Raw genomic sequence first — 144,179 nt, 5'->3', positions numbered from 1 at the left:
GCCTCATGCCTGAATAGAAAACAAACTCTGCCTCCCACACCAGGGGGAGCTTCCTGCAGGTCTTTGGCTGCACCATTGTCTCGCCTGAGTTCAGCCACCAAACCTTGAACATGGATGGACAATCTCCACCTGAAACATCATGGTAACCAGCATGATGGGGAGAACCTTGCAGAGCAAGAGAAAGTTATTTCTGGATATTTAGATCCAGCATTGGTAGCAAAAGCCATGATAATGTTAATATGCAGAAGCTCTATTTCACCAGGTTCCAACATCTTCATAAAGCTATAATGTGAAACCAAAGACCATCATCCCAGAGTGGCCGACCGCAGATGCAGAGCACAGGGCTCCACTTGTCTTGGTGAAGACCATCCTGGGAACTGCACAAGCAGTGCTGCCTTCTCTATAAGGGACTTTGGACTTAAAAAACAACAGATGCTCAGCCAGTCTTGCTCAGTGGTTGAGCATTGACCTATGAACCAAGAGGTCACCGTTTGATTCCAGGTCAGGGTACATGCCTGGGTTTCAGGCTCGATCCTCAGTAGGGAGTGTGTAAGAGGAAGCAGGACAATGATTCACTCCCATCATTGATGTTTATATCTCTTTCTCCCTCTTCATGCCTCTTAGAAATCAATAAAAATATATTAAAAACAACAACAAAAACAGAATTGAGGTTTTATTGACAAGTCTACTCCATGACTGAAGAACACCAATGATTCTTCACTGCTAACCCATAGCAAATAGGAGCTAAGAAAAAAATTTATTTGTTTTTCTGGTAATATTTGGCATAATATTACATAACAAATGGTATTAAATACAATTTTTTTCTTGTAATCAAATTGAATTGATTTTCAAAGAGTATAAATTGTTCTTAAAAGCAGGGATTCGGACTGAGGTGGATATTCTACAAGTTCAACTGAGGCTCACAATGTGAAGCGAGAATAAGAAACACATGGGCTATGAGGATGTTTTTGACAAGCTGATATTACAGTGTCTTAGGACAGCATAGGATGAGCAGGGCCAGTGAGTAAAGCCGCAGGAATAGAAAGCAATGTTTCAGCAGAATGATTTTGTTATCTGACTCAGCTGAACAAACAGATAAATGGCAAAGAAACCAGTTCATATTAATAACTGATGTCTATGATTTGTCCTGATTTTAAGTCATTTGATTTTATGTCCTACTAGAGGCTCGGTACAAGAATTCGTGCACGGGTGGGTTCCTCAGCCTGGCTGGTGATAGGGCCAAGATCAGGGCCAGCTGGCCTGGGTGAGGGACCACGAGAGATTGGCTGGCTGGAGGGGAGGTTGGCTGTGGGAGCACACTGACCACCAGGGGGCAGCTCCTTCATTGAGCGTCTTCCCCCTGGTGGTCAGTGCGCATCATAGTGACCTGTTGACAGATCATTTGGTCGTTCAGTCGCTTAGGCTTTTCTGTATATAGATACCTTCTACAGTCACATGCTTAGGATTTAATTACTGCCCAGAGAAGAGTAGCAGTAGTAACCCTCAGGCAGTACAAAATCCTGACCTCTCATACATTTAACTGATGGTCACTGTATCACTCTTACTCAAAGCACATGGATGCTTTTAATATGATTATCACACTTTAAAAGGAAATAAAATGATAAAAAATAAAATAAATAATAACATATTTTGTTTACCAAAGTATTCAGTAATGATTCCAGCCTGTATATGAGAATTTCATTTCACTATGATTTTAATGCATGTTTAAGTACAGATAAGAGCAACTTAAAGTATTACCCACTACATAAAATGCCTTTTAAAACTTTCATGTGAGGCTTAGAAAGATGCGCGGGTGCTCATTCAGTTCTGTCATGTTCCTTAGTCCTACAGTTTTTCCTATATATTGTTCCATGTCATTAACATAACTGTTGTTTTTTGTTTATCCTCACCAGAGGATATTTTTTTCATTGATTTTTTAGAAAGAATGGAAGGAGGGAGAGAGAGGGTAAGATATAGATATAGAGATTGAGATAGATAGAGATAGAGAGAGAAAGAGAGAGAGAGAGAGAGAGAGGTGAGAGAGATATATGGATTTGTTGCCTCCCACACCGCCATGACCAGGGCCGATGATTCAACCTACAACCCAGTTATGTGCCCTTGACCAGGAATTGAACCTGCAACCCTGAGGTGCATGGGTCGATGCTCTAACCACTTGGCAACACAGGCCAGGGTTAAAATAGCTGTTTTAATTAGTAGTGAAAAAAAGCTGCCATTTTCCCCTCCTTTTAAAAAATTGCACTTGTGTAGAAAATAGAAAATTTTTAATAAGCTTTACTTTCTTTGTTTGATTATTCCTTGAGTTATTTTTGGTCTCTAATTTTAAAAAGATACATAATGCATTTGTGTGGCTCTAGGAGTTTATTCTTTGTGTTGCAGAGAAGGAAGAAAGGAGCAAATTACCATCACTTTAAATTTACCAGGTCATGTTACCACACTATGGGGACCCGCTGTTGCCTGGAGCTGTCACTCACAGTCCCTTCATCATCAGCACTGCTTCTTCCTCCTCTGCTTATGATTTGGGATTATGAGAGGTTGTACCTTGGGGGAATTATTTTCCCCAAATGCGTTAGACAAATATGTACTAATTTTATATGTTAATGATGCACCATTACAGAATGTTAATTGGAAACTCCAGGAATTCCCTGTTTTCAGCATTACCCATTCGCAGAGTTAGTGAAAGGGAAATGGTCCTAATAAGATAGGTGAACCCATAGACCTAACCTCTCAAGCCTGAGCCTACATTTGGCTGATTCCTAAAGTGACGTTCAGCTTCTTACAGCCAGTGAAGGGGCTTTGTGCAGCTGGCAGATTTGCTGCTTGCAGCTGGGAAGCCTCCTTTACCCCAGCTACCAATCACCATGGTGCCACCCATCCTGTGGAGGGAATCAGATGTGTGGCCAGCTGGGGAAAAGCTTTTCTCCAGCAAGTCCTAGAATTATATTTTCAAACTGTTATTTAGGAAACACTTTCTGCTTTTTTGATTATTTTAGTTAACAATCCAATACAATGCATAAAATTTGATTAGACCCTGTTGCAAAAAAAAAAAAAAAATCAGTTACAAAAGACAATTCTCTCCATCTCTGTCTCTGTGTCTCAAACCCCCTTGACATTGTAAACATGGTTCATTAAATTATAATATTTCTTCTTTTTGATGCTTTCATTCTCCAACTTTGGTGAGTGTCAGCTTCTGCAATATGGTGCCTGTGTTTTCTGAAGCATCCATGTTAGCTTTGTAGCACTTCTTGCTTTCTGTCTTATTAAATGTTCCCAATTTATATTATATTTTTCTTCTCCAAACCTAGAATCAGCCATTTCTTTAAAAAGATATGATTCTGCTGAAACCGGTTTGGCTCAGTGGATAGAGCGTCGGCCTGCGGACTGAAAGGTCCCAGGTTCGATTCCGGTCAAGGGCATGTACCTGAGTTGCAGGCACATCCCCAGTAGGAGATGTGCAGGAGGCAGCTGATCGATGTTTCTCTTTCATCGATGTTTCTAACTCTCTATCTCTCTCCCTTCCTCTCTGTAAAAAATCAATAAAATATATTAAAAAAAAAGATATGATTCCTTTCAATGAAGGAATTTAGAAACTAACATATTGGTGCTAGGTGTGCCCAGTGTTGTTGGGCTATAATTTTATGTCTTTTTATTAGATGGTTCTAGAGTATCACACTCACACACAAACTCACGTTATATACATTCACACACATAGACCTCTTTTTGAGAGTCTCACTCTACATGACTATTCAGTGTGGTGACCAATGGAGAGGCATTAATTCAACACACATTTAGAGAACATCTGAAATGAATAGGTCTCAGCACGAGTGACATAGCAATGAAAGTAGAAAAGTCCCCACTTTCATGAAGCTATGCTCAGTGTGGGAGAAGATAGCAAGCTAACAAATGTAAAACCTAATGTCAGGTAATTAAAATACCATGAAAGGAGAAACCAAGATGGCAGCATAGGTAAACACCGGAGATTGCTGCCTCGCACAACCACTTCAAAAATACAACTAAAAGACGGAACAGACATCATCCAGAACCACAGGAAGGCTGGCTGAGTGGAAATTCTACAACTAGAAGGAAAGAGAAAAGCATACCGAGACACAGAGGAGGTGCAGTGCAGAAGTAAAATACAAAGGTGCGGAGGTGCATGCGGAGAGGGCTGGCGGCTGAGGACACGATTGTCTTTTTCAATTGAGAGGGAGTCTCAGGCTCTGAGCTTCAGTTCCGGGTGAGTCTCTGGGGACCCAGACTCATACGAGAGAAACAGGACTGTCTGGCATTGGTCGGAACTCGAGGGCAACTTTCTCTCAGAGGCACTCCTAGCCATTGTCAGGATCTCTGAAGGCAGGACTGAGAGCAGCCATACTGCTCGCTCTGCCCGCCCTGTTGATCCCCTGGGACCCCGCCCTGCCCAAGGCTTTTGCATATGAAAGGTCTGGCCCTTAGTAATCTGAAAATTAATTAACAAACTGCAGCTGCCCCAAGGCCCCAGGGCAACTTGCATCGCTTTATAGCTGGCTTCTGCTGGGCAGCCTCAGGAAGAGGCTAGTTTAGCACCTCCTTAGATCCAAGAGCCAGTGTACCCAGTGGTCAGAGTGGGACCATCCAATTAAAACTCCTCAGATCTATAAGGGACACAATCAGGGGGCAGACTCAGTGAGCACCAAAGCCCCACTGAAGCAAGTCTTGCCCCATAAGGGTGTCTTCAGCACAGAATTTCTCCCACTGTAGACACAGATGATTCTCACAGCCAATTGGCCTGGAGGTCAAACCCTCCCAGTGTTACCTACAACAATCAAGGCTTACCTACAACAAGACTGTGCACAAAACCCACAAGGGGGTGCACCAAAAGTGTCCACCTCTGGTAATTGGGGAGGCTGAGCCACTGAGCCCTATAGGACACTTAGCACAGAAATCCACTCTATTGACACAGCGAAGCATAAAAAATGCTGAGAAAAAGAAACAGGACAAAAATGACAGAAATGGAGGAAAAAAAACTACTAGATATAGAGTTCAAAACCACACTTTGAAGGTTTTTTCAAGAATTTTCTAGAAACCGCCAATAAACTTAATGAGACCCTCACGAAATCTAATGAGACCCTCGATGTTGTGATAAAGGACCAACTAGAACTTAAGCATACACTGACTGAAATAAAGAATATTACACAGACTCCCAACAGCAGACCAGAGGATCACAAGAAGCAAGTCAACGATTTGAAATACAAAGAAGCAAAAAACAGCCACCCAGAAAAACAAAATGAAAAAAGAATCCAAAAATACAAAGATAGTGTAAGGAGCCTCTAGGACAGCTTCAAGCGTACTGACATCTGAATTATAGGGGTGCCAGAAGAAGAGAGAGAGCAAGATATTGAAAACCTATTTGAAGAAATAATGACAGAAAACTTCACCTACCTGGTGAAAGAAATAGACTTACAAGTCCAGGAAGCGCAGAGAACCCCAAACAAAAGGAATCCAAAGAGGACCACACCAAGACACATCATAATTAAAATGCCAAGAGCAAAAGACAAAGAGAGAATCTTAAAAGCAGCAAGAGAAAGACAGTCAGTTACCTACAAGGGAGTACCCATACAACTGTCAGCTGATTTCTCAACAGAAGCTTTGCAGGCCAGAAGGGAGTAGCAAGAAATATTCAAAGTGATGAATGCCAAGAATCTACAACCAAGATTATTTTATCCAGCAAAGCTATCATTCAGAATTGAAGGTCAGATAAAGAGCTTCACAGATAAGAAAAGCTAAAGAAGTTCATCAGCACCAAACCAGTATTATATGAAATGCTAAAAGGTATTCTTCTTTAAGAAGAGGAAGAAGAAGAAAAAGGTAAAGATACAAATTATGAACACCAAATACACACCTATTAACAAGCGAATCTAAAAATCAAGTGAATAAATGAACTGATGAACAGAATGAACTGGTGATTATAATGGAATCAGGGACATAGAAAGGGAATGGACTGACTATTCTTGGGGGGAAAGGGGTGTGAGGGATGCGGGAAGAGATTAGACAATAATTGTGCACCTATGGATGAGGACAGTGGGTGGGGAGTGAGGGCGGAGGGTGGGGTGGAAACTGGGTGGAGGGGAGTTATGGGGGAGAAAAAAGAGGAACCGATGTAATAATCTGAACAATAAAGATTTAATTAAAAAAGATAAAATAAAATGCCATGAAAAAATAATAAAGCAAGATAAGGGACTATAAATACAGGTTTCTGGAAGAAGAAACTATATTTTAGTTAAGGTGCCCTAAGAAGTAAAAATTTGAAGGGAAATTTGAACAAAGTATAAGAGGCAGCTGTAAAAATGTCAAGACAAATGGATTTTTAGGGAGAAAAAGTAGCAATAGAAAAGACTCAGGAAGGGAAACAATCTTAGCACATTTGAGTATTTGTGAAAGACCAATGCGATTAGATTGGAATAAGGGCAGTGATAAAAAATGAGTTAGGGCAAGTAGGCAGGACCAGATCTCTGAAGGACACTTTAAGCCATTGTAAATACTGACATTTTCTGCCATTGACAGAACCATTGGGCAATTTTACGCAAAGATGTGGTGCCACCTGGTCTTCTCAATGATAGTCTAGCTTAGGTAGCTAGATATTAATAAAGGAAAAGAGCTTGCTTGCTTCCCTAGGAAGGTACAGCTTCCCATACTCCCAGGGAACCACTGGTCCATTCCCCACAGGTCATGGGAGAAGGGATAGAGCAATAAAGGGGAAGGTGAGCACATACTTAGGAGCCAAGATGGAGACCATAGCAGCCTGTCAGTCTAGCCTGGAGAAAGGATCATATTGGATTAAGACACAAACCTGAAGATCAGATTAGTTGGGGGGGGGGGGGGGTGGACTCATCAGAATCCAGGGAAAGTTTGAGAAGTAGTTGATTGATAGTTTAAAAAAGGGCCTGGTTCTTCTCAAGCACAAAATAATATAATCAGCTTAACAAAGAATCTCAATCTCTCTCTCTCTCTCTCTCTCTCTCTCTCTCTCTCTCTCTCTCCCTCCCTCCCCCCCCCAACCTCCCCCCACCCTTGCAGGTATATGTTCATTTGCACATTCCCTCTGCAGCAGCCATTCACTCTAGCAGCCACCTGGGGCCCACCACAGACTGTGCAGGCCTCTAGTGCAGGCCTGGACACAGCACCAGCCTAAGCACAGCCAGGGACACAAACTTAGCTAGCTGAATGGGGAGAAAGGCTGGACTGGACTAGCCTTGGCATGGCACAGAATTGCTGGACACTGGCCCAATTTCTGGGCCTGATGAAGGCAAGATTGGGCTTTTACCATGGAGGATGGACAGAAATGGGACATAGGAAACCAAGGGCACTCCTTTGATTTTGCACCTGGCACCACAAATAAATTATATCACCAGACCTCATCCCCCCTTGTAGATCCCTGAAAAAGCTTTTATCGCGACACCACTTTCACCGGCAATAATACCAGTCTGACTGCTAATTGGAGAAGAGCCTGCAGTCAAAGCAGAAAACTAGCCATCTAGTCCAGGCAAGGGACTTCAGCTAAGTGCAATGGTAACAGTGGCTTTGAAGAGAAGTGACTAGACTAAGGACATATTTAGAAGGTGGAACTGTCAGAATTTGCTAACTGATTGCATGCAAATATGCAAGAAAGGAATCGGGAATGATTTTTAGGGTTTGGGCACCATTTATTGAGAAAGGAAAGGCTGGAAAGGAGTGATTTGTGAGGTAGTCCAAGAGTTTTGGTTTGGAGCATGCTAAATTTAAGTTGCCTATTAGACTTCTCAGGGGAAAGGCAGAGTGTACAGTGGTGAGCATCTGTTGCTCAAGGCAGTAGTCAAAGATGGAAATTTGAATTTGGGAGCCCTCAGGCAGGAGATGGCATTTAAAAATGTGGGGCTGGGCAGGAAAGATAGGCTTAGGAACTGAGCTCTAAGGAACTGTGCCATTTTTAGGTCAGGGCAAGGAGGAAGGTCCAATAAAGAGAAGCAGAGGAGTAGCCAGCTAAGTGGTAGGAAAATAGAAGAAGGTGTGGGGTGCTAGAAACTAACTGAGAGCTGTTCCAAGTTGGGAGTGGTCCCATGTGCCAAATGGACAAAAGGTCCAGTGAGATGAGGGTTGGGTAGTGACCACTGATAGGACAGAATGTGAATTATTGGCGACATTGGTAAAGTAAATGTTTGTGGGGTGATGGAGACAAAGGCTTGAACGGTGCTGATGAGAATGCAGAGAAAGTAGTAATATGGAACAAAACAACCTAAAAGGCTTATGCTGTAAAAGGAAACAGAAATAAATGGAAATTATCAAGTAGGGAGGTTCCAAACAGCACAACATGCACCCTGTGCTCACTGTCTCCACTGTGACCTCTGAGCATTGCAGTTTGGAAGTGGATGTTCAGTTACTTGAGACGGTATATATTTCATTGAAAAAGATGTGTGGTGCCTCTGGAACTTTCTCTCATTTAAAATTCTGCCAAGGGTGTGTCTTCACACTGTTGGAATGGACAGGAATAACAGAGGTAAAGCCTTGGCATTTTTTATTACAAAAATGGCTCTGCTTGACAATTTATCTTTTTCCTCTCTCTCCTTCTCCCTCTTTGCCTTCTCCCTCTCTTCAGTTTTGAGTGATAAGAGGTAAGATCCACCAGGCCATGAAGATGCCATTTCCAGAACCTTCCTAATTTCCCTCACTCCCACACTCATGCCTTCCCTTCTCTTTCCCGTTTTGCTCTATCCTTCACTGCTTAATTCCAACGGGCTCAGCTTTACTTCTTTGTGCTGATTACTCTCCTATTCATGACTTTTTTCATCTTTCTTTTCACAGGACCATTCCTAGTATTCTTGCTTTTCATTGGCTCCAGCTTTCACTTCCAGTTGACCCCTCACCTTCTTTCCAGCTCCCCACTCTGTGTCCAAATTGCCCTTTTCTGTTGAAGCCCGTGAGCTAGAGAAGTCAAACGAAGCATGTTAATCTGGTCCTCTCACCTGCCATCTATGAAAGTACTTCATTTTTATTGAATCTTCGGGGGTGACATTGGTTCACAAAACCATACAGGTTTCAAGTGTACAACTCAACAAAACATCGTCTGCACACTGCGCCATACACCCATTGTCCCAAAACTTTCTTTCTGTCTCCATTTCCCTTGCTTTTTCCGACCTTCACCAAACCCCTTTTTCCCCTCTGGCTGTCACTACACTGTTGTCTGTGATTATTTTATGTATATATTATTTTTAGCTAACCCCTTCACTTTCTCTTATCCAGTTCCCCTCCAACCTCCCCTCTGAAACTTGTCAGTCTGTTCCATGTATCCATACCTCTGTTTCTATTTTGTCAGTTTATTTTGTTCATTAGATTCCACATATACATGAGATCATTTGTTATTTGTCTTTTTCTGACTGTTTTATCCACTTAAGAATCTGCAGACCTGTTCATGCTATTGTAAAAGGTAAGATTTCCTTTTTTATGGCCATGTAGTGTTCCATTATGTAAGTGTACCAGAGCTTTTTAAGCTCAGTTTCTTCATATGTAATATAAAGATGATAATAGTATATGCTGCAAAGGATTTGAGTGAGATTAAAATGAAACAATAAGTACAAACTGCATAGCAGTGTGTCTAATGTGTTTAATAAATAGTTTCTACTTTTTATACTTGCATCCCTTATTTTTATTATATCAGTAATTTGTAAAATAACTAGTATTGAGGAAACTTAAATAAAAAATTTCAAAGAGATCAGTTTAATATTGCATTTAAAGCCCCAATTAATGTCATCTATATTCATGCATATATAGCATATATAGAATTCTAGATCCATATAGAAACACATAGCTAACTCATATTGGATAATTTGAGCAGAATTTAACAAATAATTATTTATGATAAGAATCAGGATAATGTGAAACAATTGGTAATTCAATCCTCTGGAGTCAGTGACATCAGAGAGCCATTATCCAAGACTCTGAAGGAACAAGGAAATGGAGAAGGTGGATAGTGCCTGAGAAGGGCTGCAAGACAGGAGCCATGGCTGTAGGTAGACCATCACATTACACAATTGGAAGGAAGGGTCCAAAGTTATAAATTTCCCAAACTCTCTATCCTCCCTGCCTTTGATCCCTTGATGGTGTGCTCTCTATTGGCCAAACCAACAGAGAGTTCAGTTTCCTGAGACACACAAAATATGAGAAAGAGTGGAAGACTGGTCTAGAGAGGCAGCAGTCCTGATTTGGTGGTGATTCTTTTACATGGCTAGGGCTTCTGGTATTAATCCCCTAGTGGTCATGCTATGCAAACAAGCTCAACTGTGATTCCTACCATTTCTACATACAGTTAAATGCCCTAATAACAGTCTGAGTTCCTTGCGATCTTAGTGATTATCCCATCTTTAAATTTGAACCAGATACTTCACCATGAAAGACTTCTAGACACTTTCTACAAATCATAACTGCATTTATGACATGATATTACAGCTGAAATTGCCATTATACTTACATATCTATAATAATAAAAGGGTATTATGCTAATTAGACTGGAAGTCCTTCCTGACGAAGCCGGGGCTGGAGGGAAGCCAGCCTGGGTCCCAGGTGCTGGAGGGAAGCTGGTGCTGGCAGCCAGGGGAAGGAAGGCCTACTCTTGCACGACTTTTCATGCATCAGGCCTCTAGTTTATTATAAAGACTGTGCAATAAGTGTATTGTAATTAGATGATGATAATGTAACTGACAACCCATACCATTTAATTTATAAAGATTAGAAACATAATATCATATGTATTTATTCATGCTTACAAACTTTGCCAACTGATTTTAATTAGCTCCTCTGAAACACCATGGTCTCTGGGGCTTTATTTGTAATTGAAGCAATTGTCACTGAGGGATAATTCTATGAATTAAATGTATATATTCATGTGAGTATAGGTGTTTGTCAAGATTTAAATTTTGAATGGCTACACAGAACCAATTGAGAGATATTTGTATCTCTCGAGGAAAACCATGTTTCCTACCTTTTGATCCTTAGAGTTACATAATTTGTCACATATCCTACTTGCCTTGGCTTAAAGAAAGCTTAAGAACCAAAATGTTTTGCGCCTATATAGCTACTGTTTAACAACTACAATTGAAATGCAGTGTATTCTTTCTTACTCTACTTCCTTTCCCTGAATTATGTTCCAATTTTAATGTTCTTATTTTATGTTCTTTTTTTTTTCATCCACACCGGAGGATATTTTTTCCATTGATTTTTTTTTTTTTAAAGAAAGTGGAAGGGAGGGAAGAGAGGGAGAGAGAGAGAGAAACATTGTCATGAGAAACACATCGATTAGTTGCCTCCAACACGCACCCTGACCAGGGCCAGGGATTGAACCACATGCCCTTGACTGGAAATGGAACCCACGACCCTTTGGTCTGTTGGCCAGTGCTCTAACCACTGGGAAAACTAGCCAGGGCTTATTTTATGTTCTTTCAAACAAACCTGAAGTTTTGACAGTTTTGGGCAAATATCTAATATACACAACAATTTTTTAACACTTGGAAATTCAATATCAGGCATGTGTTAAAAGCTATGTGGATTATTTTCTGATAGACACCAGTCCTAAAATTGCATGGCTCATTTTTTTCATAAAAAATTAATCTGCTTATCAATTTATATCAAAATTGGTACATTTAGCACCTGTTGCTTTTCTATTGAACTGAATTCAACCACAAACTCATTTTTATGGTTGCACGATAATAATAACAATAAAACATATAACAATAAAGACTCAAATAAGAAAGCCGTTAAAGGAAACCCTCACACAGCTCAGGGCGGAATTTGGTAATTTCATCCATATGCTATAATCAAAAATACCAAAACGTATATACCACCAAATTCACCAAAGCAGATATAAAGCTCTCAGGAGAAAAGAGTTCCTCATTCATGCAGCATTACACACTTAGAGAATGAATTTTCTTCATCACAGTTTTCCTTATTGGCACAAAACAATATGAAACTAGTCCATTATCCTATATAATAAAGAGGTAATATGCAAATTGACCATCACTCTAACACAAAAGATGGCTGCTCCCATGTGGTCAAAGATGGCCGGCAGGGGAAGGCAGGTGGGGGCGACCAGGCCTGCAGGGGAGGGCAGTTGGGGGGGACCGGGCCTGCAGGGGAGGGCAGTTGGGAGTGACCAGGCCTGCAGGGGAGGGCAGTTGGGAGTGACCAGGCCAGCATGGGAGGGCAGTTAGGGGCAATCGGGCAAGCAGGGGAGAAGTTAGGCATTGATCAGGCTGGCAGGGGAGTGGTTAGGGGGTGATTAGGCTGGCAGGCTAGCAAGCAGTTGGTATCCAGCAGTCCTGGATTGTGAGAGAGATTGACTGCAGTCAGACATTCCTCAAGGGGTCCCAGATTGGAGAGGGTGCAGTCTGGGCTGTGGAACACCCCCTATCATGCCCAAATTTCATGCACAGGGCCTCTAGTATCTAATCTAATAAAAGAGAAACATGCAAATTGGCCACACCTCCGCTATGCCCCCAAGACACGCCCAGCAGCCAATCAGAGTGACTAAATGCAAATTAACCCAACCACGATGGTGGCCCGCAGCCACAGAGCTGAAGCAAGTAGGAGGCTTGGTAGCCCCAGCAATGGAGGAAGCCAAGCTTCCTGCCTGCCCTGGCCAGCTGTGGTCTCCACTCAAGGCAACAAAGTTTCAATTATAGAAGTTAAATAAATCCCAGATACCTGCTTCCAGCCAGCCTCCACTGGGAGCTTGGGTGGCTGGGGGCCATGGCCAGCCTGCAAACAGCCATCAGCCCTTCACCCAGGATGGCCACACCCTGATGGGGTGAGGGTCCCTGCTGCTGCGCTTGGCAAGCTTGAAAACAGCCGTCAGCTCCTCACCCAGGCTGGCCTGGCACCCCAGCAGGGACCCCCACCCTGAAGGGGCTGTGGCCAGCCTGAAAATAGCCATCAGCCCCTCACCCAGGATGGCCAGGCACCCCAGTGGGACCCCCACCCTGATCCGAGACACCCTTCAGGGCAAACCAGCCAGCCCCCACCCATGCACCAGGCCTCTAGCCTATATAATAAAAGGGTAATATGCAAATTGACCCTAACAGCAGAACAACTGGGAATGGCTGGTCACTATGACACACACTGACCACCAGGGGGCAGACGATCAATGCAGGAGCTGCCCCCTGGTGGTCAGTGTGCTCCCACAGGCGGAGCTCTGCTCAGCCACAAGTCAGGCTGATGGCTGCCAGTACAGCGGTGGTGGTGGGAGCCTCTACCACCTCCTCAGCAGCGCTAAGGATGTCCGACTGCAGCTTAGGCCTGCTCCCCACAGGCAAGTGGACATCCCCCGAGGGCTCCCAGGCTGCCAGAGGGATGTCTGACTGCCAGCTTAGGCCCAATCCCCTGGGGAGCGGGCCTAAGCCTGCAGGTGGTCATCCCCCGAGGGGTCCCAGACTGCGAGAGGGCACAGACCTGGCTGAGAGACACCCCCCCCCCCCGAGTGCACAAATTTTTGTGCACTGGGCCTCTAGTTACTAATAAAAACTAATGCTGATATATCTAGAGCAATTTAGGTTAGGGAATCATTTGAAACTGCAAAGCTGTTATGAGACAGCCAGGTGTTCCGTGATGGATTACTCCAAACAAAGAAGCCTAAAACGTTTGAAGTTAGTCCTAGAAAATCATCTCTTTGTTGATGGGAAGTGATAAGGTGTTGAGTTTGACAGTCTTTCTAGATACACCCATGTACCTTTTGCTACAGCATGTATCCGTGAGCTTCTCCTAATAATTTTCTTTAATTTAGAAGGACAAAATTCTGGACACTGAAATTTCATATTATAAACATTAATTCTCAAAAGGAAAAGCTTTTTAAAAACAACTGTAAGTAAAAGTTCCAGGAAAAGTGGTAATCAATATCCTGCATAGCTGCCCAGTGAAATTCAGCTGCATCCCAAGGCTCACACTCAGAGCACCAGGCACCCAAAGCTTTCATAGTGCAAAGGACTAAGTGCTTTGAGAGCATCGAGCATCTTTAGCACTAGGCCATATAACCATGATTTTGAAGGTTTTCTATAATCACTCCCTAAACAAAAGAGGGATTGGGGATTAAAAGTTTACACCAGCTGATGGATTAAACTAAGGTATATATAGACTGCACTCCTCTGATCTTGCTCCAAAAGAAGTTGATTATTTTAGGCTTTTTGTGTCAGGATAGCTTTTTCAGACCTTTGGGATTGTGGATTAGTGGCTTATATGATGAATAAAGCAACCATTCCTTACCTGGTAAAGACCCATGATTTCATTTTTGAAATGTTTAACTATTTTACTCATGACATTTTTTTAATGGGAAGATTGTTTGAGATGTCAGGTGTCTGCCTGTGGTGGTCTGTCTGCCTCATGAATTACCCAGCTTCTGACTAATAAAGTCAGAGTGTTGACCTCCAGCCTTCTTCCCTAATAATTAATTGTCCCCACAGAAAAGAAGAGGAGAAAGAACTCTATAGAGCTGACCGCAGCCTGCCTGTGTAGCCTTATGGATATGGGGAAGTTAAATTCTTTTAAGATTTGTGGACCTAATTCAACATCCTTGTTACAGTTTGTTTAAAAGTAATTTCTTAATCTTGAGCATAGCTATCATTTCGGTTTGAATTTTTATATGGATACGACTACAGATAACCTTGTTTCAAACATGTTTACTATAGCAATGACTGGAAATAATATTTAAAATCAGCAATGTCTTAGAAAAGCCTTAATTCAACTAATGTTGTCATTTCTGACCATAGTACTCAATTTATAATCCTAATATTGGTTTCCAGTTCTTGCTTTCTCTAACACACATTTGTTCAATGTCTCCTGTTTTTTTGTTTGTTTTTTTAATTATTTATTTAATTATTAAAAATAAGTATATTTTGGGTGGGTGCTTAGTTCTAATTTTCTAAAATAAACCAACAACAATAACACAAAACAGTTTAAAGCAATCAATACAATGATGAGAGAATTAATAACCCAAGATCTAACATTTTAGGCTTTTATTCTTTACTAGAGGCCTGGTGCACAAAATTCATGCATGTGGGGAGGGTATCCTTCAGCCTGGCCTGCACCCTCTCCAATCCAAGACCCCTCGGGGGATGTCCAACTGCTGGTTTAGGCCCGATTGTCCGACTGGCAGTCGGACATCCCTCTCACAATCCAGGACTGATGGCTTCTAACTGCTCACCTACCTGCCTGCCTCATCACCCCTACTGGCCCTCCTGTCAGGCTGATCACCCCTAACTGCCTCTGCCTGCTGGCCTGGTCACCCCCAACTACCACCCCCGCCAGCCTGGTCGCCCTTAATTGCCCCCCCAAAAGCATGGTTGCCTCTTACTGCCCCCCCCCACCTGCCTGGTTGCCCCAAACAGTGCCCTTCTGCTAGTCTGGTCACCTCTAACTGCCCCTGACCAGCCTGGTCACCCCCAACTGCCCCCCTCTGCTGGCCTAGTCACCCCCAATTGCCCCCTCCCCCCGCTGTCCTGGTCACCCCCAACTGCCCTCACTGCTGGCCTGGTTGCCCACAACTGCACCCCCTGCTGGCCTGGTCGCCCCTCACTGTCCCACTCTGGCAGCCTGGTCGCCCCTCACTGTCCCCCTCTGACGGCCTGGTCACTCCTCATTGCCCCCCCCCTGCTGGCCTGGTTGGCCCACACAGCCTGTTGGTCGTCTGTTCGGTCGTCTGTTCGGTTGTGATGGCCCCTGGCTCTTTATATATGGAGTTAGGCAATCTATTGACCACTATGCAAGATTCAACTACTTAATCTTTGCAGTTCTGTGATGTATGCATTATTATTATTCCAATTTATAAATGAGTAATGGAAGCAAAAAAAAGGTACTGTGGCTTGCTCAAGGTCACACAGTTAATGGCAGAACCAGGGTTCAGCCTGAGGACATTTAACTCTAACCCAGATACTTGGGACTATTGCACACACTGGATCTGAAAGTACTAATGAATAAATTTCTAGGTTATAAAGAAAATTTTTTCTGGTGAAAAATTATTGGCTTGGGCATCACATAATTGGCCTCAGATCTGTCCCCTGGCCTGTCAAAGGGAACCATCACAGTTCTTAGAACCAGGAAGACCCGGACATGCGGGGCAATACTGTCATTGTGAGAAAGGAGGCAGGGGGGCAGTGCTGTCACTATGAGAAAGGAGGCATGGGGGGCAGTGCTGTCACTGTGAGAAAGGAAGCAGGGGGGCAGTGCTGTCACTGTGAGAAGAGAGGCATGGGGGGCAGTGCTGTCACTGTGAGAAAGGAGGCATGGGGGGCAGTGCTGTCACTGTGAGAAAGGAAGCAGGGGGGCAGTGCTGTCACTGTGAGAAGAGAGGCATGGGGGGCAGTGCTGTCACTGTGAGAAGAGAGGCATGGGGGGCAGTGCTGTCACTGTGAGAAGAGAGGCATGGGGGGCAGTGCTGTCTCTGTGAGAAAGGAGGCATGGGGGGCAGTGCTGTCACTGTGAGAAGAGAGGCATGGGGGGCAGTGCTGTCACTGTGAGAAAGGAGGCATGGGGGGCATGGGGGCAGTGCTGTCACTGTGAGAAAGGAGGCATGGGGGGCAGTGCTGTCTCTGTGAGAAAGGAGGCATGGGGGGCAGTGCTGTCACTGTGAGAAGAGAGGCATGGGGGGCAGTGCTGTCACTGTGAGAAAGGAGGCATGGGGGGGCAGTGCTGTCACTGTGAGAAGAGAGGCATGGGGGGCATGGGGGCAGTGCTGTCACTGTGAGAAAGGAGGCATGGGGGGCAGTGCTGTCACTGTGAGAAGAGAGGCATGGGGGGCAGTGCTGTCACTGTGAGAAAGGAGGCATGGGGGGCATGGGGGCAGTGCTGTCACTGTGAGAAAGGAGGCATGGGGGGCAGTGCTGTCTCTGTGAGAAAGGAGGCATGGGGGGCAGTGCTGTCTCTGTGAGAAAGGAGGCATGGGGGGTAGTGCTGTCACTGTGAGAAAGGAGGCATGGGGGGCAGTGCTGTCACTGTGAGAAAGGAGGCATGGGGGGTAGTGCTGTCACTGTGAGAAAGGAGGCATGGGGGGCAGTGCTGTCACTGTGAGAAAGGAGGCATGGGGGGCAGTGCTGTCACTGTGAGAAAGGAGGCATGGGGGGTAGTGCTGTCACTGTGAGAAAGGAGGCATGGGGGGCAGTGCTGTCACTGTGAGAAAGGAGGCATGGGGGGTAGTGCTGTCACTGTGAGAAAGGAGGCATGGGGGGTAGTGCTGTCACTGTGAGAAAGGAGGCATGGGGGGCATGGGGGCAGTGCTGTCACTGTGAGAAAGGAGGCATGGGGGGTAGTGCTGTCACTGTGAGAAAGGAGGCATGGGGGGTAGTGCTGTCACTGTGAGAAAGGAGGCATGGGGGGCAGTGCTGTCACTGTGAGAAAGGAGGCATGGGGGGCAGTGCTGTCACTGTGAGAAAGGAGGCATGGGGGGGCAGTACTGTCACTGTGAGAAGAGAGGCATGGGGGGCAGTACTGTCACTATGAGAAGAGAGGCATACTGCCTGTGGGCTACTGTCCACGTCCTTCCGGGCCCAGCTCCATGAGATAAACTTAGAAGAGAATATAGGATATAATAACTCAAAACTGAAAGAGTTAGAAATTTTCATCACATTTGATTATAAGAAACATTGTTTGTTGTCGTTCAAAGAAATACAACTCAAAGCCAGAGATATGTTCTCCCATTTGAAGCAGAGCTGCAGGACTGGCCAACTAAAGAGCTCCTAGCAATGGGTGTGGTGCCTGGCAAGAGAGACAGCAGGATATGAACTCTGCAGCACTATTCTCAATAGCCACCATGACCTCCTTGGGGCCGTCTGATGGAGAATGGACACCTGCAGGAGAAGTCTGAGGAAGCTGAGTAGGACAGGGACAGCTGCAGGTGGGAGTGAAGCGCATGAATGCAGTGCAGGGATGAAGCACACTCTGCGTCTGTGTTGCAAGCCTTGGGCACGTATGCATATTAGTTGTGTTATCTTTCAAGACCAGTGTGATGGGAGAGCTTCTAGAAATTCCAAACTTAATGCAAAAGTAATAATTCATTCAATGTTTTAAAAAAAGGTAATTTCATATTAATTTTTGTTTTTTGTTTCTATGTTATTATTCAAGAGCCCTGCAAAAAGTTATCAACATTCAGCTGAAACCGGGAGAAATTATGAAGTTGAAAAATAGTCACTAGGTAGCCAGAGGCAGTCATATAGTCAGTCACTGCAAATGACATCAAACAGACACAAAATAAAAACTATGTTACCAACATCCTTCAAGCCTGCAAAGCTCTCTTAAAATTGCAAATGAGGTACCAACCCTACAGAGAGAAAGAGATTCTTGACTGTTCCAGGAGAGAAATGCCTAACTTTTTAAAGTCCCCTGGGAGCTGAGTGCTGTCTGAACCTCCAGATCGCTTATAAAACAGACATATCAAGACATCACTCTTTACTTCGAATAACAGATCGGGTAAAACCATCTCACAATTTGCAGCATTTTCAATATCTTATTCTCAGTAGCCACCATGACCTTTTCCTATTAAGTTATCTGCAGACCATACCCATTAATCATTTTTTCTTCTTAAGGTTGAATTTCATTAGGTTTGAAAGCTGACACAGGTTCATAACTATTAGTTATAATTAGTTGCTTAAAAGGGTGTGTATGGGTGATTAGTGCCTCATTAGCATCTCTGTTTCTTCTAAAACTCTAGCAAGTAATTAATTCAGCAAAAAAGAGATCACTCATGTTCTGGAAAAGCTGACCATACTAATAAATGAGTTTAGAAATTTTACTGTGTCAATACATGTTATGGAGCCCCAGACTGAGAGTGTCTGTCCCCTGCGTATGAAACAAAAGAATACACTATATTCTTAATTCCAATTAGCAGACATTTTTGGGGTCCCTGCCCCCAGCCAACCCTGAGCTTACTGTGGATAATACTTGACTATCACAGAAAATATCTGCAAGGAGCAGAAACCTGTCTGAGATGATACTGAAATGCTTCACCCAGGAAACAGAAAACAGCAGACAGCTTCCCCAGATCCATCATTACAGCTCAGCTGTGCAGGACAGCGAAGGGCCTTCGAACTCCGGAGGGGCAGCCCTAATCACTCAGACTCTGTCCTTACTTTTCCTGACTTTCTTCTTATTATTTGTAAAATCAAAACACTGAGAAATGTATGGAAAGCACGCAGCACAGTGTCTGACAATGAAGAACAGTGTGAGACTGAGTTGTATTAGGTTTGTGTGATATGCTCTTTAGAAAGCTAATGGAAACTTGATTAGTGACAATAGTCACATAAAGTCCAGCACTCAGGGAACTTGGGTCCCATTCTTTACTGCTTCTCCCTCCCATCTGGGTGTTATGGTCATTGTTAGGGCCCTTCACAAGTGAGGGACATGGATGACAAAGTGCCTCTGGTGGTCACAGCCCCAGACAGGGCTGCGTTAAGGATTCAGTAGGTAATGCAGGAAAAGTAACAGCAGATGCCTGGCACCCAGGACTCCCTCAAAACCTGTAATCTTTCTTATTGTTGCTGTTGTGTAACAGTGTCTGGTTCACAGCAGATGTGTGAGAGACCTCGGCTACTTAATAAGTTTAGATGTAGAAAGTAATGGTGAACCTCATTAATTATTATTTATGAGGACAGATCTAGGAACTTTTAACCATAGAAGGGGTGTTTCTACAGGAAGAATCTCTTTTCTGTGATTGCGGTAGCCCAACATTCACGGGACTATCTTTTTTTTTAAAATAAATCTTTATTGTTCAGATTATTAGTTGTTCCTCATCCCCCCACCCCCATAGCTCCCCTTCACCCGGTTCCCACCCCACCTTCTGCCCTTACTGCCCCCCACTGTCCTCATCCATAGGTGTATGATTTTAGTCCAGTATCTTCCCACACCCCCCACACCCTTTCCCCCTGAGAACTGTCAGTCCACTCCCTTTCTATGCCCGATTCTATTATATTCACCAGTTTACTCTGTTCATCAGATTTTTATTCACTTGATTTTTAGATTCACTTGTTGATAGATATGTATTTGTTATTCATAATTTTTATCTTTACCTTTTTCTTCTTCTTCCTCTTCTTAAAGAAGAATACCTTTTAGCATTCCATATAATACTGGTTTGGTGGTGATGAACTCCTTTAGCTTTTTCTTATCTGTGAAGCTCTTTATCTGACCTTCAATTCTGAATGATAGCTTTGCTGGGTAAAGTAATCTTGGTTGTAGGTTCTTGCTGTTCATCACTTTGAATATTCTTGCCACTCCCTTCTGGTCTGCATAGTTTCTGCTGAGAAATCAGCTGACAATTGTATGAGTACTCCCTTGTAGGTAACTAACTGTTTTCTCTTGCTGCTTTTAAGATTCTCTCTTTGTCTTTTGCTCTTGGCATTTTAATTATGATGTGTCTTGGTGTGGTCCTCTTTGGATTCCTCTTGTTTGGGGTTCTCTGTGCTTCCTGGACTTGTAGGTCTATTTCTTTCACCAGGTAGGGGAAGTTTTCTGTCATTATTTCTTCAAATAGGTTTTCAAGATCTTGCTCTCTCTCTTCTTCTGGCACCCCTATAATTCGGACGTTGGTACATTTGAAGTTGTCCCAGAGGCTCCTTACCGTCTCTTCTTATTTTTGGATTCTTTTCATTTTGCTTTTCCGGTTGGGTGTTTTTTGCTTCTTCATATTTCAAATCTTTGACTTGTTTTTGAGATCCTCTAGACTGCTGTTGGATCTCTGTATATTATTCTTTATTTCAGTCAGTGTATGCTTAATTTCTAGTTGGTCCTTTTTCATATCCTTGAGGGTCTGACTAAATTTATCGGCGGTTTCTAGAAAATTCTTGAAAAACCTTTTAACCATGGTTTTGAACTGTATATCTAGTTTGCTTTCCTCCATTTCTGTCATTTGTGACCTGTTTCTTTGTCTCTGCATTTTGGCTGCTTCCCTGTGTTGATAGAGTGGCTTTGTGTGCTAGGTGTCCTATAGGGCCCAGTGGCTCAGCCTCCCCAATTACCTGAGGTGGACACTCTTGGTGCACCCCTTTGTGGGCTTTGTGCACAGTCTTGTTGTAGTTAAGCTTTGATTGTTGTAAGTATCACTGGGAGGAATTGATCTCCAGGACAATTGGCTGTGAGAATTAGCTGTGTCTACAGTGGGAGAACTTCTGTGCTAGAGATACCCTTAGGGGGCAAGACTTGCTTCAGTGGGGCTTTGGTGCTCACTGAGTCTGCCCCCTGAGTGTGTCTCTTATGGATCTGAGGAGTTGTAATCTGGATGGTCCCACTCTGACCACTGGGTACACTGGCTCTTGGATCTCTAAGGAAGTGCTAATTTAGCCTCTGCCTGAGGCTACCCAGCAGGAGCTACAGAGAGATCTGCAGATTCCTCTTCCTTGTTTGGGGTTTGGAGGTACCCAGATGAGGCCCAGGTGTGAAGAAATGCAAGCTGCTGTGGGGCTTGGGCCTTCTTTTGGATGTTCTGGGTCTCTGACCCAGCTTCAGTTTGTTAGGTAATTTTAGATTGCGAAGAGCCAGGGCATTCATATGCAAAAGCCTCTGCACACCGCTTGAGTGGGGCAGGGTCTCAGGGAATCAACAGGGTGGAGCAAACAGCTATGGCTGATCCTCAGCCCTGCCCTAAGAGGCCCGGGGTCTCAGTGTCCTATGGTAATCACTGCAAGCACCTCTGAGAGATATCCCAAGCACCTCTGAGAGAAAGTCACCCTGGAGTTCCACCTGATGCCAGACAGTCCAGTTTCTCCCTGTATGAGTCTAGGTCCCCAGAGTCTCACCCGGAACTGGAGTTCAGAGCAGTCGGGAGCTTGTGTCACCCTCCCAATTGAAAAAGACAGCCGTGTCCTCAGTTGCCAGCCCTATCCACGTGTGCCTCCGTACCTCTGCACTTTACTTCCGCACCCCCTCTGAGTCTCAGTGTGCTTTTCTCTTTCCTTCTAGTTGTAGAATTTCCACTCAGCCAGCCTTCTATGGATCTGGATGATGTCAATTTTGTCTTTTAGTTGTAGTTTTGAAGTGGTTGTGCGAGGCAGCAATTTCAGGTGTTTACCTATGCCGCCATCTTGGTTTCTCTCCCTCTCATGGGACTATCTTAAAACACAAAGAACTCACCTCAGAAGAGGTTCCTACCCACAAAGACACTTGTTCTGGGTGACCTCTGAGGTCCCTGTCGCTGACAGCGGGGAGATGCTCAGCAAGCATGGGGACACGGAGCACAGGGATGTTGTGGTCAGGAGACCCTGCATGGGCGAAGAGCAGTGGTGGTTCTGAGTATGTTCTGCAGACCCCAGAAGGCAAAGCTTAGCCCTCCACTGTGCTTACAACCAGTGGGCCCACTTGGGCTCCTCAGAGCCTCCATCCACTCCCCCCATGCAAAATGCAGGGAATAAAACTGCATTCAGGTTGTGGGACATTAATGTAAACCACTTAGAGTGACTAACAGGTAACTCTATCTTTATGCTAACTGAGTAGGAAAGAGGACATTCTACAGACAATAAATAGTGACAAAAGGCCAATGGTGGTATAGTAGATGTTTATTAGGTCTTTTTAATTTCACAAGATGTAGCAATGGGCTAGATAGATTGACTATGGTTGCAGGGTCACAGATTGACTAGGGTAGGGGTCAGATTATTGAATGTTTTACAGGCCATGCTAAATATTTTAGATATGATCGTTCTGTTTAAAAGGATTCTACAGGATGTTTCTAATGAAGAAGTAACAAGGTAAAAGCGCCATTTTTGGACAATTCCTCTCTAGAAGAACTTAGATGCTTGAGAAGCACATTCATATTCATGTTCTCATTGATCTATACAACCTCCCTTGAGGCCTGTGAGCCATTGCTAGTATCACCCACTTTTACAAGAACAATGAAGGCTCTGAGGGATGCAGTGCCCTGCTCTCAGGGCAAAACTGCTAAGTGACCTTCACTAATGTCTTTCGATGCCCCGTCTTGTAAAACTCATCACAGTGCATCAAAGAACACAGCAAGGCTGGCAGAGGTGGAATTCAAGGTTTCACGCATATTTGATTGTTCAATAGTAATATTTATATTTCATTGAAAATTTAAAATCACCATCATGGCAATATCATCCTTATCCTAGAGGATTTGCTGCTGCACTTTTGGTATTATTTGTTGAAAGGTAGATGTAATCCTCCCTCTCTCCAATTTCTGCAATTCTGAAATTAATGGAGGCCTTTAAAGGTATGTCTGTTGATGGATTTAGCTTTTAGACAAATCTCTCTGAGTCAAATCCTCCAGGATTTGTATCGTCAATCCAAGTTCTCTTATGATGACAACATAAGTGGGTTTGTTTTAGAACTGGAGGAGAAAGTGAACATGTGTATAACAACAATGGCTAACATTCATTCAGGACTTAATATGTACCAGGCACTAAGTTCTGTTTATATTTGAAAACTTGCAAAAACTGTATAAGGTAAGTACTGCTATTATTCACATGTCAGAGATGTGGGAACCAGGACCTACAGTGGCTAAGAAATTCACCGAGGCCATGCAGTCATGATGACGGTGACTGCAGCCCACAGAGAAAGAAAGGACCTCTAATAGAAGCCACATCCACAAGTGTGTATGCGTATCGGTGTTTGAGAGCAAAATTTGAGAAAAACAATATGATGTCTACCAAAATTTGTCCCTTGAGCTAATATCTACAAATTACATCTGAGCTCTCTAGAAAAAAAAGTGCTGGGAAGAGAAATTGAAATTGCAGTGTTCACACTGAAATCTCTGTGAGGTTTTAGGACTGTACACAGCCTCCCTCTGGTTCCTAGTGATAGTGGGGCACAAAGGTGTGTTTTCTGTTAGAAGGCTGGCATCCTCCCATGGCCACTGGCCACTGAGTTTCTGGCCAAGTCCACAGTCGGAGTCCCTACAGGAAGAGACATGAGGAGCTGAGGAGTGGGGAGTAAGCACCTCCTGTGGGTTGTGTGGAGGCATCCTCCATGCTTGCTGCACCCCATCACCAAAGGCAGGACAAGTAGCAGTGAACCTGGCATGTTCCCAATGGACACGTGTTTGTGCCCTTCTTGGGGAGTTCCAAATATATTTGGTAAGACTTTGGAGAGAGGAACAAAAAGTCACACAGAGCTGCTGTTAGGATGGAAAAGAGAAAGCAATGGTCATATGTATTTCAACCAATATTGTCCCACTGTCCTCCAGACCTCACATCCACTGTGATGACCCCCTTTGTGCCTTTTCAAGGGAACCAGGAAACCACTGTTTTTTCCACTCCCAAACCCAGTGTTAGGGGCTGCCACACAAAGCCATGAGTTTAGAGATGGTTGATAAAGCTTTGGGTCTCTAACATGGAGAATAAGAAAAACAAAACTATCCACAGTTCTTTCTCAACATAAAGCAATTACCTAATAAATAAGCAAGTATTATTTGTTGAACCTGACAGGAAAGCCATTTTTGCCTGGGATGTCAGAGATTTAATAAATTCTTGTAGAGGGATTTACTGGCCTTTGACAACTCTAGGTAAGTCAGCAGATTTATTAATCAGCCAGGAATAATTTCTCAGGGATCTGGTGTTTTAGGAGCTTGCCTTAGTTGTATTTATGATAGAATGAGAAAAAAAAATAGGGTTTTGAGAATAAGATTCTAAGAAATGATAAGAAACATGGGATTCTTTTGGAATTCACAGTCTAGCTGGAGAGATTAAACTGCTTTGTCAAGAAGTCAGATCTACCTCAGACTAATCCTGGGACCTAACAGCTCAGTTAATCTCCCCTCGGTTTCAATCAGGGCTCTCAGACAAGAAGGAGTCTGTGTGGAAACAGAGAAGCAAGCACGACTCCCTTCATTCCTGGGCTTCCAGCTATGGGGCTGCAGCAGCTGAGCATCACTAGGAACCACGTAGTCTCCTCTCCCTGTGTCCCCTCTGCTGGAGGACACAGGAAGGGAAGCAGATGGCAGGAACACGTGTAGTAAGACAGGAGAGTTGGCAGCAGCTTGTGTGATATGCCTGGAGGGGTGTCCTTTCTTTGCCAAAAATAGCCCTCCCACCACCTGAACTTTCCTCTCTATGCATTTTGGTTTGGCAGGCATTGCAAGCCAGGTTATCTATATAATAAAGAGCCAGGGTCGTAACAACCCATTATGAACAAAGGCTCAAAGAGACCGGAATTCAGTGCTGGGTTGCCATGGTGACCCAGCACTGACTGGGCCGCTGCAGGTGCTGGGACCCAGCACTGACTGGGCCACTGCAGGTGCTGGGACCCAGCACTGACTGCCTAGGGGGCTGTGGATCAGGCCCAGAGAGAGGCCTACAGAGAGAGAGACAGGGTCTGATTCATAGCCTCTGTGGCAGCCATTGATCAGAACTTGACTCTTTCTCTCCCAACTTGGCCAACAGCCACACCTCCATTTCTCTCCAGACCTCCATGGGGCTGCTGATCAGCCCCGCCTTTCTGATCAGGCCCCATTGATAGGCCCAGAGATGCTGACTGGCATAGAAACTGACCAATCAGAACAAAATCTGGGTCAACTGTGAGGAGCCAATGCCTGCGGAGGAGGCAAAGCTTTTGACGCTGACTGGCATAGAAACTGACCAATCAGAACTAAATTGGCAGGCAGAGGAGGGCAGTTAGGGGTGATCAGGCAGGCAGAGGCAGTTAGGGGCGATCAGGCCGGCAGGGATGGGGAGTTGGGGGTGAGATCAGACTGGCAGGGGAGAGAAGTTAGGAGCAATCAGGCAGGCAGAAGCAGTTAGGGGTGATTAGCCAGCAGGGGAGAGCAGTTAGGGGTGAGATCAGGCCGGCAGGGGAGGGAAGTTGGGGGCGAGATCAGACCGGCAGGGGAGGGCAATTAGGGGTGATCAGGCAGGCAGGCAGAGAGGTTAAGGGCGATCAGGCAGGCAGGCATGCAGGTGAGTGGTTAGGAGCCAATGGTCCCAGATTGTGAGAGGGGTGTCTGACTGCTAGTTTAGGCCGGATCCCAGTGGTCAGACATCCCCTGGGAGGTCCCCGATTGGAGTGGGTGCAGGCTGGGCTGAGGGAAACCCCCCTTCTGTGCACAAATTTTGTGCCCTGGGCCTCTAGTCTATATATATAAAACCCTAATATGCAAATAGACTGAATGGCAGAACAACCGAACAACTGAACAACCAGTCGCTATGACATGCGCTGACCACCAGGGGGCGCATGTGAAACATGGCGGACATCGGCCATGCCGGGATGGTGGAGCAGGGGCACCAGACCAAGGCAGAGCACTGGTCACTGTCATCAGGGCAAGCCTCTGGTGGTTACTGAAAATTTTTCGCTCCTGCACACTGTGGTGTTGCCCAGTGCTTACACCTACTGCTGGCATCCTGAGCCAGCCCTGATCACTTGACACTGTCAGTGGGTGCAAGTGGTGGCTGCCAGCCCTGATCGCCCCTCAGGTCTTCTCTACCTCTCCCTACTTCTGAGGGGTGATCGGGGCCAGCAGCTACTTCTCACACCCACTGCCAGCAACGGCCCTGCTCGCACCTGCTGCCAGCACCAGAGCCGCCACTTAAACTCGCTGCCGGCACTAACCCCGCTCACACCCACTGCTGGCACCTGGCGCCGGCCCCAATTGCTCAGTACTGTCAGCGAATGTGAGCAGTGGCTACCAGCCCTGATCACCCCTCAGGGCTTTTTCATCTCCCCTTGCTCCTGAGGGGTGATCGGGCAGCAGCCATTGCTCACACCCACTGAAAGTGCCGGCCCCTCTTGCACCCACTGCTGGTGCCAACCCCAATTGCTCCATGCCATCAGCGGGTGAGAGCAGGGCCAGCGCCATCAGCGCATGGGAGCAGTGATGGTGGGACTGAGGCTGCTGGCAGACAGGGGAATAGAGGTCAAGGTGGGAGGGGCTGGGTAGGGGCACAAAGGATGGGCTGAGACCCACCCCTGTGCCCACCACAGCTTCACAGCCCACATTTCCTTTCAACATGCACAAATTCGTGCATTGGGCCCCTAGTTAAATATATAAACCCTGGGCTCAAATCAGCCTTTCATCTTTTAACAGTGAGCACATGTACTCATTTGCTTAGAACAGCCCAGGATTTTCTCTATGGTCCCCGCTTGATTTGGAATAATGCCCCCTGTTGCTCTCAAAAGTACCTCAATTGGGGAAATACTTTGCACAGCCAGCCTAGTTTCTACTTGCCTAGGAGAACACTGTTAGAACAGGAGTCAGAGGAGAACATGTTAGTGATGGTGAGGAGGATAAACGAAATGTCTGTTCAAAGGGAAAGTTACTTATTCAGAAATAGACCGCACCAAAAGGAATTAGGTGAAAGAAAAGATGAAGCTGGAAACAAATGCTTTTAGATCTCACAGCTTTTACTGGATGAAGCTGGACAGGATCAAGGCAAACTTGAGGTCTGGTGAGTTTGTCGTTATGACCGAACCTTATATTAAATAATCTTCAGGGTAACGTTGACTTTTTTTTTCTGATTGGGGAATTTTCACTAAAATTCTGATGTTCTACTTACTATTTTGATTTTGAGGACTAAAAAATCGGAAGTGAACTAAAATGAACTTTTCTTTGAAAATATTTTTAGAGTTTTACAAAAGTCTATGAGACATTGGGGAACAAGAGCATCTAAGGTGCTACAAAATGACAATTCGGACACACGAGGATGTGTATTGCTGCTGCTGCGGTGGGAGGTGGAGACAGACCGATGCCCAGGTGCTGGGCTGCAGGCAGGCAGAGGTGCTGCTGCAGCGCCCGTGCCACACAGCACCCAGCAGCCGGACTCTCCGCGTGTGCCTCTCAGCATAGCTGGATCTTGCACACAGAGGGGGAAATTCACAAGCGGATTATTCAATATTCATTTGCCATTCACATGCATTTAAGATTTATATGCATAGGACACATTCCTAATTTACAAGAACAATAAAAAACTATGTAAATCACATTAAACATTTTAGAATCATTTGTTGTGATGAGTGGGTGGGGAGTAGGTTATGGAAACACAAATAATAAATAAAGGAATAAAACATGAGCCTGAAATGTGAGGAGGGTAATAAAAGATAAAATAAGGGTCCACAAATGTCTTGAATCTACACAGCATTAATCAATTTGCAATCTTGAGTAGAAAAATCATGTCGGAACCCAAGTACTGTAGTGGCTATTGATCTCTGTGTTCCACAATAAAATGAAAGCAAATACTATTATAAATGTTGAACACAGCTAGAAAGTGTGCGACACTCTTTTTCAAGAGTTTTCAATTCAATTATTAAAAGCAAATAGAGCTTGTAATGCAGCCTGTTGAATTACACAAGGAAACATTTGTGGATGCAATTTCTAATGAGAGTCTGTCCCACATAGGGAGTTAATAAGCTTTAAGTTCAGAACTGGAAGAAACAAAAAGAAATGTAGAATAATAGTGGGAAAAACGACTCTGTAGGTGTTAAAAGGCAAGAGAACAGCACCAAGAAGCAGCTGAGAGTGGAGGCAGCAGAAACACACTGAGCAGTCAGCAGCTGAGCATGGACGGCTTCCCTCACTGGGGGCCCCACTATCCTCCCAACTGCACGTTCCCTTTACACCTAGCCCAGTGGTCAGCAAACTCAGTCAACAGAGACAAATATCAACAGTACAACTATTGAAATTTCTTTTGTTATTAACTTAATTAGGGTACTCCTAAGCTGGCCTTTGCTAAAAACGTCCTCAAGCTGATTGAGGTACATTCGCTGAGGTCGACCCCTTCCAACTCTCCCATCCACACTCGTCTTGTATACTTGTTTCGTCTATCTCCTTTCATTCATCCTCTCTATATGTCCAAACCATCTCAACATACCTTTCTCAATCCTCGACACTACATCTTCTTTCACTCCACAATGTTCCCTAAAATTAACTTAATAAACTTTACTTAAAGTTTTAAGTCTTAGTTAAACTATAGGTACATTGAATAAAACTTGATATCATACTTAATAACAATATTATTTATTGATAAAATTAAATTCCTTACAATTTATCTTACAATATCCATAAAATTAAATCATGACAATGACTGACAAACACTAATGTGAACAATGGCCTTGCATCTCCTTGGGAAGTTTGGGTAAGTCAGGTTTGTATGTTGTTGTTTTTAATTTTAGGCACAATTCCAGGTTCTCATCAGTAAGATGACTTCTCAATTTACTCTTGATAAGGTTCATGCTTGAAAATGATTGTTCGCATAAATATGTAGACCCGAATAAGGAAAGAACAGCAAACGCTAGTCTTTTCAGTTGATTATATGAGTCAGGAATTCTATTCCAGGTGTTAAAAATCAGCATATCTTCCTTCTCCAGGTCTTTCAAAGCAGACTATTTGTGCTGTGAGCTAAGTCCACATTTGTTTTTCTCCAATATTTCTATATCAGCACAAAGACATTCAAATTTCGAGCTACACAGTTCTTTGTTTTTTAAACCCAGCAACTGCATTTCAAAGTTGCCAATGTCAATATTAAAGGGAGAAAAATTTAATTCTGTTACAGTAGCATTGAGAGGTCTTTTAACAAAGGCTAACGTTGCTTTGCTGTTTCTGAATTCCTGAAACCTGTTGAGAAAAGCTGTAGGATTTGCAGCTGGTTGGAAAAATACAGGTAACTTTATGCATCGAGTAGGCACTTTTGTTTCCCGCGAGCAATTTGCAGACACAACTAGCACTAACCACTGCACAATGAGACTGCTGACTGACTGGCTCACTCAACTCGTATGAATCGCGCATGCCTTCTCCTCACTGCATATCCTGCGGCCTGCCTGCGCCACGTCTCCCGTCACCTCACCGACTGACACCCCCCCACTTCTTCTAATGCCACTTCAAAATAGACTCGCTCAGGCCGAAAACCGACTTCTGCGCATGGGCCTCGAAGTTTCAGTCGCACTGTAAGTGCGTGCCTGCACATCGTATTTTGTGGAAGAGCCACACTCAAGGGGCCAAAGAGCCTCATGTGGCTCGCGAGCCACGGTTTGCCGACCACTGACCTAGCCTAATAAACACAAACTTACTTCTATATGCAACTCTCTCCAGAATAATGAGAATGCTTACTCAAGTTTATGAAAATAACTCCTGTTAGGAAGTAGTAGGGGAAAAAGCCGTAGGATTTGGGAAGGGAGAGAGGAGGTAATAGGGCACGGAAGAGTTGGGGGACTTTGCAGTGTGGTGTTCAGCCCTAGAGTCTCGTGGGAAAGATGGTGGACCCAAGAAAAGAAATGCCAACAGCTTGGAGACAAAAGTCAGCAAGGCCTGGAAGAGGATGGGGCAAACATTCCATTTGTATATGATGTAAAAGAAATCCAAATAATTATCCAAATAACTTTTGAGATAGGATATTAGTGAGTACTGTTGAGTGTTTCCTTCCCACGTCCGGTGTGGATCAGGGTTCAGGAACTGGAAGCAGAGTCACACACAAATGAATATGAAAAGACAAAAGATAATTTGGAAATATTGGGGGATCAGGCGGGCAAGTCCAACTCAAGGGGAAGGACTTCCACCCGTGCTCAGGCCTCACCAAGCTTTTATTGATCTGGGACGCACCCATAGCATAGCCCTTAGGCAGGTGACCCCTGGCAACAGGCAGACTAGCCCATCAGCAAGGATTTACATAATAATAAATGGGGGAGTAGTTTCAGCTACCACTGTCTGGACAAACAGAGGTGGGTCCTATCTCGACCTTTGCTAGGGCTTCAAAGGCACCCAGCCTTCCGGGGTGTTCTCTGTCTATGCTTATCAGATAGTGAAGACAATAAACTGTTTCCCACAAGTACCAGATAATACATTTAATTTTACATATCCAGCATTATAATTTTCAGGTATGTATAATGGCAATGATTAGCCTCTTTAGTTAGTGTTGCACAATTATTTTAATGGTCATTAAGCTATTTGTAAAGGTCTTTGTAGTTTCATTCTTTAAAATACTTTAACATAAACAGGAAATTTCAAGGATGTAGCACTTACAGTTGGATGACCTCTGTTCATAATGATGATGTGACAGGCATGTCAGAACATCTCTCTCTCTCTCTCTCTCTCTCTCTCTCTCTCTCTCTCTCTCTCACACACACACACACACACACACACTCATACACACACATACACACATGCACACATATGATTATAGGTAGTGTGTTTTGTCTGGAGAAGGAATTGTATACTAAATTCAAGAAATATTTTCATGAAATTTGATAACAATTTTAGGATCATTAAGGGATAATTGTAGAGTATATAGGAGATTCACTTATGCAAAATTATACACTCCATAGCTTGGCAGACCACATATGTTGTACAGATTTGGGGTGCCTGATTTTATAATTACCATTTTATTGCATAGAAAAAGATCAAATTCTACCAGTGTCCGACATTGTAATCAGCACTTCCATAAATATTCCCTATTTAATCCTCACAGAAAATCTTAGGAGATAAGAATTTTTAATCCCAGATTTACAAACTTAAACTGAAATTTAGTTAAAACTTGAACCTACATGATTTGCCTGTAGGATAGCCTTAGGGCAGTGAGCTGGCTGAAGCTAAGGGCTCACAGAACATCCTGTTCACATGGGAGAGCTTACTGGAGCACAGGGGCTGAGACAGAAGGTAAAGTGTCTCCCAATGGCCCCTGGTCCCTGCCACTGCCTGAAATTTGCTGGGCCTTGCCACGATGAAAACCTGAATCTGCCTGACCAGAAGTAAAGCCTTTCACTAGAGAAGAAATCTACCAAACCCAAAGGAAAGAAGAGTCATTTCGCATTGTTATTTAAAGTTCACCTTCAGATTTTATAATCACTCAGAAATGGTATAATGAAAAGGACTTACAGCATTAATTTGGGAAGCGCCATCACTTGAAGACAGTGTGAAGTTTAGGTACTAGGCAAATGTAAGATGTTTGCGGTATTGGGAATCCTTCCCTTCAGCATTCCCAAACGGATTTTGTCAAAAGTGGTGTAAGGTGCCCTGGCTGGTGTGGTTCAGGTGGTTGGAGTGTTCTCCCATAGACCTAAACGTTTCAGGTTTGATCTCTGGTACAGGAGGCAGATGTTTCTCTCTCATATACATGTTTTTCTCTTTCCTTTCCTTTCTCTAAAATCAATAAACATATAAAAAATTTTAAAGCCTTCCTTTATTAAAAAAAAAATGGGGTATAGGCTTGGCTGTACATCCTCAGATTTACCACCACATTTAGACTTCTGTCCTCAAGGTCACTGCCTTGATGAAAGACTCAAAGGTTAAAATGAAAGTTGCAGGTGAGAGAGAGAAAAAGAGGCTGGCACGATGCAATGGAGGCAGGCAGTGTACCAGCTGCAGGAGAACATCACTAAGAATAATACACTCACCTGGTGAAGATCAATGATGTGGATCTCATGGCCATTAATATTCACTGGCAGTTCATCTCAAATGAAGAGATGGATGGTACTGGCTATTTATTTGATAAATGTTACGCTGCTTGACATGCTATCTGTCTCTCTTTTCCTCCAGAGGATTGCTAACACCACAATTAAGGAAAATGACTGTGCTCAAGGCAAGCAGTACAAAAATCCAGGTTGCTTCATCAGGTGGCAATTCTTTTTGCTCTCTCATTTATCTCACCTGTTCTCTATAAATAAACCTAATTTCCAACAAAACTATATTGACAGTTCATTTGATAGCAAGCTCTATATTGAGGAAGTCTTAGTAGATTGATACTGGGTAAACTGTAATATTGAATACTTTTAGACTCAAGATAATGCATGCTCTCAAAAATAAGTCAATTAAAATACATCCAGATGTTCAACATAGTCTTTCAATTCATAAAGTCTTCTTGATATATTTTAGTAGGTTAAAATTTTTATCCATGTTATTCTCATGATTAGATATTAAAATACCATGTTAACTCAAAATTAAGTCAAACCAATTTAACTAACTTTTTAACTGATTTAATTACTGTGCTCAAACTGGTCCCACATATAATACAGCTTTGCCCAAATATAAAACAAAAAGGAAGTCAAGGGTTAGCAGGTAATAAAGGGAAGAGTGGAGGTCAGAGAAGGACTGCAAAGGGCAGCCAAGATCAGGGAAGGTAGCATGTGGTGGCAAGATGGTAGGCAAGCAGGAATGCCTGAATATTCTGTGGAGCCCAGTGTAAAAGAAAAATGTAGGCTCCCTTGTTCAAAAATTATTAAGAAATTCAAGGTGGCAAGGATGTTAAGCCAACCTCAGGGCCCTTCTAGGCTCAGGACCCTGTGGGAATGCAGAGGTTGCACACCCACGAAGCTCTATAACAGTGGTTCTCAACCTTCTGGCCCTTTAAATACAGTTCTTCATATTGTGACCCAACCATAAAATTATTTTCGTTGCTACTTCATAACTGTAATGTTGCTACTGTTATGAATTGTAATGTAAATATCTTATATGCAGGATGGTCTTAGGCAACCCCTGTGAAAGGGTCGTTCGACCCCCAAAGGGGACGCGACCCACAGGTTGAGAACCGCTGCTCTATAAGGAAGAGATAAGAAATGAGTGCATAACCTAATGTCCTCAGTTCTCAAACCAACACAGAACCATTTACTTCCTGTGATGGTTAATTTTCTGTGTCAATGTGACTGACCACAGGGTATGCAGAGTAAACCTCTCTAGGTGTGTGTAGGGTATTTCCTGATGACATTAGCATTTAATCAGTGTAATCCACAGATTGTCTTCCCAATGTGAGTGGGCATCATCCAATCAAGGACATGAATAGAACAAAGGTGGAGAAAGGAAGAAGTCACCCTTTTTTCCTGCCTCAGTGCTTGACTCCTCATTTTGTCTTCTCCAGCTTCAGATTAGAAATTACACCATCAGATCCCCTGGTTCTCAGGCCTTTGGATTGAATTTCACCACTTTCTTTCCTGGTCTCCAGCTTGCAGATACCAAATTATGGGATTTCTCAGCCTTCATAACCAGGTGAGCCAACTCTTCATAATGAATCTCCTACTTATTCTGTTTCTCTGGAGAACCGTGACTAATAACCTACTCAAGAATGCTATCTTGTTAGGGTATTACACACTAAAGAAGTGATGGCGAACTTATGACACACGTGTCAGAAGTGACAGGTGAACTCATTTTTTTGGTTGATTTTTCTTTGTTAAATGGCATTTAAATATATAAAATAAATATCAAAAATATGTCTTTGTTTTACTATGGTTGCAAATATCAAAAAATTTCTATATGTGACACGGCACCAGAGTTGTTAGGGTTTTTCAAAATGCTGACACACCAAGCTCAAAAGGTTCGCCATCACTGCACTAAAGCATATGCTTTCCAAGAAATCATGTCCCTTTTCTGGCAGAGACAAAAATCTTACTCTTGATAACTAGTCCCCTTTGGGCCAACCTTTCTGTTGAATTTCAGCCCACTCCATATGTACCTCATCTGGAATCTCAAAATATCCTAAGTTTAGGGGTTGATCATTGCTTTGTTATGACTTCCCACATTTGGAAGGCTATATATAATGTCCTATAACCTAAATTGGTAAGAGAATGGAGATAGTTATTCTTCCTGAGATCTGTTCAATCTCAGAGTTTACCAGGTGAGTATTGTTTTATATTATAAAAATAAATATTGTACACATTGCATCATGATTATCTTTGGTCTATATATTTTGTTTGACCCAGAATTTAAAACAAGCTTTACTGAGAAAAAAAGGTATATCCAGATTCCAGTTCTGGTAATTTGGAGCAAATATAATTAATTTTGTTGTCATAAATGCAATATCTATTTTGTGGTGGCATCCCAGGTCTCCTTTGGCAACACCTAACTGGAGTAACAATTCACTAATGCTGCTGTATCATAGTTGCTAGGCTTGACTTAAACTTCAGCTTCCAAATAATAACCTCATCTTCCCATGAACCTTAGAACACTCATCTAGAGCAAATTCTCCAAAATGATCCTTTGAAGCACAGGAATAAAGCACAACTTCCATCTATATTTATTTTTAAACTAGAGGCCCGATGCACGAAATTCGTGCAAGGGCCTTGGCCCCCACCACCATGGCGGCCACCTTTGCTTTGGTCCCCAGCCGACGCTGCCACCTCTGCCTCTGCCCCTGGCCATGGCGGCTTTGTCAGGCCTAAGCATATTACACTTTTATTGTTATAGATATCATCCTTTTTAAAATGTTCAGACTTTAGCTTTTATCAATCATGTTCCCATGAAGTTTTGTTTTAGGATGTAAGGTAGAATATTTATATAATTTATATAAAAATAAATGCATTTCCACTAGTGACAAATGAGGTTTCCTTTTCACCACAATCTCTCCAATACTTGTTATTATCCATCTTATTGATAGTAGCCATTCTAACAGGTATGAGGTGGTATCTCATTATAGTTTTGATTTGCATTTTGATAATAGCTAGTGACATTGAACATCTTTTCATATATCTGTTGAGCATTTTTGAGAGAGGTGTCTATTCCTCTACCAATTTTTTAATTGGATTGTTCCTTTGATGTGGAGTTGTATGTGCTCACTATAAAATTTGGATATTAATCCCTTGCTGTAGCTGTTGTTTGCAAATATCTTCACCGATTCAATTGGTTGCCTTTTCATTTTATTGTCAGTTTCTTTTGCTATGCAGAAGCTCTTTAATTTGATATAGTCTCATTCATTTATTTTTTTTTAATTTACTTCCCTTGCCTTTGGGGTCAAATTCATAAAATCATCACTATGACTAAGGTCCATAAGTTTAGTATCTATGTTTTTTCCTAAATAATTTGTTGTTTCAGACCCTATGTTTAGGTTCTTGACCCATTTTGAGTTAATTTTTGTACATGGGGACAAACTGTAATCCAGTTTCATTCTTTCATAGCACCATTTATTGAAGAGGTACTCTTTTCTCCATTGTACATTTTGGCCCTTTTGTTAAAAATTATTTACTCATATATATGTGGGTTTATTTCTGGGCTCTCAATTCTGTTCCCTTGGTCTGTGTGTCTGTTTTATTGCCAATGCCATGTCTCATTCATTGTTGGTAGAAATGTAAGCTGTACAGCCACTTTGGAAAACAGTGTGGCAATTCCTCAAATAATTAAGAATGGAATTACCATATGACCCAGTAACCCCTCTTATGGATATCTACCTAAAGATTTTTGCAAAGATATAAGCACCCCTATATTCGTTGCAGCATTATTTATGGTGGCCAAGACATGGAAACAACTAAGTGTCTTTTGATAGGTGGTTGAATAAAGACAATGTGGTAATATATATAATAGAATGTTATTCAGTCATAAGAAATATGAAATATTGCACTTGCAACAATATAGACTGATCTTGATGCTAAGTGAAATAAGCAATCAGAAAAAAGCTAAGAAACATATGATTTTACTCATATGTGGGATATAAAGCTGAAACTCATAGACACAGACAACAGAGGGAAGAGTGTAGGGGGCTGGTGTGTGGTAAAGGGGGCCAAATATTTGGTGATGGAAGATGATTTGACTTTAGATAGTGGACACACAATGCAATATACAAATCATGTATCATAGAAATGTACACTTGAAACCTATATGGTCCTATTAACCAATGTCACTCCCCAAATTTAATAAAAATAAAATATATAATGAAATAAAATATATTGAAACAATTAAGATGCTGAATCCTTGCCAAGTATTTGGAGCTTAAGTTTGTTCTCTGGTGACCCGCGGGTTAGCAGAGATCCTGCTTTCAATAGAATGGACCACCCAGGCCACGGCTGTTTAACATGAAAAGACTCTGCTGCTCACTCCAGTCTTCAGATGTAGCCCAGCTGCATGTTAACATCGGCCCAATGGAAACCAAAGTTCTATGTCCCTTTGCAATTTATTCCCACTCCAAACCCCCAGGAGAAAAGTTTTCACTGGTCATTAGGTCTCTTAGTGGGTTCCTCTTCTCTGCAAATCCAGGCTGCTGGGCCCCCAGAGTTTCTAGACAAGCCCTTATAAATGTTCACAGTACTGCTCTTTATAGGTCGCTGGATAGGTGTGTGTATGGAAGGTAGAAGAGTGTGAAATGAATTACGGAAAGAAGTGAGAAAATGAATTTGGGGTAAGAGAGGGTATAGCCACATGTTATGTCATTTTTCTTAGATTATGATTTACTGAAAGGCCCTTTATACGTCCTTGTTAAAACACTGTGTTTCTGTCCCTAATACTCCTCTCTCACTTGCTGTTCCACCTGGGAACCACACCTGACCTGCTATGAAGGAGGCTATGACATGATTGAGACATCAAAAGCTTCACTTCTGAAGCTCCATGATAGTTAGCCATGATCTCATTCTGTAAAGAAAGGAGAAACATATTCCCATTAACCCCAACTCTGAAAACTGGTTGAGAGCATATTTTACTCACTTGTAAGCCTATATAAGAAATTCTTGAGAAATGAATACTAAATGTTATTGTGTGTATTTCTATTATCTGATATAATAAATCCTGCCAGAGTATATAACAATACTCCACCACCCATTTTCAAGATCTATAAGAAGCTGTTAATTAAGTGGTAACAAGTTAATCATTCTGAACCTACACACCAAGATGTGGGCATTTTTTTGCTCAAATTTTGCCAAATACCTTGAAATATTTTTTGTTTTATATCTTACTTTCAGGTTTAATTAGCTACTGGAGCCAGAATCAAGTTAAAGAGAAGAATGGCCTGGCATCAGTGATAGGTAAGCCTGAAGAATGGACTGGAGGGAAGGTGGTGCTCTCCTGCTGGATTGGCGGTCCTAGCATTGTAATAGTTTCAGTATCTAGAAGGGACCTGCTGTGAGAGAACAGAGCAGATAGCTCTTCATGCTATGAATTTTCCATCAGCCCCAGTTTTCTCCTCTTTATACCCTAGAGGAGGCTTTCCAACATGGTATTAATTGTTAATTATCCTTGGGGAAAAATGACAGAGATAATGAAAATTAAAAATGATTTTAAAAAAGGTCATTTTTATAATGGTATTCAAGCTGCCTTAGAAGAATTGGAAGTTCAAACATCATTAAGAAATGCACTTTGCCTGCCTGAGTGAGGATTAGTTCAAAGTAAGTGGTAACACCCCTACAATTGATGTCAAGATACCATTAGAACATATTTGCCAATAATACATCTGATAAGGGGTTAATTTCCAAAGAACTCATACAACTTAACAAAAGGAAGACAAAGAATCCAATTTGAAAAATGGGCAAAGGACCTAAATAGTCACTAATCATCAGAAATATGCAAATTAAAACTACAATGAAATATCACCTCATATCTGCCAGAATGGCTATCATCAATAAATCAACAAACAACAAGTGCTGGTGCTTAGACATATTCTGGACAATTCTCCTGCACTCGGTTTCTCTTGTGATCAGTACTTTTCCATTATGCCCTGCTTGAGACTCTTGACCTCTCTTCAGTTTTCCTGTTCTCATTTCAGGTGTCACAAGAGACAGCTAAGTGGCCCAGAAAAGCAGCTCTAGACCCAGCTTCCTGCAACTGTATGCACCTACATCTGTCCTCCACAAGAGACATATACATATCCCAACCTCCCTACTCTTGCTGCTGACACCAATATACTGGTCTCAGCTTGGAGTGAAAGAATGTAATAAAATTTCTTAAAATCTCACCAGGTGTCTTGGCTGGGCTCCCATCTGGGTGGACCGAACACTGGTGAGGATGTGGAGAAAAGGGAACCCTAGTTCACTGTTGGTAGGAATGCAGTCTGGTGCAGCCACTGTGGAAAACAGTATGGAGTTTCCTCAGAAAATTACAAATGGAACTCCCATTTGACCCAGTGATCCCACTTCTAGGAATATATCCTAAGAAACCCGAAATACCAATCAGAAAGAATATATGCACCCTTATGTTCATAGCAGCTCACTTTACAATATCTAAGATGTGGAAACAGCCCAAGTGTTCTTCAGTAGATGAGTGGATAAAAAAAGCTGTGGTACATCTACACAATGGAATATTATGCAGCTTAAAAAAGAAGGATCTGTTTCCCTTTGATACAGCATGAAGGGACCTGGAGAGTATTATGCTAAGTGAAATAAGCCAGTCAAAGAAAGACAAGTATCACATTGTCTCGCTTATATGTGGAATCTAAAGAACAAAATAGATCCAGAGACATGGAAGCATGGCACAGATTGAGGAATCTCAGAAGGAATGGGGTAGGGGTTGGGGTAGGTAGAGATTAACGAAAGAACTTATATGCATATATGCATAACCTATGGACACAGACAATAGTGCAATAGGCCGGGAGAGGGGTGTGGGTGTCGGGTAGAAAGGGTCAAAGAGGGGTGGAAGGGAACATGTTGTAATACTTTCAACAACAAAGATTAAAAAAAAGAAGAAGCTATTAAGCTGGGCCATCCACCTGGGCCCAGGACACCATGCTCAGCATGTTATTAATTCAAGTAATACCCTGTTGATCTGATGAGTAAAATATTCTTATATGAGAACTAGTGCCCTGGTGCACAAATTCATGCACATTGAAAGGAAATTAATTAGAAGAAATATTTTAATATCGCTATTTGCCCTTTCTCTATAATAGAAGTGTTAACCAAATTCATGATCGACAATGACAGATGGAAACACACATGTGCGATTGGCGCCTACAAGAGCTTTATATGTATCGTGCATGCGTGAGTCAACTTAGCCTTTTATAGATATAGAACAAACTTGCTTAATTAGACCTGCTTTCTGATTTAGCTAAACTTTTTCCAGCCCAGTGAAGCTCCCCAACTTCTCTTTCAGGTAATTGTCAGCAACACAGCAGTAAATATCAACACAAAGCAGATTCTTATTGTAGATCATGCAGGGAGAACAAAGGGTAAAATATTTAACTGCAGCATGTTTGACTATATTCTGTGCAATGAGAAAACCTAAAGTCATTTTCAAGGTCCACCATTTCTTACTTCTTTTCAGTGGGATCAAGTTCCTAAATTTTCTAAATCTCCATTTTCCAGCTAATGAAAAGAAAATAGAATTCCACCCAGTCTCCTATCTACCTACTCCTGGACTCCTGTGAGGATCAAATGAGATGAGGCATGGGAAAATGCTTCATTGGTTACAGTGCAAAGTGTTTCTACCTGGCTATAAAGCAAGTCATATTCCTGGGCTGAAGAAACTGCAAGAAGGCTAGTCATCGCCAGGAAGAGGAAGCCAGGCATTGCTGCGTGAAGTCATTACCCAGATGGAGGGAAGGACACTTAGCATATTAGTGTTTTATATATTTTGATACTGAAACACAAAGCTTTACTTGCCTAAGGTCAAATAGTTAGTAAATGGTGAGGATTTAAGTCTATTATCAAGATCCAAACCATTTTTGCTACTGGATGGATTCCAGTTGTTGAACTAAACTAGAACTGGGAAGAGGCCCAAAACAATAAGCAGTTGGCACATTGATGTAACAATGGGCCATAGAACACATTGGGAGAATTCATCTTCTTTTGAAATAAGACAGGAATAGTTATGTAAGTCCAAAATACACCCTCATTTTCTGGCCTCTGGATATCATAGCAATGAAGAGAGCTAATGCTAATTCATGGGGCACATCAAGGACAAGGAGAATCCTAAGCAGAGTCCACAATAGAAATCTATCTCTGTAGGCCCTAGCTGATTTTTCTCAGTGGTTAGAGCATTGACCTGAGGACTGAAGGGTCCCGGGTTTGATTCCTGGGCATGTACCTTTGTTGCAGGCTCAGTCCTGGTTGGGCTCCTGTGGGAGACAACCAATTGATGTGTTTCTCTCACATCAATGTTTCTGTCTCTCCCCATCCCTTCCACTCTCTCTAAACATCAATGGAAAAATATCCTTGAGTGAGAATTAACCACACACACCAAAAAAGAAAAGAAATCCATCCCTTCAGTATTTAGGATCAATTGTTTTATCTTCTGAAATAATAAAAATCAAAGTAGAACATTCCTCAAAAGAGAAAAAAATCCAGGTAAAAGTTTTTTTTTAAGTTGAATATATATATATATATATATATATATATATATATATATATATATATATATATTTATAATATATGTACTGTAGTAACTGTGTTTGAACTGCATATATACGGTACTGGTGGAGCATGAAAATGCATTGGTACAAAAATAATGCTGAAACTTGCTGGTGTGCTCATGATTAGTGTAGAAATACCTGCCATAAACTCTTGGAGGACACTCAAATTACACCATTTCAAGAATGGTGCAGACCATAAATATTCACTAATAGGCCCTAATATTTAATAGCTTTTGCTTGAGCTTGCCAAGTGCCCTATGTGTTTTGGCAAGCATGTGCCCTAGATTTAACATCTACTTGTGAGCATAACCATTTCTCATTATTTTATTGTTTTTGAAAACCTCAGAGGTTTCTGCCTTCTGTGCATTCAGACAGCACAGACTTATCTGGTTGTGCTAAAAACATGAGGCTCTTTTTCAATTACCTAAGACCAAGTCTGAGACAGACAAGTGAAGATCACTCCCCTGTCAAACCCTTAGCTGGCCGCAACCAACCTCAGCAACCTTAGTTTGTTCTATTCCATTCTTGCATCCTTTGCTGCAACAAGCTGAATTACCCTGGTTGTGTCTTCATATGAAGTCTGTGTGTTGAGAGTTCCATTCCTGCTGGAACATTTTCCATTTTCACTACACATCTCCTTGTTCTAAATCTAACCCATTTTTCAAATGCCTTTTTGCTCACATGGAGCCCTTCCTCATCTTGATCATTTTAGTTGGAAGCAATTTCTCTCCTTAATTTTTTTATTCCTCTTTATAAATGTAACATATCCAAACTTGGAAACTCATAAAGAAAAACAACAGAAGAAAGAGAAAAAAAAGGCAAAAGATATTTTTTTTAAAAAAAGAAGAAAAATATAAGGAAAAAACAGAAAATAAGGAACAAAAGAAAAAAGCCATTATAAAAGATTTTGGTAGATTTTCTTCTTTGCTTGTTTGATTTATATTGGAATACAGTTCTAATGTGATGAGCATATATTTTCTATGCAGCTATACCCCTCCACACTTACCTTTATACTCCCTACATCCATGCCTTCTGCTCCCCACACCCATACATAGCATGTTGGCATAGGAACTGTCTCAAAGGAAGACTCTTTGTAACATTTAATGACTACATAATTTTTCACACTAAACAGTATCATGATTCACATATTCATTTTCTATTTTGTGAATCATACAGATAATTTCCCATTTATTTTTAAATATGTTTTTATTGATTTTAGAGAGAGGAAGGGAGAGAGAGAAATCTCAGTGAGAGAAACATCCATCGGCTACCTCCTGCACACCCCCTACTGGATTTTGAACCACACCAAGTGGGCTATAATTTCTCATTTCTTGTTTTTATAAATTAGTTTATTTGAACTTATCTAAGCTAATATAAAGTAGTGTAATGTTTGGAATTTGGAATTAGAAGATATGAGTAATTGGTTGGTCTGCCACACAGTAGCTACATGACTTTTGATAAACCACTTCTCTGCTCTCTGCCCAGGTTTCTGTATTTATAAAATAAAGATAGTAATTAATATTTTCTCTAGACTCATCCATTTGTATCTCTCACTGCAGAAACCAATTTATTGGTCAACAAAAAACCACTAAACGATGATGTTTCTACTGTATCTCATAACATTGGGAGGAATAATGAGGCAAAACTGGATATTATCATAGTAAAAAATTACTTATAGTTTTTATAGATGATCAGCTCCTAGATCCATATATCCATCTTTAGTATACCTCATCTAGTGGGCATTTGGTAAATGCTCATTGAATAAATTAATAGAATAAATAGTTTGCTAAATAATCTAGTAGCAATAAAAACAAAGAGAGAGAGAGAGAGAAAGAGAGAGAGAGAGAGAGAGAGAGAGAGAGAGACTACTAGATGCCATAATCAGTGCTATGCAAAGTACTCCCTTAGTTGCCTCAATATTGTGGCTTAATATGGAACATTAATATCTGTCTTCTAAACTGATCACAACTCACAAGTTCAAGATGATGATAACATTTGAATAGAATTTTCTATTACATATTCTTCTATTGAATAGACTGTGGTGACTTTCTCCTGAGTATCTGTCATTCAGTCTTTGCAATTTTCAAAGAAAATCTAGGACTTTTCTAAAATGTTCATAAGATGTCTGTGGCTTTTGCCTTGTCACTGTAATAAACTCCCCTTCTTATACATACAGTTGTTTCCTGATCACCTAGCAACCGTAATACCAATTTTCCTGTTCATCACCCTCAACCATATCAGGCCCAGAGATGAAGCACTGCATAATCTCTAGGTAGAACAGATAAGTCAGGCCTTCACTTTAAAGATACTTCATCCTTTTGGACTCTTATATGTGGGACCCTTACTGCCCATGACTGCTACATGTTACTCAACACTTCCTGTTGCTGATGCCAAAAATGTAGAGTCATAGATGGCACAGTCTGTTTGAAATGGAGTGACCAGAACTTACAGTAGCAGCAGATAAAAATGAATGGAACTACAGAAACACAGAGTATAAATCATACTTAGGTAATTTATCATTACAATTCAGACAATGGCTAATGCTCACAAAAGGAGAAGTGAAACAAATATAAATACACCTCCTTTCTCCTGGGGAATCCCAATCAGGCAGGTCACATAGAAGATGCCAAGCTGGAGGGATGGTTTCAACAGTCCTCAGTGATCAGAGAAGCTAGGTCCACTCATCTCCTGCTAACAACAGGTAGAATGTTGATTTGCCAGGTGGAGGTTGATATGAAAGCCCTTTTATTTCATTTTATTTTTTAAACATATTTTATTGATTTTTTTACAGAGAGGAAGAGAGAGGGATAGAGAGTTAGAAACATCGATGAGAGAGAAACATCGATCAGCTGCCTCCTGCACACCTCCTACTGGGGATGTGCCCGCAAGCAAGGTACATGCCCTAGGCCAGAATCGAACCTGGGACCCTTCAGTCCGCAGGCCGATGCTCTATCCACTGAGCCAAACCGGTTAGGGCAATATGAAAGCCATTTTAAGAAATAAAGTTATCCTAGTAGTAAAACAGTAAGAATATGAAATACATCAAACATATAGATTACAAATTACTCCTGTTTTGACTATTTACCAGTAGAAAATTCACCCTGACAAAAATCCACTTTTAATTCTATAGCTGTCCTATCTCTGAAAGTACAACTCCCAGTAGGTTTCTAAACTGGACTGTAAACTTCAGTACTTTCTGGTTCTAGAAATTCTGGAAGTTTAAGTGGGACTCTGATGCTGCCCTTAACTCCCTAAAAATAATTACCACATCTAACCCTTTATCATTTATGGGTACAAACACTTACTCATTTGATATTTAGTGCTTAAGTTAAACTCTCAACTATACCAATAGACACTCAACAATTACATATTTGATAATCCATTCTGCTTGTGGTTCTTAATTAGGTGTTTTAAAATATATAGAGGTGAGTTTTGGCAGTCACAATAATCAAGAGATACCTCTAGAATTCAGTGATTGAGATCCAGGTATGCCAGACGTTTTGCAAAATAAAGAACAGTCCCATAAGTTGAAGAATTATCCCACACAACTTTAAAATATCCCAAGGAAAATTCCTGTAAGTGAAAAAACTAATTTAGATTTTTATAAATATCATGAAAAAAATTCATGTTTTTATTTTACACTGATTTTTTCAGAAATGCAATGCAGTATAAATTGAAGAAAATTTGTATTTTGTTTTATTGGAACTTTCTAAAAGGTGTTCTCCATTTTGAAAAATTATGTCACCCAGAGCCACACCACTTGGGTATTGGGAGTAGTCTGATTTGGCAACTTTCTAACTAACTTCTAGGACAGTCATATCTTAGGGCTTCCATTCTTCAGTATATACTAGTATATCATAATTATTTTTTATTCTAGTTTTCCAATATATTATAATTGGAGATTTTTATTGTCTCTTTGAAATTATGGATATAGGTTCATTATATTATCTATGATTTTTGTTTTTGCATACTAAAAGGACCATTTTAAATATAGGCATCTTGTACTTCGTGTCATTCATCCATTTCTAAAAGTCAGACGTTCTTTGCAAAAACACTAAACTGGAACCTTTCTTTATTATCTTAAAAGGGAAAAATTACAATGTATTATATTATCTCAATCCTAACCAATATCCCTAACGAATTCCTAAAATAAGATAAAAGTAAAACATTATATAAATAAAAATGATGATGTTAGCATGAAATTTCTTACAGCATTGCTTCCTGATTAGCAAGTGATTAATATTATTGTTAAAAATATACAGTTACTTGATATAAAATTGCATATACAGTTTGCCTGTGAACACTATTCTTATACAGAAAAACAAATAAATTAGTGAGAAAATGCAGGAAAAAATACCAAAAATTATGTATAATGAACTACTCTTTAATAAATGAAGTGAAGGCTTAAAAAATAAAGACAGTTGGGAGGGAGAGGAGAATTGAAGTAATCGATGCACTACTGGTTAAGAAAGATGACAGAATGGAGAAGCTGGGAACTGAAGGTGAACTGTCAAACTGACTAATAGAGTCAACACTGGATTAGGAGTGCCTGTCCATGCAATAAAGCAAAAAAGGAACCTATAGATAAACTTATCTATAATAATAAAAGTGTAATATGCTAATTAGACCAGATGTCCTTCTGGATGTCCTTCCTTTCAGAATAAGCCGCAGTAGGGGGCGGTGGCAGAGGCAGCAGAGGCCCCCGGTCATGGTGGCGGCAGACAGAGACGAGGCCCGGGCCAACGCCTTTTCACAAATTTCATGGATTGGGCCTCTAGTCATTAATAAGTAAATATAACAAATTTGCTATTTATAATGTTGACCACCAAAATTCCAATGTATTTCTATATGTAAACAACAGACAATTATAGAATGACATTTATTTTTTAATCCTCACCCAAAGAGTGGGGATATTTTTTTCATTGATTTTTATAAAGAGTGAAAGGAAGGGGTGAGGGGGAGAAAGAGAGAGAAAGAGAAACATTGATTGGTTGCCTCCCGCTCTCGCCCCAACTGGGCTGGGATTAAACCTGCAACCAAGGTACTTGCTGTTGACCTGGAATCAAACCCGAGACCCTTTGGTCTGCATGCAGGCTGATACTCTAACCCAGGGGTGGGCAAACTTTTTGACTGGAGGGCCACAATGTGTTCTCAAACTGGACCGGAGGGCCGGAACAAAAGCATGGATGGAGTGTTTGTGTGAATTAATATAAATTCAAAGTAAACATCATTTACATAAAAGGGTACGATCTTTTTTTTTTTTTTTTTTTTTTTTAGTTTTATTCATTTCAAATGGGCCGTATCCAGCCCACAGGCCATAGTTTGCCCACGGCTGCCACTGAGAAAAACCAGCCAGGGCATAGAATGACATTTTAAATGATACCATTTATAAGATAATAGAGAAACATCAAATATCTAGGAATTGGTGTCATTAAATTTATTCCACAGAAACCTAAAAAATGTTTTTGCCAAAATTAAAGAATCCTATATAAACCAAAGATATGCCAGGTAAATAGAATTGAAGATTCAGTTCACCAAAAGTATTATTTCTCTGAAAGATGTCAATTCCTTCCATCAGTAATTTGTCTTGGGAAATTGACATGATAATTCTAAATTTTATATGGCAGACTTAGATGAACAGTTATCTGTATTTACTAAAGCTACAGCAATGAAGACAGTGTGAAACTAGACTAGTGCAAGGACAGAAAAAAGGACAGATTGAACAAAATAGAAAGTCTAAAAGCAGAAATAAGCACTTGGTTTGGGTCCAAGGTTTTACTGCAGAACAGTAAGGAAAGGATGGTTTTTCAAGTAAATAATGCTGGATTGATTGGATATTCACATAAAGAAAAAATAAATTTTAACACCTCACACCCTGTAAACTGTATACCTAAACATGAAAGAGTAAAAAAAATCCAGAAGATAAATTTAGGATAACCACATCTTCATAATATCTTCATGACTTTGGGATGCAGTTTTTTTAAATAATATATATATATATATATATATATATATATATATATATATATATATATATATATATATATCTCTCTAAGGGACAGTTACCACCAGCTGACAGAACGACTGATCTCTATGAGGATGCACTGACCACCAGGGGTAGATGCTTAATGCAGGAGCTGCCCCCTGGTGGTCAATGCATTCCCACAGCCAACCTCCCACAGCTGGCCAATCTCCTCTGGCCAACCGACCCTGATTGGCCCTCATTGACCCTGATTGCTGGCCAGGATGAGGGACCCCCACCTGTGCATGAATTCGTGTACCAGGCCTCTAGTATTAAAATAACCATGAACATATTTAAGTTTAATAAATCAAACATTCATAAGAATTATAAACTTTTTTATCAAAAGATACTATAAAGAACATGAAAAGGTAAATCAGGGAATTGGGGGCAGCATTTACTGTACAAATATAATATCAAAAAGCTTATATTAGAATATATAAATAAATTTTGAAGAAAATCAATAATAAAAAGACAATATGCTTAGTTTTTCAATGGGTAAAGAATTTGAACAAAAACTTCTGAAGGGGGGAATATCAAAGTGCTAATAAACACAAAAATCTGCTCAATTGTATTAGTAATCATTGAAAAGCATATAGAACCATACTGAGATATGACTGTATGCCCATGGAATTGGTGAATATTAAAACAAAACAAACAACAAAAAAAACCTGATGATACCAAGTAGTGGTAAGGATGTGAAGCAACTAAAATACCCAATTCAGGAGAAAGAAGCCTGACATAAAAGAATACATAATGTATTATTACCCTTTATAAAAACAGGCCAACTGACCTTTGTATAAATGAAGGCAGGTGAATAGTGAAAGGTTTGGGTACAACCTTTATTTGAGTAGGCTGAAGTGGGCATGTTTACTTTATAAAAGTCCATGGGGCCGAAACCGGTTTGGCTCAGTGGATAGAGCGTCGGCCTGCGGACTGAAAGGTCCCAGGTTCAATTCCGGTCAAGGGCATGTACCTGGGTTGCGGGCACATCCCCAGTGGGAGATGTGCAGGAGGCGGCTGATCGATGTTTCTCTCCCATCGATGTTTCTAACTCTCTTTCTCTCCTCCTTCCTCTCTGTAAAAAATCAATAAAATATATTTAAAAAAAAAGTCCATGGGGCTCTATTCTTATGATTGTCTGTATGCATTATACGTCAGTAAAAGTTTACTTGAAAAGATAGATAGGAAGATAGATGATAGATAATAGGTAGATAGATGATAGATAGATAGATAGATAGATAGATAGATAGATAGATGATAGAAAAATCTGACTTGATACTATATGTTACATTGATTAAGTTTAGGCTATAACAAAATATTATAGATCAGTGGATAGAAAGGGCATTATCTTATTTCAGAATCTGCAATGCTTTATGAAAATAGGCATCATTCTTTGGTCACTGACAATACTACTACTGCTGGGAAGTATGTAGCTACTTCCTGAAAGCATCTTAAAAACACATTGTTCTTCTTGAGACGTTCTTCTGTATGGAAATGGACCACTTCTCAAGGGCATCAGTACACCCCCATCTGTCCATTAGGATTCTTCTGAACACCCATCTACCTACCATAAACTCTTTGGCATGACTACTGAAAAACATATTTGGCTGGGATATGTAATCACCTAGGCATCTGAATTATGGATGTGTAGATCAAGTCTCTTCCTCTAAAAGAACTTTTCTCTTCATTAGACTTGTCTTTTACTTTAAATGAAAATGTAATTTCGTATGAATTGTCATGAAAATTTATTCACCATTCATCTGGCACCATTTGGTGCTGTATGTTGCAAGGGTGAAAAGACTGAAAGACCCAAAGAGAGGAGATGGGTCTCTACATTCAGGACCCTGCATCAGGCCTGTTGTGTGTGTATGTGTTGGGGTCATTGGCTAACTATGTGAAGTTCTTTATACTAGGTTACTTACCTAGTCCAGGCCAATGGAGTCCATGGGAATGAGGATTCAAAATTTGGTTTTAGTGGTCCTGTTAATTGATAGAAATTATATGTTAATTTAGTTTATATGCATGCATACAAGTTTCTGGTAAGATATTTATAATTTGTATTTGATTGTCAGAAGGATCCTCAAATAAAAAACACACACAAAATAAATCGACTGCCAATCTTATCAATTTTTATCACAACAATATCAAAATAGTAGAAAGTAGTAAAATAGGTTTGAAACATTTACCTATACCTTGAGTCACTTTGAAACCAAATAACAGCTGCTGTCACTGTATGAATTTTCACACAACGTGAATTTATTAAGTGCTTGACCACTGGAGGATGATTTACATATGTTGGTCTCTGGTCACCACTGCTGGGTTGCATGAGTTGGTGGCCTGGAGCCCATGTTCGCTCCCTCCATCCCCTCCATTTCAGTGCATTTCCCCAGGTCAGGACAGGCTGGGAGAGTCAGGACACCCAATCTTTAGAGCTGTTTTTTGCAGGAAGCTTTAGCTCTTCTAATTCAAGCAGGGTTTCCCAAAGAGGATAGTGTGGGGGTGAGGTTATTACATGTCCAATCGGATCTACTGGGCTTGGCACTAAGGGCTACAGAGAGGAACCCAGGTTTATATTCCAGCAAGAAATAAAGTTAAGTAAGCAACTTTTATGAGCAATGGAATGTCCCATGTCAGGCACTTGAGATAAACAAGAATAAGAAGCAAAGGAACAAAATTCCTTCAGAAAGCTATGGCCTGGATGCAGAACTTCCCACCACATGTGAGCTGCCACATCTCCAGAGACTGCAGTCGGTGACCATGAGCAGTGCTTGGAGCCTTAGGCACATTATCTAGTTAATCGCCACATTTGCTCTGTGGGAGAGTAATTACCTCCCTTTTACAGACGTGAAACAGATACCCAGATCTCTCATGAAACCTGCCTAAGGATGCAAATAAATACTGGAAAACAAAATAAGACCTAGAAGGACCTGAACTCAGCAGTTGACCAGTTCACATGTAATTGAGTTTCACAGAGGAGTGAAATCAGAAATCTGTGAGAAAAATGAGATCAATATAGCCTAGATCCTTAAAGGAGACTGTCTAATATTTGCACTTCATTATTAACTACTGCTATGTTGAAAATGTGAGAGCAGTAGAAAAAAAATAACATAGCTCTCAGGGTCTCTTGAGTCTTCTTACCTTTATATAACAAATGCTTTGGGATAGAACTTGCAGTTGGCAATTAGCCAGAGGCAGAACAGCATACCACACACTTCAAATCTGAAATTAAGAATATTGACTGCCCAGAAAGGATGACTGCACTGATTATTGGGAGCTATGCTAATTACCAGCAGCCACCCAAATGGACTGTGAGGATGCTCAGCTTTCAATTGGCAGTACTAGACTCTAGGAATGTAAAGTAAACATCTGTGTTTGTAGACACCTTGATATCACTCCCATTGTGTGTTTATAAAACTGTTTTCTGCTGTTATATGGTTACATGTTAATCAAGTGTTTTCAATAAAAGGAAGGATTAAATTTAAAGTGAAACCTAAAAAACAGATTAACAGGACAATGCAGAGGTAAGAAACTAACTGCAGATGCAGCTCCCTTAGTCAAAACCTCCAAAGCAAGAGAAAAAGGATAGTTGTCTAAAGTGGTGTGAGCTTGTGTCTGATGAAAGATGGAGTAAGCATTTAGCAAACAAATGGGAGGTAAAGGATAAGAAGCAGCCAACAAGAAGTTAGCATTTGGTACCATAGACCCCTGAAGGGGTGAATGGTATCCTCCATGAACCCACTCACAGACAATGTAATGGTTGAATAATTAAATGCCTTTCAATACAGTTCTTGCCTTTGTAGGATTAATCAATGAGCCTTGAAGTATTTTGCACCCCCTCAAATAACTTTTCTTTGACTCCTGTTCAATTTTTTCTTTCCTTGTTTCTTTCCATGTAGATGACCTTGGTTTCTAACAACTGTACCCTCCCTTCCTTCATCTTCTCTGACAGTATGTTAGGTTCCTTGTTAATTCTCTATTTCTCCAGCAAAATCTCCAGGAACCAGACTAGCAATAGCAAGATTTTCCTGGGGGTGGAGCCACAGAAATGTGAACAGGAGTTGGAGAAGCAAAGGCTGTGGGCAAGAATAATGTAAACATTGGACGAGGGATGAAGAGGAAGAGCTAGAAATAATAAATGTAAGAACTATGCAAAGGATATTAGTGAAAAAGCTGGAGATATCCAAATAAGGTTTGGAATTTGGTTAACAATACTAATGCTAGAAGACTGCTTGCGACTAGGACCCTAGCCTCACCACCACCCAATCTTGTCTCAAACATAAGCTGGACCCTATAATCACTGGGGACAAAGACCTGCAGACCCATAGACACTAAGACTCCAGACATCACAGCCACAGATTACTGTGAGTCACAGAGCCCATCCCCCTCCCTGCCAGCCCACTGTGGCAGCATAGGATTTGCCAGACCTGCTCCACACAAGCAGGTTTCCTGCAAACACAGGGCAGCTGTGTGACTTAACTTTGACTCTGGGCACACGCACAGAGGAGTCTGTTTCCCATGGCGTAGGAGTGGGCCTCCTGCCAACACAGGGCAGCTGTGCAACCTGGACCTCCAAGCATATCTAGGACCCTGATTCTCTGCATGAGAGGCAGCACTGAGCACCAGTGACTTGACTCTCTGTGCACACATGTAGAAACTCTATTTCTCACCACTTGCACACACACTGAGCGCTATGACTCCAATTCTCAGTGCACGCACAGACAGGGACTCTCACAGCTCAAGGCCGCACCAAGCAACAGAGACTCTAATACTCAATTCTCTGCACGTATATGCGAGTCTCTGATGCCTGGCACATACTAGGGGACTCTGATTTTCCGCATACACCTGTGGGGACTAGTTTTTAGTGCAGTGCATATGGGGGTCCATGATTCTAGGTGAGCACATGGGGCTGCAATGAACACTGGTGACTGATTCTCAGGGTGCGTGGCTCCCACTGATCCATGGCAGCCACATGTCTCTGTGTCAGAGCTCTTCAGTGACACTCAGGTGGCTCAACGCTCCCACTACACATTGCTCAGGCCCCTGCAACTCAGCAATTGGACCTTCTTGTGATAATTAGGATGGGGAGACAACAAAACAATCCCCAGAGGAAATAAAAAGAGGAATGGAATAAGAAGAAAAGAAATAAGTGAAACTGATGCATGCAATATGGCAGAAAAAAATTCAGAGTAATGGTGATACAGTTTATAAACCAGATGGATGAGACAATTAACAACTTATGAAAAAATCAGGAAGAAATCAAAAGTAATGTAGAACAATAAAAAAATGCTATGGAAGGTTTCAACAGTAGACTAGAAGAAGCAGAAGACCTAATTAGTGAGTTAGAAGATAAGGTAGAAAAACAAACCCAATCTGAACACCAACTGGAGAAAAAAAATTAAAAAGCAGGAGAGCCTAAGGGAGATTTGGAACAACATGAAACAAAGTAGCATACGTATAATGGGGGTGCCAGAAGGACAAAAAGAGCAGCAAGAATTAGAGAATCTATTTGAAGAATTAATGACTGACAACTTCCCTGATAGAGAGAAGTAAAAAGTCACAAAAGTACAGAGAGTCCTAAGCAAGATGAATCCCAAAAAGACCCAAACCAGGAAACGTCATAATTACAATGGCAAATGTTAACGACAAAGAAAGAAGCTTAAAGGCTGCAAGAGAGAGACAGAGAGTTACCTATAAAGGATCCCCCATCAGATTGTCAAATGATTTTTCAAAAGAAACACACCAAGCTAGAAGGGAATGGAGTGAAGTATACAAAGTGATGCAAAGCAAAGGGCTGAATCCAAGAATACTCTATCCAGCAAGACTATCAATCAAAATTGAGGGGGAAATTAGGAGCTTCGCAGACAAAAAAAAATGCTAAAGGAGTTTATCACTACCAAGCCAGCAATGCAAGAAATGCTAAAGGGAATGCTGTAAAAAGAAGAATAGAAAGGGAGGAGGAACACACATAAAGCACTGAAATAGATACAACAAGTACCTGTCAATAATAACATTAAATGTAAATGGGTTAAATGCTCCAATCAAAAGACATTGAGTGACTGAATGGATGAGAAAACATGGCCCATATATATGCTGTCTACAGGAGATGCACCTCAGAACAAGGGACTCACACAGACTGAAAGTGAAGGGATGGAAAAATATATATTAGGCAAATGGAAATGAAAAAAAAAAAACACAAAAAACTGAGGTAGCAATACTTATATCTGATAAAATAGACCTCAAAGTGAAGACCATAACAGAGACAAGGAAGGCCACTTCATAATTCTAAAGGGATCTATACAACAAGAGGATATAAATCTGGTAAACATATATGCACCCAATGCAGGAGCACCCAAATACATAAAAACTTCTGGAAGGTATCAGGGGTGTGATCAACAGCAATAAAATCATAGTAGGTGACTTTAATACCCATTAACATCACTCGATATATTCTCTAGACAAAAAATTAGCAAAGAAACAGCAATCCTAAGTGATTCACTAGATCAGATGGACTTAATCAACATCTTTAGAACATTCCACCCCAAAACTACCCAATATACATTCTTCTTAAGCGCTCATGGAACATTTTCAAAGATAGACCACATACTGGGACACAGCAAAGTCTCTCCAAATTCAAGAAGATTAAAATCATATCAAGCATCTTCTCAGATCACAATGGCATAAAATTAGAAATCAACTACAGCCCTAGCTGGTTTGGCCCAGTGGATAGAGTGTCAGCCTGTGGGATGAAAGGTCCCAGGTTTGATTTCGGTTGAGGGTATATGCCCGGGTTGCGGGCTTGATCCCCAGAAAGGGGCATGCAGGAGGCAGCTGAAAAATGATTCTCTCTCATCATTGATGTTTCTCTCTCTCTCTCCCTCTCTCTTCCTCTTTGAAATCAATAAAACTATATTCTTTAAAAAAGAAAGAAATCAAGTGCAATAAAAAAAATCACAAAAATTCAAACAATTGGAGGCTGAATGACATATGATTAAACAATGAGTGGGTTACCAAAGAGATCAAACAAGAAAGAAAAAAAATCCTGGAAACAAACAACAATGAAAACACAATAATCCAAAATCTTTGGAACACAGTGAAAGTAGTCCTGAGAGGGAAGTTCATAACATTACAGGCCTACCTCAATAAAACAAGAAAAACTGGTAATAAACCATCTAAATATGCAACTTGAAGAATTAGAAAGAGAGCAACAAGAAAAGCCCAGAGTGAGCAGAAGGAAGGAATAATAAAGATCAGAGGAGAAATAAATGACATAAAGACCAAAAAACAAACAAAACAACACAAAAGATCAATGAAACCAAGAGCTGGTTCTTTGAAATGATAAACAAGATTGATGAACCTCTAGCCAGGCTCACCAAGAAGCAAAGAGAGAGGACCCAAATAAACACAATCAGAATGAAAGAGGTGAAATAACAACAGATCCTACAGAAATACAAAGAATCATAAAAATATACTATAAGCAACTCTATTCCAACAAACTCGTCAACCTAGAAGAAATGGACATATTTCGAGAAAAATACAACCTTCCAAAACTCAACCTGGAGGAATCAAAAAATCTGAATAGGCCAATATCTATGGAGGAAATTGAAGCAGTGATCAAAAAACTTCCAACAAACAAGAGCCCTGAACCAGATGGTATCACAAGGGAGTTTTATCAAACATTCAAAGAAGAAATAAAATCTATATTCCTCGGACTATTTCAAAAAAACCAAGAGGAAGTAACACTTTCAAACTCTTTCTATGAAGCCAGCATTACCATAATCCCAAAGACACATAAAGACATACAAAGAAAGAGAATTACAGGCCAATATCCCTCATGAACATAGATGCCAAAATTCTCAACAAAATTCTAGAAAATTGAATCCAGCATGACATTACAAAGATCATACACCATGACCAAGTGGGATTTTTTCCGGGGATGCAAGGATGGTACAATATCCACAAATCCATCAATGTGATATACCACATAAACAAACTGAGAGATAAAAACCATATAATCATATCCATTGATGCAGAAAAAGCATTTGACAAAATCCAACACTCTTTCTTGATAAAAACTCTCAGCAAGGTGGGAATAGAAGGATCATACCTCAATATAGTAAAAGCCATCTATGCAAAATCCACAGCCAACATCATACTCAATGGGCAAAAACTAAAAGCATTTCCCCTAAGAACAGAAACAAGACAGGGATGCCCACTCTCACCACTCCTGTTTGACATAGTACTTGAAGTACTAGCCATTTTGATCAGATAAGAAGAAGAAATAAAAGGCATCCAAATTGGAAAAGAAGTAAAACCATCCTTATTTGCAGATGAGATGATATTGTACATAGAAAACCCCAAAGACTCTATCAAAATCTACTAGACTTAATAAATGAATCTGGCAATGTAGCAGGATACAAAATTAATACCCAGAAGTCTATGGCTTTTCTATACACCAATAATGAACTCACAGAAAGAAACTAAAAAAGAAATCCCTATTACCATTGCAACAACAACAAAAAAATAAGATACCTAAGAATAAATTTAACCAAGGAGATAAAGTATTTGTACTCAGAAAATTTTAGGACGCTAAAAAAAATAGCTAAAAGAAGACATGAACAAATGGAAGAACATACCATGTTCATGGATTGGTAGAATCAACATCATTAAAATGTCCATATTACCAAAGCAATCTACAGATTCAATGCAATCCCTTTTAAAATACCAACAGCATACTTCAAAGACCTAGAACAAACTCTCCAGAAATTCATCTGGAATAAAAAAAGACCCAGAATAGCTGCAGCAAATCTTGAGAAAGAAGAACAATATAGGAGGGATCACAATACCAGATATCAAGCTATACTACAGAGCCACTGTTCTCAAAACTGTCTGGTACTGGCACAAGAACAGACATATAGACCAATGGTACAGAACAGAAAACCCAGAAATCAACACAAGCCATTATGCTCAATTAATATTTAACAAAGGAGGCAAGAGCATACAATGGAGTCAAGACAGTCTCTTCAATAAATGGTGTTGGAAAAATTGGACACATACTTGCAAAAAAAAAAATGAAACTAGACCATCTACTTGCACCATTCACAAAAATAAACTTATTTTGGATAAAGGACTTAAACATAAGATAGGAAACCATAAAAATCTTAGAAGAAGCCATAGGCACCAAAATAGCAGACATTTGTTGTAGCAATATCGTTACCGATACAACTCCTAGGGCAATGGAAACTAAGAAGATAATAAACAAATGGGACTACATCAAAGTAAAAAGCTTCTGTACAGCAAAAGAAACCATCAACAAAACACCAAGAAAGCCCATTGCATGGGAGAACATATTTGCCAATGTTATCTCTGATAAGGGTTTAATCTCCAACATTTACAGGAAACGCATACAACTTAACAAAAGGAAGATTAACAATCCAATCAAAAAATGGGCAAAGGGCCTAAATAGACACTTTTCAAAGGAGGACATTCAGAAAGCCAAGAGACATATGAAATCATGCTCAAAGTCACTAATCATCCGAGAGACAATGAGGTACCATCTCACACCTGTCAGAATGACTATCATCAACAAATGACAAGTGCTGGAGAGGAAGTGGAGAAAAAGGAACCCTCTTGGACTGCTGGTGGGAATGCCGACTGGTGTAGTTACTGTGGAAAACAGTATGGCATTTCCTCAAAAAATTAAAAATGGAACTCCCATTTGACCCAGTAATCCCACTTCTAGGAATATATCCCAAGAAAACAGAAATACCAATCAGAAAGCATATATGCACCCCTATGTTCATAGCGTCACAATTTACCATAGCTAAGATTTGGAAACAGCCTAAATGCCCATCAGCAGATGAGTGGATTAGAAAACTGTGATACATCTCCACAATGGAATACTGCACTGCTGTAAAAAAGAAGGAATTCTTACATTTGCAACAGCATGGATGGAACTGGAGAGCATTATGCTAAGTGAAATAAGCCAGTCAGTGAAAGAAAAATACCACATGATTTCACTCATTTGTGGAATATAAAGAACATTATAAACTGATGAACAAAAATAGATACAGAGGCAAAGAAGCATTGAACAGACTGTGAAACTACAGCAAGAAGGCTGGGGAGGGTTGTTGGGCCAGAAGATAAGAGATCAACCGAAGGACTTGTATGCATGCTTATAAGCATAACCAATGGACACCAGACACTGGGGGTGGAAGGAAGGGGGAGGGACATGTGCCAGTGGGTAGGGGATGCTGGGGGTAGGTCAATGGAGTAAAAAAGGAGACATGTGTACTACTATTTGTAATATTTTAAACAGTAAAATAAAATTTTAGAACAACAACAATACTAATGCTAGTTTCTTAGTTTTTATAAGCGTACCACGATTGTGTAAGCATTAATAGTAAGGGAGGGTGATGTCTCCAAGATGGTGAAGTAGGAAACCCCAGCCTCCATCCTCACAACAAAGATCCTATTCATGAACAAAACATCTCTCAGAGAGTTCAGAAGTCCATTTAAGAAACTTCAGCAACACAATGGAACAAAACAATTCAGAATAATTGCATGAAAGGAGAAGGAAGAATAGCTTCATATTCTCTGTGCACCCCATCCTCCAGGCCAGCACTGCTCAGTACCAAGAGGGAACTCCCCAACTAGAAAGAGTTTCCCACATCAGGGAAGGAGAGTAGGATGAGTGACCAGCTTCCCCAACCTTTTGAGGCATTGCTTGAATGACCCGCCTCAGTTTTACCACACCTAAAGACTGGTAAATCTGAGATGAGTACAGATGGCTCAGAACAAGAAAAGCAGGGACTACCAATATCAACCATGCAGTGGGAATGACTGCAGGTCCCAGTGATCAGCTCTGCAAAGAACCCGAGAAGTTTAGGACCAGTAGCCAAGGCCACACAAATTTTGTGAGTCTGGATATAGTACTATCTCCTGTCACTGGGCTGCAACACTGGGCTCATCCACAGCTAACCCTCCTGCTATGCCCCTTCAGGTGCCAAGCTTGACTGCCATCACAGCCTCCACAGCTATGCACATGCCTTTAGGGAGACTATTTACAGGTCACAGATGTGCCTGTCAGCTAATAGGACTCCACAACTGCTTATGGTATAGGGTCTGGCACTATCTCATGTTAGTGCCCTGTACCACTGGGCTCACCTGTAGCTTACCTTCCTATCTGTACACCTAAATGACTTTGGCCAAGGCCTTATCTTTAGCCTCCACTGAACCATGTTATTGGAGAGACCCTTCAGCCACAAGAGAGTATGCCAACAGTCTAGTATTCCCACAATTAACCCTGGCTATTGCTGTTTGTTCTAGTCACCACCACTATGTGTGTGTTTACAACCATCCCCTTCCACTACACAGGCACCTGCAGCTGGATCCTACAGCCAAGTCCATACACACTACCACTGCCTGTTCAGGCCTCTAACTATTGGACCTGGAAGGGTACCCATAGACCCTAACAGCTCTTGTGAACTCTGTGTATACCTCCACTGTGTTCACCAAATACCATGCATTTGTTGATGCTGTAGACCCCAGTGGCCTAAGCCAACAAGTCACCACTCTTATAAAAGAGTAGAGTTTTTATGCTACTAAACTTAAATTATCAGCTTAAAATAGACTATTATATCTAGAAGATGTTCCAAGTATGCCCTAGTGCAGTGATGGCGAACCTATGATACGCGTGTCAGAGGTGACACACGAACTCATTTTTTTGGTTGATTTTTCTTTGTTAAATGACATTTAAATATATAAAATAAATATCAAAAATATAAATCTTTGTTTTACTATGGTTGCAAATATCAAAAAATTTCTATATGTGACACGGCACCAGAGTTAAGTTAGGGTTTTTCAAAATGCTGACATGCCGAGCTCAAAAGGTTTGCCATCACTGCCCTAGTGTAACCACAAAACCAAAACCAAGTAGGTAAGCACAAGATAAAAAGAAGAGAATCAATCCCACTTCTAGTAATATATCCTAAAAACCCCAAACAACAATCAGAAAGAATATATGCACCCCTATGTTCATAGCAGTGTTATTTACAATAACTAAAATTTGGAAACAACCCAAGTGCCCATCAATAGATAAGTGTATAAAAAAGCTGTGGGATATTTACACTATGGAATACTATGCAGCAGTAAAAAAAATAGGGATCTCTTATCCTTTGGGACAGCATGGAGGGACCTGGAAAATATTATACTAAGTGAAATAAGCCAAACTGAGAAAAACAAATATCACATGATCTCACTTATTTGTGGAATCTAATGAACATAAGGAATTGACCAACAAAATAAGACCCAAAGCAGGGAGGCATGGGACAGACTGGCATACCTTGATGTAGGTTTGGGAGGACAAGAAAAGATAAAGGATATAACTTATATACTTCTATGCATAACCCATGGACACATGCAATAGGGTAATGAAGACCTGAGGGGGAGAAGGAGTAGGGCTGGGGGTGAGAGGAAGAAAATGGGAGATATCTGTAATACTATCAACAATAAAAAATATATTTAAAAAATAAAAAAGAAGAGAATCAAAGTATATTACTATGGAAAAACATCAACTCAAAAAAAAAAAAAAAAAGGAACATGAAGCAGCCACACTCCCTCACAATTGTGCTTGAACTACTAGACCTGGAGTCATAAAATGCTCTAATCTGACCCCACTTGTAGGTAAACATTTTTACTTACAGTAGTCAGTCTATAACATCTGGAAGAGCTAACTCCTTTTATAAATGCAAGGCCACAGGGATCATGAAGAATCAGAAAAATAAAATGACTCCACCAGAGAACATAGTAAACTTGCAGTAACTAACTCAAAAGCAATGGGGATACAGAATTGCCTTCAAAGATTCATAATTGTTATTATAATGCTCAGAGAGCCACAAGATAACATAGATAAATAATCTACACTAATAAAAGAGAAAAATGGTAATTGGCGTACGGCGATACCATTTTCATTGGCTAATCAGGGCTATATGCAAATTAACTGCCAACTAAGATTGGCAGTTAACTGCCAACAAGATGGCGGCTAATTTGCATATGTAGGCACAATGCAGGGAAGCAAAAGAGAAAGCAGGAAGAAGCCCCCTGCCACTGACAGTGATCTGAAACCCAGGGGGGAGCTAAGAGCTGGGGGGCAGGGCAAAGGCGGCCCCAGCCTTTGCCGCCCTGGCCAGTGATAGCAGGAAGTAGGGGTGGAGCCAGCGATGGGAGCTGGGCAAGGTCGAAGCTAGCAGTCCCAGGAGCTAGGGGTCCCTTGCCTGGGCCTAAAGCGAAGCCCACAATTGCGGCGCCCCCCGCTACCACTGCAGGTCCCCGCTGCCCGGGCCTGACGCCTAGGCCAGAGGCGTTAGGCCTGGGCAAGGGCGGAGCCTGCAACCGCGAGGAGCTGGGGGTCCCCTGCCCAGGCCTGACACCTCTGCCGGAGGCCTCAGGCCTGGTCAAGGGGCCGATCCGGTGATTGGTGATCAGAGGGTGATGAGGGTCAACTCCTCTGGCTGAGGCATCAGGCCTGGGCGGGGGGCGGAGCCGGGGATTGGGGGGATATGATGGTCCCCTTGCCCAGGCCTGAAGCCTTGGTCAGAGGCGTCAGGCTTGGGCAGGGGGTGGAGCAATCGATCAGAGGGAGATGGGGGTCCCCTGCCCAGGCATGATGCCTGGGCCAGAGGCCTCAGGCCTGGGCGGGGGCCAGAGCCAGTGATCGGGGGGGAGATGGGGGTCCCCTGTCCAAGCCTGAAACCTCTGGCGGAGGTGTCAGGCCTGGGCAAGGGGCCGATCAGGCGATCGGAGGGTGATGGGGGTCAACGCCTGAGGGCTCCCAGTATGTGAGAGGGGGCAGGCTGGGCTGAGGGCCACTCTCCCCCCCACCCCCACACTCAGTGCATGAATTTCGTGCACCGGGCCCCTAGTTTAATATAAGAGAATTGATTTGTGCATCATTGTAGTACCAAAGGAGAAGAGATAGAAAAAAAGGTGGTAAATTTATTTAAATAAATAATAGCTGAGAACTTCCCAAACCTAGGGAGGGGTTATGAATGAGCATCCAAGTTCATAAAGTTAATAAAGTCACTTCAAAATTCAAATTCAAAACCATCTTCTCCAAGACATATTCTATTAAAGCTGTCTAAAGACAAAGACAGAATTTGAAAAGCAGCATGGGAAAAACAATTATCTTATTTAAGAAAGACTGCACCAAATCCCCAAAAAAGCTACCAGCAGATTTTTCAACAGACACCTCACAGGCCAACCAAGAATGGGAGTGCTGAAAGGAAAAATGCCAGCTCAGCCGATACATTGTACCGAGCCAAGTTTTTCCTCAGCAAGGAAGGTAAGGTAAAGACTTTTTCTAATAACAAAAACAGGGTGAACTCATCCCCACTAGGCTTGCCTTAAAAATATGTTGAAAGAAGTTCTTCAAGCTGATATGAAGATAAGTAGTAATTTGAAAATGTATAAAAATATACAACATACCAAAAAAAAGAAATATACAACATACTTTTAAAAGTAAGTATATAATCAGATTCAGGGGACTTTAATACTATAACATGGTGGTGTATTAACCATTTAACTCTGGTATAAAGGTAGGGGACAAAAGTGTTAAGAATAGTTCAATCTATATATATATAAGCCTAAAAGACTGGCCAACAGGCTGGTAGCTATGATGTGCACTGACCACCAGGGGGCAGATGTTCTGACCGGTAGCTATGACACATACTTATCACCAGGGGGAAGACCCTCAACAAGGAGCTGCCGAGCTGCGGTGACTTGGCAGCCCAATTCCGGGACCTCTGGGGGATGTCAAAGAACTAGTTTCAGCCTGATCCCGCAGGCCAGGCCAAGGTACCCCATCCGTGCATGCATCTGTGCACCAGGCCTCTAGTCTACAATAATTGGTTAATGGATAAATATATAAAATATGTAAATGGTGACATCAAAAGCATAAGATGTGGAAGGGGGAGTAAAAGGGTAGAGTTACTGAAGTTAAATTATTAGTGTAAAAATTGATCATTATATTTATAAGATGTTCCAAGTATGCCCTAGAGCGGTGGTCGGCAAACTCATTAGTCAACAGAGCCAAATATCAACAGTACAACAACTGAAATTTCTTTTGAGAGCCAAGTTTTTTAAACGTATACTATATAGGTAGATACATTGTTATTAAGTTAATTAGGGTACTCCTAAGGCTTAGGAAGAGCCACACTCAAGGGGCCAAAGAGCTGCATGTGGCTCGTGAGCCGCAGTTTGCCTTCCATGGCCCTAGAGTAACCATAAAACCAGAACCTAGTAGATAAATATAGATAAAAAAGAAAAGAATCAAATTCTTTATTATGCAAAAATATCAACTAAAAAAAAGACTGTAATAGGGGAAGAAAGGAACAAAGGAAGTACAAACAGTCAGAAAACAATTGACATTATGGAAATAATGAATCCTTACCTATTGATTATTACTTTAAAGATAAAGAGAGAAAATCCTCTAATCAAAAGGCATTGAGTAGCTGAATGGGTCCAAAACAAGACCCACCTACATGTTCTCTGAAAGAGACTCAGTTCCATTTCAAAGACACACATAGGTTCAATGTGAATGAATAAAAAAATATATTCCATGCACGTGTAAGCTGAAAAAGAGCACAGGTTGCTATGTTTACAGCATACAAAATGGACTATAAATCAAAAAACAGTAAGAAGTTATGTAACTATAAAGGGATCAAAACATAAAGAAAATATAACAATTATAAGTATATATGAACCCATCATCAGAGACCTAAACATAAAGCAAATACTAACAAATATGAGGGAGAAATACAAAATGAATAACAATGGAAGATTTTAATATCCTACTTTCAGCAATGAATAGACAACAAAGACAACAAAAATGAGAAGAAATATTAGACTTGAACTAGACTTTAGATTAGATGTTCCAGACATATACAGAACATTGCATCTAGCACCAGCATAATAGAAATAAAAACATTCTTTAAGATGGGTCATTTGTTAAGTCCCAAAATAAGTGAAAATTTTTAAATATTTAAATGATATGAAGCATCTTGTACAAACACAATGTTAAAAATAGAATTCTGTTTTCAGAAAAAAAATTACAAAATTCATAAATATGTGGAAATTAAACATTCTCCCTAAAAAACAATGTGTCAAAGATAAAATCAAAATGGAAATCAAAACATATCTTGAAAAAAATAAAAATGGAAACCCAACATACCTAAAGAGAGGGGTTGAAGCAAAAGCAAGGCTAAAAGGGAAGTTTAAGTTGATAAATCCCTACATTTAAAAAAAAAAGAAATCTCAAATAAACAACATAACTTTACACCTCAAAGAACCATTAAAACAAGAACAAACTAAGCTCAAAGTTTACAGAAGTAAAATTAGAGCAGAAATAAATAAATAGAATAAAAGACTAACAACAGAGCCTGACTGGGTTACTCAGTTGGTTGAGTGTTGTCCTGTACACCAAAAGATTGCCAGTTCTATTCCTGATCATGGCACATTCTTGGGCTGCATGTTTGATCCCCACTTAGGGACTGTACAGAAGACAACCAATTGTTCTCTCTCTCTCTCTCTCTCTCTCTCTCTCTCTCTCTCTCTGAATAACAAAATAAAATATCAGTGAAACTAAGAGTAGGTCATTTGAGAATATAAACAAAATGAACATACCTTTATCTCAATTTATGGAAAGAAAAAGAGGAAGGACAAAAATGAATAAAATCAGTAATGAAACAGGAGACATTACAACTGATACTACAGAAATATAAAAGATCATAAGAGATTACTATGACAAATTGCATGGCAACAAATTAGACAACCTAAAACAGAGGGATAAATTCTTAGAACCATAAAACTTATAAAATTTAAATCACACCCTAGCCAGTTTTGCTCAGTGGTTAGAGTGTTGGCCTATGGACTGAAGGGTCCCATGTTCGATTCTGGGCACCTCCCTCGGTTGCAGGCTTGATCCCTTGCCCTGGTCAGAGCTCATATGGCAACCAATCGATGTATCTCTCTCATATCGATGTTTTTCTCTCTCTCTGTCTCTCCCACTTTCTCCAAAAATCAATGGAAAATATCCTTTAGTAAATCACACACACACACACACACACACACACACACACACAAAGAAGAAGAAAATGAAAAGAAAGGAAGAAAAAGAAAATCTCAACAGATAAATAACAAGGAAGGAAATTAAGTCAGTATTAAAAAACACTCCCAACATAGAAAAATCCAGGACCAGATGACTCCATGGGTGAATTTTACCAAACATTTAAAAATGAGTTAACACAAATTCTTCTCAAATTCTTCCCAAAAAATTCAGGAGGGAACATTCACAAACTCATTTTATGAGGCCAACATTAAACTAGATAAGGATATTAAAGGAATGGAAAACAATACACCACTATCCCTGATGAATACAGATGCAAATTCTCAATGAAACATTAACAACCTGAATTTAACAGAGTATTATAAGGATCATACAACATGATCAGAGTGGGATTTATCCCTGGGATTCAAGGATGCCTGAACACATGCAACTCAATAAATGTGACACACCACATTAATAGAATAAACTATAAAAGTAATATAATGTCAATTGATTTTTATAGAGAGAGGAAGGAGAGGAAGAGAGATAGAAAATTGATATGAGAGAGAGATATCCACTGGCTGCCTCCCTCATTCCCCTATTGAGTATCAAGCCTGAAATCCAGGCAAGTGTCTTGATTTGGAATGAAACCAGCAACCTACTGAACAACACTGACCCAGGCAGAAATGGATGAGTCATTCTGAATTCCAGTCAGCTATGAATAAGAGTTCCTGTCACTTTGCATCCTGGCCAGCAATTAATGATTTAGCTTTTGAATATTAGCTATTCTAGTTAGGTATCTAGTGATATCTCATTGTTCTATTGGTTCATGTCTGAGTCTGGTCGTAATACTTGCATTGTGTCTTCAGACTGTTTATTCTTGCCTTTGGTATGCCTTGTAATTGCTGAAATGAGAAACATCGTATTGAGTAATAGGAATTGAGCCATATAAGTTTTTAATGTGGGAATTTGTTAAGCTGGATGGAAATTGAACTGTTTAGTTTATTGAAACTATAAGCACCAAAGACTTCAAATTGCTCTACTGTCCTTGGCTTTGTCTCTGTACTTGTCCTTGCAGTTTCCCTTGTGCTGATTCTCAGAGACAATCTGCATCTTTCAGTACTTTCAACTGTTTTTATCAGTGTTACTATGCTGAAAGCCGGTTGGTGCAGATATATGGTAAGGTAAGGGGAAGGGAAATGTACTTATAATTTTCTGTCTTAGGAAGCCTGTGACTTCAACATGTGTTTCTGTTCCTCCTTCAAGGTGGCAGCTCTCATTTCTTCATTAATTGAAGCATTTTTAACCTATTTCCATGAAATATTTTTCCCTATTAACTTTATTTCTCTTTCTTGACAATAGCTTGAATGGAGGAGATTTCTTCCCCAACTAGGAAAAGGTTTCACAATTGCTCTCTGGTGGGTCCCATTCCCCTGGAGTCTGATTTGATTTTTAGGGCAAACATTCTAGAAGTGTTTCACAGATATTATTCTTTCCTTCTTCCTTTGAGGGTTCTATGGGGATTTGCTCAGGCCCTCATTCTGAGAATCTGAAGGTCCATAAAAGTGAAGAGCCCCTGTGACTGCAGTCCACAGGAGTGTCTCCTTCTAACACTAGTTTACTAGTTCACACTGGCTGAGCCTCCAAAAGTTTATCAAAATTATTATATAGAGGCCCGGTGCACAAAACTGTGTGCACTCGGGAGGGTCCCTCAGCCCAGCCTGTGACCTCTTACAGTCTGGGACCCCTAGGGGAATGACCACCTGTTGGCTTAGGCCTGCTCCTCGGGGGATTGGGACTAAGCTGGCAGTCAGTCATCCCTCTGGCAGCCTGGGAGCCCTCGGGGGATGTCCACTTGCAAGCAGAGAGCAGGCCTAGCTGCAGTAGGACATCCTTAGCTCTGCTGAGGAGGTATAAGAGGCTCCCACTACCACTGCTGTACTGCCAGCCATTAGCCTGGCTTTTGGCTAGCAGAGCTCCCCCTGTGGGAGCACACTGACCACCAGGGGGTAGCTCCTGCATTGAGCATCTGCCCCTGGTGGTCAGTATGTGTCATAGTGACCAGTGATTCCCAGTCGTTCTGCTGTTAGGGTCAATTTGCATATTACCCTTTTATTATATAGGATAGAGGCTTGGTACATGGGTGGGGGCTGGCTGATTTGCCCTGAAGGGTTTCCCGGATCAGGGTGGGAGTCCCGCTGGGGTGCCTGGCCAGCCTGGGTGAGGATTCTGATGACTGTTTGCAGGCAGGCCACACCCCTTCAAGGTGGGGGTCCCCCTGGGGTGCCTGACCAACCTGGGTGAGGGGCTGATGGCTATTTGCAGGCTGGCCAAGCCCCCCAGCAAGGACCCTCACCCCATGAGGGTGTGGCCAGCCTGGGTGAGGGTCTTATGGCTGTTTGAAGGCTGGCCACAGCTCCCAGCCACCCAAGCTCCCAGTGGAGGCTGGCTGGAAGCAGGTATCTGGGATTTATTTAGCTTCTATAATTGAAACTTTGTTGCCTTTTGTGGAGGCCACAGCCAGCCAGAGCAGGCAGGAAGCTTGGCTTTCTCCATTGCTGGGACTACCAAGACTACTGCTTGCTCCAGCTCCATGGTTGCCGGCCGCCATCTTGGTTGGGTTAATTTGCATATAGTCGCTCTGATTGGCTGGTAGGTGTGCCTTGGGAGTAGCAAAGGTATGGTCAATTAGCATTTTTGTCTTTTATTAGTGTAGATGTTCCTAAAGGCTTCTGCTCCAGGTAGGAAAATCTCAGGTACAGTATCTCTCTGAATGTACCTGTCACTATAGATTTCAAGGTGGAAATTTGCTCTGTAACTTGAGTTCTCTGTTTGTTTTCACTTTGTTCAGCTTCTTTGGTTTAGGGATATGAAATAGAATTTCCTTATGTGTTAATTTTGCTATTCCTACTTTAACCCTTTGCGGTCGTTTGTCTACTCTCAGCCACCAAAGCTTTTTTACCGTTCCGGTCGTATGTCTGCTCTCAGCCACCACAGCAAGGAACCATATGAATCTTAACTCTATTCATTCATGTATCAGTTCATAATTTCTCTGAAAGCTCTTAAGTGTCTAAGCGACCTTGTCACGAACCAAAACATTGCCCCGACAAATCAGAGATATCGAAACTCAATATAAACAAATGCGGTCGTTCCACACTCGCCATGCAAAACACCGTGGAGAGTCAGTTGCCTTTTGAGAGTGAAGAAATTGACAAACTTCAGAGATACTTTGCAGAATTTCAAATAAAGCTTTACAAATTATGTTTAACTGTAATTAGGCATTCTAGCTTGTTAAGATATTTCAAAATAATACTCCAAAATGGCAAAGTTACCGAAAGAAGTGTACTGCGAATCTGAAAGTAACTAACGATGAAGTTTTATTTTGGCGCCTTGAATACTGACTCTGACGTAGAAAGTGATAACGTTTGTAGTGATTCTACTAGTAGTGACGTAGTTCCAAAAAAGAACTAATAAATCTTGTTTATCCTTCATAATCTTGCATGTTATGTATCACTGCTCTTTCAATGGAAATTAATTCCGACCAGTATGACACCCATGTCCAAATTTAATATGACCGCAAGGGGTTAAAGATGAGCGAATTGGAGTTTCCCATTTTAATACCGCTAATGAGTGATGAACTACAGACTCCACCCCAGGTCTTCTGATGCACATTCTGTGTAGGCTCCAGTTCCCTGCCTTGAGTTCAAATGGCATATTAAATTTTAGGGCTTCTATTGCATTAAATTCTTCCTAGTTATAACATTAATAACCTATTGACCATCTGACATGTAAATTATGGGCCATGTGACTGATAAGAAATAAATGACAAAGTTCTACTCTCAAATAATCGAATGTAAAGTGACTAAAAAATAAGTACAAAGCCACATACTTACAAGCCAGAAGTCATTTAGTATTCTAAATCATGTCCACAGACCCTATGCAATCTGCCAATATATAGTGAGGAGTCCACAAAGTTTTAATAACACTTTTAATTAAGTAAATTTATTTTAAGACAATATTTTAGATAATTCATTGTCATGAAACTTTATCTCATCTAAAAGAACCTCACGTTAAATCAAGTTGTTAATTTTAGCTGCATTATTTTTTAGGTTTTTATTTCTCCTTTTAAAATTTGTTTTTTCCATACATTTATGAATGCTGAAACTACAAAAGTATGTGCAACATTGTTTACATATAAGTAACATTGAATGGAAAACAATTTAATTAAATAATAGGGTCTACCACCCAGCTTTTACAATAAAACATGGTCTGCAAATTTTTTTCTGTAAAAGTTCCGATAGTTAATATTGGGCTTTGTGGCTATTCCAATAAGACTGTAGATATTAAGCAGTCAACAGGCTGCATGTGGTCCACAGGCTATAGGTTTTTGACTTCTGACTTAAAATTAAGCCTAGCATGTTTTCTTGGGGAAAATAATAAATCACCACTGGAGTGATGTCGGCAAGCTGGCAGAGTGAAAAGCTTCAAGTTCCTGCCCTGCTTCCCTCAACACACACACACATGCACACACACACACACACACAGCAGAAACTGTCAGAACTAACATTGTCAGAACTCTGGAAAATAATCAGTTTTATAGCTACAAAGAAAATGCTGAATCAGGAAATAGGCAAGCTAAAAATAGTAAACAAGCTTGTGGCTTTCTTTTTATTTGTCTTGTTATATTTCCCCTCTAAATCAGTAACAGAATTAAAAATGTCAACTTCCATTCCCAATGTGGACTGAATGGATCTGATTTGCCAGTTTCTGTGTATGTCTGTTTTAGTCTGTCTGAAGAACAGAAGCAAGGTGCTCGTCTTTGTTTTGCCTAATATGGAGCCCATGAAGAACAGAAAAGTGGCAAGCAATGACTGTAAGGATAACCAAAAACTCATAGCAATCAGGACAAAATTAGTTGAGGCATATAATAGACTGCTAAGTCCTCAAAGGAAAAGCTGAGGAGAATTTATTTGAGGAATTAGGAAATTCAAAAGCACCCATGTACAGAGGGGAATTTAGAAATCCATGTACTTACACAGAGCAGGACATATGCTCAAAAATATGAAGATCCTAATCTTTCACTTCTGACTTAACTGTTGAAGGAACATCTTACCAAGAGACAATCTGTGAAGACAATAAGAGGTTGTTTGTTGTCGCAACTCCTAGTATTCAAAGAAATCTCTGTCAAAAATTTCCCTGCCCAGCCCGGCCTTCGTGGCTCAGTTGGTTGAGCATAGACCTATGAACCAGGAGGTCACGGTTTGATTCCTGGTCAGGGCACATGCCTTGGCTGTGGGCTGGATCCCCAGTGTGGGGAGTGCAGGAGGCAGCCGATCAATGATTCTCTCTCATCATCGATGCTTCTATCTCTCACTCCCTCTCCCTTCTTCTCTGAAATCAATAAAAATATATTTAAAAACAAAATAATTTTCCTGCCTGGCTGATGTGGCTAAGTGGTTGAGCACTGACCTATGCACCAGCAGGTCACTGGTTTGATTCCCAGTCAGGGCACATGCCCAGGTTGCAGGCTCAATCCTCAGTGGGGGTATGTAGGAGGCAGCTGACCTATGTAGATGTTTCTCTCTCATCAATGTTTCTATCTCTCTTTCCCTTCCTCTCCCTTTAAAAAATCAATAAAAACATTTTAAAAAATATTCCCTGAACATAAGCTAAATAAAGAGAGACTTCAATGAAAGCAAACAAGGAATATATTCTTTCCAAAAATACTTTGGAATAGTCACTAAACAAAGTAAACTAGAAAATCATCAACAATTATTAATGAGCTAACCCTAAGGAAGAGTGAAAATCTGACTTCCAGAGTTACTTCATTGTAATATACAAATTCCAGATATCAATGAAAAAATTTCAAGGCATGCAAAGAAACAGGAAAGCACATTTAATAGAACAAAATAAATGGACAGAAAACATCCCTAAGGAAATCCAATCATTGGATTTACTAAGCAGAGATTTTAAAACAATCATTATAAGTGTGCTCAAAGAACTAAAGAAAATATTGAACAAATAAGTATAAAAATAAAGAAAACAATAAATAAACAAAATTAAAATGTCTTTAAGGATATAGAAGATATAAAGAGGAACAAAGCAAAAATACTAAAGCAGAAAAAGACAATAACTGAATAAAAATTTTACTAGAGGTGATCAACAGTAGATTTGAGCAAGCAATAGAAGAAATCAGTGAATTTAAAGGTAAGACTATTAAAATGATCAAGTCTCAGGGGCAGAAAGAAAAAAAAATAAGAAAATGAACACTGCCCAAGGGACTTATGGGACAGCAAGAAACAGGTCTTCTTATGTTTAATGGCAGGGGTCCTCAAACTTTTTAAACAGGAGGCCAGTTCACTGTCCCTCAGATGGTTGGAGGGCCGGACTATAGTTAAAAAAAAAAACCCAAAAACTATGAACAAATTCCTATGCACACTGCACATATCTTATTTTGAAGTAAAAAACAAAAACAAAACGGGAACAAATACAATATTTGTATTTGCATGTGGCTCGCGGGCCGTAGTTTGAGGACCCCTGTTTTATGGAAATTCCAGAAGAAGAAAAGCGAGAAAATAGGATAGAAAGATTCCTTGAATAGCAATGTCCAAAAATACGGTTCAAATTTGACAAAAGACATGAATGTGCATATCTAAGAAGTTCAATGAACTCAATGCAATATAAATTCAAAGAGATCCAGGTCACTCAAGCTGGCCCCTGCCCACCCCACTCCAGATGAAGTGTGAGCACTGCACACAGAAGGAATGTAGTAAAAAAACAAAAACCAATGACCAAGAGAATGCCACAGTCAATGTCTGGAGTCCGGCTCAGGAGAATGAAGAGAAGGGAGAATTCCATAAGTTGGCCAACGCCAAGATATTTCTGAGTGACTGCCTGGCATGTGACAGTTGTGTGACCGCAGAGGAAGGAGTCCAAGTTTCTCAGCAGAACACGAAGGACTTCTTCCATGTTCTGAACCTTAATAAGAAATGTGATACCTCACAGCACAAGGTGCTGGCAGTGTCCGTGTGTCCTCAGTCTCTGCCTTATTTTGCTGCTACATTCAGCCTCAGTGTCACTGATGCATTCAGAAGGCTCTGCGGCTTCCTCAAAAGCCTTGGGGCACACTGTCTTTGACATGAAGATAGCTGTGGACTTCAGCCTCCTGGAGAGTCAGAAGGAATTTGTGCGTCGGTACTGCCAGCACCATGAGGAAGAGCCCTGGCTACCCATGCTGACCTCCGCCTGCCCCAGCTGGGTCTGATATGCAGAGCGGTGCTGGGTCACCCCATCACCCCCACCTCTGCAGGCCAAGTCTCCCCAGCAGATCATGGGCTCTCTGGTGAAGGATTACTTCTCCAGATGGAAGAACCTGTCCCCAGACAAGATTTTCCTCACCATTGTGGCCCTGTGTTATGACAAGAAACTGGAGGCCCTTCGAGAAGATTTTCCCACAGCTTTGCATAGTTCCCGGGGTGTTGACTGCGTGTTAACCTCAGGTGAAATTGTCCAGATAATGGAACAAAGTGACCTCACCTCGAATGATGCCACCTTGGACACTCTGTTTGGAGACATGAAGGAGGAGGAGATGAGGCTCCACAAGGGTGCCAGCTCCGACGGGTACCTCGCACACATCTTCAGGCACATGGCAAAGAGCTGTTCAATGAGGACGTGGGGGTGCTCACCTACCGCACCCTGAGGAACAAAGACTTCCAGGAGGTCACCTTTGAAAGGGACAGAGTGGTTCTACTACGCTTTGAGGCTGCTTAGGCTTTTGCAACATCCAGAAGTGGTCTTGAAGTTATAGAGGGGCAAGTTCCCCTGCCACTTCATGGAGGTTCTGGCCTGCACTGGGGATGCTAAAGCATCAGGGGCCAGGCCCAGGCAGAGGACAGGCATGCAGACAGGGCACTGCTGCAGCAGATGGAAGGCATCTACACTGCCATCCCGGTGTGGCCCCCGGAGACCAGCGTCCATGTGCAGGAGCTGTACCAGGAGTGGCTGGTGGGGGGGCGACTCCCTCCAGGCCCAGGCAGCCCTGCATACCACCTAGCAGGGCCCAGGGCAGCCTGCCAGAACATCAAGTGGTAAAGGTCCAGCAGATGCCCGGCCTGCAGGCTGCCTGAGGAGGGGTGTCAGATGTGTGAAGGAAAGGCTTAGCATCTCTGTCATCACTTTGGTTTTCAGAATTCCCTGCTCCCCATCTGTCAGCTCCCTCCCTCTGAGGGGTGCTGTCATCAGCACATGGTGCAACTGGAATATTGTATCTCGAGAGGATTACCCCAATGTATGTATCCTTTTATCCGATGAAAAAAATCCCAAAGAACAAAAATGGAGACAGACTACTGTCCTTTAGGCTTAAAAAGCCTCAGAAGTGTCCTGCAAAGAGCTGAGATTTGGTTCTGTCCACGTGCCTCAGAAAGATTGGATGAGGAAATGCCCTGATTTGGCCCTGACTTTACCACTTATGTTACTCTTAAAGGTGTTTTTGTCACAATATGAATAAACTACCACATTTTGGAATAGGGGCTCATATGAAAGTCTGCATTCCCAACTTTTCTTGAAACAGATCTGTGTTCTACAGCTGTGGCCACCATCCTGAGACCTGGTCCTGTCGACCAGGTCCTGTCACTGGGAATCAGGGGGCACTGGAGTGGAGCTCCCCTCCCTCCCATGCCCTTTACATTCAGGGATTGAGCTGAACTCACTCTGGGGGAGGCCTGGCAAGGGTGACAGGTGTCACAGATGGAAGGATAGAGAATGGTGAGGCGGACACCCTGCTCAGTCCCTCCCTGGTTGGGGTCAGGCAGATAAAAGCTGGCCAGCCTACCCCACAATTGGGTGAGATAGCGTCCTCTGTGTCCACCTCTCACCCCTTGGGCCCAGCCACTCCCCTCAGCTCCTGGCAGCCCTCTGCATTCCACGACAGTGTGCTCTGCCCTCACATGCTGCTCGCCCTAAATGAGAAGGAAGAGAGCAGTTGGCCCACAGACAACTACACAGAAAGATAGGGCTCATGGCTGGTGAGCGCAGTGGCGGTGGCAGGAGCCTCTCCTGCCTCTGTGGCAGCGCTAAGGAGCAGCCAGCCAAGTGGTAAGGAGCAGTGAGCAGGGAGGCGGTAAGGAGTGAGGGGTCCCAGACAGCAAGAGGGATTTCCAGCTGTCAGGGGGTAACGGGCCTAAGCCAGCAGACGGACATCCCCTGAGGGGTCCCGGACTATGAGAGGGTGCAGGCTGGGCTGCGGGACCCACTCCCCAGTGCACAAATTTCATGCACCAGTCCTCAAGTATTATAATAAAAGAGTAGAAAGACAAAGGTAAAAACAGAATCTTAAAGAGAGCAAGAGAGAGCAACTTGTCACATTCAAAGGATCCTCAATAAGGTTATCAGCCAATTTCTCATCAGATAGCATGAAGGTCATGATATATTTAAAGCACTAAAAGAAAAACAAAATAGGCAAGAAAAGAAATAGAAGGCATTTGAAAATGAGGGGGAAAAGCTATCTAATCATAGATGGCATAACCTAATATACAGAAAATTCTAAAAGAATTCACAAGAAAATGCCCAGCTGGTATGGCCCAGTGATTGAGCATTGACCTATGAACCAGAAGGTCACAGTTCAATTCCTGTCAGGGCACATGCCTGGGTTGCAGGATTGATCCCCATTGGGGGGGCATGCAGGAGGCAGCCAATCAATAGTTCTCTCTCATCACTGATGTTTCTATCTTCCTCTCCCTTCCTCTCTGAAATCAATAAAAATATATATTAAAGAGAAGAAAAGAAAACAATTGGATTTACAAGAGTATCCAAAACAACAACAACATAGAAATGAATTTAACCAAAGAGGTACAGTGGGGCCTTGACTTACGAGTGTCCCGACTAATGAGTTTTTCGAGATACGAGCTGTCTCTCGGCCGATTTTTTGCTTTGAGTTGTGAGCTAAGATTCGGGTTACGAGCCAGCTTAAGATACCCCACCGCTAGTTGGCGCAGAGAACGTCACAGTGAAGGCCACAACATCAGCCCAGCATCACATGTCTCACTTGTTCACTTCTTGATTTGACATACGAATAATGTGAGTTATGAGCTCCGTCACGGAACGAATTAAACTCATAAGTTAAGACCCCACTGTATTTTACACTTTCAGACTTATACTCTGAAAACTATGTAATATTGCTGGAAGAAATGAAAGAAGACTTAAATAAAGGAAAAGACATCCTGGGTTCATGCTTTACAAGATTTAGTATTGTTTAAAAAAAGACCCCGAATAGCTGCAGCAATCCTGAGAAAGAACAAAGTAGGTGGGATCTCAATACCAGATATCAAGCTGTATTATAAAGCCACTGTTCTCAAAACTGCCTGGGACTGGCACAAGAACAGACATATGAATCAATGGAATAGAATAGAAAACCCAGAAATCGACCCGAACCAATATGCTCAATTAATATTTGACAAAAAAGGCAAGAACATACAATGCAGTCAAGACAGTCTCTTCAATAGATGGTGTTGGGAAAATTGGACAGATACATGCAAAAAAAAAAAAATGAAACTAGACCACCAACTTATACCATACACAAAAATAAACTCAAAATGGATAAAGGACTTAAATATAAGACGGGAAACCATAAAAATACTAGAGGAATCCAAAGGCAACAAAATCTCAGACATATGTGGAAGCAATTTCTTCACTGATACAGCTCCTAGGGCATTGGAAACTAAAGGGAAAATAAACAAATGGGACTACATCAAAATAAAAAGCTTCTGCACACCAAAAGAAACCATCAACAAAACAAGAAAGCCCACTGCATGGGAGAACATATTTGCCAATGTTATCACTGATAAGGGTTTAATCTCCAAGATTTATAGGGAACTCATGTAACTTAACAAAAAGAAGGTAAACAATCCAATCAAAAAATGGGCAAATGACCTAAATAGACACTTTTCAAAAGAGGATATTCACTTTTCAAAAGAGGACATTCAGAAAGCCAAGAGACATATGAAAACATGCTCAAAGTAACTAATCATCCAAGAGATGCAAATCAAAACAACAATGAGGTACCAAATCACTCCTGTCAGACTGGCTATCATCAACAAATCAACAAATAACAAGTGCTGGAGAGGATGTGGAGAAAAAGGAACACTCGTGCACTGCTGGTGGGAATGCAGACTGGTGCAGCCACTGTGGAGAACAGTATGGAGTTTCCTCAAAAAGTTAAAAATGGAACTCCCATTTGACCCAGTGTTCCCACTTCTAGGAATATATCCCAAGAAAACAGAGACACCAATCAGAAAGGACATATGAAACCCTATGTTCATAGCAGCACAATTTACCAGAGCTAAGATCTGGAAACAGCCAAATTCCCATCAGCAGATGAATGGATTAGAAAACTGTGGTACATCTACACGATGGAATACTATGCTGCTGTAAAAAAGAAGGAATTCTTACCATTTGCAACAGCATGGATGGAACTGGAGAGCATTATGCTAAGTGAAATAAGCCAGTCAATGAAAGAAAAATACCACATGATCTCACTCATTATGGATAATGAAGACCATTATAAACTGATGAACAAAAATAGATACAGAGGCAGAACAACATTGACCAGACTGTCAAACTACAGCGGGAAGTCCAGAGAGTGTTGGGGAGAGGGGGTGTAAGAGATCAACCGAAGGACTTGTATGCATGCATATAAGCATAACTAATGGGCACAAGACACTGGGGGGTAGTGAAGGCCAGGGGAAGGTCAAGGGGAGAAAAAAAGGAAACATATGTAATACTCTTTGTAATACTTTAAGCAATAAAACAAAATTTAAAAAAAGATTTAATATTGTTATGATATCAATACTAACCAAAAGCGATCTAGAGACCCCCAAAAGTCCCTATGAAAATTGTAGCAGTCTTTTTGCAGAAATATAAATGTTGATCCTCTTCAAATTTATATGTAATTTTAAGGGACCCCAGGTAGGTAAAAATAAATGTTGAGAATCAAAAACAAAGTTGCAAGACTCACATTTCTTATTTTCAAAACATACAACAAAGCTACAGTAATTAAAAAAATAGTGGTATTGGCATAAGGATAGACATTCAGGGTGGGGCAAAAATAGGGTTGCAGTTGTGAGTATATGAAACACAGAGTTTATTCTTATATTCTTATTTATTAATTAGTGTATAATTTTCCATATAAACAACGGTAAACCTACTTTTGCCCCACTCTGTGTAGACCAATGGAATCGAATAGAGAGCATATATGCTAAATGGCAAGGCCACCCAGTGGAGAAAGAATTGGGTCTTCAACAAATGGTACTGAGCAAAACATATTTTTCACATGTAAAGGAAAAAATTGAGACCCTTACACACACCATGTACAAAAATAAACTCAAACTATCAAAGTCTTACAAAGAAGAGGTAAATCTATGAAACAGAAAAAAATAAAGGGGAGAAACTTCATGACCTCAAGTTTGGCAATCGATTCTTAGATTGACAACAAAAGCACAAACAAACAAAAAATTAGATAAGTTAGATTTCATTGAAATTAGAAAGTTTTGTGTAGCAAAGGTCATTATCAAGAAATGGAAAAAACAACCCACATAATGGATGAAAATATTGCAAATCATCTAGACTAATAAAAGAGAAAAATGGTAATTGGCGTACGGCGATACTGTTTTCATTGGCTAATCAGGGCTATATGCAAATTAACTGCCAACTAAGATTGGCAGTTAACTGCCAACAAGATGGCGGCTACTTTGCATATGTAGGCACAATGCAGGGAGGCGAAAGGGAAAGCAGGAAGAAGCCCCCTGCCACTGACAGTGATCGGAAACCCAGGGGGGAGCTAAGAGCTGGGGGGCAGGGCAAAGGCAGCCCTAGGGCCGCCTTTGCCCTGCCCCCCAGCCATGATTGGAGAATCAGGCGCCTTTGCCGCCCTGGCCAGTGATAGCAGGAAGTAGGGGTGGAGTCAGCGATGGGAGCTGGGCACAGTCGAAGCTGGCAGTCCCAGGAGCTAGGGGTCCCTTGCCTGGGCCTAAAGCGAAGCCCACGATCGCGGCGCCCCCCCGCTGCAACTGCAGGTCCCCGCTGCCTGGGCCGGTCGCCTAGGCCAGAGGCGTTAGGCCTGGGCAGGGGCGGAGCCTGCAACCGCGGGGAGCTGGGGGTCCCCTGCCCAGGCCTGACACCTCTGCCGGAGGCCTCAGGCCTGGTCAAGGGGCCGATCCGGTGATTGGTGATCGGAGGGTGATGAGGGTCAACTCCGCTGGCTGAGGCATCAGGCCTGGGTGGGGGGCGGAGCCGGGGATTGGGGGGATATGATGGTCCCCTTGCCCAGGCCTGAAGCCTGGGTCAGAGGCATCAGGCTTGGGTGGGGGGTGGAGCAAGCGATCAGAAGGATATGGGGGTCCCCTGCCCAGGCATGATGCCTGGGCCAGAGGCCTCAGGCCTGGGCGGGGGCCATAACCAGTGATCGGGGGGAGATGGGGGTCCCCTGTCCAAGCCTGACACCTCTGGCGGAGGCGTCAGGCCTGGGCAAGGGGCCGATCAGGCGATTGGAGGGTGATGGGGGTCAACGCCTGAGGGCTCCCAGTATGTGAGAGGGGGCAGGCTGGGCTGAGGGACACTCCCCCCCACACACACCCAGTGCACGAATTTCGTGCACCGGGCCCCTAGTATTTCTAATAAGGATTTACTAGCCAGAAATGTAAAGAATGCCAAGTTAACAATAAAAATCAAGTACTAGTAATCCAATTTAAAAATGATTAAAATATTTGAATAAACATTTCTCCAAATAATATATGCAAATATGTCATAAGTCCATGTAAAGATTCTCAATATAATTAGTAGAGAGCTGAAAATCAAAACCACTGGCCATGAGATGCCACTCCACATCACTAAGAGGGTTTGTAATTAAAAAAAAAAAGAAGGAAAATAACAAGATCACAAAGATGTGAAGAAATCTGAATCCTCATAAATACTGGTGAAATGTAAAATAGGGCAAGTGCTATAGAAAAGTGTGACAGTTCACCAGAAAGTTAAATCTAGAATTCTATATGACCCAGAAACTCCAGTCCTTAAATATATGTTCAAAAGAATTGAAACTGGGAATTGAACAGATGTTTGAATATTGACATTTAAAACAGTATTATTACATAAGCCAAAAGTTTGATCTTATTTTGTTATATGCTATACATTAATCTATAGGATAAAAATAGTGAAAGACTTTTTTTGTTTGTTTTCTTGGAAGATTATTTGCTCTCTATGTGCAAATTCTCCTTCTAATTTTCCCTCTTACCCATAAGCCCTGGAAAATGAGCCAGGTATATTGAGTAGTCAAAACCTACTGCTTTCTTTTTAAAATATATATATATATATATATTATCTTTATTGATTTCAGAGAGGAAGAGAGAGAGAAAGACAGAAACATCAATGATGAGAGAGAATCATTGATTGGCTGCCTCTTGCACGTCCTCTATTGGAGATCAAGCCCACAATCCAGGCATGTGCCCTTGACTGGAATTGAACCTGGGACCCTTCAGTCCACAGGCTGATGTTCTATCCACTGAGCCAAGCCAGTTAGGGCCCCAATGCTTTCTTAAACCAAGATGATAGACACTATTTGTAGCCATCTGGTCTAATTGGTATAACTCTTCCAATTTTGAGCTAAGGAAGGAGCTGTTGTATTTAACTCTGGAGGCTAGAACCAAAAGTCTAGGTCAGGGGTGCGCAACCCCTGGCACACGTGCCAAACATGACACACCAGTAACTTTTGCTGGCACGCGAAACCTTCTCGTATAATCTTCCATTTACAATTTTTTTTCTAAATGTCAACTTTTTTATTTTTCAGATAAATTCAGTGTAGGTGCATCTTAGATAAATAAATAATTTTACATAACAAGTTATCTTAAAGACCATAGACGTGGGTTGACGAGAGAGGGGAAGAGCAATTTCTATGCCTCTGCCTTAACTCTCCCTGCCTTCCTAGATCCGACCAGTGTTTTGGTTTCATCCACATACGCTTGTGAATATTTGTTCTCAGTGACGAATTTTGTTAAGTCTCATAATAGGAGTAGCCTGACGGATGAAAGTAGTAGCTTGTGCATATCTCTGAAGGTCATGAAATATAAAGCTGATGTAAAATCTCTGTCATCAGTGATGCAGCAGCAAAATTCCCACTGATAATATCAAACAGAGTCATAAAGTTTTCTGTCGTACTATCAGTGTACATGTATACATTAAAAAATAAATGTATTTTTCATCATCATATACTGTGTTTTTGTCACTCGAATGAATTTTATTATTTCTTCAAGTTTCTTCACATACATACACCTTAAGAGATATCAAGTAGGCATAACATGTTCCAAAAAATTAGGGTTGGCACGCAGAAGAATTTTGAGTCAGAGATTTTGCTGGTTTTGGCACGCACTCACAAAAAGGTTGCCCACCCCTGGTCTAGGTAGACCCAAAGATGGAGGGCTCATTCTGAACTACTTGTAAATGTAAGTAAGCAGATACGCAGAGTAAAGAATAGATACTGGCAGCTTGGAGAAGTGGAGAGAGCCACCTCACACCAGATGACTCTCCAACACACCACAAAGGGCAGCTACCCAGCCTTGACTCTTCCCGGGTTCTTGGAGATGGGTACACTGAAAGTATGCTTTAGTTTGTTCAAATGAATGTCAAATCATATAAGAAACCTTGAAAGTCTAACCATCCCCGTGTGCTAGTATCTCCTCTACAAAATCCACAGCAAACAGTCATGCCGCTTCCACATGAATTTTCCCCAGGAGGCTGCCAGCATGCTGAGGGTGGCTGTGCAGGCTCTCCTCCCACAGAAGCACTCTCTTCCATTCAGTGGTGGAAAGCTCAGAGCAAGTGGAAAATCACAGTGAGCACCTTCACTGGAGGAGCCAGCTCTGAGTCTCTAGGGAGCCTCGCTTTTATAATGTACATTCAAACTGTACATGTGTCTGACAGTCTGAAACTGCTAAATAGAAAAATAAAGACTCCAGCTCTAATGCAGATTTTGAATACTGCATGGAGTTTAGATAGTGTGGTGTCAGAAGATGAAAAAATCCCATCAGATGTACTGGGTTTGCCACCTTGTTGGTACTGCTGCCAACCAGGAAGGATATCTAGCAAAGCTTAAAAGTTGTGTCACACCAGCAGATCTGTCACTGCTGTTCTGCCAGCAGCAGCGGAAGTGCTGTGTATGTGAGAAAGTAGCTATATTACACCACTGCTGGGGAAGAACTCTAAAGAGGCGAAGCTCAGAACAACAGCAATATGCAATTAGCCTGCAGGTCTCTTTTCCTATTGAAAAGGAAATGCATTCGTATATTTCTGAGCAACCCACACAACTTATAAAGATGGCTGGTTTTATTTTTTCCTACCTTTTGTAGTTATGACATTTCAAAAAAGAGGCTTGCCATGACAGCCTTGTTTACTGCTTGCCAGATTCCTCATGACAATTTTCATGGCATAATAAGCTGAGGGTGAGATGGCCATGAATGGCTGTGCCATGACCTCCCCTCAACTCCAGATGCTCAGGTCTGTTGATGACCCAGACCTAGAAATCAGCAAGCTTGATGCTGGTTATAAATTTCTTTTAAAAGTAAAGCAGGCTGTCCTGAAGCACTAGCTTGCCTTCTAATGAGTCAATGAGTTATTGAATAAACTTTCTTTTATGCAGGTGTGTTCCTGAGACATGATATTTCTTCTGTTTTCTTCCAAAAATTACACTCATAGAAGAAAAATTCCCCAAATTGATGAGGGAAAATGAGTCTTTATTTTCCCTCATGGAAGACATAATAAATCTTGCCTTATTTCTTCTGAGTTGACCTGAGAGAGGGACCAGTGGCATGAAGTAAAGCTCAGTTCAGCTTCTCCTTTATGGTAGCTAGTTTACCTGAGAAGAAGACCCTATGCTTCTGGTATGACACAGATGCCATCTGGTGTGCTCTCTCTCTCCCTCCAGTTCTACTAATTGAAAAGACGTGCCAAGCTGGAAAATTCAAACTGTCTTGTACGTGTATAATTAGTCAGGAAGTAGATGTGACACTTTAGTTTCCTGCCATACATTTTAAAGGGAAGATAAACTACTTAAAGATGATCTACATGGAACTCTTTCTTCAGTCAGGATAGGGGAGAGAGGCAGCAATAAGATGGGTAATGGTGACAGGGAGGAGTTGAAATGAGAAAGGTGTTAACTGAGAGGTTAAAACCATGGGAGCTAAACAAAGAGTAGTATCTGTTAGCACCTGCCTAAACCAGCAGCACCCTGGGCTGTACAATTAACCTTCATAGGTCCCCTGTCCTTACCTCAACTCACCACCACAGAAATAATAACCACCCCTCACACAGATCAGCGGAATTTTCAAGATTTCAGCCTATGAAATTGGAAACAGAAAAGGAAGTCATGAATAAACTGCTCTTTAAAATATATATATATAAATGGCCTGGTTTCTATATTAGAAATGTAGAGCTCATTTGTCACTCAAGGGTTAATCCACTTTAAATACAAACCCTCACGTCACTTTTGTATAGTTCATGGGAAGGATTGTTTTCATTCTCATGAGGGGAAGAGAGGGCCTTTGTCTATGCCTCAGATAAAATGTAAAAGATCCCAGCTCATCCCTCAGCAACTTGAAGATATTGAAAGGGACCCATCATTCAGGTAAGAGCTTGGGTGCCCACTCAACCTAGATCTTTTGCCCCTGTGTCAACCCAGCCTTAACAATTTTATAAGCCCCAACATGTCTCCTTTCCAGAGATAGTAGTGAGATTCTTTAGTAGCTGCCTGCTCTGCCTGGTGTTTAATACATATTTCTTCAAAGAGCTTCCACATAACACCCAAGATAGATCCGCTCTCCTATAGAGAAAACAGAGAGATGGAGGATGTGGTCCCAAATCACACTTTTAGGGGTGGCAGAGCTCAGACTGCATGACCCTCATGCTCCCCACTGCTCCTGCCCCACCAGCCCTAACACTATGCCTTTGCTCCAATCAAATTATTTCTTAAGAAGCTATTCAATTATGCATTCCTATGATCACTGTAGCATTATTTACAGTATCCAAGATTTGGAAGCAGCCCAAGTGCCCATCAGTAGATGAGTGGATAAAAAAGCTGTCGTACATTTGCATAATGGACTACTACATGGCTGTAAAAAAGAATGAAATCTTACCTTTTGTAACAGCATGGATGGACCTGGAGCATATTATCCTAAGTGAAATAAGTCAGAGAAAGACAAATACCATATGATTTCACTTACATGTGGAATCTAATGAACAAAATAAACAAACAAAATAAAAACAGACTCATAGATACAGAGAAGACTGGGGAGGGGGGTTGCAGGGCTGGCTAAAAAAAATGAAGGGATTAAGAAGTACAAACTGGTAGTTACAGAATAGTCACAGGGATATAAAGTACAGCATAGGGGATATAGTCAATAATATTGAGATAAATATGTATGGGGCCAGGTAGGTTCCTGAAGCAGTGGGGGAACCACTCTGTAAAGTACATGATTTTCTAACCACTTTGCAGTACATCCGAAACTATTACAGAGTAATATTGAATATAAACTGTAATCCCATCTAATAATACACAAACATGGTAATTAACCGTACCTCCGACATGCTTCCCATTGGCTAATCAGGGCGATATGCAAATTAACTGCCAACCAAGATGGCGGCCGGCAGCCAGGCAGCTGAAGCGAACAGGAGGCTTCCTTGCTCTAGTGATGGAGGAAGCCAAGGTTCCCCGCCTTCTGCGGCCAGCCTCTGAGCTGCACTCTAAGAAACAATGTTGCAATTATAGAAGCTAAACAAACCCCAGAAACCTGCTTTCAGCCAGCTGGGCCTCAAAGCTGGAGCTGCAACAGTGTTTCAATTATAGAAGCCAAATAAACCCAGGTACCTGCTTTCAGCAGCTGAGGTCTCAGAGCTGGAGCCAAGCCTCAGAGCTCCTGAGAGCTAAAGCTGGCTCTTAGTTCCAGTGACAGCCATAGAAGGTAAATAAATCCCAGAATAAAAAAGAAAAAAAAAAGAAAAAAAAGGAGAGGTTAGGAGCTTCAGTCGCCCGCCAGCCTGAAAATGGCCCTCAGCCCCTCACCCAGACTGGCCAGGCACCCCAGTGGGGAACCCCACCCTGAAGGGGGTGTGACCAGCCTGCAAACAGCCATCAGCCCCTCATCCAGGCTGGCCAGGCACCCAAGTGGGACCCCCACCCTGATCCAGGACACCCTTCAGGGCAAACCAGCTGGCCCCCACCCATGCACCAGGCCTCTATCCTATATAGTAAAAGGGTAATATGCAAACTGACCCTAACAGCAGAAAGACTGGTCACTATGACACACACTGACCACCAGGGGGCAGACGTTCAATGCAGGAGCTGCCCTCTGGTGGTCAGTGCACTCTCACATGGGAGGAGCTCTGCTGATGGCTGATGGCTGCCTGTACAGCAGTGGTGGTGGGAGCCTCTCCTCCCTCCTCAGCAGTGCTAAGGATGTCTGACTGCAGTTTAGGCCTGCTCCCCGCTGGCAAGTGGACATCCCCCGAGGGCTGCCATACTGCCAGAGGGATGTCTGATTGCCATCTTAGGCCCAATCCCGCGGGGAGCGGGCCTAAGCCAGCAGGTGGTCATCCCCTGAGGGGTCCCAGACTGCGAGAGGGCACAGGCCAGGCTGAGGGACGCCCACCTACACCCCAAGTGCACAAATTTTTGTGCACCGGTCCTCTAGTCTATACTAATAAAAGGGTAATATGCTAATTAGGCCGGAGACCTTTCGGTCATCCTTCTGGACAAAGCCATGGTGGCAGGGTTGAAGCAGAGATGGTTAGGGGTGACCAGGCCAGGACGGGAGGACAGTTGGGGGTGAGCAGGCTAGCAGGGGGGGCCAGTTGAGTGTGATCAGGCCAGCGGGAGGGAGGAGGAGCAGTTGGGGGCAAGCAGGCCAGCAGAGGGGAGCAGTTGGGGGCAATCAGGCCAGCAGGGAGAGGCGTTGGGGGAGAGAAGGCCAGCAGGGGGCGGGCAGTTGGCGGTGAGCAGGCAGGCAGGCAGAATAGTTAGGAGCAATTAAGCAGGCAGGCAGGTGAGTGGTTAGGAGCCAGCGGTCCCAGATTGCAAGAGGGATGTCCCCCGAGGGGTCCCAGATTGGAGAGGGTGCAGGCCGGGCTGGGGGACACCCCTCCTGTGCACGAATTTTGTGCTCCGGGCCACTAGTTGATAAATAAAAAAGAAGCTATTCAATTAATTTTACTTCAGAGACATATTGTTTTTTGTTAAAATTCATTAAGAAGTATCCATGTTGATGTTCCTCCGATATTGGCATTTTAAATGAATTGCAGTGCAGTGCGTGTGGAGAAAGAGTCTGGACACAGACAAATTTTGATGGAGTTTGAATGCAGCACTTGTGCCCTGAGCCAGTAACTAAAACTCAGGATCCTCAGTGTTCTCATGAGTAAAGTGAGTGTGGTAATCATACTCCCTCCGTGAGCTATTGGGATTATTAGATAAATTAATGCACATGAAATTGTTTTATAAATAATAAGCATTAATTACATATTATTGTTTTAATGTGATTCTTGGAGTAGTTGTTATTTTTGTTCATTGCTGTCAAATAAGCATAAAAGCCTGGAAGGTGTTGCCACCATCCAGTCCTACCCTGACAGACATTGGTAAGGCTTTCCATGAAGACCTGCTCCCCAGACTCTTGGGTCTTATCACCATGTGTTTTCCCACTGGTAATCTACCCTTACACCCTCTCACATATTTAGCTATCCTCACTGAGTTGGTGCCCTGTTGAATTTCGAAGGGGTGGGTAGCTTATTCATTCTGTGTTTATTGGAAATGTACTCAGCTGAGGCTAATTATCACCTTCCCTGACAACACATGACTCTAAGAAGACTTGCCACAGCCCCAGGCCCTGCTACCTAAATAACCACATTATAGATATTGTGACCAACCACCTTCAGCCAGAAATGACTGAATCAAGGGATTCCCTAAATGAAAATCAATCACCCAAGTTATTGCTGGTCACCCACCTAGGGATGACCTGAAGAAGTGAGTTGGTCTATCCCGCTATAAATTTTGAAGATTGTGCAAAGCAATGGGACAAAATTTGTATCAATATATGTGTTCCCCAGCTCCTCTCCTTACCCACTTTTAGGTATCTCCATTGGCTCTTAATCCTTTCCCTCTATAGAGAGTTCTTCCTTTTGCAGAAAAGTTTCATTATCCTTTAGTGATGACAAATTTAAAACTATCAAGCAATCAAATGAAAAAGAATTTATATGAATGGATTTATAAAAGAGAAAAAGGGCAGTAGGAAGAGAAGAGCTGAAAAGCAGCAGGTGGTTGGGGGAAGTAACCTTTTGTGAGACAGATAGGGAGGAGAGTGCAGGTTGTTAGTAATGAAAGCCAGTATCTATCTATAATAATAAAAGTGTAATATGCTAATTAGACCAGACAGCTGAACGACCTTCCAGACGTCATTCTGGACATCCTTCCAAATGAAGTGGCGGCAGCAGGGGCCGAGACCGAGTCAGTTAGGGGTGATCAGGCAGGCAAGTGAGTGGTTAGGGGCTATCAGGCAGGAAGGCAGAGTGGTTAGAGGCAATCAGGAAGGCAGGCAAAGTGGTTAGGGATGACCAGTCAGGCAGGTGAGTGGTTAGGGGTGATCAGGCAGGCAGGCAGGTGAACAGTCAGGGATGATCAGGAAGGCAGAGTGGTTAGGGGTGATCAGGCAGACAATGGTTAGAAATCAGGCAGGCAGGTGAGTGGTTAGGGGTGATGAGGCAGGCAGGCAAAGTGGTTAGGGTGATCAGGCAGGCAGGCAGGCCAGTGGTTAGGAGTCAGCAGTCCCGGATTGTGAGAGGGTGCAGGCCGGGCTGAGGGACACACCCCATGCACAAATTTTGTGCATTGGGCCTGTAGTCTTTTACTAATCAGTACTGAAAACTCTGTAGTGTCCATGTGAACTGAAACTCTAATTGAATATGGGACTAAACTGGAAAAGTATGGAAAACTCTAGAGACAGAACTTAAAAACCTGGGAGCGGTGTGTGATCTGTAAAGATCAATCAACTCCATGGATATTTAGGGCCTTTTGTCAGATTTTTCTCTGTTGCCCCAAAAGCAAAGTTTTATTTAGTAAAATAAATCAATGCACTCTATGTCAGCATCAGTCAGCCTGGGAAACAGAGGAACTAACTCTTCAGGAGCCAACGATAATCAAGTTCTGGCATGAGTTTGTTTTATTCATTCTTTGTCCTCCCCCTCTTTTAGACTAATACTTTTTAATTTTGAAAAAAAAGCTTCATGAATCATTCTGTGGCTGCTTAATATTAATAGTAATGGGATTCATTCCATTTAGATGAGCTCATTATCATGCCAGCTGCCAAGCTAGTGTCTCCAAATAGGCTTCTGAAAATAGAATCTTCTAAATATCTTTCTTGCAGGATAAAAATGGAAAAATATACAAATATTGCCAAAGTTCACACTAAGGTCAACATAAGTTGACAATTCAAATTTACCAAACCACTCAAAGCAATATTCCTTATACTCCATCTATGAATTCTTTCAGCTCCCTAATTCTTCCCTAAACTGACTGTATGTTACTCACACTGCCTTTCCTTAAATGATCTTTTAAACCTATCTAAATCATGCCTCATCCATAACACCTTCCTCAATCTCTATAGTCATAAATAATTCTCCCACTGTGTGCACATTTTCATCTGTATCTATCTTCTCTAAAACAGGCTAAGCTCCTTCAAAAGAGAGTCTGTGTCCGTGTTGTGGCACCTAGTATAATCCCAGAAGAGAACCATCCTTAAACAAACCCACATTATGTTACACTAGGGGCCCAGTGCACGAATTCATGCACATTGAAAGGAACTGTGGGCCGCAAGACTGTGGTGGGCACAGGGTCAGGTCTCGGCTCATCTTCCATGCCCCCACTCAGCTCCTCCCACCACAGCCCTCCCTCCCACCCCCGTCCCCTGTCTGCCAGCAGCCCTACTCCCACTGATGCCACTCCCATGTACTGACAGCGCCATCCCTGCTTGTACCTGCTGACAGCGCAGAGCAATTGAGGCTGGCACCAGTAGCGGGTGCGAGCAGGGCCAGTGCCATCAGCAGGTGTGAGTGGCAGCTACTGCCCCAAATGCCCCTCAACAGCAGGGAGAGGTGAAGAAGTCCTCAGGGCAATCGGGGCCAGCAGCTGCAACTCGCACCCACTGACAGCACCAAGTTGTCAGGGCTGGCAGCAGGTGCAAGCAGCAGCTCTGGTGCTGGCAGTAGGTGTGAGTGCCAGGCGAGACCATGGCGCAAGCAAAGAATTTTCAGTAACCTCCAGAGGCTCACCCGATGACAGCAATCAGTGCCCCGCTTTGTTCTGGCACCCACGCTCACCTGCTCCACCATCCCGCCGCAGCCAATGCCCACCATGTTCCATGCTCTGCCAGCTGCTGCTAATGCCCAGCATGTTCCATGTGCGACCGCTGATGGTCAGCACATGTCATAGCGGCTGGTTGTTCAGTTGTTCAGTTGTTCCACCATTCGGTCTATTTGCATATTATCCTTTTATTATATAGGACTAGAGGCCCGACGCACAGAATTCATGCAAGGGGCTCAGACCCCCGCTGCCATAGCAGTTGCCTCTGCCTCACCCTCTGGCTGCCGCAGCTTCATCTGGAAAATCATCTGGTCTAATTAGCATATTATGCTTTTATTATTATAGATTATTGTCCACACAGTTCCCCAACCTTTGTGGCCAATAAATGGCACAGTGGGGATGTATTATTGCTTTCCAGGTATAGTCTCTCAAATTAAGCAGATTAGAATTAAGTTTCACACCCCCAGATCCATAGCTCAGATACATTATTGAGCCCATCAAGTGAGTTTAAGAAAACCTCCTAAAAAGGAAGGTCACAAGGTAAAGAATAAGCTAGTTTGCATATTAGCACAGAGGGTAGAGAAATTTCCCCACCTTGAACACAATAAGGTTTACTGTGTTATGACAGGCATGCCCAGTTAAAAGTTTCCCAAGGTAGGAACCATGCTTCATATTGTATTTCATTCAATAGTACCTTGCATACTGTTGAACACATAGGAGATTCCCAATGATTGTATTTTTCATGAAGTAATGATGGTGATAAAAAGGAAATAAAAAGAAGATAAACCAGATAGGAAATTCAGAGTCCCTGACAAATTTGAACATAATTATATTTCTTTAGATATTCTTTCTTAACAAGTAACAGACTAACTTGTATGTGTGTGTGTGTGTGTGTGTGTGTGTGAGAGAGAGAGAGGGGGGGGGGGCTGGCCCTGAGAAGTGGTCCAATAGGTCTGTTTGACATCTGGTATCCTCCTTCTCTAAGAAAACAAGACCCTGGGTAGGGGAGGCCAGGGGAAGGTCAAGGGGTGGGCGGGGGGGGGGAGGAGACATATGTAATACTCTTTGTAATACTTCAAGCAATAAAACAAAATTAAAAAAAAAAAAAAACCCTGCTGTCACCTGTTATCTTTCGCTTTTTGTTGCTCTCTGTTTTTCAGATTTTCTGGGGAGATAAGTCTTCTCTTAAAATTTTTTTTTTAGAAATGTACTCTTCTCAACCCTGAAATATACCAGTGACACTCAGCAAAGCCCCACATCTTCTCTTTCCTCTCCTAAGTGTTTCTTTCTTACATCCTTATTTCTTTCTACTTAGGACATCAAGAGATTGATCTTCTTCAAATCTTACCTCACCTATTTGATCCTTCCTCCATTCCCTTTCATTTCTGTTCATGGAAATGAAAGAAAGAGAGATTTTTTTTTTTTTAATAAAAGGAAAATGTGACAGAATGCCTTCCTGCAGAGGGACTAGAAGATGGGAAGGAAAAGAAGTAGAATAAATTTGTGGGAAACCTTAGAATAGTGCTTGGAGCTGTCTTTGTGCTATATATCCTACAGCACTAATTTCACAGGGTGTAATGTTTCTCAGATTTTTAAAAATTGTTCTTATTAAGTAAACCCTTGCCAGGATAAAGTGACTATTTGTATTGGCTTCTCTTTTTTGAATTTAACATTATTTATTTGCTGTCCACAGAAATTTATCTTGAATAGCTACATTAAACATAATGTGTATATAATGTGGTGCGTGTGCAAAGAAAGAGATAAAATAAACATCTATTGAGTACTTACTCTGTGCTTGTATATCACCTGGTCAATAAGTTCCAGCCTGTGGCTTGGGATAATCACATGACACTCACAGGAGAGAAGAGCTCAGAGGACATAGGGATCCTGAGGATATTGTTTAAGCCACCCTGTTAGGAAGTAGCCAAATCAGATTTTATATTTCGTTCTATCAGACCTTAGAGTCCATTTAATTATTTATGTTATGTTTATCGGTTTATTTGGTTGTTTCCTCAACAAATATCTTCCAGGCGCCTGCCAAATTTGTGCTGGGTATTGCTGGAGACAAAGTGGAAGTGAAGACAGACGAGACTCATGAAGGAGTTGACACTTGGGCCTGGTTTCAACTCAGTGGGATATAGAGATGAAGTTGTTTAATTTTTTCCTATCACTGCTTTAGCTTCACTCATTCCTTTTCTACATGTCAGAAAGATCATTGCCCCCTTTATAAAAATCCCACAGGACTCAAACCCCAATCTTATATCTAATTGAAAAACACTTCTCCCCTCCCTGCTGCACCAGCCAGACTTGAGGTCTGTGGGATTTGGAGAGGGCCGGGGACAAAGTCTCCTATTTCACCCTTCCTCTTTCAGGCTCCTGAGGTGCTGATGCTCATATAGGTGTTGGTAGTCTCCACCAGAGGAAGGGTGAGGACTATGGGGATGTGGGACCAGGATAAGGAGCTCCTAACGAGTTTTTCCTAAATTCCCCTGTGTGGCTGGGAAACCATGCCAAAGGCTGGCCTAGCACTTCCTATAGGCAGATGTCCACCTCGCCGGGCCCATGTGGCTCTGCACGTGAAAGCTTCATGGTCCTGGAAAAACCTTGGGCCCAAATCAAAGAAGCAAGCTGGATGGGACATTATGATACTGATTCAATCATTTGGCTCAATTTGCTATGGGAAAAATAAATAAAGAGAGGGACAAAAGACCAAGAGCAAAACCAGGGAACTGGAAATAAAATAGCTTACCAGCCAGTACTTTTTGTGCATATCTTAAATGGTTCAAATACATTCCATTTATTTTTATAAAATCTAAAATGAATTTTCAATTTAAAATTATTATATACCAAAAGGTTACATGTTCAGATCTCTTGACTTCTAAGCAATTAAGTGTTTTTATAGCTGGTTATAGAACAAAAGCAGAGGCATAAAATGTCTCAAAGAAATTTAAGTGAGGTGTTAACTTAAAAAATGAATGATAATGATGACACTTTCGTTAGCAACGAGTTAGTACTCACAAAGTCTTGATAACATCAGGCTCAAAAATGCTAAGTGGGGATTCAGTATGGATTGTGAGGCAGGGAATAAACAGGGCCCTATCTCAGGTAGAGAGATGGAATCTCAGGTAAGAAGACAGCAGCTTGGGACAAAGGTCACAAGAAACAAAGAAAGCACAGCAGCCCTAGCTGTTTTGGTTCAGTAGATAGAGCACTGGCCTGCAGACTGAAGGGTCCCAGGTTTGATTCTAGTGAAGGGCACATGCCCGGGTTGCAGGCTCGATCTCCAATAGGGGGCATGCAGGAGGCAACTGATCAATGATTCTCTCTCATCATTGATGTTTCTATCTCTCTCCCTCTCCATTCCTCTTTGAAATCAATATATAAGCACAGGAATTATGCTCAACCAAGACCTATGGTGGGAGAGACAATGGCTTGACTCTATCACATAGGGAGAGAGCAAGGGAAAGAACACCCAGCCATCCTCTTCCTCTCTCCTTTCATTTGCTGAACCCCACTGAAGCCACAGACAGATGATGAGATCCAAGCTCCATAAGCCTCCCAGAATATACCGCACAGCGGAGGTGGGTGAGGAACAGGTCAATGGGGCAAGTGGAGCATATTCTGCCACCAATTCAGGGACTGACTTACACAGTGGCCTTACCTGGAGACTGGTTATGCCTAGTGGAGAGTTGGGTTATATGACTACAATACATTTTTAGGATTCCCAGAAATAGCAGGTAGTTGGTGAAAGTGTGATAGAACACCATAAGATGCTAGACTTTGCATAAGCAAATTGAGCCCCAGAGATGACAGAGTTATCAAGATTCATCAATGAATGTCAACCTGACTGCAATTATATTCACTGTTTGTTTCTCATAAGTAGGTCCCCTGCCAGAGCTATGGGCTTTGGATGGACTCTTTAACCAGATGTCTGAAGAAACCTTACCACCCTTGCTCTGACACTTTTACAGGAAATTCAGTGTCTTAGTAGTGAAAATGGTGATCTCAGTTTCACAGGCTGGATAAGAGGGTCCAACAAGCTAGTGTACATGAAAGTACTTTGTGACCTGTAGGGTCTGACAGACATCATCTCATATACAACCTGGTGCCTGTGCTCTATTCATCATTAACACCAAATATTATCTTTTCATTCAAAGGTTGCTGAGCAGTGCATAGGCACATATTACCTCATCTAGGTTCATTTGAAATAAGTTAATATATTTTATACTTTAACACTAATCAAAACAAATAAACAGATGATACAAGAAATGCACACTTCTTGTGTGTCTGACTCATGCAGGATTTCTGATCTGCCACAGATAATTTCTCCTCTGAGGACTCACCCTCCTCCATGTAGGGGCAAGGGGCACGGAGTTTTGACTGAATCCCTCACTGCACACCTGTTGGTCAGCCTCGATAGTGACACAGAGCCTCAACTTATAACATTGCCCCCCATGAATCAGTGCCATCTTTGTCTTTAAGACTCTTCTGTGCCCACCTGTACAGCCCAGCAGTGCTATATGCTGTAACAGAAATTGTCATGAAGCCAGCCAGGTACCTCTGGGCACTCTGTAAGACTCAGTGCATGACTATGTACTGAATGGTAGGTTGGTGTCCACAGGGCAGGGAAAGACTGAGTTTCTGGACTTTACTTGCCTCACTGGTTTAGGTAGTGCCAGAGCTGCAAAGGAAATCCAGATAAACCTGCTAGAACCACACGCTTAGAGCTGTGTGCATTCTGGGCACCTCTCTCAGCTCCTGAAATGTTGGGTTTCCTTGGTTTGGTCACTGCCACCTCTTTAACTCTGCACATCTCTTAGCTGACTTCCTCTTTTTCCTTGGCTTCAGTCACTAACTAGTTGAACAAAAATAACTCACAAATCTCCATGTCTGGGCATAATCTCATATCTCCTGATCCTCAGACCAGTGCATCTTATGCTTAATAGTGGTTTTAGACAAGATATTCTGAGCACTTACTATTTTTAAGGACTTTAGAAAGTGGATATTATAATTATTCTCATTTTATAAATAAGGAATATGAGGCCAGAGTGGTTTAGCTACTTTTCTTTGGCCATATGGTTTATAGATGTGGAACTGAGGCTTGAACCTTAGTATTTTGTCTCCAGAACTCATCTTCCTAGCCATCCTGCTAATCATGGCCATGCCCCAAATCTCAAATTCAATCTCAACAGTCATTCTTGCCTGATTCATGCCCTTTCTCCATTATGTTCCTGACACTATGCATATCACCACTTGTTATCTACTTATTCAAGACAGAAAGCAGAAGCTCATCCTTCATTTCTCCCAACCCTTACCTTGCCCCTACATAGTCACCATTTCCTACAGAGTCTTCCTTCTTATTATATTTCCCAAAACCATCTGCTTCCCCAGATACCCACTGCCCCTTGCTGACTCAAACAGAGATTAGAACACAATTCTGTTCACTTGGATAAATAACCCCAAGTGGTCTATCCCCTAAACTCCCCTTTTCCATCCTTTTTTATTCCAGCTATGAGCTACCCTCCATTAGTCTTCCAGTACCCTCAGGTTGAATCTCAAAACTCTTAACTCAGAAGATGAAGATCTGCATGATCAGGCCATGTTTTGGCTTCAGCCTCATACCTTTCCTTACCCAAATACCTCTACTCCAGAGCTGGAACTGCTTTTTATCCTCAGGTTGAGCCTGTCCTGTGGTCTTCTATCTCCATAATGTCTGTCCCATTTTATTAGCTAATACCTCCTCACCCTCCAATTCTCAACATCTGTGTCAGATCCTACCTAAATGTGTTCTTGAACCACCAAGAGAAGATTAAGGTCCTTTTTGGGTGATCCTAGTATTGCCTTTGTCAATTCTGTCTTAAAATAGCTTGTTTACTTATCTATCTTCCCATTTGATTCTCCACACCTTGAGGAAGGAATCTATGACTTTTTCACATTTTTATCCCAAACATCTGGTACAATAGTTTATATGCAACCGTCTATTTGAATGAATGGTTGCATGGGTAGTATACAGTTTAAGAAATAGACTTAAGAGCCAGAAAATATGGGTTCAATTTTTTGCTCTGACACTTAGAAGCTTTTGGACCTCCATCAAGTTACTTAATTTCCCTGTGCTCAGTTTCCTCATCTGAAAAAGGAAAATTCTGTATGAAAGGGAAGTTGCATTTAAAGGTCTCATATGATGAGTCATTTTGTAGATTGATTAGATATCCCCTAACATATCTGCAAGCCATGCCTTCTCTCTGCAAATCCAAATCCTATTCATGACAAGGTCCCATCCAGGTGCCAATTTCAGTATTCACCCTCTCCTCAGCACCACAGCTGGAAGGGCTATCTCCCCTCTGCTCACTGATACAACTCTTGAATCCTCTTCACCTTTTATTATCCCTGTGCATGTCACTTTATATTTTGATGTGTGTGGTGTGCATATCTTTCATTTTGCTTGAGCACAGGAGCCATTCCTTTAATTTCCCTGTGCCCCAACAGGGCCTAGCCTAGAAATGGATTGGGTAGGAGTTACTTAATGTATGTCTGTAGGTAGAAATCAGATTTTCACCAATAAGATTCACTTCCCATGAGTCACAACCAAACCCAAAGTGGTAGTTCAGAAAGAAGTATAAACCCCAACTCCAACCTCAAGAGATGGAACTATCATTTGCATCCAGCCTCAAATGCTATGAGGGACTAGCTGGTAAGAAGAAATGCAGCTGAAATGCCAATTTCTCAGGAAGCATGAAGAGGCATCTTTTGGAGTGCTTTGCAGGCCAGGACTGCAAAGATATTAGCTTATGGTTCCAAGCTTATGGTTCTACAACTCTGGTGGAAAAAATTATTTAAAGATATATATGTGAAATAAAGTTTGGTTATAGCTTTTAGATGAGTCTAATATAGAATCAGACTATACCCATAGGTGTACAAAACATCTTCAGCATTATTAAGTCTCACTAAAAACTCCTTATTCTCTGTCCACAAAGAATTAAGCCCAGTACTTTGCAGCACCTCTAATGAATTGGTTTTAAGAAAACATGTCAAGAAAATGTTCTTTTTTCACCAATTATATTTCAAGCTTGCTTAATATTTCTCCTCATGAAATGTGTATATGAAGTGTTTAATACCTTAGAGACCTTAAAAGGTCTATTACTTGTTCTGAGTCCAGTTATACATTGAAAAACATTGATTGATTTTTTTCAATTCAATATTTATACCGATTCAATAATTATCACTTTGGTACTTGAATAAATCTCCTTGGATAATAGAGTGGTCAGTCAGGTAAGAAATGTGTGCATGTTGGTGGATAAATAGAGGGCGAATTCACTCTGTCAATAAGCAGTGGTTTCTCTGGAAATCTAAACTTCCAATAGGAAAGCAGCCACATGCCAGGCTTCTGACTGTGAAAGCAGGGGTCTGAGAGTTCAGTGGAATATAGCATTCTAACTGGCTCCACAGAAGAGTGGTAAAATACTGCGCCCTAGATTAAGCCCTCTTAGAAAAGTATTTCCTGATAAAGATCACATGTTACTTTGAGTAACTTTATGCAGCACCCTTCACTCATGACACAAAATATCAAAAATGCGGTGTGGCCATAAATGGCACTAGGAATTTTTCATACCAGCGAACGGACCAGAACCTGCCCCGCACTGCACAGCTACAATCCTTGTGCTGCTGCTTGTTTTCTGACACCAACTCTGAAGAAAGACATCGGCATTCTTACCCCCTCACATCATTTCCCTGTTACCAAGGCTCAAAGTCTCTTCCCCTAGAAGGCCTTCATTTCGCCACAGCCATGGTCTTCCTCCATCTGAGGCAGGGTTCAGATCAAAGCTGCCTTGGCCTTTCCTCAGTGCCCTTCAACATCGCCCCAAATTGAGATTTGTATCTCCAACAATATCTCTCTGTCAATCTGTAGCTTGACTTTTCTATGTATCTTGCTTAACTCTATCTTACTTTTTTAAAGTATTTCTGACATGCTAGATACCTCATCCCTCTATATCCCTCTGCTCACTCTGAGGGCTTCTCACTTCTATTGAATCTCTGTTGACCCTAAAGATCCCAAGTACCTAGGGCTTTGCATTTTCACAGCTGTGGCCTTCCATCTGCCCTCCTTTGGGAAGCATCAGCCCTTCCTGCATTTCCACTATTCCCACTGAGGAAATAAATCCTTCCATCTCAGGTTCCTCTGGATTTCTTTTGTGAAAGGAATTGCATAGAAATTATACCTCCAAATCCTTTACTTTTAGTATTACATCTTATGGTGGTTTTAAATCACAATTCTTTTAGGTACTTGGGAGTCTTCTAAAGTTACTACAGACACCCATCTCAGAATTCCAATCAGTCTAATTGTCCATGGGATATCTATATTATTAAGATGTCCAGAGCAGTGGTGTCTTAGACCTTATACAATGAATTGTCTCTGTGGTATTATACAATGAATTTTCTCTGTGGTATTATACAATCAATTTAAAATAAGCATTTTATTGAAATATAATATATGTCCAGTCATACATCTCTTAACAATGGGGACACATTCTGAGGAATACACTACTAAGCTATTTTGTCATTGTGGGAACATCTAGAGTGCATGTACACAGACCTAGATGTTACAGCCTGCCACACACCTAGGACACACGACACAGCCTATTGCTGCTAGACTACAAGCTTGTATAGCATGTTCAATGTACAAAACAACACAAGATTAAATCAGCCACAAGAGAAAATGATACAATCAAGAAGCAGTTAACAGATGGATGAGGCTGCTGTCGATGTAACACCGCATACTGTTTTACAGCAAACATTTTCCCCCATAAGTAGAAAAAATACATTTTAAAATAACCATATGAAATATAGTATAGTAAATACATCTACTAATACCATAGCAGTTTATTATTATCAACTGTGGATAACTCTATGTGCTTATACTTTCGTATGACTGGCAACACAATAGGTTTGTTTACATCAGCATCACCACAAACACCTGATGAGCACTGAGGTACAATGCTACAACAGCTATGATGGCACTAGGAATTTTTCAACTCCATCTAATCTTACAGGACCACTGTGGTATACTCAATTCACTGTTGTCCGAAACATCATTATGTGGTGCACTAATGCATAGGAAAGTGCACAAATCTTGCACTCTATGAATTATCACAAAGTAAATCACATATAACCATCACACTTGTTGACAAATGAAACATTATTAGTATTCAAATATAACTCTTCACACACTTCCCTCCAGTGACTTTTCCACCCCCACTTTTAAAAGATAAACACAATAGGTTAGTTGTGCCAGCTTTTGCCCATTATATAAAGAGGATAATGCAATATGGCTAGGCTGTCTTTCACTTCCTTTGTTCTGTTATGTTTGTGAGAGTCCTCTATGTTATTAGGCAGAACAATCATTTGTTAATTTTCATTGTAGAATCATATTCTATTGTGTGGCAGTAGCACAATATATTGATTACTAGTTTATTTCCAAGCTATTTTGAATAATCTGATGTGATCAGCAGCCTCTGGGATAGCCGCTAGTGATCTCTGTTTCCTGGTATTCACACCTTTGTAAAATTCCCTCCCAAAGGACTGTGGCATTGTTTGGATCACTCTTGGTCATTCATTTGTTGAGAAAAGCCAGCTGCTATGTTCGAGCTCCCCTGTGGATAGGTCCACGGGACAAGAAAGTAAAGGTGTCCTCTGGCCAACAGCCCATGAAGAACTGAATCTTGCCACTAACTGGATCTTCATGAGAGACTACAGATTCCTGAATCACAGAAACTGTGACATAATAAATGTTTACTTTTGTAAGGGGTCATGTTTTCAGTCTAATTCGTTACACAAAAAGGGAACTAATATAGTAATATTGACATTTTTGTACATATTTTATGTGTATATTCCTGTTAGACATAAATCTAGTAATGGTATTGTTGGGTCATAAGTTATGTATGTGCTCAGCCTTAACTGATCCTACCAGTTTTCAAAGCAGTCGTAGCAATTTATTCTCCTCTGGAACTTTAGTTGGGTTTGTATTTAGTCTATACAGCAATATGAGGGTAATTATTGGTGTGTGCTTTTCATATTGAGTCATCCAACTCATAAACACGTATATAACTTCATTTGTTAAAGTGTTTAATTTTTCAATAATATATAATACTTTCGGTGTAGAGGCCTAACATGTATTTCCTTTATACCCATTCTCAGGTATTTGAAATTTCTTGATGCTTTTATTTCATTTTTTAATCATATGAGAACAAATTTGCTTTTTTATAAAGTGGACAAGTCTTGTTAAATTGACTTGTTAATTCTAAGAATGCATCAAGTATAATATTTTGTATTTTTTTTCTTAGGATTTTTTTTAGCCATTATTGTTGAGAGTATTTCAGATACCCTCCTTTTCTTTCCCTCCATTGCCCTTTTCCACCTGAATCCTGCCCCGCCCCAGGCTTTCACCACCCTATTGTTGTGTCCCTGATCAATGCATATATGGATGTAAGTTCTTTAGTTAGTCTGTTCCCACCCCTCCTCCCCATTACCACTGAGATTCATCAGTCTGTTCCATGTTTCCTGATTCTATTTTATTCATCAGTTTATTTTGTTCATTAAACCCCTTGTTTGTTTATTTTTATGTTTAGATTCAATTGTTTTTAGATACGTATTTGTTGCCATTTTATTGTTCTTTTTTCTTCTTCTTCTTAAAGTAGACCCTTCAACATTTCATGTAATACTGGTATGGTAGTGATGAACTCCTTTAGCTTGCCTATGAAGTTCTTTATCTGACCTTCGATTCTAAAGGATAGCTTTCCTGGGTAGAGTAATCTTAGTTGTAGGTCCTTGCTTTTCGTCACTGAATATTTCTTGCCACTCTCTTCTGGCCTGCAAAAGTTTCTGTTGAGAAATCAGCTGACAGTCATATGGGAGCTCTCATCTAGGTAACTAACTGCTTTTCTCTTGCTGATTTTAAGATTCTCTCTTTATCTTTAACCTTTGGCATTTTAATTATGATGTGTCTTGGTGTGGGCTTCTTTGGGTTCATCTTGTTTGAGAATTTCTGTGCTTCTTGGTCTTGTGAGTCTTTTTGTTTCACGAGGTAGAGGAAATTTTCTGTCATTGTTTCTTCAAATAGGTTTTCAATTTCTTGGTCCCTCTCTTTTCCTTCCAGATGTGAATGTCGGTATGCTTTAAGTTGTCCCAGAAGCTCCTTATTCCCTGAGATCCCTCCCTACCCAGTTTGTGAACCCACCTAAACTGTTTGCAATGGCTTTTCCATACAAATAGCCTGTCCTGGCTTAGGCTTCAGACTTTTCTAAAATCTCTCAAACAAGTAACAGCTGGACTCAGCATGCCCCATGCCTCTCAATAAGTGGCCCCAGTCTGGCACTAGCAGCAGCCTGCCAAGGTTCACAGCTTGGCCTTTCCTGGGCACCTCCAAGCCCAACACAAGTAGCAGCCATCTTTAAAATGCTCTGTAGCTTGTGCCAGGTGGCCCCAGGCAGATGTTGACTTTGCACCTCTAGGGAGGCCTCAGAGTGAGTGTACCTGGTAGACAGCTTCAGACCACACAAGATTACAACTCTACCACATCTATGAGTGACACAATCAAGGGGCAGTCTCATTGAGCACCAAGCCCCACTGAAGCAAGTCCTGCTCCATAGGGGTGTCTCCTGCACAGCAGCTCTTCCACTGTAGTCTCAATTGGTCCTTATAGCTGATTAGCCTAGAAGTTAATCATCACAGTGATGCCAACAGCAACCAAGGCTTAACCACAACAGGACAATGCTCATAGCCCACACAGGGGCTCACCTAGAGTGCCCAGCTGAGGTGACTAGGGAGGCTGAGCTACTGGACCTTATAGGATACCTACTAAACAAGGCCACTCTACCAATTCCAGAGACATAGTAGCTCTATCTAATACAGAGAAAAAAAAACAACACAGGGAAGCATCCAAAATGCAGAAACAAAGAAACATGCCACAAATGAAAGAACAGAAGAAATCTCCAGAAAAAGAACTAAATGAAATGGAAGCAAGCAAACTACTAGATACAGAGTTCAAAACAATAGGTATAAGAAAGCTCAAGGAACTTAATAAGAGCTTCAAGGATCTTAGTGAGAATGTCAAGGAACTTAGTGAGAATTTCAAGAATCTTAGAGAGCATCAAAGACATGAAAAAGGACCAGTCAGAAAGGAAGGATACACTAACTGAAATGAAGAATAATTTACAGGAAATCACAGTAGAGTAGAGGATTCTAAGAATCAAATCAGCACTTTGGAATATGAGGAAGCAAAATACACCCAATCAAAAGTGCAAAAAGAACAAAGAACCCAAAAATATGAAGATAATGTATTTTGAATTTTATACATACACAATCCAATCATGACAAATAATGATATTTTCATTTCTTTCTTTCTAACCCTTACACTGTTTACTTTTTGTTCTTAACATATTGTACTACCTATGACCTCCTTTATTTTATTTTATTTTATTTTATTTTATTTTATTTTACTTTATTTTATTTGCGGGGCCAGGGTGTGGGGTAAGGAGGAGGGTCAGGCCTGACTGGGAATCAAACCAGCAACCCTTTGGTGCACGGGATGATGCTCAATCAATTAAGCCACAGCAGCCAGGGCATACCTATGACCTCCTTTAAAATGTTGAATAGATATGGAGATAGAGAACATCTTATCAAATTCCCTATCTCAGAATAAAAGCTCTCAATAGTTCACCATTAAATATAATGTTGTAGATAATCACCATAAAAATAAAAAAGTTATCTTTTATCCTTGTTTCTTATGAGTTGTGTTTTTTTAAAAATATATTTCTTCATTGATTTCAGAGAGGAAGAGAGAAGGAGAGAGAGATAGAAACATCAAGGATGAGAGAGAATCACTGATCGGCTGCCTCCTGCACACACCCCTACTGGGGATTGAGCCCACAATCCAGGCATGTGCCGTTGGCCAGAATCGAACCTGGGACCCTTCAGTCCACAGGCTGACGCTCTATCCACCAAGCCAAGCTGGCCAGGGCTGTTTGTTGTTGTTTTTTTTAGTTATGAAAGTATATTCAATTTTGTCTAGTATTTGTCTACATTCATTAAAATTATTATTTGCTTTATTTTCTATTCCACCAAAATGATATTACATTAATTTTTGAGTGTTCAGTCAAACTTGCATCACTAAGATAAACACAATGTAATCCCAATGTATCACCTTTCATTGGACAGGGTTTCAGGGTTGATTTTATTTGCTACTATTTTAGTATTTTTGCAGATGGTCCTGAGAGAGATTGGCCTGTACTTTTCTTTTCACTGAATGTTCTTGGTAGATTTTGGTATCTCAGTTTTCTTATTTTCATAGAGTAAGTTGGTTACTAACTAAAATATTTCTATTATTTTGAAGATTTTGTAAAACATTGAAGTAATTTCTTATTTTATTATTTGGATGATTCATGGTTGAAGCCAATAGGTCTGATTTTCTTCATGAGAAGGTTTTCCAAAATCAATTTAATTTAATAGGCATAGGACTATCCATATTCTCTCCTTTTTTTCCTGTTCCTTCTAAATTTTCAAATGTATTGGCATAGTATCTATAAAATCACTTATGAGATGTATAGTCTCTCAGTCTGTGGTGATATTCTATTTTGTCATTCTTATATTGGTTTTATGTGTCTCTCTTTTTTATTGATTTTTAGAAAGAGTGTGAAAGGGAGAGAAAGAGGACAGGAGAGAAGTAAACATTGATTTGTTGTTCCACTCATTCATGCACTCACTGATTCTTGTATGTCTCTTTTTACCTTTATTCTTCATCTATTTTGCCAGTTATTTGTCTCCTCAATGAACTTACTTTTAGATATGTTAATACTCTACATCGTATGTTTATTTTTTTATTTCAGTAATACAGTTCTTATTTTTATCACTCCCTTTTTTAGGCATTGGATTTAACCATTTGCTCTTTCACCTCTTCTTGAAATGGACATTTACATGATTAGTTTCAGCCTTTCTATTCAACATATGCTTTTAAGGCTACAAATTTTCTTCTAATCTGTGCTTTTACTAGATACGGGAAATATTAACATATACCTATTTTTCACTTTTTATTTTTCCAATAATCTGATTGTTTACCAGGGACTATTCCTCCCTCATGAGCTCCGGATTCCATCGCATCAGCCATGCTTTATCAGTAAGCTCCGAGAATTGCTAAACATTTCAGCCAGTGGTGTCATATTGGAGGGAACAGAGAGGCAAATGTTGGGCTCAACTCTCTGTTCTTTCCTCCTCTTCTGACCATGGTCCTACAATGATTTGGCAACTTACGAATACTTCCCAAAAGGTTTTGTATATGTTGACCAATATTTCTAAATGCTCTCATCTGAAAGTTCAGGATTTCTACCAAAACTCTCTACCCTACAATTGCTAAATCACAACTTATATTCAGTTTTGGTTTACGGCTACAGTAATGATATCAAGAGTCTGCACGTACATTGTTTGATGTGATAAAAAAACTAGTATTTTTTTAAAGTGCAGTGTCTATATGTATTAAAAAAAATGTTCCTAGTATTATCAAATAACTTGCTATTGTTAAAAGATCACAAGATTTATAAAATTTGGTCTCAGAGAATTTGAATATGATGCTTAATTTGAGATATTTTAAAATGTTAATAAACCATTTTGAACACTACCTATAAATGAAGAAAATGCAACCTTCTTCACAGACTTGTTGATAGAATTATAATCTTGTACAAATAAAAACAATTATTTTTGGTTCTAGAAACATAAGGCAATCCATAATACCTACAAATCCATACTAAGATATAGAATACATTAAGTCAAACATTTCTCTTTGGAGTTCAGGAGAATGGATGTTCTTTGGCCATTTTTGGAATATGCTGTTCTCAGCTTTGGGTCTTTGTTAAATGTAACCCTTTTAACTCTAATGAGATAAACTTTAATGAGCTAAAAATAAGTCATTCACACTTTTGAAAGGATAGCATGTCCAAATTCATCTATTCCCAGGCTAAGCCATCAGGAGTAAGAAGTAAAACACCATAATTGGCCTTCTGAAGTTTCAGACTTAAAAAAATCACTGGTTTACCTTAAAAATAATTAAAAATCAGTTGTTCATATAATAATTCATTCCACTGCCAAGAAGTTTCTGGATTCAAATAAATAATATACTAATCCTGACTCACTTAAATATGTTGACTAGAGTAGGGGCAGAAAATTTTTCCTTCTTCCCTTTTAGGTTCTTTGGCTGCTCCAATAATCAAATAGATATAAGACAGATTAACAAGAGAAGAACAACAAATATATATATATATATATATATATATATATATATATATATATATATATATGACACAGGAAAACTGAATAACTCCCCCAAATGACTAGAGTCATTCCCTTAAATACCATCTTCAGCTAAAGATAAAATTTTGAAAGTTATCAGAAAAAAAAACCACAGTAAGCAAGGCTAATCTTGTTAAGTAGATTTAAGTCATTGCCTTCTGCACTGATAAATTTCTAGAGATTGAGTTCTCTTCCTCTTCCTAGTACAGTGAGGGAGATACCATCTCAAATAGAAATTTCCCTTACTAGTAAGTGTTAATGTCTTTGCAGAGGGGCAACTTCTACTCATTTTCAGAGCTTCCTCTATGTCTGCAGTTTCTTAAAAATAACCAGATTAAAATAACCAGTATTCCAAAAGGGCATATTTTGGGATGGCAAATTCTGCTCCCCTACACAATTTTCCCTAGCAATGGGAAAATTCTTCTAAAATAAATCAAAGGTTATGGACAACAATTAATTACTCCAATACCTTGAAAGTTATTAAATAAATGCAAGGTAATTCATAAGCATGTCTCATTAAATTTTATTAAACAATTTACCTTTTTTTATTGCTTTGCTACCAGCAACAGTAGTTTGATTAAGCAGTAATTCAACCTAAGTTATTGCTATATAAATGTATTTAACATTCATACATTTTAATGTGCATAATATATTACATTTGTTTAATATATGTGCCTTCATCTCTTTTCCAATTAAAAACGTATATACTTTTCAAATGTTGTTTTGGCTGTTAGACAAGCAGTTCCATCTATGATGTGTAATAAGTCACATGTGAACCTATTAGTATGTTTGGACCTTGAAAGTTGCTCTATTGGAATGCCTGTTTACATCTCAAAATTCTTCAAACCAAGTGATTAGGCCATTAACTTCAGGATTGTTTGCTTGGTTCTAGAGTTCTTTGTTAGTTAAATTCTTTCTTTCTGTTCATGAAATGTTTTGACAATGTTTTTACATAACTATTAATGGTCAAGAAGTATACAAAAAATCTGCACTTTTCTCCTTTGTGAATGGCTCCACAGTGATTTAAAAATCAGTAGAATGATCAACACTTATAAATATACATGTATAAATAAAGTGTTTCTGAACCCACACCTTCTTATACCACTCCACACCTGACATCTACTTCATCTTCATGGCATGGAACCCTACTCTACACTCAGATTCACAATCTTGGCTGCAAGATTTCAGCACTAGGGAGGTTTTATCACAAATATGAACAGAATCTCCACCCACAGTAGATTTTTCAACGTAAGTCTCTCCTATAACTTGTTATTGGGACAACTTACACTTTACTTGTGTATTTTCTTCTGTACCAGTTACTTTTGGTTCTCATGCTTCACCATTTCATTCAAGTTCTTTGATTGCTTTACTCTGAAGCTATTGAGATGTACAGTCACCACAGGAAGACAGAGCTTGCATTCTAGCTGTCCTGATTTCAGCAAATGCACCCCCTCCACCAGTCTTCTTTCCTAAGGAATCTTCAGCTGTATACACATCTTATCTATATAACATTCACTAAGCTAGCATCTATAACACTCAAAATTGGGAATAAAAGATACCCAACAATATCATCATGACAATGTCTATATACACATTGTCTGAATATTTTGTTCATAATCATTACTTAGGGTGATTATGTAAAAGAAATGCTTGTAATAAAATGTTAGGTAAGACATTGCAGTTTCAAAATTGCATATATAGTATGGAACTGACTGTCCAAAAATGAATCATTTTTAAAAAGTGCTAGAAAAAGTGCTATCAGTCAGGTCATGTGTGTTACTATAAGATCTTAGTGTTTGCCAATAATGTGCTGTATGAATTTAGTGCCCAGCTGAGTTCCCTAGGGTTGCTGTAACAAACTGCTTCAAATTTAGTGGCTTAAAATAACACAAATCTTACAGTTCTGGAGGTCAGAAGTTCAAAACAGTCTCACAGGCTTATCAAGGTTACAGGGTGTCAGCAGGGCTGATCCTTTCTCAAGAATTTCAAGGCCAAACCCTTTCCTTCCCCTTTCCCATAGAGGCTGCCTGCATTCTGAGGCTCATGGCACTGCCCATTCTGACCTCTGCTCCCATGGCCACCTCTCCTCCCTCACTCTCACTCTTGCCTCCCTCACTCCCTTCCTGAGGACCCTTGTGAGATCTTTAACTTCATCACATCTGCAAAGTCCCTGTGCCAAGTGAAGTCCCATTTTTATAGGTTCAGAAATTAGGATGTGGCTATTAGTCTGCCTACCATAGTGTTTCAAAACAGCTACTACTATTTAAACATATTGAAGAAAGACTATGCTTATATTCAAAAAGTAATCACCCAGAACCTAATACAATTACATAAAATTCATGACATCAAGTCACTTGTCACTGTCAGCAGACATGGCCTGGCACACCCCTGGACCTGTATTCATTGCTTGAGGTGGACATGAAAACTCAGCCCAGCTGAATCTGAAAGAAACAATGCCACTCAGCAATTTCCGTTTATAGAATGTCCAGATCTGTTTCTAGGTCATTTTTTCCTGCTTCTTTATTCTTTACTTTCCAAACTTTCTACAAAGGGTGTTTTGCTACTTACTAAAAAAGATGGTTATAGCAAATGCTAGGTTATTAAGAAAAACATAGAAAAATAAAAAACTACACTTTCAATAATGACTTAGAGACTACCAACTTACCAATCTTTCAGGATCAACTGAAATCTGACCTTCTCCAAAAGTCTTCACATGGCCCTGACCATCAGCTCTCACCTTCAAATATATGGCTTTGAAATTTAACACAATTTTTCTCCACATTCCCCTGGTATTGGTTTACATTCCTAAAGCACACTTCAGGATCAGCTTGCATTCTGATTCCTGTGGTGTGATCAGGTTCTGCTTCTGGATTGTGAAGTCCTGAAAGAGAGAGAATGCATTTCACTCGTCTCCACACCACATAGCTCCCACCCTCATCTTGAGTCTGCCACATGTACTGAAAGATAATCATTAATCTGTGGATAGCGAAGGCATGATACACGTATATAATATATGTATACTATACACAGCTTATATGCACATATATGTTTTTATATTAAACTATCAAACTCTATAAACCAATATCCATTAAATGCAAGAAAGGGGAGATTGTGGCTTCACTGACACTTTTCTAGTTAATGGTTTCTTTAGGTTGTTGCCCTCATTAGATCTCAATTCATTAAAAGGGCACTTGCTGTTTCCTTTATAAATAACCTTGGGACAAAATAGTAAACCAAAGCAATTCATCACCTTGCCAGGCTAAGAAAACATTACAAATGGCATAGTGAAGATGCACTAATTAGACCTAATTGAGAGAAATTACAAAGTTCAAATTATTGAGTTGTCTTAATTGAGTATTTTTGTTTTAAATACAGAGGGAATTGTCAGCTAACTCCTGATAGCCTGCCGCCAAGGGGCAGTCCTCCTGGACTTGTCTAATAAATAAATAAGATTATAGTCTACTCAGTATATTATTTGTTTGGGTTCAAATTACAGCTGGTAAAATAGATGACATTCTCCAGGTTCCTGGCTTTCTGAGTTTTGTTTGCAAAATGTGCTATTCTTGTACCTGGCTAGCTGTTGCTCAGTGGTTAAAGTGTTGCCTCAAACACCAAAGGATATTGGTTTGATTCCAGGTCAATGGCATGTACCTGCAGGTTTGTTACCCCACCTTGGTCGTGGCACATGTGGGAGGCAACCAACTGACATGTTTCTCTCATATCGATGTCTCTCTCTCTCTCTCTCTCTCTCTCTCTCTCTCTCTCTCTCTCTCCTCTTTATCTCTCTCCCTCCCTCCTTTTCTCCCTCCCTCCCTCCCTCCTTCCTTCTCTCCCTCCCTTGCACTTCTGGGCAAAAACAGGCAGCATACTAACCTGACAAGCTCAGGGAAGACCTGCATGGCAGTCTTGCAAACTCGAAGACCTAAAGAAGCCACAAAGGATGGTCTGAAATTAAACTTTAGCTAAAAGCAGTTATGGTGGGTAGTTACATCCTAGGCTGGTATCTTTACTGAAGAGATCAATCTTTACCTTAACTGAGCCTATCTATCTTTTTGCATCTATGATAACATACCCTTGAAATGTCTGGGTAACTTGTAACTTCTCTTTTTCCAGATCCCTTGGGGCACAACCTAATGTGTCTGGGCACCAGGACAGATACCACAAATTCCCTCATTGTTATCATGTTAATTGTTGACTGTTGTCTATCCTGCACCCACCTAAATATGCGTCTATCATTTTACATTTTATCCAAACCCAGAGTTTCCCCCACTTTGCTCTTTCCCACCTCTCTAATCTATTACCAATGGATTTCATGTAAACCATCTACATCCCTCCTTTGATTGCAATGTAAAAAAAAAAATAGAGGAACACCTGCCATTCTCCAAAGCATTATCCCAATCCTTTGAGATACTGCTTCCTGGCAATTATCGACAGTTTGGCTCAAATAAACTCACAAAATTCTTAACAGGTTTGAATGTTTTTTATGTTAATATACTCTAAAAAAATCATCAGTGGAAATAAATATCCTTGGGTGAGTATGAGTAACAATAACAAAAAACGATATGCTGTTCTTTGTTCCCCAAGGCCTCTGATTTTGTCCACACTGTGGTTCCTGCCTTTATCTCAGCTTTGTCCTTTCATACTTCTCCCCATGCATCTCACCTCCAGCCATTCCAGACCCACAGGGGGTGTTCCCCTCTCCCTTCCCGTTACTGAGCCCTTACTGTGTGCCAAGAATGTCTTAGATGCATTATCTTATTTAATCTGTAATCAAGACTGTCAGGTAGGTGTAACTGTCTATTTGGCAGGAGAAGAAACTGAGGCTCTTGGAAGTTAAGTTTTGCAAGGTCAATGACAGAGTCAGGATATAGCTGTAGTCCTGTCTGGCTCCAAATCCCTCTTAGTGGTTCCTTCATCCCAGAGCACACCTGCTCCTCCTCTGTCCAGTTAAAACCTTCAGCCCTCTTAAGCCTTTTCAGAACTTTCCCAAGCAGCTACCAGGGGTGGGCAAACGTTTTGACTTGAGGGCCACAATGGGTTCTTAAACTGGACTGGAGGGCCGGAACAAAAGCATGGATGGAGTGTTTGTGTGAACTAATATAAATTCAAAGTAAACATCATTACATAAAAGGGTACGGTCTTTTTCTTTTTTAGTTCTATTCATTTCAAATGGGCCAGATCCGGCCCGCGGGCCGTAGTTTGCCATGGCTGAGCTAGCCACTTTTCCCGAGTAAAGGGGAAAGACCTCTGCTCTGGGGAGCCTGAGTGGAAAATGCAGACGAAGAGAACATGCTACAGGGACAGTGCTCCTCTGACTGTCCTCAGGCTGAGGGCCAGAGAGTGATGCAGCAGACTCACTCTTCATGTTCCTTAACTGGGGACTTGAGAAAATGAAAACAGTCCGCTCCGAGTTAGAGATCTACATACATCACTATTTATTAATGGATGGAGAATGCTCTATCTATAAAAATATGGTGATCTTAAGAATAATTATAGAGCAGAAACCATAAATGGTATCTGTTGGGGTTTGCAGTAAACTCAGTTTTTCCTCATGAAGAGATTAGTGAAATGCCCAGTGCATCAATAATAACGGTGATAATGAACCTGTCTCTGTTCCATGTTCTTGATAAGTAGGAAAACCTCTACTGGCCATAGCTCTGTGTTTGTCTGGGGTCCAACTCAGTGCTCAGGCATGCAGCAGAATGAGCAGGGACTCATCGACCAAGCTTCTAGCTGGAAGACTTGCTTCTTAATTGGGGGCAGCCCTTAAACCAGGGATCCCATTTGTCAGGGCCACAGACAAGGGGATATTTTCATCACAGAGCCCCTAAACAACCTCACTGGCTGCTTTAAGTCAGGGGTATTGCTTGCAATGATTTCACTCCAAATCTTATGAAGACTATAACAGAAATAAAGACAAAGTCAGATTCTAATTTCCTCTGGCTCTCTAGTGTCTAAGACTGTAGTAAAAGCTGAGTAATAATTCTGAAGCAATGAATGAATGAATAGAAGTACTTGGGAAGGTGGAGCAGAGGTTTACATTTGCGTGCAGTGGAAGTAGAAGACTGGGCTGGGTAGAATGATTTGAAGAACTGTGAGGTTGCATGAGTGTGAACAGAGGGGAGAAACAGATATTGGAGGTTGGAAATAAAGGCAGAACCACAGAGAAAATGAAACAGAAACACAAGAAATCTGTTGTTTTACCTGGCCCTTCACACTTAGACCATGTGAAACTGTGGCCAAGATTAGTTTGTCAGGCTACACACCTTGGCAGTCCAACACTGCCAGTTTGGTCGGGCTAGACCAGCCTCTTCCTCCATCCATTCATCCCAGGGTGGATTTCCTTCCAGGTTCAGACCTGGCCCAGACTGGGGAAGAGAAAGAGGGAAGAGGAGCAAAGGAGAAAAGAGGCATGTAGATGTCCCATCAGCTCTTCTCTCGCACTGCTCCTCACTGCAGCCGGATCTCGGTAAGAGATCAGAAGACTGGGTTTCACCTGGTGCCCTAGGGCCAGGCCAAAAAGTGTGGGGGTGAACACTTGCTGAATGAATATGCGTGTGTTATTGTACTTGACTCTGATCCATACCATATTCATGAATATTTCAGTTTCAAAACAATATTTTAAGTTGCCCACATCACATGGAGCTATTCCAGGAGCTTGTGCACCACGCCTATCCTTCCTGGTCTCATATTTTCTGCTACAACACCCAGTGGCTACATGTAGCTCGGCTGAGGAAGCCCATCAGTACTTTATATTTTCCTATTTAAGTTTCAATGAGAATAAATCTACATTCATATCAGCAGGACTTGATACACTTGAAAAGTTTATTTTCTGGTTTATTTGAACATTGTTTCAATCTTGTATTCAATACAGTTGTCCCCAGGATTAAACAAGAAAACTTAAATCTGACCAGGCCAAGTGACCAGGCCACACTTGGATCTGCACAGGCTTCACTCTACTGATAGAAGGATGTTTTGATGGATGGATGGATGGACTGATAGACGGATGGTTGGATAAATGAATGGATGGATGATCAATGAGGCATAAGTAGGTTCCAGTGCCATGGACCTCTTTTTACATTGCCCTAGTCACAGAAATCAGGGGCTTCCCTACTGCTCCATCCAGGGGTTCTTCTGCCAAGTGGACACCTAAGGAAGGAGATACATAGTAATAGTGGTTGTTCCTGTGTTTCAAGAACAGTGATAATGAAAATGCCTGAAATTGTAACATCTGATTGAGCCATCTATACTAATAAAAGGGTTATATGCTAATTAGACCAGGTCAACCAGACATCTTCCAGTCATCTGGTCCTCCTTCTGGACAAAGCCATGGTGGTGGAGGACAAGGCAAAGGCGGTTAGGGGCAATCAGGCTGGCAGGGGAGCAGTTAGGGGCAATCAGGCCGGCAGGCAGAGGCAGTTAGGGGTGATCAGGCAGGCAGACAGAGGTGGTTAGGGGCAATCAGGCAGGCAGGCAGAAGCAGTTAGGGGTGATCAATCAGGCAGGAAGAGTGGTTAGGGGCGATCAGGCAGGCAGGCAGGTGAGTGGTTAGAAGCCAGTGGTCCCGGATTGTAAGAGGGATGTCCCCTGAAAGGTCCTAGATTGGAGAGGGTGCAGGCTGGGCTGAGGGGCCCGCCCCCCACCCCCCACCCCCGCCATTGCACGAATTTTGTGCACTGGGCCTCTAGTTATAGATAATGAAGAGAATGTTAGGATATTGAAATCATAAGTTCACCTATAAGAGCCGTATGTAAACTTTTTCTTTTTAATCCTCAACCAAGGAATGCTCATTGATGAGAGAGAGAGAGAGAGAGAGAGAGAGAGAGAGAGAGAGAGAGAAACATCAATGTGAGAGAGAACAATGATTGGTTGCCTCCCACACGTTCCCCAACCAGGGTGGAACCTGAAATCTAGGTATGTGCCCTCACCAGAATCAAATAGTGATCTTCCGATGCACAGGACAACACTTCAACAAACTGAGCCACATCGGTCAGGACATGCAAACTTTTATATTAAAATAGAAGTTAGAGACAATGCAGTAAATGTATATTTTCTACTTGGCAAATTTTCATTTCTCAGGTGAGCAAAGCAGGGCCCTCCACAATTACTTTTCACTTTAAACTTTAAGGTTCTCCTTTTACCATGCTTTCAAAGCAATTCCTACAAAGCTGTGGTGTTGTGAATACAAGTAATGTGCATACTAGCAGGTATTGCCCTGAGTCCTTTTCTCTATCCAGAAGTTCAATGCCTGGTTTTGATTTTAGGACTTTGTTATTGACATCTGCTTCCAAATTCCTATAACTTTATCCATAGGAAGAATATTTTTTAGTATTTAAATTGGAAAAGAATTTGGTGTTAACTTTATGTAGATTTCCTTACTCAGGAAGAGATTCTGTACCCTAAACCAGGACTGACTCCAAAAGCATCAAATTGCTTCCTTTGCTCCAACCTCACCACCTGAATAATTAACACAGTCCACACAAAAGCAAGGACTTCTTTACTTCACAAGGTGTGTTTTCCAAACTCTCACCTACAGTGTTCTTTCAAGATGTCAATTAGACTTTCTTGCAACAACAAAAAAAAAATTACACATTAAAGTAGATTCAGGACAGCCATATTAAGGAAGCTAAATAAGTTTCTTTACTGCAGGTTTTCTCAAAGACTTTAACAGGCAATGGGATCCTCCAAAAAGGGATGTCATATGTGGGATTTCTAAATTTATCTTAGGTGAGATCCAGACTCAATAAATTTCTATAGATTCATTTTTTAAATATTTTTTTCATAGCATCAGGTAGGAAATTCTTTCTTTTTTTCTATTAAAGTAGACCCTGCATCTTGCCAAGAATTGTCAAGCTATGGCCCCTTATAGGAAATTAACCTCTGTGTAATGTACACACAGCATGAACAAGGCCACTCTCACAAACAGGAAAATTAGATAGATGGAAGTAAAAAATAGTCACTTTATGGAAAGTATAAACATGATCACTATTAATCAACGTTCTCCTAGTTTTTTTCTTACTCTTGTTCCCACCCACTTAGTCACACTAATAACCAATACATAATAAGGCAGAACACGGAGCACTTGATTAATGGTGCAAATAAGGAGTTGGAGCTCTGGCTCTGACTTGGACCCTGTATGAACTTGGTCCAGCCCAGCCTTTCTCTCACTGGGGAAAGACCTGGGACTCTGTCATTCATTCTGGCCCTATGACCTGCATTGGTTAGGAAACAAATTAAAATTATCACAGAAATTAGCAACTTAAACAGTGATTCAGTGTACTCAAAGATGAGCTGAGAAGGGAACAAAGGGAAAATCACGCATGAAGGTTAACTGAGGTTTAATGGGTGGCACCCTTACCAGACACATCATTCCCCAACATGTTACAAATATCCCCCAAAAGAAATATTTTGTGCCAAAGACAAGATCCGGGTGACTTTCCGTACACTCCTTATTTGTAGCATGCCTGTCCTAACAGGCAGACCCCTACCCAACACTTCCAAAGACAGGGTCACATCTCATAGTCAAAGAGCCTAGATCCAAATTCTGATTTTATACTCATCAGCAGTGTCTTCTCGAAGCATCCATCTCCTCATCCATAAAATTAGATGCATTTATATGTTCCTCTAAGATTTATTGTGAGCATGAAATAGATAGCAGATATGACAGTGCTGGTTCAGTGCCTGGCATAAATGAGGCACTAAGTAAATGCTGTTCTATTTCCTCATAAACTCCAACACCAGTGTGGTCTGTAATAGTGTCAGTACTACAGAAAACAAAGAATCAGAGAACTAGATTTTTCTTAAGCAGGACAGAACAAGCATCCTTAAAACACCTGGAACAACCAAAGGCAATGACAAGTTTTCAGAATATGGGTATGAGTATTTAAAGGGCAGAGGAAATTTCGCTCGGAGTGAGTTGGGAAAGGCTTAAAACATGTCAGCAGCTCTCGTGTAGAACCTGCATGTATATATTAAACAGAAAAGAGTTTAGTTAGTTACCCAAGGTCACAAACAACATTTCCAGATCAGAATTAATGGTCATGATGTAAAGGCCTAGTCTTTTGAACAATGAGGTCTCACACTAATTTATTTCCTAAAATACATTTAGCTACTATCCTGTGTCTGCCTCATGTTCTTCTAAGGGGTGGCAGCATGCATGTGAGTGGAGGGATGGGTGGGTAGAAGAGCCAAGCCAGAGACAAATAAGAAGGATGCTGCCATTGTTGACCTACTGACCCAATAAGATCAATATGGAATACCAGACACTTCTAAATTGGCTTAGAAACTTGGGGAAGTGTATTAATGAATAATTAATGGATACTTATATGTATATTTTCTGTCTTAACTGGAATTTTTAAAAAATAAGTCATTATTAAAGTAAGATCCAGGATTCAGATTCTATGTCTGAAAACATCTGTGGAACTCATGTCCACCTCCTGCTGTTTCACTAAAACACTGCAGAACACAAATTCCAGAACTTGACCACCAATAAATTCCTGTGATAAGGACTTTTCCACCCATGCCATGTACACGAGAACTCTGCTGAACTCTCCTGCCAACATACACAACACCTGCACACCAAATACCATCCATCACACTGGGTATAGCCAATAAATCTAACAATGAAAAATGGCCAACTCTGATTGGGACAGTTCAGAAACAAATCAACAGAGGTTTTGGCAATCTTTCTCTCTTTCTCACTATGTGAATCCAAGTACAGGCCCTTGGAAGATAGGCATGGAAAAGGCAGAAATACAGACAGAACAGGAAGTCTGCTTTTAGAACTACTGTAAGGAAAGGTCTACTGCTGTAAGGGGAAAAGAGAGAAAGCATGTCCAGTACAAGCTCATAATACAAAACCATGTGGCTACCCAAACATCCTTTAAGAGGTGAGAGGATACACAAACTCCAATCCATTGATACAGTGGATAATGAGAAGGAGAAAACAACTTATACACTAAAAACATGGATGAACCCCAAAGAAGTCATGCTGAAAGAACATGGAAGAAGACTATCTCAAAGGTTGCATACAACTTGGCCACTGTTGGTAAGTGGTTAGAGCATTGGCCTGAGCACCAAAGAGTCACAGATTCAATTTCCCATCAAGGGCATATACCTGGGTTGCAGGTTCGATCCCTGCCCCTAGTCAGAGTATGTGGGGGAGGCAACAAATAGATGTGTCTCTCTCATCTCCCTCTCTCTCTCTCTCTCTCTCTCTCTCTCTCTCTCTCTCTCTCTCTCCACCCCACTCCTTCCTTCCACTCTCATTAAAACTCAATGAAAAAAATATGCTCAGACCTGGGCAGCATGGCTCAGTGGTTGAGCACCAACCCATGAATCAGGAGGTCACAGTTTGACTCATGGTCAGGGCACATGCCCAGGTTTCAGGCTCCACCCCTGGTGGGGAGCGTGAAGTAAGCGTCCAATCAATGATTCTTTCTTATTATTGACTAGAGGCCCAGTGCGTGACATTCGTGCACAGAGGGAGGGGTGTCCCTCAGCCCAGCCTGCACCCTCTCACAGTCTGGGACCCTTCAGGGGATGTCTGCCTGTGAGCTTAAGCCCGCTCCCCACAGTCCAAACCCAGGGACCCTACAGGGAGTGTTATCCCCAGATTTCAAGACTCCCCACAGAACCACCAGGGAGCGCCGAGTCCGATGCAAAAGCATAGAGTCTTTTATTCAAGCCCGGGACTTGGTCCCCCCCTTGCCTCCATTACTGGATGCAAGAGAGAGCCCCGAGTCCCAAGGGAACAAAGAATTTATAGGGCTTGGGGTCAGGGGGTGGGGGCATACTCTGACCACTGATTTGGCCGATTCCGGTTGGTTGAGTGAGGGCCGGGGACTAGTGATGCAAGGGCAGGGTGCAGCTAGGGTCTGGTTACACAAAGACAGGGGGGTGGCTAGCATACTCTTGGCCTTGGGCTAGTTTCCCCCGCTTTCCCATTGGCCTAGATAAGGGCAAGCTGAGTAACTGATACATTCTGTGGCTTTTTCTTGGAAGAGGGGTTAAGGACACAGCTATCAGTCCTGTTCTGTCTTTCAGGAGCAGGCCTAAATCAGCAGGTGGATATCCCTGGAGGGGTCCTTAGCACTCTCACCACCTCTGCTGGGCTCGCCAGCTGTGAGCCCAGCTTCTGGCTGAGTGGAACTCTCCCTGTAGGAGTGCACCAGGGGGCAGCTCCTGCATTGAGCATCTGCCCTCTGGTGGTCAGTGCGTGTCATAGTGACCAGTAGTTGCTCTGTTCAGTCGATTTGCGTATTAGGATTTTATTATATAGAATGTTTCTATCTCTCTTTCACTCTCCCTTCCTCTCTGAAATCAATAAAAATATATTTTAAAAAATAAAAAATATGCTCAGGTAAGAATTAACAAAAATGTTATGATTTCATTTATATCTACACTAATAAAAGAGACACATGAAAATTAACCATTATTCCTCCACTCCGCTACACCCACCAGCCAATCAGAGCGACTATGCAAATTAACCCAACAAAGATAGCAGCTAATTTGCATACACAGGAAGCAAATCCTGAAGACAACTGAAGATGGTGGTGGCCACGGAACTGGAGCTTGGGTTGCTCCCGGCAACGGAGGAAGCCAAGATTCCAGCCCGCCCTGGGCTCCGCTCAAGGAGCTGGAAAAAAAAAAAAGGAGGGGCTGGGAGCAGCTGGAGCCGAGAAGCCAAGCCTCGCTGCTGCGGAGGACCAAGGGCCTGAGTCCCGGGTGCCGGAGGAAAACTGGTGGCAGCAGCCAGGGAAAGGAAGGCCTATTGCTTGAATCTTCATGCAACGGGCCACTAGTAACATTACAAAAAACATAAAACAGCAAAAAGACAAAACTATAGAAACTGCCTGAGAACAGATCAGTGGTTGGTTGCCAGGGGATAGGGAGAATTTGACTACAAAATGCCAGCATTAAGCAATTTGTTTGGATGACATAATTGTAACTACACAAATCTCTACCTGTGTTAAAGAACTGCACACACACACAAAAGAAAGTCAATTTTATAGTACATAATTTTAAATAAATGTAAGTCCCCACAAAAGATGCAAGAGCGAAGAAATACGATAGTGGGTATAATGAAAGATGATTCAATTTAAATGTAGTATAATTTAGGCCATATTCTGAAGGGCTCGGAGTGGCCATGGCATGCAGACAGCAAATGGAACTGCTGAGCACTTCAAGTGTGACCTCCTTTGCACCCCCATGAATCTCCATGGTCCAGATCAAAACACCTGGACTTGGAGGAACTAATTATCCTGCTAGAGAACATCCAGTTATCAAGTGACAGAACAAGGATCCCAAACCATGTCTAAGTCTCTCTAAACATCTACTGCATCTCTGCAGTAAAACACCTAAAACTGGACAAGTAAGGTTCCTAACACATTACCAGCAGAACACAGACAGTATAGAGATTGCTTAAGGCATATTGTTTGCTGTTCTTGGCTTGTTTGGTTTTTATAGTCACCCTTGAATAAAAGTCAAATCTTATAATGAAAGCTTTATTATTATCTTTTTTTAAAAATATGTATTTAGAAGAATGATTCAAAAAACAGCTGAGAGCCAAGTTATTCCAGATTTCAAAGCAAAAGAATTTCAATGCAGCTAGAAAATTAAGACAGTGCTTTTGTATTGGAAGAATTAGGGAATCGGACCTCCCCCAATTCAGTATGGAGAAAGAGGCAAAGCAAGTTATATAGAAAAATCCCTGCAGTTTTTCAGTTTTCACCAAATTTATATGACAATTATAGGTTACAGGTGAGCCAGAAAAATAGACATTTTCTGATCATGTAGGAACGATCTTCACGTTCAAGACATTAAGATTTAAAATTTTATAATACCCTTTCAGTCACTCACTGGATGTTTTAAAAAGACAGTATAGACTTTGCTGAAATAAAAACAGGTCTTTGACTTTCCCTAAAATAATTATACAAAGGTCAAATTTAGCTGCTGACCCCTTCTGAAATAAAAAACATGAAAATCTGCTGATTAAAGGGACTAAAATAACAGCTTGCTCTTTCACCCACAGCAGTTAAATCTTTCTTTTCATCACTGTACAAGTCAGTATTTTCAGATCCAAGCAACACCTTGCTGGGACTTAATTCTAAGTAGCATATGCAGACAGCTCTGGGATCTGCCTGGGGAAGGAGACTACCCCACCCAGTCACAGCTTCTTCCAAAGTCTCCACTCTGCACATGCAGACAAGCAATTCCCATGTCAGGGGAACAATTTCATAAACTTTTATATGTTACTAGAGGCCCGATGAACAAATTCATGCACCAGTGGGGTCCCTAAGTCTGGCCTGCAGGATCAGGCCAAAACTGGCTCTCTGACATCCCCCGAGGGGTCTCAGATTGTAAGAGGGCACAGGCCAGGCCGGAGAGACCCCACCAGTGCAAGATCAGGGCCAGGGAAGGATATGGGAAGTTCGTCAGCCAGGGAGGGACTGTGGGAAGACGCCAGGGTGTGTCTGGCCCATCTAGTTCAGTCCTGATCGGCCGGACCTCAGCAGCAAGCTAACCTACTAGTCAGAGCATGTCATAGCAACTGGCCGACTGAACACTTAGCATATTAGGCTCTTATTATATAGTATTTTTATTACCTGAAATCTACTACACTTTTTCTGATTCTTTTCCTCCCTTTTCTACAACCTTAAGGTTTCTACCTTGGCTCATGAAAGCAAAACAGTGCTTTTGTGCTATTCCATGTTGAACCTTGTTTTCCTTGTTTCCATGATGGCATGCATTTCTCCATAAATACATATGTACACACTCTGTCCAGGACATGGTATATGTAAGTTATACAGGAAACTCCATGGGACATATTAGAATTTAAATACTCTGCCTCAGTCTATCTTAGTACTAGTAACTACAGAATCCTTTCTTGGGTAGGACAGTTTCACCTCTGTGCCATACTTACCCACTGATTCTAGTTCACTAACATCTTACATTTTGTTGTATTGACATTTTTCTAACAGCTTTATTGAGCAATCATTTACATACTATACAATTCACTGGTTTTAAATGTAGTGCATTTTTTATTAGATCTCTATTGCTACGTAACAAATTGCCTTACATTTAGTAGCTTAAAACAGCACAAATGTATTATCTGACCTTTTGTATAGTTCAAAAGTCAGCCTGGGTTCAGCTGTGTCCTCCATTTAGGGCCTCATAAGGTTGAAATCAAGGTGTCAGCTGGACTGCAGTCCTCACGGGAGGCAAGAAATTCACTCATGAGCTCAGGCAGGTTGATCGCCAAATTCAGTTCCTGTAGTGACAGGACTGAGGTCCCCGTTTCCTTGTTGGCTGTCTGCCAGAAGCCGACCTTCCTTCTTGGAGGTGGTTACATTCCCTTTCATTCTCCCCAGTCAGCCCCTTCATTAGCAGAGGGGGGCCCTGTTCCTTTCACAGTTGAAGTCTTACCAACTCTCCCTTGTGCCTCATCTCTGGATTCCCACCAGAGAACGCCCTCTGCTGGTGAACTTTCATGTGAGGAGGAGTATCTGGGTCACACAGGATACTGTCCCTATTCTAAGGTCCACGCTGCAATGACTTCTGCACAGTCCCTTTCAATGCAGTGTGACACACTCACAGCTGGAAGGACACCTCGGGTGCCATTCAGCCCACTGCAGTTTTATTTCATTTAACCCCACTAAGATCTCATTAATGGGAAGCGTTTAGCTTTCATGAACCAATCTTGCATTGGACTGTTCTAGTACCAGAGTATTCATAAAAATTGGGGGCATTTTGATTCAAGGTATATCCTAATCTTTAAGGTAAGGGATGAGAATCTGAATATTGAGTACCCTCCTATGTCAAGCACTTTCAAATCCACTTTCTCATTGAACCTTAGCATGCCTGTCATTGGGCATGATTGTCCCCATTTTAGAGACAAAATAGCGGAAGCTCCATGAGTAATTCCATCCAGGTCACACTGTTGGTAGAGGAGCTAGAACTCGAATTTTTATCTTCTCTAAAATCTAAATTTTGACCAAGTGAGGTGGGCAAAATGTTTTCACCATTTCCTAAGTGTCTTAGATTTACTACCTAATGAGACTTAGTCAGAGGGACCTGCATTCTTTCCTTCATTCGGCAAATGCATAAAGTTCCTATTGTCTGTCAGCTCCCCTTTCAGGGCACTGGGGATCCAGGAGTGCAAAAACAAGTGTCTTTGGCTTCAGGAAGCTCACTGCCAATGTTACAAGACAGGTAATCGCCTAACAAATACATTTTCTGGTGTCCTTAAAAAAGTGGTAAGTGCCGTGGAGAAAAATAAATAGGGTATAGTGTAAGGACAGAACCAGAGTGGAGTTGAAGGAGGGAGGAGCACTACAATTTTAAATGAAATAGTCAGTTTAGGCCTCACTGTGAAGGTCACATTTGCACAAAGAATGGAATAAGGTGATGTACACACAATCAAAGTGTATATAGGAACAGACTCCAGTGATATACAGAAGACAGGGCATAAAGGGATTCTAAGTCTAAGCTGAGATGAGGTGTCACTTCTTGATTATTATAAAAAGCTCTAGCTGATCATTTACAATATGCCCAAGCTATGCAGATGCTATGTTTCACAACAACCTCATGAATGAAGCATTGATTGTCTCCATTTTTGCAGATGAGCATACAGGGTCTTGAATTGTGTAACCAATTTTCCAAGGTCACTGTGCTAACCTGCATCCCATAGTCATGGTTCCTGGCCTTTGTGCCCTATTTCCTTTAAAGAGAGATAGTAAGAGGATAAGTAATGTCCCCAGACATTGTAGACAATGCCCTGATCTCCTCAACACTTCTCCATTCATATAGAAAATCCCCAAACAGGGAAACATAAAACTGAAGGCTAAATTCTGAACACACTCAGAAATTAGAATCAGCCCTGATCGGTTTGGCTCAGTGGATAGAGCGTCGGCCTGCGGACTGAAGGGTCCCTGGTTCGATCCCAGTCAAGGGCATGTACCTTGGTTGCTGGTGCATCCCCAGTGGGGGGTGTGCAGGAGGCAGCTGGTCGATGTTTCTCTCTCATCGATGTTTCTAACTCTGTGTCCCTCTCCCTTCCTCTCTGTAAAAAATCAATAAAATATTTTTTAAAAAGAGTGTCAGAGGCAAGATTCAAATGCAAGCTTTGCAACTGCAGAGTTTGTCCTCTTAACTAAATATTTTTTTAAAAAAAAGAAACTAGAATCAATATGCAAGGAATTTACTTTCCATAATGTGCTTTTTGGGAGGAGGGAAGGGACAAGAGGCTGGTGTACAGGAGGGAATCCCCACAAGTTGCTTTATCATTCATGACAGCTCAGGCCAAGGCAACGGACAGGCAAAGGACACCATAGGCCCACCAAGTCCTAAGTTCTCCCATCAGGCTTAGCAGCACAATGATGGCCTCAGATCTGGCTGGGTCATTTTTTATTTTCTCTCCTTCAGGAAATATCCCCTAACTTACTTGTCAAAGCATTGTAGATACATCAGATAGGGCAAAGCTAATAAATAGCTCATGCATGCATCTTAGATATTAACTCACATGACAGTTTCAAAGTTGCAATCATCTTTTTTTGGAAAAGAGAAGAAATAAAAATGTAGAGAAAAATAGAGTAAAATAAAAGAGGAAAAGAGAAGAACAAAAAATCAAAAGATTCTATTTCCATTAAAATTTTCCCTTGCAACTTAATGTTGCCCAAAGCCAAGAAAGAATATGCCTATCTCTTATCTCAGATCTGTAGAGATTATATTTATTTCTTTTGATGCCAAGTCTCATATCTTTTTTAAATATTATTCTTGTCAGAGATCCAGTATGGGCATCTTCCTAGACTTGCTTTCATTTTCTTTCAATAATAGCTCAGGAATCCAGCTACTGTCTTTTTGTCCAAACCCATTGGGTTTTTGTTTGTTTGTTTGTTTCAAAACTGAAATGTTTATAAGATAAAACTTGAAACAGCATAACCTTCTCAGGTTAAGATAACTCCATCATTATACCTTACAAGCAGTGATAGATCTCAAAGTTTTGTTTTGGTGCTTTTCTTTGATTTTGAATCAAACTCCTTAAAAAAGATCATGGCTAAAAAAAAAAAAAAAAAAAAAAAAAAAAGATCATGGCTTTAAACCCACACATTTCAATGGCACTTTGACTACTTTTTCAAGATTGCAAATTCTGGTTCCAGCTTGAATAGCAAATTATAGTTTACAGAGATAGATTTTGGAGTCAGTTATGCTGACCATGCTCAGAATTTGGAGGCACAGGACCAATCCTGGGGTCAAGCTGAGCAACTGCAAAGTCAGATATCAACAACGAAAGAGTGCTTTGTCAAGTCTGTATGTAAACAGGCACTTGGGCATTTTTATTTATTTTTTTAATTTAAATTCTTTATTGTCTAATGTATTACATAAGTCTCCTTTTTCCCCCATTGACCTCTCCCCGGCCACCCCCAACCCATCCAGACATTTTTACTGGTGGAACCCACACTCTCAATCCTTCCCCAGGAAACACACGTGGGTGCTGCAGGTTGATACAGCATGACACCTCTTTTCTCATGTTTTTTTGTTTGTTTGTTAGTTTTTCTTTGTAAACATATTTGTTAAAGTGTAACATTAATGCAGAAAAGTGCACAATCCTCAGTTGAGGTTGATGAATTATGATGCAATTAACATTCCTGGGTAACAGCACCCAAGTCAAATAATAGCTATATATCTTTTCATATTCATGGGTCTGCTCCTTATTTGACACTAATTAAAATCTTGATACGCAATTATGTTTAAAAATCTAGAGTAAAAAAAATCTACAAAAATGTTAAGTTTGGGTCAAAAATCCAAAGTAGCACATAACACTTTATTACAACATAACTATTTAAAATAAGCACATTTGATATAAATGTCACAAAAATATCATATTAGGTTTTGGAAATTGCTACTTTCTACATACAGAAAGCATTTTACATGTTTTCTTTTGTAATGTTATCTCAAATGACCTAACTTACTAGGTCCTAGAAGGAAAATAGAAACAATCAATCCACAGAATAAGAAGAACTATAAAGCAACTTTAACATGTCCAAAGTACCATGAACAGTTAAAATGTTATCCTAACCAGGTCAGCATGGCTGAGTGGTTGATGTCGACCTATGAATCAGGAGATCATGGTTTGATTTCCATTCAGGGCACAGGCCTGGGTTGTGGGCTCAATCCCTAGTGTGAGGTGTGGAGAAGGCAGCCAATAAACGATTCTCTCTCATCATTGATATTTTTATCTCTCTCTCCCTCCCCCTTCCTCTGAAATAAATAAAAATATTTTTGAAAAAATAAAATAAAATGTTATCCTAGTTTTCTTGTCAAATATAATTTTTCAGAATAGAAGAAGTCTATAGAGAAGTTACCAATTTGTCTCATTAATAAATGACATGAATTATTCTTCCAAATGTTAATAATGAAGATTACAAGACAGATGCATAAACAGCTATAGGTTCCCCAGGGGAGGAAAGACAGTATAGAAGAGAATGGGGCCAACAATGGAGGCAGCCAAGAGCCAGTGTGGGGATAAGCCACACCCAGTGCTCACTCTGGGTGCTGCACTCACTGTACTGCTGCATGAGCCTGAACAGAAACATCTGCCCTCGGGGGGAAGCTCCACTGAAAACCTCACCCTGTGCCTTGCACCTGACATCCCTCCACCACTTAGTGGCTCAGCGGCCAGAGCCAGGTTCCTGCTACCAAACCCCTCTCCCACCACTGCCCTCTGGGTAGCCTTGGGCAAGTTGCTTTACTTCCCTGGGCTTCACTTTTCTCTTCTGGAAAGCAGTGGTGCTGAAAGTGCCCATCTCCTGAGCTGTGAGGATTGCTGCCATGTGTCTAGCAGAGCAGCTGCACTAGCCAGTGCCCAGTGAGTGTTCATGATGATCATGGTCTGCAATCATCACCTGTGCTGCAAAGACATATTTGAACCTGTCACTCTTGACAATCTGCCAAGTTCTAGAGAGAGCAGAATGCATTTAAAGCTGAAAAATACCATCCTAGAGCAAGAAATGGGATATGGAGTGGCAGAAAATCAAAGTGTGATTAGGTTTGTGAAGTTACAAGGTTGATTGAGAGTAAGTAGTATCAGAGGTGAGTTCAAAGTGCATATGGGCCAACTTAGGTGCCACCTCTGCTGTGGGCAGCTCGGCACCTGGCCATCTCTGAGCACTGGCCTCTGCGTGCCACTGTACTGATCAGTCATTCTGTGGCCTGGCATTGGATATGCGAGAATGTGAGGCTCCTGTATGGCTGGGATATGACCTACCAAAGTGCATGTGGGCCAACTTAGGGCCACGCAAGTTACTGTAGTCACTGAGAAGTCAAGAGTTTTCTTGGTATGAGTGGCCCTACTGTTCAAAAAGAAGGCTTAAGAAGTAGGAAAGAGCAAAATGGTTCAGCCCAAATCTGGCTGTATGGGATTAAATTCTTGCCTCCTACCTCATTTGGTCCCAACAAAGTACTAAGAAGATTTTGACCAATAAGATGGCTTGTAGTATAGGAATTACAAGATTCCCCTAACATTTACTTTAAAAGCTGAGTTCTTAGAGGGCTGCTTTAAGTCACACTGAGTGCTTGTGACTTCAATTCTTGGTGCACACACACACAGAAAGCCTGATTCACTGCACGAAGCCACACCAAACAACAGAGACTCCATGTGCACACGGGGTCTCTGACTTATGAACCTCTTATTCAGCAGGTTCTAGACAAGGACAGGAAAAGGTGCTGGAAGCTGTTGGCTGCCACAAAAGAGCACAGAATCCAGAGAAATGCCGCTGCCTAGTCAATGCCCAGGCCAGTGGGAAGCACCACAACTGGAAGGTATGGGAAGCATGATTTGCTGAGGGGGCGACCACTCTATAACCAGTGCCAGGGAAACTGCCAGTATTGAGGAGAACTGGGCCACTGTGGGAGGTGATCCCACCAGCTCCACCACCCAACGGAGCTGTAGATATCAACATAGGCATGTGGAGATCATACCAGGAGACACCACCTCTGAGTAAAACAGGGTCCTCATCTAAGAAGATTCTTGATCTTTCATTGTAATTCTCACTGAGGAGAGAGAATACCCACCTCTACTAAGGAACTGGTAAAAATCACGGGGTAGGAAATTAATTCAACTATGGAAACATAAAAGAATAATCTGACCCTTAAGTTCCCAACTGAGATTGTGGCCTGAGAACAGAAGATTACGGTAAGAAGAGAAAAACAACAAAACAAACCACTATGTTGTAGGAGACAGACCTTCTGTCTGAGTTTGAGTATTGTTTAGTGGCCCAGCATTTGGAGAAATCTTCTATCTTCTTTGAGGAAGCATTAGCTCTAAGAATAGAATAAGCTAAGAAAAATATTGAGCTTGTGTCTGCTGGGCCAGACATAAATGATAAAGCAAGGGCATATTGATTATTCTCAAAACTTGACCTGAATAGCAATGAGCTGAGACCACCTCTGGCTTTTCCTTCCATTTTAGCCATATGTATTTTACCGGTGTGTCTGAATGTAAAATGTTATTACATTGGAGGAAAGGCAGTGGGTTCCTCCTGGCAGGAAGAAATAACAAAGATGAGAAACTTCAACACTTCCATGTCATGCTGTGTGGGTTTCTGTTGTTTTCTTTTTTATAATCAGTGTTTCATTTAAAGAGGAAAGTCTTTCTACTCCTGTGCTGGGTACAGCCAAGTGAGCAGTGCTCACTAAGTACACAATGCACTCTCTTCCTCCCCTTGACAATATCCACACCTGGAAAGGCCAAGAACAGTGGCCCTGAAATGAAGGCCTCTATTTCACAAAGGATCGCTAAGATTTTGACCAATAAGATGGCTTGTACTATAGGAATTACAAGATTCCCCTAACATTTACTTTAAAAGCTGAGTTCTTAGAGGGCTGCTTGCAACTAGGACCCTAGCTTCATCACCACCAAATCTGGTCTCAGATGCAAGCTGGACCCTACAACCACTCGGGACAAAGACCTGCAGACCCACGGACACCTAGACTCCAGACATTCCAGTTGCAGATTACTGTGAGTCATGGAGCCCATCCCCTTCCCCACCAACCCGCTATGGAACTTTAGGACCTTCCAGACTCACTCTGTGCAAGCAGGCTTCCTGCCAACACAGGGAAGCTGTGTGACTTAACTTTGACTCTGGGTGCGCACACACAGGAGTCTGTTTCCCATGGCACAGGAGTGAGCTTCCCGCCAACACAGGATGGCTTTGCAACCCAGACCCCCAAGCAGATCAGGGACCCTGATTCTCCATGCAAGAGGCAGCACTGAGCACCAGTGACTTGACTCTTGGTGCGCAAATGTGGGGACTCTGTTTCTCACCATGCACAGGATCCCTGATTCTCAGTGCATGCACACTGAGTGCCTGTGACTTCAATTCTCGGTGCACACATACACAGAAACCCTGATTCACTGCACAAAGCCGCACCAAACAACAGAGACTCCACGTGCACACGGGGTCTCTGACTCCTGTTGCATGCTAGGGGACTCTGGTTTCCAGCATATGCCCTCAGGGACTATTTTTCAGCGCAGTACATGCAAGGTCCCTGATTCTAGGTGTACGCACAAGGCAGCACTGAGCACTGGTGACTCTGATTCTCAGGGTTCATGGCTCCCACCGACCCACGGCAGCCACACGTCTTGGTATCAGAGCTCTTTAGTGACACTCGGGTGGCGTGACACTCCCACTGCACACAGCTCAGGCCCCCACAACTTGGCGTTTGGACCTTCTGGTGATAGTTAGAATGGGGAGACAACAAAACAACCCCCAGAGGGAAGAAAAAGAGGAATCACAAAGAAAGTAAATAAGTGAAACTGAGGCATGCAATATGACAGAAAAAGAATTCAACATAATGGTCATACAGTTCACAAACTGGATGGATGGGAAAATTAACAACCTATGCAAAAATCAGAAAAAAATCAAAAGTGATATAGCACAATCAAAAATGCTATGAAAGGTTTCAACAGTAGACTAGAAGAAGCAAAAGACCTAATTAGTGAGTTAGAAGATAAGGTAGAGAAACAAACCCAATCTGAACACCAACTGGAGAAAAAAAATTAAAAAGCAGGAGAGCCTAGGGAGCTTTGGGACAACATGAAACAAAGTAGCATACATATAATAGGGGTGCCAGAAGGACAAAAAGAGCAGCAAGAATTATAAAATCTATTTGAAGAAATAATGACAGAAAACTTCCATGATAGTGGGAAGAAAAATTTCTAACAAGTACAGAGAGTCCCAAGCAAGATGAATCCCAAAAGACCCACACCAGAACACATCATAATTACAATGGCAAATGTTAATGACAAAGAAAGAAGCTTAAAGGCTGCAAGAGAGATACAGAGAGTCACCTACAAAGGATTCCACTTCAGATTATCAAAAGATTTCCCAACAGAAACTCACCAAGCTAGAAGGGAATGGAATGAAATTTACAAAGTGATACAAAGCGAAGGACTGAATTCAAGAATACTTTATCCAACTAGACTATCAATCAAAATTGAAGCGGAAATTAGGAGCTTCACAGACAAAAACAAAAAAAAGGCTAAGGGAGTTTATCACTACCAAGCCAGCAATGCAAGAAATGCTAAAGGGAATGCTGTAAAAAGAAGAAAAGAAAGGGAGGAAGGAGCACAGTCATAAAGCACTGAAATGGCTACAAAAAAGTACCTATCAATAAAAACATTAAATGTAAATGGAATAAATGGTCCAATAAAAAGACATCAAGTGACTAAATGGATGAGAAAACATCATATATATATATATATATATATATATATATATATATATATATATAACATATATAGTGCTGTATATATATATAATATATATAGTACTATATATATATATTGTACATATATATTGTACATATAGTACAATATATATATATTCTACATATATATTGTACATATAGTACAATATATATATATTGTACAACAAGGGACTCACAGACTGAAAGTGAAGGAATGAAAAAATATCTATCAGGCAAATGGAAATGAAAAAAAAAAGCTGGGGTAGCAATACTTATATCTGACAAAATAGACCTCAAAGTGAAGACCATAACAAGAGACAAGGAAGGAAACTTCAAAATTCTAAAGGGATCGATACAATAAGAGGATATAACTCTGGTAAACATATATGCACTCCATGCAGGAGCACCCAAATATGTACAAAAAAATCTTCTGGAAGATATAAGAGGAGCAATTGACAGCAATACAATCATAGTAGGTGACTTTAATACCCCAATAACATCACTAGATAAATCCTGTAGACAAAAAGTTAGCAAAGAAACAGCAATCCTAAATGACTCACTAGATCAGATGGACTTAATCAACATCTTTAGAACATTCCACCCCAAAACTATCCAAAATACATTCTTCACAAGTGCACATGGGACATTTTCAAAGATAGACCACATATTGGGACACAGGCAAAGTCTCTTCAAATTCAAGAAGATTGAAATCATATCAAGCATCTTCTCAGATCACAATGGCATAATATTAGAAATTAACTACAATAAAAACAATCACAAAAATTCAAACACTTGGAGGCTGAATACCATATGATTAAACAATGAGTGGGTTACCAAAGAGATCAAAGAAGAAAGAAAAAACATCCTGGAAACAAACAACAATTAAAACAAACAATCCAACATCTTTGGGACACAGTGAAAGCAATCTGAGAGGAAAGTTCATAGCATTACAGACCTACCTCAGAAAACAAGAAAACTGGTAATAAACCATCTAATTCTCCAAACTGAAGAATTAGAAAGAGAGCAACAAGAAAAACCCAGAGTGAGCAGAAGGAAGGAAATAATAAAGATCAGAATGGAAATAAATGACATAGAGACAAAAAAAAAATACAAAAGATCAATGAAACCAAGAGCTGGTTCTTTGAAAGGATAAGCAAGATTTATGAACCTCTAGCCAGGCTCACCAAGAAGCAAAGAGAGAGGACCCAAATAAACACAATCAGAAACAAGAGAAACAAAATAACAACAGACCCCACAGAAATATGAAGAATCATAAAAAAATACTATGAGCAAGTCTATTCCAACAAACTGGTCAACCTAGAAGAAATGGACAGATTCCTAGAAAAATACGACCTTCCAAAGCTCAACCAGGAAGAGTCAAGAAATCTGAATATGCAGATATCTATGGAGGAAATTGAAGCAGTGATCAAAAACTTGCAACAAACAACAGCCTTGGACCAGACAGCTACACAGCAAAGTTTTATAAACATTCAAAGAAGAAATAAAGCCTATCTTCCTTAGAATATTCAAAAAAATTCAAGAGGAAGGAACACTTCCAAGCTCTTTCTATGAAAGCAGCATTACCCTAATCCCCAAACCAGACAAAGACAATACAAAGAAAGAGAATTACAGGCCAATATCCCTCATGAACATAGATGCCAAAATTCTCAACAAAATTCTAGCACAGTGATGGCAAACCTTTTGAGCTCGGTGTGTCAGCATTTGGAAAAACCCTAGCTTAACTCTGGTGCCGTGTCACATATAGAAATTTTTTGATATTTGCAACCATAGTAAAACAAAGACTTATATTTTTGATATTTATTTTATATATTTAAATGCCATTTAACAAAGAAAAATCAACCAAAAAAATGAGTTTGCGTGTTACCTCTGACACACGTGTCATAGGTTTGCCATCACTGTTCTAGCAAATAAAATCCAACATTACATTAGAAAGTTCATTCACCATGACCAAGTGGGATTTATTCTGGGGATGCAAGGATGGTATAATATTTGCAAATCAATAAATGTAATGCAACACATAAACAAACTGAGAGATAAAAAGCCATCCTAATATATAAAAACCCAGGGTCCATTATGACTGACCGAAGGCTTGACTGAACACCAGAAATCAGTCCAGCAGTGGCAACCCAGCACTGAATGCCAAGGGAGCTGCAGACCAGGCCCAGAGAGAGGTCTGGAGAGAGAGACAGGATCTTATCCACAGCCTCAATGGCAGCTGTTGATCAGCAGTTGCCTCTCTCTTTCTCTCCAGGCTTTGCCAGCAGCCAGGCCTCTGTTTCCCTCAGGCCTCAGCGGGGGCTGCTGATCAGCCCACCTCTCTGATCAAGCCCGGAGATAGGCTCTAAGATGCTGACTGGCATAGAAACTGACCAATCAGGACCAAATCTGGGTGATGTGTGAGGAGCCAATGTCTGCCTAGGAGGCAGAGCATTTGAGGCTGACTAGTATAGAAACTGACCAATCAGAACCAAATTGGCCAGAAGGGCAGGGCCATTGGGGGCGAGATCAGGCCAGCAGGGGAGGGCAGTTAGGGGTGATCAGGCAGGCAGAGTCAGTTAGGAGTGATCAGGCTGGCAGGGGAGAGCAGTTAGGGGCAAGATCAGGCTGGCAGGAGAGGGCAGTTGGGGGCGAGATCAGGCTAGTTGGGGAGGGCCATTGGGGGTGCGATCAGGCCTGCAGGGGAGTGCAATTGGGGGCAACCAGTCCGGCAGGAGAGGGCATTTAGGGGCAATATCAGGCTGGCAGGGGAGGGCAGTTGGGGGTGAGATCAGGCTGGCAGGGGAGGGCAGTTAGAGGTGATCAGACAGGCAGAGGAAGTTGGGGGTGAGATCAGGCTGGAAGGAGAGTGCAGTTGTGGGCAAGATCAGGCCAGCAGGGGAGGGCCCTTAGGGGCGATCAGGCAGGGAGGCAGAGGCACTTAGGGGCAATCTGGCAGGCAGGCAGGTGAGTACTTAGAAGCCATCAGTCCCAGATTGTGAGAGGGATGTCTGACTGCCGGTTTAGGGATCGGATCTAAACCAGCAGTCAGACATCCCCCAAGGGGTCCCCGATTGGAGAGGGTGCAGGCCTGGCTGAGGGAACCCCCCGCTCCATGCACAAATTTCATGCACCGGGCCACTAGTATAATCATATTTATTGATGCAGAAAAAGCATTTTACAAAATCCAACATTCTTTCTTGATAAAAACTCTCAGCAAGGAGGGGATAGAAGGATCATACCTCAACATAATTAAAGCCATATATGCAAAACCCACAGCCAACATCATACTCAATGGGCAAAACCTGAAATCATTTCCCCTAAGAACAGGAAGAAGACAGGGATGCCCACTCCCACCACTCCTGTTCGACATAATACTGGAAGTAGTAGCCATTGCAATTAGACAAGAAGAAGAAATAAAAGGCAACCAAATTTTAAAAGAAGAAGTAAAATTGTCCTTATTCTCAGATGACATGATATTGTACATAGAAAACTCCAAGACTCCATCAGAAAACTACTAGACTTAATAAATGAATTCAGCAATGTAGCAGGATACAAAATTAACACCCAGAAGTCTATGGTTTTTCTATATGCCAATAATGAACTCACAGAAAGAGAAACTAAAAAAGCAATCCCATTTATCATTGCAACAAAAAAATTAAGATACCTAGGAATAAATTTAACAAAGGTGATAAAGGACCTATACTCAGAAAATTTCAGGATGCTGAAAAAGAGATAGAAGAAGACATCAACAAATGGAAGAATATACGATGTTCATAGATTGGTAGAACCAACATCATTAAAGTGTCCATATTACCCAAAGCAATGGATAAATTCAATGCAATCCCCATTAAAATACCAACAGCATACTTCAAAGACTTAGAACAAACTCTCCAAAAATTTATCTGTATTAAAAAACAAACAAACCCTGAATAGCTGCAGCAATCTTGAGAAAGAAGAACAATGTTGGAGGGATTACAATACCAGACATCAATGTATACTACACAGACACTGTTTTCAAAACTGCCTGGTACTGGCACAGGAACAGACATATAGACCAGTGGAACAGAAGAGAGAACCCAGAAATCAACACAACGCTTTATCCTCAATTAATATTTGACAAAGGAGGCAAGAGCATACAATAGAGTCAAGACAGTCTCTTCAATAAATGGTGTTGGGAAAACTGGACAGATACATGCAAAAAAATGAAACTAGACCACCAACTTACCCCATTCACAAAAATAAACTCAAAATGGATAAAGGACTTAAACTTAAGATGAAAAACCAAAAATATTAGAAGAAGCCATAGGCACCAAAATAGCAGACATTTGTTGTAGCAATATTGTTACCAATACAGCTCCTAGGGCAATGGAAACTAAGGATAAAGTAAACAAATGGGACTACATCCAAATAAAAAGCTTCTGCACAGCAATAGAAACCATCAACAAAACAACAAGAAAGCCCACTGCATGGGAGAACATATTTGCCAATGTTATCTCTGATAAGGGTTTAATCTCCAAAATTTACAGGGAACTCATACAACTTAACAAAAATAAGATAAACAACCCAATCAAAAAATGGGCAAATGACCTAAATAGACACTTTTCTAAAGAGGACATACAGAAAGTCAAAAGGCATATGAAAACATGCTCAAAGTCACTAATCATCTGAGAGATGCAAATCAAAACAACAATGAGGTACCATCTCACACCTGTTGTCGGGGTCCAACCCCAGCAGGTCCAGGGGTCCCCAAAGGCGTGGACGGAGTCGGCGAAGAAGGAATGACACGGAGACAGCGTTCAGTTGATCAGCAGCCTAGCCAGGATCTCCAGCCAGGATTTCCAGCCAAGTTCTGGTCTGGATTTCCAGAGAGGTTCTGCTTTGGATCTCCAGCCAGGTTCTGTGTCCATGTTCTCTTGCTAGGTTCTCCAGATTCTCCAGCCAGGTTCTGTAGCCAGGTTCTAGTCAGGTTCTCTTGCCAATTTCTGTAGTCAGGTTCAGTCCAGGATCTTTTGCCATGTTCTCTCGCTAGGTTCTGTCTCTAGGTTCTGAGACCAGTTTCTGTCCAGGATCTTTTGCCATGTTCTCTCCAGCGAAGTTCTTCTGTCTCTAGAGAACATTCTGTGTAGGTTCTGTGCCTAGGTTCTGTCTCACTAGTTCTGTCTTCTTACATCTGTATTTATACCAGTTGATTCAATCCTATCAATCTCTATTACAAAGGTTAGGGCGTTTCTTATCTCCATTCCAGGGAGTAAAGATTATGTGGCTTAAGCATGATTGTTCGTAGTTAAAGTGATTAATTACCCGCCTGGCACTTAGTTGAGGGGTTTTATTCCCTCCCTAACTTCAGGGGAAAATCCCTACCTGGGGAAACAACCTTTCTCAGAGAGGAGACCTTGGTTAAAACACATAGTGCCAAGAAGGTGAGCAAACATATTAAGAACAGTATGCCATATATGCCAGGTCCTTTGAAACAGCAAGGATGGACAGGCTCCTGGCAACCTGTCAGAATGGCTATCATCAACAAATCAACAAATGACAAGTGCTGGAGGGGATTTGGAGAAAAAGGAACCCTCCTTCACTGCTGATGGGAATGCAGACTGATGTAGCCACTGTGAAAAACAGTATGGTGTTTCCTCAAAAAATTAAAAGTGGAACTGACATTTGACCCAATAATCCTACTTCTAGGAGTATATCCCAAGAAAACAGAGACACCAATCAGAAAGGACATATGCACCCCTATGTTCATAGCAGCACAATTTACAATAGATAAAAATTTGGAAACAGCCTAAATGCCAATCAGCAAATGAGTGGATTAGAAAACTGTGTCACTTCTGCACAATGGAATACTATGCTGCCGTACAAAAAAAAAAAAAAAAAAAGGAATTCTTACCATTTGCCACAGCATGAATGGAACTGGAGAGCATTTTGCTAAGTGAAATAAGCCAGTCAGAGAAAGAAATATATCACATGATCTCACTCATTTGTGGAATATAAAGAACATTATAAACTGATGAATAAAAATAGATACAGAGGCAAAGAAGCATTGAACAGACTGTCAAACTACAGTAAGAAGGCTGGGGAGGGTTGAGATCAACTGAAGGACTTGTATGCATGCTTATAAGCATAACCAATGGACGCAAGACACTGGGGGGTCGAGGGGGAGGCATGTGCCGGGGTGTTGGGAAGGCTGGGGGTATGTCATTGGGGAAAAAAGATACATATGTACTACTATTTGTAATATTTTAAACAATAAAATAAATTTAAAATAAAACAAAATGAATAATTAAAAGCTGAGTTCTTGGAACAATCAAAACGTATCTTTTCAACAGAGCTCTGCTGAGGGTACAGACATGTAAGTGGAGAATCTATTCCACCTGAATTCACTGAAATAATTACTATACGGCCATTCATCTGTATCCTACCATCATTTCTGTGACAAGGTAAGAATTATTAAACCTGAGGCATCAAAAAGACAAAAAGTTACCCCAACCAGTGGGCTCAGTTGGTTGGACTTGGTCCCATGCACCAAGAGGTCACCAGTTCGATTCCCAATCAGGGCACATGCCCAAGTTGTGGGCTCATTCCCAAGTAGGGGGTGAGCATGAGGCAGCCCATGGATATTTCTCTCATTGATGTTTCTATCTCTCTATATCTCCCCTTCCTCTCTCTCTCTCTCTAAAATCAATAAAAACATATTCTCTCTTTTTTAAAAAAAATAAATAAATAAAGGTTATTTTTTTAAACTGCTTTCCAAGTATTTTTTATCTCATGCACAGGGAAAGCTGAAAAAGGGATGTGAGTTGAAAAAAGTCACAGGATGAAGAGTGAAAGATGAATATCTTGAAATGGCTGTGTTATCTATAACTCCCACAGAATGAGGGAGGGCTGTTTTCCTACGAGGAGGAAGAGGCTTGGACCTGGTATAGAGAGTTGACTTCTCATATTTCCAAAAAGACCCAAATATTTAATGGCTTCTCATTGCCTATGTCAGTGCCTTTTAACTTTTTTAATCCTTTGACTCTCTGAAATCATTCATTCAATAAATACTTATATTTTGTGCTATGTGTTAGTCTAAGTGCCAGGGACAAAGTGGTAAACAAAACAGAGTCCTATTCTCAAGGGGCTGTATAACCCTGGTGTTGAATGGAGACAGCAATAGACAAAGAAGCAGGGAAACAGTCTGGAGATCACTCTTAAAGGAAAACAACCAGGGGCTGGGAGGGGATGGGTTGGAGAGTGCCACCCAAAGCCCCCGGTCCAGGACACCCCTCAGTCCTGGACACCCTAAAAGTGTCAAGAATGGCCCCACTGAGAAAATGAGATCTGGGCATAACCTGAAAGAGGTGAGGATAGGTAGAATCAGTTAGCAGGGGCAGGGGAAAGCTTTGAAGTGGGAGGGCCTAATGGAGGAGGGACTAAGTACTAAAGGGGAGTAAGCTGAGAGTGGGGAAGTGAGGGGAGGCTGGGAAAGGTAATAAGGAAGAAGGGAGAAATGCAAGGATGGGGAAGCTCTGGAGGGAGATGATAAGGAAGCGGGGTGGCAAAGCAGGTCCTCCAGCAGGATTGAGAGGACTTGGGCATGCCAGGGGCAGTTTTGAACATACAGCTGTGTTAGACTTAGATTATAGTAGTAAGGATGGAATCCGGTATCTGAGTTGTACAAATACTTCAGATAAGTCCAGTGCCATCCAAACAGAAAAAGGCAGTGTCCTTCTCGCTCAGTGGACCATGTCTTTCTCAAAGAACCTCAGGGACAGAAAACTCCCCAAGGCTCTGAGAACATGTTCTGAAAAGGTGGGCACAGAAAGGACACCTCCATATTGAGAAGAACCATTTCTGGCAAAGTGGAGGAATATCGTAGTAAAAAGCATGCACTCTAGAGCTAGACAAGCCTGGTGTCAGGTACTGACTGCCTTTACTGGCTATGTGACCTTGGGAAACTTATTTAGCTCTCTAAGCTTCAGTTTCCTCTTCTGTGAAATGGAGTTAACTACCTACTTCATAAGGTGGTTGTGAGAATTAAAGTTATTCCTTGTAAAGTGTCTGGCACGGAGTAAATGCTACACAACGATTGTTAAATACATTATCCTGAATCTACCCAGGAACTATATTATAAACACATTTTTAGCCCTCCAGTAGATATCTTTGCCCTCCAACCCTGCCATTACTATAGTTTAAAAGGACCTCTTGTCTCAATCACTTCTAAATCTCATGTGATATTTTCTCTAACAGAAGTTTCATTTTAGAATTAATATTATACTGTCTTATACAAAGCATAGGAACACTAGCATTGGAATCTTTTCTGGAAGGGAATGGCAATGAAAAATCTATTAGATTTCTTCAGCAGTCCTTAATTCTAGAAAATATTGAGAAACACCTCCAAAGTTTTAAGGAAAAGTTAGTTTGAACCTCAAAATCAAACCAAACTATTAACAAGATTGCAAAAGCAAAACAAAGATAATTTTAGACATGCAAAAATAAGCATGTTTTATTAGTAAATTTCATTCAAGATATATTTTATTATAACAAAAAGATAGTCTTAAGGAAAAAATCTTGAGGAATTCAAGAAACATGAGCATATGCACAAATATATCAAAATGAGAACTGAATGTGGAGGTAGGAGTAAAGGAAATAATCAGTCCAAATCAGTACTGAATCAGAGAGATTTGAGAAAAATATATTATCAAGGAAAAAAATATGGATTTCATTGAACAGAAACAACACAATTAAGATGTGGATGATGATATGGTTTGTTAAGAATGCTACATATCTCCTGTTAAGAAGAAGTAAAAAAAAATGCAATTATAAAATCAAGGAAAACAAAGCATTAAAAAAAAAAAAAACATTGCATACTCATGATGAAATCTAAAAGGTGGGATTCTACTACATAATTGAAGAATATTGGAATAATTTTACCTTACTTTGGGGACTTCACATTTGAGCAGGATTTAGAGACATGAAGTCACATTCATTTATATTAGGACTCAATCATAAAACTTAGCTCTAAACTGAATATTATTTTATAAATCATAATATTTTATAAGTTATTATTTTTTCAAATTTTATAATCTACCAAAAGCAAAATTATGATTTAATTTTAGCTACCAAAAAGAATTTAAATAAGAAACATTGACAATGCAAAAGTAATATGAAGATAACAGAGCTAGAAGGAGAGTGGGTGTTGTGGAATGTACTGAAGGAGTGGTATTTTCATCCTTTTTCTGTTGTTGGAAAGTAATAGAGATTGTTTATAAAGTATCTGGATAACCTCTAAAAAACTTCAACATTTATTATGATTTAAAACTATACCTCTTACCCATTCGGAATAGGATAAAACTTTCGTAAGTAAATAAATATGTTAGAGCAACACCTCAATAATCATCATAACTAATGGAAAAACTCAAGACACATATATTTTAATGTACTTTAAGATCTAATCTTCTCTTACCATTACCATTAAAGTTTAAAATTAATGGGTCTAGCCAACACTGTAAGAAGAGAAAAAGAAATAAGAAGTGAAAGGAGAAGAAGAAAAGAGATAAAATTGTCATTTTATGAAATGGAATAAAATTAACCTATTAAAAATTGTAAGTGATTTCAGTGAGTTGTCTAGCAAAATATCTATAATAATAAAAACATAATATGCTAATTAGGCCGAACAGCCAAATGACCTTCCGGACGTCATTCCAGACATCTTTCCGGACGAAGCCACCAAGGCGGGGGCTGAGGCAGAGGTGGTTAGGGATAATCAGTCAGGCAGGTGTGTGGTTAGGGGCAATGAGACAGGCAGGCAGAGTGGTTAAGGGCAATCAGGCAGGCAGGCAGAGGGAATAGAGGTGATCAGGCAGGCAGACAGAGTGGTTAGGGACAATCAGGCAAGCAGGCGAGTGGTTAGGGGCAATGAGGCAGGCAAGGTGTTAGGAGCCAATGGTCCCAGATTGTGAGAGGGATGTCCCAGATTGCAAGAGGGTGCAGGCGGGGCTGAGGGACCCCTCCCTCCCCATGCACAAATTTCATGCACTGGGCCTCTAGTTATCTAATAAAAATAAACAGCATTGTTCCATAAGAAAAATAACCAACTGGAAAACATAGTAATATCTTAGTGACAATAACCACAAAACTATAAAACATCTAGGAATAAAATTTTAAAATGTTAAAGGCCAGGGCTTTATAGAAACAGATTTAAATTCTATTAATGAAATAAAGGCAAATCTACTCACTGGTCTTACATGTGATGTTGTAATATCAGTTTTCATCAAATTAATCTATAAAATCAATGCAATTTCAATAAAAAATCTAGGTTAAGTTCATATGGTAAAATAGCTAAATCAGTTTTGAAAAAGAACAGACCAGTGGGATAGATTATATCAAAGACAGAAGCATATGAATATACATAAGTATATGTACAAATATATGCATATATGAATCTAATAAATTTATCATAAAGGTGGTAATACAAAAACAAATAGGGAAATAGAAACTATTCAGTATATGGTGGTAGAAAAACATTGAGAAAAAGAATGCTGTGCTTCTATATAACATTAATCTCACAACACAGACCCCAGGTGAGTAAACACCTAAGGGTGAAACATAAAAATATAAAATTAATACAAGAAAATGTAGGATGATATTGTGCATTAGGGGAGGAGAAAGATTTAAGGGAATTCCTTAAGAAGAACTTTGCTTTTTTCCTTAAATGAAGCTCAGAGAGCACAGATGGTAAGACGAAAATAGTGCTTCCAAAAAGAATAAATTTTAAAGCAAAATTTCTCATTTTTTTCATAGTGGAAAGCCAATAGAAACTATCTAAAGTTGATAATTTAGTAGTACAGATGTATTATTTTAAAGTACAGTATTAAATACAAAAGAATATAAAACAAACAAAATTAGTTAAATTTGATTTACTGTTGGAAATATTAAAGTAATACTTCAAAATACTTTTTTACATAATGGTACACAGAGAAATGATAATATTTATAAGGCATACTGAATAAATGGATAAGATTGTCTGTAGTTGGGAACTCTGACTCCCCCTGATATTGTTCAACTTCTTGGATAACTAACAAGAGCTACATGTCAGCAGATCTGAAAGCCATTTCTGAAACATTGGTTGGAAAGCTCTGCATTAAAGTTTCATTGATGGCCCAGTATTTGCCTAAGAAATCAGTGAATATATCTCCAATATTATATTTACAGAATACAACATTTCATACAGATGTGATTGCTTCACAAATTTTTATAGTCTTAATTACTTTTGTTTTGTTAATCTGCCAAATTTTAAGAGTTATGATTACATTTAATGTTGAATATCATTTCATGTTATTTTCTTTATTGATTTTTTTCTTTATTGATTAAGATATTACATATGTGTCCTTATCCCCCCATTGCCCCCCCATACTCATACTCTCACCCCCCTGATGTTCATGTTATTTTCATTGTAGATTTTTCTTCTGTGAGTTGTGTATATCCAGTTAGCATAGACCAGTGGTCGGCAAACTGCGGCCCCTTGAGTGTGGCTCTTCCACAAAATACCACGTGCAGGTGCACACGTACAGTGCGATTGAAACTTCGTGGCCACACTCAAGGGGACAAAGAGCTGCATGTGGCTTGTGAGTCGCAGTTTGCCGACCAATGCATAGACAGTCAGGGCACACCAGAGAGTCTTCCCTATTGGCCAAGATAGTGCAAGGGTAGGTTCTAGTGGGCTCCAAAAGCTAGAAAAATGAATGGACAGGGCCCCAGCTGGCCAGGAGCATAGATGTCCAGCCAGACTCAGGGGATGTCAGTGACTGAGTTGCATGGCTTTGGCTCAGGAGTCATTTCCCCCCTTCCTGTGAACCTAATCAGTGCCTCCCCCTAGCACAGTGGTTCTCAACCTTCCTAATGCCGTGACCCTTTAATACAGTTCCTCATGTTGTGGTGATCCCCAACCATAAAATTATTTTCGTTGCTACTTCATAACTATAATTTTGCTACTGTTATGAATCGTAATGTAAATATCTGATATGCAGGGTGTATTTTCATTGTTACAAATTGAACATAATTAAAGCATAGTGATTACTCACAAAAACAATATGTAATTATATATGTGTTTTCCGATGGTCTTGGGCGACCCCTGTGAAAGCAGGAGATCCACTAGCCCTACCCTCCCAACTCCTGGTGGTTCTGCCATGCTGAACTCAGGCTCTACAGGAGGTCCAGGCAGAATACTGGACAGACTGAGTTACGTGGCTCTATGACAGGGCCATTTTCCCTTAGTACAGAGACCCCCCCATAACCCAGCCAAATCTTGGTCTGTTTGGGCTTGATAAACTATGCTGGTCTCACCCTGATGACTCCCTTAAATTATACCCCAACACAAAAATCGGCAGGCACCCAGTGGGTGGCAGCTAGCCTTGGTGTACCCTGGAACTTTTGCTGAGTGGCCTCAAATCCAGCACTAGCAATAAGTTTGAACCTGACTCAATCTGTTAGAGACCACTAGACCCAACCTGATGACTCACTGAAAACCTACCTCATGCAACTCAAGTACCACCAGAGCCTCTTTCAGTGACTAAGCCAAATAGACAGCAAGCAGACAGAGAAAGGTGAGGGTGGATCTCATAATGCCTTCAGCCTTTGCTGACATACCCCTGAGCTCAGTGCTGATAGAAGCCAACCTTGGTGCACAGCTTGGGCCTTCCCAAATACACTCCGGCACAGCAGAGGCAGCCAAACACTGTGGATCACTTGGTAGCTTCAAACAGGTTTCCCATGGCTAGTCACAGGCAGCATCCAACATTGACCTGCACCAGAGTCCTTCACAAGAGGCTCCAGAACCAACACACTCAATGGTGATCTTCAGAGAATATTTGAGCAGGATCCAATTACTTTTACAAGCAGCACATCCAAAGGAAATCTCAGCAGGCACCAGACCCTGCTGAGGTAAAATCAGTTCATTTTTGTTCAACACCTACACAGAAGCTCATACACTATGGTCAGGGTCGATGTTCACTGTCAGTCAGCCTGAGGGTAGCTTTCCACACACATGGGCTAATATCAGTCAATGCTTAATTATAATAGAAAGGTTCACATAACCCATACAAGGAATATTTCAGATAAATTACAAAACAAATCAGATTGATTTAATTGATATTTTCATAGCATTTCACCCAAAGCAGCAGAATATACATTCTTTTCAAGTGCACATGGAACATTTTCTATGATACACCACATGTTAGGACACACACACACAAAGTCTCATGAAGTTAAGAATATTGGAATCATGTCAGCATCTTCTCTGATCATAATGGTATGAACTAGAACTTAATCATAAGAAAAAAACTAAAAAACACACAAACAAATAGAAGCTAAATAACATGTTACTAAACAATGAATGGGTTAAAAATGAGATCAAGGAAGAAATAAAAAGATACTTTGAAAGAAATAAAAATGAAAAAACAATAACTCAAAATCTATGGGACATAGCAAAAACAGTTCTAAGAAGAAAATTCATAGCACTATAGGAAGCAAACGAACAAAAAATCTCAAATAAACAATCTAATGTAAATGAATTAAATTTTCTAATCAAGAGGCATAAAATGGCTGGATAGATTTAAAAAGAATAAGACCCAACCATTCTTTTTTTTTTTTTTTTTTTTTTTTTTTTTTTACCACAGCAGAGTATTCCATTGTGTAGATGTAACACAGTTTTTTAATCCACTCATCTGCTGATGGGCACTTAGGCTGTTTCCAAATCTTAGCTATGGTAAATTCTGCTGCTATGAACATAAGGGTGCATATATCCTTTCTGATTGGTGTTTCTAGTTTCTTGGGATATATTCCTAGAAGTGGGTTCATTGGGTCAAATGGAAGTTCTATTTTTAGTTTTTGAGGAAACTCCATCTGTTCTCCACAGTGGCTGCACCATTCTGCATTCCGATCAGCAGTACACTACGCTGCAGTAAAAAAGGAAGAAATTCTTACCATTTGCAACAGTATGGATGGAACTGGAGAGAATTAAGCTAAGCAAAATAAACAAGTCATAGAAAGATAAATATCACACGATCTCCCTCATTTGTGGAATATAATGAACAACATAAGCTTATGAACAAAAACAGATCCACAGACAGAGAAGCATCCATCAGACCATCAAACCTCAGAGGGAAGGTAAGGGAGGGTGGGGGTAAAGGGGAGAGATCAACCAAAGGACTGTATGCATGTATATAAGCCTAACCAATAAATACAGACCCTAGGGGTTGATAGCATGAGTAGAGGGTTGGAGAAGGGCAATGGGGGGATAAGGACAAATATGTAATACCTTAATCAATAAAGAAAAATTTTTCTTAATTGTTTTATTGCTTAAAGTATTACAAAGAGTATTATATATGGCTCCTTTTTTTTCTCCCTTTGACCTTCCTCTAGCCTCCCATACCCGACAGTGTCTTGTGTCCATTGGTTATGCTTATATGCACGCATATAAGTCCTTTGGTTGATCTCTTACCCACCCCCGAATCCCCGCCCCCCCCGGCCTTCTCGCTGTAGTTTGACAGTCTGTTCCATGTTGCTCTGCCTCTGTATCTATTTTTGTTCATCAGTTTATAATGGTCTTAATTATCCATAAATGAGTGAGATCATGTGGTATTTTTCTTTCAATGACTGGCTTATTTCACTTAGCATAATGCTCTCCAGTTCCATCCATGCTGTGGCAAATGGTAAGAGTTCCTTCCTTTTTAGAGCAGCATAGTATTCCACCGTGTAGATGTACCACAGTTTTCTAATCCATTCATCTACTGATGGGCACTTAGGCTGTTTCCAGATCTTAGCTATGGTGAATTGTGCTGCTATGAACATAGAGGTGCATGTATCTTTTCTGATTGGTGTTTCTGGTTTCTTGGGATATATTCCTAGAAGTGGGATCACTGGGTCAAATGGGAGTTCCATTTTTAACTTTTTAAGGAAACTCCATACTGTTTTCCATAGTGGCTGCACCAGTCTGCATTCCCACCAGCAGTGCCCGAGTGTTCCTTTTTCTCCACATCCTCTCCAGCACTTGTTGTTTGTGGATTTGTGGATGATAGCCATTCTGGCAGGTGTGAGATGGTACCTCATTGTTGTTTTGATTTGCATTTATTTGATGATTAGTGACTTTGAGCATGTTTTCATATGTCTCTTGGCTTTCTGAATGTCCTCTTTTGAAAAGTGTCTATTTAGGTCCTTTGCCCATTTTTTGATGAGATTGTTTATCTTCCTTTTGTTAAGTTGTACGAGTTCCCTTTAAATGTTGGAGATTAAACCCTTATCGGTGATAACATTGGCAATTATATTCTCCCATGCAGTGGGCTTTCCTGTTGTTTGTTGATGGTTTCTTTTGCTGTGCAGAAGTTTTTTATTTTGATGTAGTCCCATTTGATTATTTTCTCTTTAGTTTCCAATGCCCTAAGAGCTGTATTGGTGAAGAAATTACTTCGGCATATGTCTGAGATTTTGTTGCCTTTGGATTCCTCTAGTATTTTTATGGTTTCCTGTATTACATTTAAGTCCTTTATCCATTTTAAGTTTATTTTTGTGTATAGTGTAAGTTGGTGGTCTAGTTTCATTTTCTTGTATATATCTGTCCAATTTTCTCAACACCATTTTTTGAAGAGACTGTCTTGACTGCATTGTATGTTCTTGCCTCCTTTATCAAATATTAATTGAGCATATTGGTTCGGGTCGATTTCTGGGTTCTCTATTCTATTCCATTGATCTATATGTCTGTTCTTGTGCCAGTATCAGGCAGTTTTGAGAACAGTGGCTTTGTAATACAGCTTGATATCTGGTATTGAGATCCCACCTACTTTGTTCTTCTTTCTCAGGATCGCTGCAGCTATTCGAGGTCTTTTTTTATTCCAGATGAATTTTTGAAGAGTTCGTTCTAGGTCTGTGAAATATGCTGTTGGTATTTTAATGGGAAGTGCATTGAATTTATAGATTGCTTTGGATTGTATGGACATTTTAATGATGTTGATTCTACCAATCCATGAACATGGTATGTTCTTCCATCTGTATATGTCTTCCTCTATCTCTTTTTTCAAAGTCCTGTAGTTTTCTGAGTAGAGGTCTTTTACCTCTTTAGTTAAGTTTATTCCTAGGTATCTTAATTTTTTTGGTGTGATGGTAAATGTGATTGCTTTTTTAGTCTCTCTTTCTGTAACTTCACTATTGGTGTATAGAAATGCCATAGATTTCTTGGCGTTAATTGTGTATCCTGCTACATTGCCGAATTCATTTATTAAGTCTAACTAGAGGCCTGGTGCACAAAAATTTGTGCACTCGGGGTGGGGGGTGTCGCTCAGCCCGGCCTGTGCCCTCTCGCAGTCTGGGACCCCTTGGGGTATGAACACCTGCTGGCTTAGTCCCGATCCCTGGGGGGATTGGGCCTAAGCTGGCAATCAGACATAACTCTGGCAGCCCGGCACCCCTTGGGGGATGTCCACTTGCCAGTGGGGAGCAGACCTAACCTGCAATCTGACAACCTTATTCCTGCTGAGGAGGCAGGAGAGGCTCCCACCACCACTGCTGTACTGGCAGCCATCAGCCTGGCTTGTGGCTGAGCAGAGCTCCTCCTGTGGGAGAGCAGTGACCACCAGGGGGCAGCTTCTGCATTGAGCGTCTGCCCCCTGGTGGTCAGTGTGTGTCATAGTGACCAGTTATTCCCAATCGTTCTGCTGTTAGGGTCTGTTTGCATATTACCCTTATATTATATAGGATCGAGGTCTGGTGCATGGGTGGGGCCGGCTAGTTTGCCCTGAAGGGTGTCCCAGATCAGAGTGGGGGTCCCACTGGGGTGCCTGGCCAGCCTGGGTGAGGGGCTAATAGGTGTTTGCAGGCTGGTCACATCCCCTTCAGGGTGGAGGTTCCCACATGGATGCCTGGACAGCCTGGGTGAGGGGCTGATGGCTGTTTTCAGGCTTCCCACACCCCCTTTAGGGTGGGGGTCCCCACTGCAGTGCCTGGCCAGTCTGGGTGAGGGGCTGAGGGCCATTTTCAGGCTGGCCAACTCCCCTGGCGACGGAAACTCCCAGCCTCTCCTTTTTTTCTTTTTTCTTTTTTATTCTGGGATTTATTTACCTTCTATAATTGAAACTTTGTTGTGTTCAGTGGAGCTCAGGGCCGGCCGCAGAAAGAGGGAAGCTTGGCTTCCTCCATCACTGGAGCAACCAAGCCTCCTGCTCACTGCAGCGCCGTGGCTACGGCCTGCTGAAAGCAGGTATCTGGGGTTTATTTATCTTCTATAATTGAAACTTTGTTGCCTTCAGTGGAGCTCAGAGCTGGCCATGGCAGGCGGGAAGTTTGGCTTCCTCCATCACTGGAGCAACCAAGCCTCCTACTCGCTCCAGCTCCGTGGCTGCTGGCCGCTATCTTGGTTTGGTTAATTTGAATATAGTTGTTCTGATTGGCTGGTGGGTTTGGCTTAAGTCATAATGAAGGTATGGTCAATTTGCATGTTTGTATTTTATTAGATTACATAGTTTTTTGATGGAGTCTTTAGGGTTTTTATGTACAATATCATGTCATCTGCAAATAAGGACAGTTTTATTTCTTCTTTTCCAATATGGATGCCTTTTATTTCTTCTTCTTGTCTAATTGCAATGGCTACTACTTCCAGTACTATGTTGATCAGGAGTGGTGAAAGTGGGCAAC

General features: G+C 41.2%; 1 pseudogene across 1 annotated transcript; it reads left to right on the top strand.

Moving 5' to 3' along the window:
- The first annotated feature begins 70,795 nt into the window (after window positions 1-70,795).
- On the top strand, window positions 70,796-72,151 carry LOC308515462 (nuclear prelamin A recognition factor-like; annotated as a pseudogene). The gene has a single exon. The product of its transcript is annotated as a nuclear prelamin A recognition factor-like (transcript).
- Window positions 72,152-144,179: the final 72,028 nt, after the last annotated feature.

The sequence above is a fragment of the Myotis nattereri genome (assembly GCF_964212035.1).
Source record: "Myotis nattereri genome assembly, chromosome: 3".
Classification (NCBI taxonomy): Eukaryota; Metazoa; Chordata; class Mammalia; order Chiroptera; family Vespertilionidae; genus Myotis; species Myotis nattereri.
The sequence above is the reverse complement of the archived record's forward strand: the minus strand, read 5'-3'. Positions and strand labels throughout refer to the sequence as shown.